The sequence below is a fragment of the Cryptomeria japonica genome, chromosome 1, assembly GCF_030272615.1.
Source record: "Cryptomeria japonica chromosome 1, Sugi_1.0, whole genome shotgun sequence".
NCBI lineage: Eukaryota > Viridiplantae > Streptophyta > Pinopsida > Cupressales > Cupressaceae > Cryptomeria > Cryptomeria japonica.
This window is the reverse complement of record NC_081405.1, coordinates 486,214,443-486,358,621: the sequence shown is the minus strand read 5'-3', so window position 1 is coordinate 486,358,621 and position 144,179 is coordinate 486,214,443. Positions and strand designations below refer to the sequence as shown.

The window sequence follows — 144,179 nt, the reverse complement described above, 5'->3', positions numbered from 1 at the left end:
AGTTCCAATTGAGGGACTTCCACATGTTTAGGAGGGATAGCTCGGACAATGTCATTGGATAATGGTCTCACTACATCAAATGTGGGTACATTATACTTAGATTGATTCATAGAAGCTATTTGTTGTTGTAAGGAAGACATTGTTTGGGATAGACTATTGATGGTAGCTTCAGTAGAAGGATTGAAATTGGACATGTTGGATTGAGAAGGAGGGGTAACATTGTTGAATGAAGGAAGGGGTTGAGAATAAGGACGTGAAACATTATGATAGGTAGGTATTGGAGAGGATTGGGTAACAAATGGAAGACTCATGGTAGGAGTAATGAAAGAAGAGGAGTTGCCCCCTTGACTAACATTCATAGGTATAGGAAAATATTGGGTAACAAATAGAAGACTCATGGTAGGAGGAATGAAAGAAGAGGAGTTTCCCCCTTGACTAACATGTGTAGGAATGACATTTTGTGTAGAGGTATCCATGATGATGTGGGAACACTAGCCATAGGAGTAGTCAAAGGAATGAAATGAATAACTTAACTAGGAGGTTGTGTCGAACCAAGGACTTCAACACAACTCTTCAATAATATGAGCAATACCACGCAATATATCAACACCAAGTTTATCACTTTGAACCATTCTTTTTAATCCTTCAATCAATAGGAGACCTTCACTTTCTGGGTATTGTTGACTCATCCATTATTGAAGATCTTCAAATTGACTATCAATCTTCTTCAATTCGTCAATGAAAACCCTAGTTAGTGATTCCTCCACATCATGAGAATTATCTAAAGAATGAGGATAAATGGGGATATTTGTAGGATTGGATGAACCACCAATATCCTCATTAAAAAATTTATCCAAATTAGGCTCCATCTCCTCGGTAATTAAACCTTGGGCAGCCTTAATTCTACAGCTTCTCATGGGGATACTATAGGTTGGACTAATAGTAGTAAAACTCATGCAGTAAGGGAGGGAATTTAAAATTTTAAAATTTGATTTTTGGAATCTAAGTTACAAAATAATTGCAAAATTATAGGAAAAATGATTACTCAATTAAATGGCCAAATGGATTGAAAATATAGAGAATAATTGTGATGCAATCCCCTAGGAAATTGAAATTTAAAATTAGGATTATGTAAAAATAACCTCTTAATTAAAATTTAAAATTACCCACTAGGATATCAAAATTTAAATTTAAAATTAGGGCTAAAATAACCTCTTAATTTTTAAAATTTAAAATTAGGGCCCTGTAAAAAGAACCTCTTAATTTTGAAAATTAAATTTTAAAAGTGAAGTTGGAATTTGAAAATTGAAATAATCAATTTAAACCTAAAAATTAGGGCTCTTTTAATTAACCACTTAATTCTAAAATTTAAATTTGAAATTGTCCACAAGAAATTTAAATTTAGGGCCTCGTAGAAAGAACCTCTTAATAGCTCCAAGGTTGAAATTGCAATGATGAATCCAAAATTTGGAAGTGCACAAGATTAATTTAAATTTAAAAATTAGGGCTTTTTTAATTAACCACTTAATTTTAAAATTTGAAATTCTATCCAAGATTGCAAATTTGAATTTGAAGCCACTCTAAAATGATACATTCAAAATTTAAACAACTTACTGTGTAGGGGAAAAAGCGAGACTAGGCTAACATGCCCTAATCCTACCTTTTGACACACATTGTGGAATACGAAAGAGCCTAGAGGTATCACACAATTGGCTACTTCTTTTTGAAGAGAGAGCCATGGGCTACCTATTAGGGTTTCTATTCCTTTGTTGTAATTGAAAGATAGAATGATGCAAGTTCAATTCCTAACCCTAAAGTGCAAGTATGAACTAATAACAAGATTGCAGAAGTGAGATTAAACAATGGAAAGCTGTAAACACAAGGACAAGGCAAGAATGCAGATGCGTACCCGGAGTTAAAATCTGAGTGAAAATGTTCGGGACAGGGGCGCAAGCGCCACTGTCTTGATACTGCTCCTGAAACTGTTGTTTTGCAACCTGAAAAGTTGTCGGAAATGCTGAAACTTGTTGTCTGACAGAGGGACCAGGGCGCCCAGCGCCCCTATCCCAGGGACCAGGGCTGTCATGCCCAAAATTATGGCAAAAAAAAAATGGAATGATTTTTTTAAAAAAACAACTAGTTAATTAACAAAGTTCGTGATCACGACATGTGTTAACATGTTGGCCATAACAAAAATCGAACTAACTCTGATACTAACTAAGTATCGAACTTAATTAAAATTCATTTGCGGAAACTAAATGTTTTAATTTATTTTCTCATCAAATATAGTCGTTAGTTTAATTTATTAAACTCATTTAAATTGGTGGGCGTAGATAAAAATTGATCTCCAATAAAGCCATATTGTCTAAATTTCATTTTAAATCATTAATTAATTTAATGGATTAACGTGTCAAATTATTTTCTTAAAGACCTTATCCGATGAGGATAACTATCTTTCCAAACTCAAATTTAGTTTACAAGGAATTAATTTTCCCTTTTTATTTAATCAAGGCTTCAAAAATAGTTAATTTAAAAAAAATAATTAATTGGGATTAAAATTTCCACGTCTATCTAAATTGAAAACCCTAACCAATTTTAAATATAAATTTTTCCACAACTTTAAAAATAAATCTCATGAAAACCCTAATTTATATTGCATTATAAAATTACTTCTTTGACTCCTTACTTTTTAAAAAAAAACTTAAACTTATTTATCTTCCCCTCTACCCTAGCTCTAACCGAGCTAGGGTTTTCTTTTTAAATTTATTTTTTTTATTTTTTTTTGACCCCATTACCACGCAGGGTGGCCATGGTGGCGGACGGTTTGAATGAACGCAGGAGGAGGCGGAAGGTGGAGGTTGGCGCCGCCGAAGTCTCCACTGTGCAAGGCACAGTGGGCTCGGCCACCGACCACTGTGTATCACACAGTGCACACGGCCACCGGCCACTATGCAGTGCACAGTGAGCTCGGCCCGCCGGCCACTGTGCCATGCACAGTGCGCTCGGCCCGCCGGCCACTGTGCCATGCACAGTGCGCTCGGCCCCCGGCCGAAACCCTCCGCTTAAACATTTTTTTTTGTTTTAAATTTTTTTTTAAAAGAATATATAAATATTATATATATAAATATATATATATATATATATTTATATATATATATATATATATATATATTTGTTATTATAAATATTAAAAAAAAACAGTGAAAGAAGTTTATTCATTTTTTCAATTACAGAGATGAATAATGTTTTTTTTTTTGTCCACTTGCTTTATGAATATAGGATTTAGATGGAATTTATATATTTTTAACACTCTGATTTTTTTTTTTTACTGAATATTATCAAAGGCAAAAATATGATATTGCTGGAGTCTAAGGTAAATAAATATAAAAAGATAACAGCAAAGTAATAGTTATAGATTTATTTCCTGCAATAAAATAACCATAGAAATCAATAATTTAATAGCAACTTAACAATCTAAAGTTTAATAAACTCAAGTTAAGGAATTAGAAGAGAGGAATGCTTTAGATTTTATTCCAAAAATAATTGTGAAATTTCACTTCTTGCAACTAATATTTACTAGGGTTCATCAAACTTAGATCTTACAATAGGAAAAATAAACTGCAATTTACACCTTTAAAACAACATGCATATATTCATTAAAATGTTAACAATACATACTACTCATATTTTGTTGCAAGTAGAATGAAGGTAAAATAAATTAAAAACTGATTTTTCCATATTACAAAAAGAAAACTATTGCATGCAAATCAAAGCAACCCCTTTTTAAAAAAAAAAATAGAAAATAGAAGCATATCTAGCTTTTTACAACTCTATCGATATTCTACAAAATTACAAGATGTTTTTTTTTTTTTTTTAACTACAATCCCAACTCTCATGTCTATATTTCAAAATTACAACTTGCCTCTCATTTCTATGAATGAGGATGTATTTCTCCTATCAAATTTAAAACTAATAACTGCAAATCAATTTAAAATTTCTTCAACAATATTCTTCTGCAACCTTTCACTTTTCCTAGTCTTTTCTCCTGGCATTCCTGCATAATAGAAACCAAATATGACCACGGAGTGCTCACCTCCCAGCCTAGGCTAACTGGTAGCCACCCCCGAGCTCGGAGAACCAAGCCCTAGACAGGTAACAAACATGCAAACACATAGAAGACAAAAATACACACACAGAGATTCAGACACACTCCCAACTTGGCTACACAGCACCACACTTTGGTGATGACCTTTTTAAGGGTGGTAGTGGATCAATACCCTGAGGAGAACTACAAGTATGGAAAAACAAGTAGCCACCTCATGGCACAATAAAAAACATCAAGAATCTCAACCCCTTATTCCTTATGCCCCCCAAAGGCATTCTAGCCTTATATCCCTCCTTATGACCCCCATTGCACAAACAGGCCATGCAACAAGGGTCACACAAAGATCCCTTGTGATCGCTCTCAAACAAGAGTCTCTCACTCGAGGGTTGTCACTGCTACCACCCACAAGATCCTCCTCTCTCCCAAGAGTAAGAGGTCTTGAGAAAACTCCCAAAACGCAACAAAGCATAATGCAAAGATTTCAAATGAAATTCTAAACACAGAACATTCAAGAACACAGATTTCTTACACCAATCATACTCTCAAACACATACAAGAAAATAGACATTTTAAAGAATAATCAAACCAACCTTAATCTGCCCAATGGTAGTATAATATTTGAGGAAGAGCTGCCCAATCCACGGATCTTCTTCTTCTACCCTTAGTTAAATTTTCTATTCCAAACTATTCTTTTCTTTTCAAAATTTCTCGTCTCCAAAAATAGAGTGGGTGATTACCCTCAATTTTTTCCAATTCTTGCTTAAGAAGCTCATTCTCTGAGTTCTCACAAGTTTCAAAAAAACCAAAAAGGAAAGTAAAGCAGAATGGGAAAAAGACTCCCATTCGAATAGGAAAAATCTCAATTAGATTTAAACTTCTAATTTTCAATTTTCGCTCAACTCAAAAAAGCCAATTTTTAAAGCGTCAAAAAGGTCACTTAAAAGTAGAAACTTGCTTAAAATTACCCCTAACCCCTAGGTATACCTTATGGGCTTTAGGAAACTCTATTAAACTACCCCTAGGTGTTCATTTAACCCATTTTAAACCCCTCTGAAGTTTATTTTCGGGTCAAACATATGTTGACCACTCCAAAGATTATTTTCCCAAAGTATTTATGACAACACATTATATTATTTTGAAAAAAAGGAAACTATAGTTAAGCACTTTCCCACCAAGAGACAAAAATAAAACATTTAAATTTAAATCCACACATGTGTCAAGTGACACAAATAAAACACTTTTACAAATTAAAACATGAAATCGTCCCTTGTGGGTTTTACACATTAAATTTAAATAACACTTAACACTCATGCAGCATATACTGTTACGAATAAAATACAACACAAACGGGGTGTTGTCTCTCCAAATAGACAACCCCTGGCTTACGAACATACATAAGTCTAGGTTTGGTTCTTTGTAATTTTCCATGGTCACATGGTAAATTTCCTGCACATCTCAATTTACACATTAGTACTTTCAAATATCCACATATAATATAATTCAAAGGAATAACAATACACATCATCACTTGCATACAATTTTCTTCTACACAGATTAAATACATCTTTTATCAAGCAATTTCATCCCAATTCACATAAACTTAACCATACATCATAGTTCTATTATCATAGTAAAGTCCTGCAAATTTAATAACGACATCTATCGTTGCAATATCATCCTATCTAACAATCATGTAGTGTTCTATCTCATCAAGCATATAAGTAAATCATCAAAACATAGCAATGTTATCCAAATCCTGAAATCATATAAGTTCTAAGTCTCAAAATGCATCAAAATAAAGTATCCATAATAGTCTAAATATAAAATCCACTGAATGTCAGACTGAGTCGAGGTGAGGCCTCACATCCTCCCCCTCTAGGCATGAACTTCCTCCTGGAGTTCATCAAAGAGGTGGGGGCACTCTGATCTCATACGTGCTGCATCCTTCCATGAAGCCGTAACCTCATCATAACAATCCCACTGGACCCTAACCTGGTCCAGCTCTCGACCTCGAAGGGCCAACGTCCGGCATGCCAAAATGCGAATGGGCTCCAAAGCTAGCTGCCCGTCCGACTCCACCTGCAAGGCATCCCAATCTAAAATGTGAGACTCATCATAGATATATTTTCTCAAAACTGATACATGAAACACATCGTGGATGCGTGACAGGCTAGGTGGCAATGCTAAATGGTAGGCAACTGGGCCTATCCTCTCAAGAATCTCAAAATGTCCTACAAAGCGAGGTGCGAGCTTAGAACCCTTTCCGTAACGGATTGGACTCTTATGTGGTCGCACTCTCAAGAAAACTCTGTCTCCAACCAAGTAGCTACGATCTATCCTCTTTGCATCAGCATATTTCTTCTGTCTATCCTGAGCCTCTCTAAGACGCTGCCTAATCAAATCCACCTGCTGTTCCATATCCTGAACTATCTTAGGACCAATAGCAACTCTATCCTCTATGCGATCCCAACTCAAGGGCGTCTTGCAAGGCCTGTCATATAATGCCTGATAGGGTGGCATCCCCAAAGAAGTGTGATGCCCATTGTTATAGGCAAACTCCACTAAGGGAAGATACTCCTCCCACCGGGTCTGATGATCCATGACGTACATGTGAAGCATATCCTCTAACACCTGATTGACCCTCTCTATCTGACCATCTGTCTCTGGGTGATAGGTTGTATTGAAATTGAGCTTAGTGCCCATAGCTGCCTGTAATGACTTCCAAAAGGAAGAAGTGAAAAGAGAATCCCTGTCAGAAATAATCTTGCGGGGCACGCCATGAAGTCTAACAATGTCTCGCAAGAACACCTATGCTACTGTTGGGGCTGTGAATGTAGTACGGACTGGTGAAAAGTGAGCTACTTTGGTCACCTTGTCAACTGTCACCAAGATAGCATCATGGCGACGAGAAGACATAGGAAGACCAATGATGAAATCCATGGATATAGTATCCCACTTCCACTTTGGTATAGCATGAGACTGGAGCAACCCACCGAGATGGTGGTGCTCCACCTTTACTCTTTGACACTCGAGGCATCGAGCTACTATCTCAGCAATGAGCTGCCGCATTCCCGGCCAATGATACAACTGCCTCAAGTCAGCATGCAACTTTTTAACCTCGGGATGCACTGCATAAGGAGCTCTATGAGCCTCCATGACAATGAACTCTCACAACCCTCTGGAGGAAGGTACATAAATGCGGCCTCTGTGGCGTAATAGTCCATCAGACTCCAAAGAATAATCCACATATCTCCCTTCTAGAGTAACCTGAGATCGTATTACCTAACCAACCTCTACATACCATCCATCCTCTAGCAAGTGCTGTAGTATATGGTCTCTCAAGTCCGTGCCCATGGATATGGTGTAAACCTCATGACGTCTCCTACTCAAGGCATCTGCAACTACATTTTCCTTTCCTTTGATGTAGTGAACATCAAAATCATATTCGCACAAGAACTCCATCCATCTCCTCTGACGTGCATTAAGGTTCAGCTGAGTGAAGATGTACTGAAGACTCTGATGATCTGAATGCAACTCGAAGTGATGACCTAAAAGGAAGTGTCTCCACCTCACAAGTGCATGCACTACTACTGTGAGCTCAAGGTCGTGAGTGGGATAATTAAGTTCATGAGTCTTAAGTTTACTAGACTCGAAAGCTATGGCCCTTCCATCCTGCATAAGAACTGCTCCTAAACCCTCTAGAGAAGCATCTATACAAACCATGAAGTCAGTTGTAGGATCTGGTACAACAAGGATAGGAGCGCTAGTAAGTGCCTTCTTGAGTTCCTGAAAGGCCTTCTCGCACTTCTCTGTCCACTCAAATTTCTTTGATTTACACTGAAGAGAAGTAATAGGGTGTGCGACTCTGGAGAATCCCTTGACAAAACGTTGGTAATACCCTGCTAAGCCCATGAAACTCCTGACCTCTGTCACACTGGTAGGTGCTGGCCAATCCATAATAGCCCTAATCTTTGATGGGTCAACTGAGATCCCATCACCAGAAATAATGTGCCCAAGGTACTTGACCTTAGACCAAAAGAAAGCACACTTCGATAGGCTGCCAAACAACTGGTTATCCCGCAAACACTGCAAAACCTACTTCAGGTGTTCCTCATGCTCCTTCTCATTCCGAGAATATATCAGTATATCATTGAGGAACATAATAACAAAACGGTCCAGAAAGGTACGGAACACCCCATTCATGAGGCTCATAAAAACTGCTGGGGCATTCGTAAGTCCGAATGGGACTACGGTAAACTCATAGTGACCGTATCTAGTGCAAAATGCAGTCTTGTAGATATCACTTTCCACTATTCTCAACTGATGGTATCCTGACTTCATATCTATTTTGGAAAAGACTTTGGCACCCTGAAGTTGGTCGAATAAATCATCAATTCTGGGCAAAGGATATCGGTTCTTGATGGTTACTTTATTTAGCTGCCGATAATCCATACATAATCAGAGAGATCCATCCTTCTTCTTAACGAAGATGACTGGTGCACCCCAAGGGGATACGCTAGGATGAATATGACCCTTCTCAATGAGTTCCTCAAGCTATATTTTAAGTTCATTTAGCTCATTTGTGGTCATCTTATAAGGTGCTCTGGAAACTGGCTCAGCTCCTGGTACTAGGTCTATATGAAAATCAATCTCTCTACGGGGAGGCATTCCTGGTAACTCTGAAGGAAATACATCTGAATATCCCTTAAGGATAGGATGGTCATCGAGCGATGTTTCTTTTTCTTCCTCTTCTCCTCTGTCACTAATAGTGATAGCAAAAAGCTGACATCCCTTTCGCATACTCCGCTTGAGCTGCATTACGGAGATCATACGAAGAGACACGGGCCTCTGAATTATGGTGATAACTATGGGCAAACCATGATCATCCTCACACTCGATCTTTTTCAAGCAGCAATCCATCTTGGCTCTGTGGGCATAAAGCCAATCCATGCCAAGTACGATTTCGTAGATCCAAGTGGAGTTACTCTAAGGTCTACTAAAGTGGTGGTCTTGCCAATCTGCAGCTGACATGCCCTAACCTTTGATTCCACTGACACTCTAGCTCTTGAAGCTAATTCCACTTCCCAACTAACACCCTGTCTAGTTGCCACTAGCCCACAACGCTCCACAACCAATGGAGATATAAAGGAGTCAGTAGCTCCTAAATCAAACAAAATAGATACATTGTTACCTTTGATTATACCTGTAGATTTGATAACCGTGGCTTGATGCTCAGCCTGGGAGTTGTCAACCGCTGCGAATACTCTATGGGATCTACCCATATCACCAACTGTCGGCTCTGAAGCGGCCATCCGCTGACTCCCTGCCACCTGTCCCTGAGGGCAATCCCTCACCATATGCCCCAAGGCTCCACACGTAAAGCAAGCACCCCGTGCCTGGAACTGGGCACCCTGAGGCCTAGAGAATGCCTGACCTCCTGTCCTACTGGATCCGTTGTACCCACCCCTGGAGGACTGCTGAGTCCCCGTCGGCTGTGTGTACTGCCCCTGTGCTCTCTGATCACATTTCTGTCCCTGAGTCTGCCACTGTTTGGGCTTGGAGCCCTGCTGATACTGTGGAGGCTTCTGCCTCTGGTTCTGTGGTGTCTGTTGTGGAGGAGGGGGTTTGGAGAACCCTTGAGAATTTTGGTTGTTTCCTTTCCAATTTGGTTTCTGGAATCCATAAGTCTGAGGTGCGGGATTTCAGTTCTGAAACCGATCCCTATTGTCCTGTGGTCTGACCTGAATTTCCTCAGCAATCAATGCCTTCTCCACAGCAACCCGAAGGCTCTCTGGAGTAGACATCCTAATAGGCCCGGCTATACCGGCATTTAATCCCCTGATGAAGCGGTTTACAAGAAGTTTCTCATCCTTTAGATAATCTACATAAGGCAACAACTCAAAGAATTTACTCTCATATAGGATTACTGACAAGCCTTTTTGTTGGAGATCATGAAATTTGTCTATACGATGTTGCCTGAAGTGTTCTGATAGGTACCTCTCACGAAACCTCTCTGTGAAAATCTCCCAAGTGAGAGTATCAGGAACTAATCCGCATTTGTACTCTTCCTATCTCCACCAAGTGGAGGTTGTCCCTCTCAGTAGATGAACTGCGACACATGCTTTCAAGTTGCTCTCGTAAGAACGCAATGCAAAGCACCTCTCAAGACTCAGAAGCCATGCCTCAGCCTCTACTCCATCTGTAGAACCTCCGAAGGATGGTGTCTGAAGGCGCATGACCTCCCTGATGAGATCCCCTGGATCTCAACGAGCTCTCTCAAAATAAACTAGTTCCACCGCTGGAGGTGGTCTTGGCATATGCATAGACTCTGGCTCATTACCACCCTGACTCTCTATAGGAATAGGAGCTGGGCTCATGCTTCATTCTCTATCAACGGATCTATGACTCCCAGAGTCATGACTCCTAACCTGAGGGTTCTCTGCTGGGATCCTTTCTTGAACTATACCAATAAGATTCTGGATTGCTGCTAAGAGGTCTCGGTTAGGTTCATTTGGCTGTTCGGGAGGTGCTCCTGGGTTCTCCTCTGGAACCGATGCCTCCCTCACTACCTCTTCGCGTGCTATGCGCACACGTCTAAGACCCCGTCCGCGCTTGAGAGCTTGTTGCGTCGTTGGATGCATCCTATGAGGAAAATAAGGTCAATTAATTAATTAATTTCTTTTAGAATAATATTAATTCAATTAAATTCAAAAGTCTGATAAAATCAATTTAACAAAATAATTTAAATAATCTAAGGTGAAACGTAAGTGGAGTAAGGTTCCTAGTGTGGAAACCTTGCTCTGATACCAAAATGTCATGCCCAAAATTATGGCAAAAAAAAAACGGAATGATTTTTTTTTAAAAACAACTAGTTAATTAACAAAGTTCACGATCACGACATGTGTTAACATGTTGGCCATAACAAAAATCGAACTAACTCTGATACTAACTAAGTATCGAACTTAATTAAAATTCATTTGCGGAAACTAAATGTTTTAATTTATTTTCTCATCAAATATAGTCGTTAGTTTAATTTATTAAACTCATTTAAATTGGTGGGCGTAGATAAAAATTGATCTCCAAAAAAGTCATATTGTCTAAATTTCATTTTAAATCATTAAATAATTTAATGGATTAACGTGTCAAATTATTTTCTTAAAGACTTTATCTGATGAGGATAAATATCTTTCCAAAGTCAAATTTAGTTTACAAGGAATTAATTTTCCCTTTTTATTTAATCAAGGCTTCACAAATAGTTAATTTTAAAAAAATAATTAATTGGGATTAAAATTTCCACATCTATCTAAATTGAAAACCCTAACCAATTTTAAATATAAATTTTTCCACAACTTTAAAAATAAATCTCATGAAAACCCTAATTTATATTACATTATAAAATTACTTCTTTGACTCCTTACTTTTTAAAAATAACTTAAACTTATTTATCTTCCCCTCTACCCTAGCTCTAACCGAGCTAGGGTTTTCTTTTTAAATTTATTATTTTTTATTTTTTTTTACCCCATTACCACGCAGGGCGGCCATGGCTGTGGACGGTTTGAACGAATGCAGGAGGAGGCGAAAGCAGGGGAGGAGGCGGAAGGTGGAGGTCAGCGCCGCCGAAGTCTCCACTATGCAAGGCACAGTGGGCTCGGCCGCCGGCCACTATGTATCACACAGTGCGCACGGCCGTCGGCCACTGTGCAATGCACAGTGAGCTCGGCCCGCCGGCCACTATGCAATACACAGTGGACTCAGCCACCGGCCACTGTGCCATGCACAGTGCACTCGGCTGCCGACCACTGTGCATTGCACAGTGCGTTCAGCCCCTGGCCGAAACCCTCCGCTTAAACATTTTTTTTTGTTTTAAATTTTTTTTTAAAAGAATATATATATATTTGTTATTATGAATATTAAAAAAAAACAATGAAAGAAGTTTATTCATTTTTTCAATTATAGAGATGAATAATGTTTTTTTTTTGTCCACTTGCTTTATGAATATAGGATTTAGATGGAATTTATATATTTTTAACACTCTGATTTTTTTTTTTTACTGAATATTATCAAAGGCAAAAATATGATATTGCTGGAGTCTAAGGTAAATAAGTATAAAAAGATAACAGCAAAGTAATAGTTATAGATTTATTTCCTGCAATAAAATAACCATAGAAATCAATAATTTAATAGCAACTTAACAATCTAAAGTTTAATAAACTCAAGTTAAGGAATTAGAAGAGATGAATGCTTTAGATTTATTCCAAAAATAATTGTGAAATTTCACTTCTTGCAACTAATATTTACTAGGGTTCATAAAACTTAGATCTTACAATAGGAAAAATAAACTGCAATTTACACCTTTAAAACAATATGCATACATTCACTAAAATGTTAACAATACATACTACTCATATTTTTCTGCAAGTAGAATGAAGGTAAAATAAATTAAAAACTGATTTTTCCATATTACAAAAAGAAAACTATTGCATGCAAATCAAAGCAACCCCTTTTAAAAAAAAAAAAAATAGAAAATAGAAGCATATCTAGCTTTTTACAACTCTATCGATATTCTGCAAAATTACATGTTTTTTTTTTTTTTTAACTACAATCCCAACTCTCATGTCTATATTTCAAAATTACAACTTGCCTCTCATTTCTATGAATGAGGATGTATTTCTCCTATCAAATTTAAAACTAATCACTGCAAATCAATTTAAAATTTCTTCAACAATATTCTTCTGCAACCTTTCACTTTTCCTAGTCTTTTCTCTTGGCTTTCCTGCATAATAGAAACCAAATATGACCATGGAGTGCTCACCTCCCAGCCTAGGCTAACTGGTAGCCACCCCCAAGCTCGGAGAACCAAGCCCTAGACGGGTAACAAACATGCAAACACATAGAAGACAAAAATACACACACAGAGATTCAGACACACTCCCAACTTGGCTACACAGCACCACACTTTGGTGATGACCTTTTTAAGGGTGGTAGTGGACCAATACCCTGAACAGAACTGCAAGTATGGAAAAACATCTGCCACCTCATGGCACAATAAAAAACATCAAGAATCTCAACCCCTTATTCCTTATGCCCCCCAAAGGCATTCTAGCCTTATATCCCTCCTTATGACCCCCATTGCACAAATAGGCCATGCAGCAAGGGTCACACAAAGATCCCTTGTGATCACTCTCAAACGAGAGTCTCTCACTCGAGGGTTGTCACTGCTACCACCCACAAGATCCTCCTCTCTCCCAAGAGTAAGAGGTCTTGAGAAAACTCCCAAAACACAACAAAGCATAATGCAAAGATTTCAAATGAAATTCTAAACACAGAACATTCAAGAACACATATTTTTTACACCAATCATACTCTCAAACACATACAAGAAAATAGACATTTTAAAGAATAATCAAACCAACCTTAATTTGCCCAATGGTAGTATAATATTTGAGGAAGAGCTGCCCAATCCACGGATCTTCTTCTTCTACCCTTAGTTAAATTTTCTATTCCAAACTATTCTTTTCTTTTCAAAATTTCTCTTGTCTCCAAAAATGGAGAGTGGGTGATTACCCTCAATTTTTTCCAATTCTTGCTTAAGAAGCTCATTCTCTGAGTTCTCACAAGTTTCAAAAAAACCAAAAAGGAAAGTAAAGCATAATGGGAAAAAGACTCCCATTCGAATAGGAAAAATCTCAATTAGATTTAAACTTCTAATTTTCAATTTTCGCACAACTCAAAAAATCCAATTTTTAAAGCGTCAAAAAGGTCACTTATATGTAGAAACTTGCTTAAAATTACCCCTAACCCCTAGGTATACCTTATGGGCTTTAGGAAACCCTATTAAACTACCCCTAGGTGTTCATTTAACCCATTTTAAACCCCTCTGAAGTTTATTTTCGGGTCAAACATATGTTGACCACTCCAAAGATTATTTTCCCAAAGTATTTATGACAACACGTTATATTATTTTAGAAAAAAAGAAACTATAGTTAAGCACTTTCCCACCAAGAGACAAAAATAAAACATTTAAATTTAAATCCACACATGTGTCAAGTGACACAAATAAAACACTTTTACAAATTAAAACATGAAATCGTCCCTTGTGGGTTTTACACATTAAATTTAAATAACACTTAACACTCGTGTAGCATATACTGTTACGAATAAAATACAACACAAACGGGGTGTTGTCTCTCCAAATAGACAACCCCTGGCTTACAAACATACATAAGTCTAGGTTTGGTTCTCCGTAATTTTCCATGGTCACATGGTAAATTTTCTGCGCATCTCAATTTACACATTAGTACTTTCAAATATCCACATATAATACAATTCAAAGGAATAACAATACACATCATCACTTGCATACAATTTTCTTCTGCACAGATTAAATACATCTTTTATCAAGCAATTTCATCCCAATTCACATAAACTTAACCATACATCATAGTTCTATTATCATAGTAAAGTCCTACAAATTTAATAACGACATCTATCATTGCAATATCATCCTATCTAACAATCATGTAGTGTTCTATCTCATCAAGCATATAAGTAAATCATCAAAACATAGCAATGTTATCCAAATCCTGAAATCATATAAGTTCTAAGTCTCAAAATGCATCAAAATAAAGTATCCATAATAGTCTAAATATAAAATCCACTGAATGTTAGACTGAGTCGAGGTGAGGCCTCACAAGGGCGCCCCACGCCCCTGTCCTAGTCTTTCGCCCTGAAATTTGGTGTGTAGCTCAGTTTCTGTCTGCTTTTGCCGGATCTGCAACTTGCGGCGTCATCCAAATCCCAAAATCTGTACTTATATCTGAAAAGGTACGGTAGGCGGCTATATAGGGTTTTGCCTTAGTCAAACGCCCGCTTTGGTGATTTCCACCTCCATGAATAGCCAAGTTGTATTGTAAAAGTAGTGTGTGTGCAGACCTTGTGTGTGTGCAAGATCCTAAAATGCAAGTAAGCAAACTAGAGCAACTTAGAAAGTAAACCCTAATTGCTTGTAAATGATAATGTAAATGCTCAAAATCAAGATGCAAAGTGATCTAAAGCATGAATACAAATGATATAATGAGGCTTATGCAAAGACATGAAAACAACATGAAATCATACCCAACCCCAAGGGAGGGGTACAAGCCAATCTTCAGTCGGTGATCCCCTATTGCTCTTCAATGTCTTCAAAGCCCTAAATGGATGAATGAAATTGATGAATGCTTGATGGATGGATATTGAATGTTGTTGAAGTCTTCAAAGATCTGCTCTTTTGCTGCATAGAAGGCCCCTAAAACCAAAATTCGGATCCTTTCAAATGAAGAAAGAGAGCTCTTATATATGAAACCCTAGGTCTTAATTTCAACTTTTGGTCGACCTAGAGATTGAATCTCCTGCCAATTTCTTGGGGTTAAGCTTTATTTTATGATTGGATTGCGCTCCTAAAATTTTAGGAAAAATGTCCGGGACCGTGTGCACTCCGGGCGCCATGGTCCCGACAACTTTTCACCAAATTTTCAGGGCCGTCGGATATGATGATTTTAGGGAAAATCCCGAAGTTACAGCTGATTTCAAGATGTTTTGAGCCCCGAAATCAAGCCCCCAAGTTCAAAATAGGACCTAATTAGGGTTTTAGATTAAATGATGTATTGGAAGAATAAAATGAAAGGGGCACACTTTAATGAAAAGGGCCCAACTTTATGATATGGGAGATGATAAAAATAGAACCTTAGATCTAATTAAGTGCTAAAGGGGAAATGCAATGCAAAATGCAAAATGTGCCAAGGTGGGTGCTAAACTAGGTGTGAAATTGTACCACCCTAGCAAGTGCGTACAATTTACGACGCTACACCTACAAGCTCAATTTTAGAAATTTTGAAAATTAGGGTTTTTACAATTAACCACTTAATTTTAAAATTTAAATGTGAAATTTGACTTGCAAGTGAAAATTTGAATTTTGAAATTGAATAACACTCAGATCTGAAACAATTAACCCAAATTATACAATTCACAAGTTCAATTTTGAAAATGAATTTATTATGGTTTTAATGAAATTAAACTTTAAATTTTTCAAATTTGCAATGAAATCAAACTTGTAAATGAAAATTTGAAATTTAAATTGCATACACACTTAGATCTAAAAGCAAAAATCAAAAGTAAGCATGGGACATGTCAGGTTCACCAAAATGTAAAGGGGAAAATTTGATTTGGAAATTTGCAACATAGAAGGAGAAATCACCAAATCAATTTTCACTTTAGGGGAGATTTTCCTTTACATTCAAAAGAGGGAAGGATCCACTAGATTCAATCAAAAATTAGATAAGGACTACATACTAAGTGGATTGATTGATTATGATGTGTTTCTCCCTCTTTTGTAAGTTGAAATGTTAATTTAAGGTAAAGTGCTTAAATTGAAGACAAAACTGAGAAAAGACTGAGCTATAGGTTTGAGATTTTGTCATGCACTTGGATCTGAGTAATATGAGATAATTCAGATCTACCTTGCAAAAATGCCCCGAAAAAGCAGGGACTGTGATGTGGAAACACAATCCTCTGAATATTTCGCATGCCAAAAAGGGTTTTTCTTTCTTTGTGTCTGAAGCTTATTTCCAGAAGTATAGATGCAAACCTGCTTCCTGGACACAAAAAGAAAGGTAAATAGGTTGGGAATAGGGGCTTGTCTTCGGTCGAACCTCGACTTTGGAATTAACCATGAAATTGAGATAAATGTAATTGAAATTACTGAAAGGGGTTTGTTCTCCTTTTGAGGGAAATGTTGAATTGTGACTAAAAATGAAATGATTATACCTCCTTGTGAAGTTTTGCTCGCCTCCACATGGAATTAGTGTTTCATGAAATAGGATGTAGATCTCCACTTCAATGCTTGATCCTTGACTTTATTGTTGCTCCAAGGCTTGAAGGAAGATTGAAAATGATCAATTTCTCTTGAATGTTTGATTTCTTGATGTCATATGTGTGCTCAATACTTGCTCATGCGATTGTTAGATGTTCAAATGAGATGGGAAATCCTCTTTATATACTTGCATATCAAGTTAATTGACTAATTTTATGACATGAGCTGACATGGAGAGGGAAATCTTGCTCAATTTTGAAATGGAAAGATGGGTTTTCAGGGGCCCCATTTTAGGGAGGACCATGGTGCCATGCCTTGGTCCAACCCTATTTTAGACCAAGATCAAGGTGTATGACAAGGGTAAAATCAATTTTTTTGGCATTTGTTATGTGTATGAGCATAATCAGGTCTTTAATCAAGCCAAGGGGCACAAACACTAAGGTGAAGATCCAAATGTGGTCGAAATTGCAAGAGGTGCAATTTTAGGATGCTACAGTATATATATATATATATATATATATATATATATATATATATATATATATATATATATATATATATATATATATATATATATATATATATATATATATATATATATATATATATATATCAGTAAGCACATACATCAAGATAATATGTCAGCCAAACACAAAAGAGGTTTATACAAAAAGTGCATTGGTTAGATCAACACACTACCCAAATATGCCTTGACCAAAATGGGGTAGCCAAATCGGCCTTCACTGATCTTCTGTACGCTTCCTTCACACTCTTCAAATACCAGAACACACACTTCAATTACTAGAACAAAACAAGAGTCTACTAGACCCATAGATACAGACCTATAAACACAAATTCCAAGCATAACAACTTCCATCTTCAAGATATAGATTCCATAGATTTTGGAGTCAAGAATTCATAGATCATAATGCAATACAAACATTCAGATAGAAATTCAACTGTCACAACTAATACCAAAACTTGATACAAACTATGACTAGCAAAACACTATATTTTGGAGGAAAGGATCTTCTAAAAATAGCTTATGTAAACCATATATGCCTCATTGCTCAATATCACGAACATAACTATCTTCCATTATTGCTCAACATCACATACATACCTATCTTCCACTGTTGCTCAATGTGCCACATCCAGTCCTAACCGGATCACTGTGTTTGACATCAATGAAAACATTCACACAAATCTAACATTTATAAGAGATCCCATATGCCACATACCTTATGATAGGGTCAATGATGGTGTCAATTATTAGTGCCCTTTGATCACCTAAGACATTAGTTAGGGTTTCAACTTCTTTGTTCTTGATTGATTTCTTTGCCGAAATGGGTCCATTATCACACAAACTAGAAACTGCACGAATTGCTTCCTTCAAAATATGACATGACTTGTCCAACATCATGTAGTCATCCTCGATATGGTTCAGAAGAAAATTAATCAAATCTTCATCTACAAACCATGAAAATTCACTCCAAACATCCAAACCCTTGTTCTCTAACTCTTTGATTCACTACAAACTTTCATTCAACAGTGAGTTTTCCAAATTCCTAATTTTCTCTTGATTGTATTCTTTTGATTATATTATTCTAATTGCATATTTCAAATGTTCTTAGTACTAGATTTGCCAGCAATTGATTTCTTTGAATCCATACAAAAAATATGTGATAAATACCTTTTATGCAAACCTTTTCTTTGAATTTCCTTTTGCTTCCCACTTTCTTAAATGCATGATGCTCAAACTGACCCAAAAGTTAGATATTTACCTTGTTCGGTGTGCCTAGGGTTTCACTGCCAAAAATTGTCTTATCAAAGTGACGCATTTGATCTTTACAATTCAACATACACAATCCATTGGAGTAAACAATAACATCAACACTATAATCATAATCCACCACTTGCATCTCTTTCACTCGAGGGGGTATAAATAGATTTGTCTTTGAAATGAGCCCACTAAGGCAAAGCTACTAGATTATTTTTTGGAGGAAGAAGTACCAACAGCGAACTCATGTGCAACAAAATCAGTTGCTTCTTTCCTTTTATAAATCATAGAATTCTTCTTCTTAAATTCATTAGATTTCACCGGAGCATTCACATTCCTACATTTGTTAGCAAAATGTCCAAATTTGTTGTAATTGTTGCATTTTACATTCCTCTATCTTGAACGCACCAAATTTGCTTTAGATCTACACTGATTACCTTTGTGACCAAATTTATAGTATATGTGACAATGACCTTGAAAGGGCTTATTCATAAATGATCCATTTACTCCATTCACAAACTGTCTATAGCTTCTACTCACAACTTGATTATTGCAATTGTTATCCTTATGTCCAAAACTTCCACATGTAAAGCATTGAATATTCTGATTCACATTTCACCTATAATATACAACTTTATGTCCAAAATAATTACATAGAAAATAATAGCCATTGAATGGTGAGTACCTTTGAGCATTAGGTTGTCGAACCAGAGGTTTGTTTACAGTGGGTCTGGGATTCCAGACCTTGTTTTAATCTTCATATTTCTTCAGATCTTCCATCTTTCCTTTTCCTTTACTTTTGTTAATTGAGCATTCACCGAAAAATCCAAATCCTTCCTTGTCCTTGTGAGATTTCCACATGGATAACAATTTTTCCAATAATGTATTGCTTTCACTGACTTTTGCTTTAGCTTTTAGCTTTAATAACTCTTGTTCCATCTTTCCATTCTCTTATGTCTTTAGATTGATTATATCCTTCAAGCTTTCTTCTACCATTCTTCTTTCTTCAACCTGCAACTTTCAATTCACAATAGTCTCATTTGCATGATTTAGTTCCTTATTATTGATACCTTCCTTTGAACTTTCGGATATGATCTCTTAACTTCTTCACACATTCATTTGCTAACTTAACATTTTATTTTAATTCTTCATTTTCAGATTAAACACTCTCCAGATCTTCATGGGTTGTCTTCAATTCTTCATCCAAGTAATATTCTCCATCCACGTCCATAGGAGCCATATGTTCAAACCAAGATCTCCCTCAAATGGTTATGCTAGTAACTAGGGACCAGTCTCTAATACCAATTGTTGAACAAAATGAAATATTGAGGCAGGGGGGGAGGGAGGGGGGGGGTGGGTGAATTAGTATTCCCTAATTTTAAAAATTTCTCTGATAATTTGAAACTTATCTTAATCTTATATGTCCTTAGCAAAAGATGAACTATGTTATAGAAGTAAATTCCGCAACATGCGCAACCGTAAGAGAAACATCCGGGTTTTATACGTGGAAAACCCAAATAGGAAAAACTACAAAGAGGGTTAACTCTCAAGATAATATAACTAGTTATATGGAATTACAAAAGGAGGCTCACTACCAGAGGGCTCACTACCTAGATTACAATGGCTCACTGCCGGGAAGGCTCACTACCAGAAAGAAAGGAAATGAATTGAGAATTTTGCATCTACCTATGCATGGGATCAATTCCAATTAGGCTCGGATAACACATCAATTGTTTGCAGTAGATTTGGTTAAGAAACTTTGCAAAACATTACACAATCTGCCTACTCTAAGGCACTATCACGAAAGATCAACTACTCTATTTTGTTGCTTGCCACCTTACTCTTTATTTACTTCATCACAATACCTTTATCCCAAAACTATCTCATACAATTCCTCGCATGCCTCTTATACTTCTCACTCTTCTTATTTCATTATATTGCATTACTTTCCTCAAGCATAATATGATCATGCATATATATGAGTATAACAATAAGAATATTAGTCAAGTTAGCCTTAATTACATTTTCCCAAATGATATCTTCAACGGTCCATTCGCACGCTACAATCACTTGAGATCAATATTAACATAATCTCTCAAGGTCGGCCTAACCCAGAATAAGCATATCTTTGAAGTTCAACATTAACACGCTACCAGAGTACCATGAACATGATCCAACTCAACATTATCAGGTTGGGGACATGAACAACTAATTATCAATAGCTTGTCATCAGAAACCAAGAAATTAGAGGAAACTAGAGCATGACAATCGCATAACCAAATATACTTTAGGAGCACAACATCCAGAGCAAGATTTCCAGAGCACCAGAATCATGAATACAACAATCTTGATTGATAACAACAGTCACACCAAAGGGATTACAATATCATATCTGCATCAGAACCCAAATGCAAAGGACTACATTTCTAAAATATATCACTGCATGAACAACCAGAGCACAAAAACTAATTGCCACAACCAACACCAAATCTCTCATCAAGATAAAAGTGTCTTCATACTAAAAAATGATATTTTTGGAGTAATAAACATATTAACAACTGAAAACTACCATCTGCAACATACATACCTATCTTCCATTGTTCTACAACACACATGGACCAATCTGGATTACCAGGTTTGACATCAATGACAACTAAGACAGGTATTTTTAGCACTATGGTTGACTACCCAATTTGTAAAATATGATTAAATTCTATTAACTTCTCTTAAAATATGGATAATATTAACCATTTTTCATATTTTCAATAATGTCAATTGAGCACTTTGTGAAACTTTTATATCAATTATGCATCTATTAAGAATATATCTACAAGAACTCATACTTTTCCTAATATAGGATACTTGGGGAAGATCATTGAAGTCAACATATTCCCTAATTTTAAAAATTTCTTTGATAATTTGAAACTTATCTTAATCTTATATGTCCTTAGCAAAAGATGAAATATGTGATAGAAGTAAATTCCGCAACATGCGCAACCGTAAGAGAAACATCCGGGTTTTATACGTGGAAAACCCAAATAGGAAAAACTACAAAGAGGGTTAACTCTCAAGATAATATAACTAGTTATATGGAATTACAAAAGGAGGCTCACTACCAGAGGGCTCACTACCTAGATTACAATGGCTCACTGCCGGGAAGGCTCACTACCAGAAAGAAAGGAAATGAATTGAGAATTTTGCATCTACCTATGCATGGGATCAATTCCAATTAGGCTCGGATAACACATCAATTGTTTGCAGTAGATTTGGTTAAGAAACTTTGCAAAACATTACACAATCTGCCTACTCTAAGGCACTATCACGAAAGATCAACTACTCTATTTTGTTGCTTGCCACCTTACTCTTTATTTACTTCATCACAATACCTTTATCCCAAAACTATCTCATACAATTCCTCGCATGCCTCTTATACTTCTCACTCTTCTTATTTCATTATATTGCATTACTTTCCTCAAGCATAATATGATCATGCATATATATGAGTATAACAATAAGAATATTAGTCAAGTTAGCCTTAATTACATTTTCCCAAATGATATCTTCAACGGTCCATTCGCACGCTACAATCACTTGAGATCAATATTAACATAATCTCTCAAGGTCGGCCTAACCCAGAATAAGCATATCTTTGAAGTTCAACATTAACACGCTACCAGAGTACCATGAACATGATCCAACTCAACATTATCAGGTTGGGGACATGAACAACTAATTATCAATAGCTTGTCATCAGAAACCAAGAAATTAGAGGAAACTAGAGCATGACAATCGCATAACCAAATATACTTTAGGAGCACAACATCCAGAGCAAGATTTCCAGAGCACCAGAATCATGAATACAACAATCTTGATTGATAACAACAGTCACACCAAAGGGATTACAATATCATATCTGCATCAGAACCCAAATGCAAAGGACTACATTTCTAAAATATATCACTGCATGAACAACCAGAGCACAAAAACTAATTGCCACAACCAACACCAAATCTCTCATCAAGATAAAAGTGTCTTCATACTAAAAAATGATATTTTTGGAGTAATAAACATATTAACAACTGAAAACTACCATCTGCAACATACATACCTATCTTCCATTGTTCTACAACACACATGGACCAATCTGGATTACCAGGTTTGACATCAATGACAACTAAGACAGGTATTTTTAGCACTATGGTTGACTACCCAATTTGTAAAATATGATTAAATTCTATTAACTTCTCTTAAAATATGGATAATATTAACCATTTTTCATATTTTCAATAATGTCAATTGAGAACTTTGTGAAACTTTTATATCAATTATGCATCTATTAAGAATATATCTACAAGAACTCATACTTTTCCTAATATAGGATACTTGGGGAAGATCATTGAAGTCAACATATTCCCTAATTTTAAAAATTTCTTTGATAATTTGAAACTTATCTTAATCTTATATGTCCTTAGCAAAAGATGAACTATGTGATAGAAGTAAATTCCGCAACATGCGCAACCGTAAGAGAAACATCCGGGTTTTATATGTGGAAAACCCAAATAGGAAAAACTACAAAGAGGGTTAACTCTCAAGATAATATAACTAGTTATATGGAATTACAAAAGGAGGCTCACTACCAGAGGGCTCACTACCTAGATTACAATGGCTCACTGCCGGGAAGGCTCACTACCAGAAAGAAAGGAAATGAATTGAGAATTTTGCATCTACCTATGCATGGGATCAATTCCAATTAGGCTCGGATAACACATCAATTGTTTGCAGTAGATTTGGTTAAGAAACTTTGCAAAACATTACACAATCTGCCTACTCTAAGGCACTATCACGAAAGATCAACTACTCTATTTTGTTGCTTGCCACCTTACTCTTTATTTACTTCATCACAATACCTTTATCCCAAAACTATCTCATACAATTCCTCGCATGCCTCTTATACTTCTCACTCTTCTTATTTCATTATATTGCATTACTTTCCTCAAGCATAATATGATCATGCATATATATGAGTATAACAATAAGAATATTAGTCAAGTTAGCCTTAATTACATTTTCCCAAATGATATCTTCAACGGTCCATTCGCACGCTACAATCACTTGAGATCAATATTAACATAATCTCTCAAGGTCGGCCTAACCCAGAATAAGCATATCTTTGAAGTTCAACATTAACACGCTACCAGAGTACCATGAACATGATCCAACTCAACATTATCAGGTTGGGGACATGAACAACTAATTATCAATAGCTTGTCATCAGAAACCAAGAAATTAGAGGAAACTAGAGCATGACAATCGCATAACCAAATATACTTTAGGAGCACAACATCCAGAGCAAGATTTCCAGAGCACCAGAATCATGAATACAACAATCTTGATTGATAACAACAGTCACACCAAAGGGATTACAATATCATATCTGCATCAGAACCCAAATGCAAAGGACTACATTTCTAAAATATATCACTGCATGAACAACCAGAGCACAAAAACTAATTGCCACAACCAACACCAAATCTCTCATCAAGATAAAAGTGTCTTCATACTAAAAAATGATATTTTTGGAGTAATAAACATATTAACAACTGAAAACTACCATCTGCAACATACATACCTATCTTCCATTGTTCTACAACACACATGGACCAATCTGGATTACCAGGTTTGACATCAATGACAACTAAGACAGGTATTTTTAGCACTATGGTTGACTACCCAATTTGTAAAATATGATTAAATTCTATTAACTTCTCTTAAAATATGGATAATATTAACCATTTTTCATATTTTCAATAATGTCAATTGAGCACTTTGTGAAACTTTTATATCAATTATGCATCTATTAAGAATATATCTACAAGAACTCATACTTTTCCTAATATAGGATACTTGGGGAAGATCATTGAAGTCAACATATTCCCTAATTTTAAAAATTTCTTTGATAATTTGAAACTTATCTTAATCTTATATGTCCTTAGCAAAAGATGAAATATGTGATAGAAGTAAATTCCGCAACATGCGCAACCGTAAGAGAAACATCCGGGTTTTATACGTGGAAAACCCAAATAGGAAAAACTACAAAGAGGGTTAACTCTCAAGATAATATAACTAGTTATATGGAATTACAAAAGGAGGCTCACTACCAGAGGGCTCACTACCTAGATTACAATGGCTCACTGCCGGGAAGGCTCACTACCAGAAAGAAAGGAAATGAATTGAGAATTTTGCATCTACCTATGCATGGGATCAATTCCAATTAGGCTCGGATAACACATCAATTGTTTGCAGTAGATTTGGTTAAGAAACTTTGCAAAACATTACACAATCTGCCTACTCTAAGGCACTATCACGAAAGATCAACTACTCTATTTTGTTGCTTGCCACCTTACTCTTTATTTACTTCATCACAATACCTTTATCCCAAAACTATCTCATACAATTCCTCGCATGCCTCTTATACTTCTCACTCTTCTTATTTCATTATATTGCATTACTTTCCTCAAGCATAATATGATCATGCATATATATGAGTATAACAATAAGAATATTAGTCAAGTTAGCCTTAATTACATTTTCCCAAATGATATCTTCAACGGTCCATTCGCACGCTACAATCACTTGAGATCAATATTAACATAATCTCTCAAGGTCGGCCTAACCCAGAATAAGCATATCTTTGAAGTTCAACATTAACACGCTACCAGAGTACCATGAACATGATCCAACTCAACATTATCAGGTTGGGGACATGAACAACTAATTATCAATAGCTTGTCATCAGAAACCAAGAAATTAGAGGAAACTAGAGCATGACAATCGCATAACCAAATATACTTTAGGAGCACAACATCCAGAGCAAGATTTCCAGAGCACCAGAATCATGAATACAACAATCTTGATTGATAACAACAGTCACACCAAAGGGATTACAATATCATATCTGCATCAGAACCCAAATGCAAAGGACTACATTTCTAAAATATATCACTGCATGAACAACCAGAGCACAAAAACTAATTGCCACAACCAACACCAAATCTCTCATCAAGATAAAAGTGTCTTCATACTAAAAAATGATATTTTTGGAGTAATAAACATATTAACAACTGAAAACTACCATCTGCAACATACATACCTATCTTCCATTGTTCTACAACACACATGGACCAATCTGGATTACCAGGTTTGACATCAATGACAACTAAGACAGGTATTTTTAGCACTATGGTTGACTACCCAATTTGTAAAATATGATTAAATTCTATTAACTTCTCTTAAAATATGGATAATATTAACCATTTTTCATATTTTCAATAATGTCAATTGAGAACTTTGTGAAACTTTTATATCAATTATGCATCTATTAAGAATATATCTACAAGAACTCATACTTTTCCTAATATAGGATACTTGGGGAAGATCATTGAAGTCAACATATTCCCTAATTTTAAAAATTTCTTTGATAATTTGAAACTTATCTTAATCTTATATGTCCTTAGCAAAAGATGAACTATGTGATAGAAGTAAATTCCGCAACATGCGCAACCGTAAGAGAAACATCCGGGTTTTATATGTGGAAAACCCAAATAGGAAAAACTACAAAGAGGGTTAACTCTCAAGATAATATAACTAGTTATATGGAATTACAAAAGGAGGCTCACTACCAGAGGGCTCACTACCTAGATTACAATGGCTCACTGCCGGGAAGGCTCACTACCAGAAAGAAAGGAAATGAATTGAGAATTTTGCATCTACCTATGCATGGGATCAATTCCAATTAGGCTCGGATAACACATCAATTGTTTGCAGTAGATTTGGTTAAGAAACTTTGCAAAACATTACACAATCTGCCTACTCTAAGGCACTATCACGAAAGATCAACTACTCTATTTTGTTGCTTGCCACCTTACTCTTTATTTACTTCATCACAATACCTTTATCCCAAAACTATCTCATACAATTCCTCGCATGCCTCTTATACTTCTCACTCTTCTTATTTCATTATATTGCATTACTTTCCTCAAGCATAATATGATCATGCATATATATGAGTATAACAATAAGAATATTAGTCAAGTTAGCCTTAATTACATTTTCCCAAATGATATCTTCAACGGTCCATTCGCACGCTACAATCACTTGAGATCAATATTAACATAATCTCTCAAGGTCGGCCTAACCCAGAATAAGCATATCTTTGAAGTTCAACATTAACACGCTACCAGAGTACCATGAACATGATCCAACTCAACATTATCAGGTTGGGGACATGAACAACTAATTATCAATAGCTTGTCATCAGAAACCAAGAAATTAGAGGAAACTAGAGCATGACAATCGCATAACCAAATATACTTTAGGAGCACAACATCCAGAGCAAGATTTCCAGAGCACCAGAATCATGAATACAACAATCTTGATTGATAACAACAGTCACACCAAAGGGATTACAATATCATATCTGCATCAGAACCCAAATGCAAAGGACTACATTTCTAAAATATATCACTGCATGAACAACCAGAGCACAAAAACTAATTGCCACAACCAACACCAAATCTCTCATCAAGATAAAAGTGTCTTCATACTAAAAAATGATATTTTTGGAGTAATAAACATATTAACAACTGAAAACTACCATCTGCAACATACATACCTATCTTCCATTGTTCTACAACACACATGGACCAATCTGGATTACCAGGTTTGACATCAATGACAACTAAGACAGGTATTTTTAGCACTATGGTTGACTACCCAATTTGTAAAATATGATTAAATTCTATTAACTTCTCTTAAAATATGGATAATATTAACCATTTTTCATATTTTCAATAATGTCAATTGAGCACTTTGTGAAACTTTTATATCAATTATGCATCTATTAAGAATATATCTACAAGAACTCATACTTTTCCTAATATAGGATACTTGGGGAAGATCATTGAAGTCAACATATTCCCTAATTTTAAAAATTTCTTTGATAATTTGAAACTTATCTTAATCTTATATGTCCTTAGCAAAAGATGAAATATGTGATAGAAGTAAATTCCGCAACATGCGCAACCGTAAGAGAAACATCCGGGTTTTATACGTGGAAAACCCAAATAGGAAAAACTACAAAGAGGGTTAACTCTCAAGATAATATAACTAGTTATATGGAATTACAAAAGGAGGCTCACTACCAGAGGGCTCACTACCTAGATTACAATGGCTCACTGCCGGGAAGGCTCACTACCAGAAAGAAAGGAAATGAATTGAGAATTTTGCATCTACCTATGCATGGGATCAATTCCAATTAGGCTCGGATAACACATCAATTGTTTGCAGTAGATTTGGTTAAGAAACTTTGCAAAACATTACACAATCTGCCTACTCTAAGGCACTATCACGAAAGATCAACTACTCTATTTTGTTGCTTGCCACCTTACTCTTTATTTACTTCATCACAATACCTTTATCCCAAAACTATCTCATACAATTCCTCGCATGCCTCTTATACTTCTCACTCTTCTTATTTCATTATATTGCATTACTTTCCTCAAGCATAATATGATCATGCATATATATGAGTATAACAATAAGAATATTAGTCAAGTTAGCCTTAATTACATTTTCCCAAATGATATCTTCAACGGTCCATTCGCACGCTACAATCACTTGAGATCAATATTAACATAATCTCTCAAGGTCGGCCTAACCCAGAATAAGCATATCTTTGAAGTTCAACATTAACACGCTACCAGAGTACCATGAACATGATCCAACTCAACATTATCAGGTTGGGGACATGAACAACTAATTATCAATAGCTTGTCATCAGAAACCAAGAAATTAGAGGAAACTAGAGCATGACAATCGCATAACCAAATATACTTTAGGAGCACAACATCCAGAGCAAGATTTCCAGAGCACCAGAATCATGAATACAACAATCTTGATTGATAACAACAGTCACACCAAAGGGATTACAATATCATATCTGCATCAGAACCCAAATGCAAAGGACTACATTTCTAAAATATATCACTGCATGAACAACCAGAGCACAAAAACTAATTGCCACAACCAACACCAAATCTCTCATCAAGATAAAAGTGTCTTCATACTAAAAAATGATATTTTTGGAGTAATAAACATATTAACAACTGAAAACTACCATCTGCAACATACATACCTATCTTCCATTGTTCTACAACACACATGGACCAATCTGGATTACCAGGTTTGACATCAATGACAACTAAGACAGGTATTTTTAGCACTATGGTTGACTACCCAATTTGTAAAATATGATTAAATTCTATTAACTTCTCTTAAAATATGGATAATATTAACCATTTTTCATATTTTCAATAATGTCAATTGAGCACTTTGTGAAACTTTTATATCAATTATGCATCTATTAAGAATATATCTACAAGAACTCATACTTTTCCTAATATAGGATACTTGGGGAAGATCATTGAAGTCAACATATCACCATTTGAATATTTTGGATAGTTCCTTCTTTGAAATGAGAAATCCACTATTTTTCCTTGTTCAACAATATCCAGGTAAATTTAGCATCTAGAGCAAGGTTGAACTCTCAAATATTTCTCAGACACAATCCACCTTTGTCTTTATACTTGCAAATTAAATCCCATGCAACAATCATGCTTGCACTTGTATCTCAACAATAGCATACCCATCTTTATAGAAATATAGTTAAAGTATGCCAAAATACATCACATCTATTCATTAATTCTCTTAGAAAATTATTATATTATTATATTGTAATTAATATTAAATTATTATTATATTTTTATATTTCTATTAAACTCTTGACCAAAGAAAAAATGGCGAAGAAGCATTCATAGCATGGTTTCAGGCGCCATGAAGGTTTTCGTTACAAAGGTGGAGCAGACTAGAGGTGGTAGTTGAACAAAAGATTCAATAGATCTCAACTCAATGATTCCAAAAATGGCAACAATCAATCGAATTGGTCATGGAAGGCTCCGGTGAACCCTAATAGTTGGAAAAGTAAGGATGAATCAGACTATAGGCCTTCTTGGGCACGACAGGGTATAGGTTTGAAGGATATCGAGCTATTAAAAATGGTCCAAGAGTGGATTTTAAATCCATGCAAGAGAAATTTTGGCACCCTATATCCTTGACGAAAGTGGAAAAGGTTATAGAGGTAAACCCTAACTCTGAATACAGTCAGGTTGTTTCTATGGAGTTTGACAATATAGAATGGAGTGAGTCAGTCGGTTTTCTCCAAGATAAAGCTTTTTTTGTGAAGTGGGGGGGCATTTGACCTGCCTTTTCCAAAATCCACTCCTAGTGTAATGAACAGTGGGGTGAGAATAAAGAGCTTAAAATAATAGCTAATGGTGTTTTTTTGGTAATATGTCCCTCGATGCATGATAGAGATTGGATCCTCAATAGTGGACCTTTTTTATGGAGGGAAAGGGTTTTTTATTTAAACCATGGAAACCTAACTTCAATCCTCTAAAAGAGTTTACTAACATAGTTCTGATCTGGTTAAAACTTCTTGATTTACCTCAAGGATATAAGGATTTGGAAACCCTAAGGAAGATAGGCAATAGACTTAGGGGGTTTGTAATGGGGGAGGAATCTATTAACAAGAATAATCTAAGTATGTTTACAAGAATATGTGTTAACTAGAAAATGATTCACTTTCTCCTTGATATTATTGAAATTAAATTGGGATCAGGAGTTTGGAAGCAAAAGCTAATGTTTGAAGAAGAAATGGAATCTTGTTTGAAGTGTAAGGTTGTAGCTCATCCTAGTGGGATGTGCAGAGAAGGGGACAAAGGTAAATAGACAGTCTAAAGTCATTTAGTTGAAGAGATCATAAGAATTCAGAAGGTCATCAATGGCAAAAGAAATGGAACGAGATGGATTGGGAAGTAATTCATTCTTTTAAAGGGAAGATTGATAGGGACAATTCTGGCATATTCAGTCTGGGGGTGGTGTCCAAAAGAGTATTATAGATGAAATCTTTGATTGTGATACTCACTCGTTCAAGTTTAGAACCTAAGAAAGACAATAATAGAAATGTGGATTCTGATATGGACAGGAGATTCTTGAAGTATGAGGCACAACTTCAAGGTTGGGAGAAGATCTATGATTCAAAAATTATGGGAGATGATAGGAATTTAGAGAGAGAGTTTGTAGATAATCAAATTCCTATAGAAAAGAATGAAACTTTAAAGATGGCTAGTGAGGGACCAGAACTTGAGGGTTCAGGCAGGGAAAATAAGGAAGCATATGATAAACTCACTGCAAAAGCACTCCAGATTCCAACATTAAGGATGGTTTCAAACAAAATGACTCAAAATTCTTCATAGGATCATACTATTAGAGATTTAGAGAAGAATCCACAAATAGATGTTACCGATATGGCAGAGGTAGAACCAATTTTTAAGGATATACAAATCTCTCCTATTAGAAATCTAGAAATTTCTTTTGAGGGTTTACAGGATAGCGTCGGTAACTCTTCAGATTCAAACACGAAGGATGTTTCTATGCATGCTCAAGAGGAGGAGGATGGTCTAGGATTGCTAGCATTTGTAGGGGATTCAGAGAAAAGAACTTTGGAATAGACACCCTCCCTACAAATCAAAGTAAAGATTGGAGAGAAGGGGAAGAAGAGATCTAAATCCAATAGGGTAAAGCTATAAATGGTAGGTAATGCTGCTGGTCAAAGAAAATTGAGATCGGGAAGAGGCTATGCCTTTTTCTGGAAGCAATGAGAACCTTATCATGGAATATCAGGGGTTGCAATTCCCCTGACAAGATTCACTTGATCAAGAGATGTCTTGATCAAGCCAGGCCAGACTTAGTTTTGATACAAGAAACCAAAATCAAAGTGGAAGACATTGACTCATTTGCTAGGAGATTCCTGAGTTGGAACTATCATCTAGTAGAAGCTCAAGGAGCCTCGAGGGGTTTGGTTGTCTTATGGAGGGACTCAGTTGTAGAGGTTGAATTGGTTAGTCAAGAAAGATGGTGGCAACTGTTAAAAATATTTTCAAAATAGTTGCACACAAGTTTCTATGTTTTTAATATTTATGGCCCTAATAATTCTGATCAAAAGAAATAGTTATGGAGTGACCTTTAGATCATATTGAAATAGGATGAGGAAAATTTGTTTATCATTGGTGGATATTTCAATGCTCTTCTTTGCCTATCATATAATTTGGGGGGGATAGGTTGGAATGGTCAAAGTCACAAGGATTTCAGTGTTTTTGTGTTGGATAATGGTCTTATTGAGCTCCCTTTTAGATCGGGAGACTTCACCTAGACCAATAGAAGGAGCGGTTTTTTAAACTGTTGGTTGAAAATTTGGTACACTTGGAAGAAATATACAAAATTGTGGTTTCAACCACAGCACACAAGTAAAAAACTCTCCTAATTAAGGGAAGGCTCCCCCTATCTAACTAAAACTGAAATAAAAACAGGATGGGACAGCGGTCTTCCTTCTTTCTTCAAGAAAGACAATATCCTTTTCTCTTCACAGAAAAGGATAGCGATTGAAAATGAACAACAGTAACTACTTTCAAGTGAAATGAGAGAAAGGAAATGAAGTTTCCTGAAAGCGCAAAGACTTTTGTCACTTCCTTCGGGACGGGACAGCAATATCAAGCTCAAAGACTTGACTATTGGAAGTCCTATCTACCCTTTGCTATATTAAATTTTTACAATGAATAAAAGATAACAGCTCAAAGACTAGAATAATCTATTCTTTTAACACAAAGACAAGAACTAATGCAAGCTCAAAGGCTTGCTGCTATTTCTTATCAAACAGTAATTTTACCTCAAGAATAGATGCAAGCTCAAAGACTTGCTGCTCCTTCTAGAGATTTTCCTATTTAAATTAATCTTCTCTACTTGCAGCTCAAAGACTTCAAATCAGATTGGACTAAGCTCCTTTAGAAACACTTTGCATAGAACAAATAAAAAGAATGAAACTCAAACTTATAGCTCAAAGACTCAAAACTTGAGTAATCTTTCTTTATTATTCTTCAAAACCTTCAATTCACATACATAAGCTCAAAGACTTATTGCTGTAAATTTGGCAGAGTTTTTGCTTGCTTTTCCAAAAGATAAAGATTACAAAGGACCCTCTCTTCTATTTATAGGAGAGGAGCCTTGAGAAAAAAATGGGAGGATCCTAACTAACTTGAGAAATTCCCTCAACCACCAAGACCTATTCAACAGCTAATTATGACTTCATTAACTAACTAAGACTTATTCCAACTACAGTCCTAATTGGACACAACTTGTAGTTGCCTTACAAGTAATTACAAAAATGCAAGTGATGACAACTTGCAATTACAAAAATGCAAGTGATGACAACTTGCCGAAAGGGAAACTACAATCCTGAAATTACAATTTTTTAAAAATTTACAAGTGTTAAAAACACTTAAGTTGCAACTCTTGAAGATACGAATAAATCGAACTTCTGAATAACTTTCTGCAATTCATTAGGATCTGGTTCATGAGTGTTCATAGCCACCACCCTAGTTTTTACGATGACATCATGGCATTGGCATAGCGTGGAATTCCCTTTTTCCAATGCTGACTGGATTTCCTGCAACTTAGTTTGATACTTGATCAATATTTGAATGGAAGCGACTGAGAATTGATCACTTCTCCATTCATCATGAATCTTGAGTTGCAGGTCTGCAAGAACTTCTTCCTCGGGCAGCAGCTCATCATTCTGATTAAAAATGTCGCAGGATGCCTTTTTGCAATGGGAGGTTACATCTTGAAAGACTGCTTCACGCAACTTTAAGGTCTCATCAATTTCTTCAATGAGTGATTTGAGAACAAGAGATTTGTTCTCTAGGAGTTCCTCATATTCAATGTACATGACTCTAGAAGGAATCACATCATGCACTTGAAGAATGCTCAACTGATATTGAGGCATCTTTCGCCAAGAAACTAAATTTCCCTCAACCTTCTCCAAATTTAGCTTGAAAGCAGTCAAGATTTGATTCAACTTATCTTCAATGATCTCCAATTTAACCATCATTTCAAATACCTGTCTTATGACTTGTGAGCATAAATCATGCAGTTGATCAACCCAGGTGTCTAAGGCTTGAACCTTTTGGGTGGCTCTCTCGATACCTTGGATTGGTTCACTGACCCTAGAAGAAATAGGTACTTGGCCTTCTCCACTTGAAGGCTGAGTAATACTTTGGATAGCTGCCATGAGTCTTTGATTCTCTACTTCTAGCTGATCTTTCTTGGTCAACACCTCATCATATCATTGTACCAATGTAGCCACTGTCTGTTGAGCATCGTGCTTGACAACCTCATGAGTCTGTTTACCCAGTTGAACTTTGGTGATCTGATAATCAGCTGCTTGCATTTCTTCAACTGGTTTATCTGATATTGATTCAGCAATCTCTGCCACTCTCATCTGGTTCTCATCAACGATCACCCTTGAAACTATTTTTGCCTTCTTCACAGCTTTAGGTTTTGATTGTTTCAACTATTGATAGTCGAAGGGATCAGGTGAGATCACTTGCTTCTTCCTCTTTGCAGTGAAGGAACCGAGCCATGGAGGTAAAGCCATTAACCCTGATTGTGGGATGGAGGGAGAAGCAGTTTCTGTTTGAATAACAGTGGTGACCTTGGGAGAAGTGTCCATCTGGATAGCCACCATAGTTTGCTGAGTGACGACAGGATATGATGAAGATGTTATGAACTCATCAAAACAGGTCATAGAAGTATCAATATCAGACATAGGTACATATGAAGGATCTTTTGAAAAGATATTCAATAAAATTTCCTGAGGATGGCCTTGAGATGGTTATGCTGCTGAAAGCGGGAGGACTTTCTGTGGAGATTCCGAAACTGAAGGGGCAGATTGAGAGCTCACATCTATCACAGGAGGAAACATGGGTACCTCAATAGGAAATGAAGAAAGAGAATTATGTGGAGACTCTGTAGAAAGTGACTGAGGAGCATTATCAGATTGAGTTTCCTCCTCTGAAGCTTCAGGATCAATCACATGAATTTTCAACTATGGCTTCTCCTTGCCTTGAACTGTTATTTCCTAAGGAGGAAGCACCATTGCACGGCTAACCCGTAATTTAATCCTCGTACTAGAAGAGGATGCACCTTCTTTGTTGTCTAGTTGAATTTCAGACTTTCATCCAAGAGGACTTGTAGAATCATCTTCTTTCCCCACCTTAATCTTAATGAGCTTGACACCATTATTCTTAAGCTAGATATTGGTATTGGCAAGAACTGACTGAAATCTATCCAAGATAGAAGTGCTTTCCTTGTGGGACCAGTGGATAGAAGGAAGCGGAGCCTCATCAACATTCTGATTGACAAACTCAGGATCAAGAACGTTACCATCATCAATCATACCTTGTGGCATGTTTGCGAGGTTTAGATCCACAATCTGTTCTGCAGTGAGTCGGCAGTAATCCATCTTGCGAATCTCCTTTTCGGTACGAAGATCAGCCCAAATATCTTCTATCCAGTGTACATGGATGAAGGTCTTCTTGATCTTCTCTTTCATGCCTCGGTAATCGAAATTAGCTCTAGGTTTGAATCTTTTGAGTCTGATTTCCTGCAACTTAGTTTCTATAGCCCTAGCCTTGATTGAAGTCATTAGAGAATATTGCCCAATCTTCAATGGGTTGTTGGAAGAAATACCCATGCCAACCTTGTGCTTAACTGACTGGTGTGTATGCACAGCCATGATCTGCCTTCCCAATTCCATGAGGATAATCATATCTATTGGGTACCGTGGGAGCATGTAAGGCTGCCCGCCATAGCATCCAACTCTCATGTAGGTAAAAGTTGGAAACTGGAGAAACAAACAACCATATTCTTTCACCTTTTCCCATGCTTCATCTGAGACTCTTTTGTCCTTCAGGTTCTTGTCAAATTGACACAAATAATGACCAAAGAAAGCATCCCGAACCCTTCTGAAATGAGACCTGCTTGATCTTAGAGCAACTGATCATAGTATTCCCAAACCAGTACAAGCATGCGGTCACCCTTGGTGGAAAGACCTGGGAAATGTCTAAGTGATGCAGCAATATACATGAGATATGAATTCATGTAGAAGGTGAAGGTAGTAGGGACGACTGCAAGTTGCTCACACAAAGCATCACTGATGATTTCACCCCAATAGATGTGCTGAGACTGCCTTACTAACATAATAAATTGGTACATCCAAGGTTCAAAAACATTGGAATGTTCCAATCCCATCATACAGCTAAGAAGAGTAATAGTATCACCGATCTCATTCTTGAAATTAGACCGATATAACTTTTCCCATCTGGTAAGCGCAGTGCGAGGTTCATGAATCCATTTGTTGATATGACGCTTACAGTCTTTCTCCTTTTTGGCAAAGTATTCAGTTGCACTTTGCTTGGAGATCTCTATATAAATGGTTTCGGAAGGTATTTTAAAAACCCTCTCTATAGCTTCTGCATCCAGGCGAATGATCACTTCCCCATCATCATTTCTAATGACTCGTGACTCTTTGTCAAAATGATGAGCACATGCTAGAATAAATTCTGGTTCTAGGGCAGCAACTGGAAAGGATGTGGCATGATGGATATGGCTGTCCAGCAACCGTTGCATATCCCCCTCCTTCGGATCTTCAATCCTCTGTATGAATTCGGACATGTCAACATGCCCTATCTCAGTATCCTTGATATGATCAAGGGAAGAGGAGATATGTGACTGCGGAACTTCATTCTGGTATTTATCATACCTGTATTTCATCTTTTTTGGAGTGGGAGATGATGATACATCTGTCATCTAGAAACAACCGGGAATGCTGCAATGTAAATCCATGAGTATCAAGGCAACATCAAAGTCAGTATCTTTAGACATTTTCACTCCTCCAAATGAGAAAGTTCAACTTTCATATTTTGGCTTTGTGAGAGGAGATATAAGGGGTGGAAAAATAAGCTTTTGACTTATTTCGGGTTTTGAAAAATGTTTCGCAAGTACACAAGAGGGAAGTACAAATGTGCAATCGGATTTTTAAATTCCGAATGCAATTATACTTGCGAAACACGAAGCATGATTAAATGGAAGGAGAATGAATTTTCAGTTTGAAAATTGGGAAGAACGCATTTGCAATGGGTTTTAAATCCAAATGCAAACTTATTTTCAAACTGAAAATCAAAGGAATGGACGGAAAAAGGTATTTTAGGCATGCGAGAAATGACGAAGATGATAAGTACGGATGAGGGAATTGGAAGTGGATAAGTAAAAATGAATTTCAGGAAGATCACTTGGAACTTTGTCGTGCCAAAATGGGAAGGACTTTCGACTTGCAATCTGGATTTCAAAACCCGAAATTGGGAAGAACTTGATTTTTCCGTCATTGAAACTTGATTTTTGGACTAAGAAGGTTAAGTCTTTGTCCAAAAAGGAAAGAACACATCTTGAGGTAGAACTTTTCACACTTGCAAATTTCTTTGCAAATTGGGAAGAACATATTTGGAAGAACACATCTTTCTTGTTTTGAAACTTGATTTTTGGACTAAAGAAGGTTAAGTCTTTGTCTAAAGAGGGAAGAACACATATTTTCCTTTTACTTGCAATCGGGTTTTCAAAACCCGAATGCAAGTAAAGAAGGAGAATCTTCAATGGGGAAGAACAACTTTTTCTTTACAAATTTCTTTGTAAAATGGGGAATTTCCTCTCATAAACCCAATACGAACATGAACAAAAACCAAAACTTAAACAAGGAAATTGCAAGGAAAGAAACAAAAGAGAAATATAAAAATAAAAATTACCTTGCAAAGATGAGGAGAGATCCAAGCTTGTGGAGTCAACCAAACATAGAAGATGAAACCCTTTAAATAGAAATTAAACAAAGGAAGAAACTTAGCCATGCATGGTGACCAAAGAAAAACCGATTCGCTATAAAAATGCCATGAAAAATGCCAAGGAAGTAATTCAAAAATGATTTGATTCATCATTACATACAAGAGAAAGCAAAAATGATTTAGAATTGAAAGCATACCTTGAACGAAAAAGGTGCGAAACTTGCAAAAAATGTGACTGGTTTTTAGGGCGTTTTTGCAAATCGATTCCCCAAAATGCGCACAAAACGGTTTGAATGCAGCTTGAAATCCAACGCATTAATGATTAAATCAAAAATGCCTTAGGTAAGAGCATATTCGAACCTCCAAACCATGGCAAATGGCACAAATGCATGATTCAGAAAAAAAATGTTGAAGAAGACAAATGGCGAAAATCAATTTGATAGATGCGTAGAACAAGGGTTTGAATTCTTCAAAGTTGCAGCAAATCCGCCTTTGGAAGGAATCCCTATCTTTCTTCCAAAAAATTCGAACCCAAATCAATTTGCAAAGGCATGGGAGAAATTTCGGGTTTTAGAAATGGAAATACAAGTTTTAAAAATGTTCATATTTTTGCCTCTAAGGCAAATTTTGGGTTTTAGAAAAGGAAATACAAGTAAAATTACTTGTAATAGGGAAATAGAATTCCCTTTACAAGTGATTTTACTTAAAACATGTAAAGGGATTTTAAAATCCCATTTACAAGTTCTATTTAAAAAAAAAAAAAAAAAAAAAAAAATTAACTTTAAGTCATAAAAACATGTAAAGGGGTTTTAAAAACCCATTTACAAGTTTTACAAAACACTTTAAGTCATAAAAACATGTAAAGGGGTTTTAAAAACCCATTTACAAGTTTTGCAAAACACTTTAAGTCATTCTACTAGTAAAGGGGGTTTTAAAACCCTTTTTACCAGTTTCCAAAAACTTGTAATTGGAGAAAAATTCCCCTACAAGACCAAAAGCTTCAAGGGGGTTTTGAAAAACAAATTACTAGTTACTGGTAATTATCGAAAAATTCCCCTACATTGAAGCAAAAACATAGCAAACGGACTCGAAATATGATGAAATTCGAAACGTAGCTTGGGGATGGATCAACAATCGATCCAGTCCAAGGATGGGATGAATTTCTACCTTGGGAAGCGTGCCATAGAGTAAAAATTTTCATTTTTTAATAAAAATTTCCTTGTGATAGTCCAATTTTTGAAATCAAAAGTTGAGGACAACATAAACATAATTGAACAACTTGACCATTTTTTCATTGTCGATGATTGGTTTGATACACATTGGAATTGTATAGCTGAGATTCTACCTATTACTAGATTGGATCATTACCCAATTTATCTCAGAATACAAGATGATTCAACTTTGGACATATGTCCTTTCAAGTTTGAGGCAATGTGGTTGAGAGATAACAACTTTAGAACCTGTGTGGATTATTGGTTGCATCAATCTCCTGATGTAATGGGTAACAAAGCATTCATTTTTTTTAAAAGATTCAATTTATAAATAACAAATCAAAAGATGGAACACAAAGTCCATTAGAAATATTTTCAATGAGAAGCTAAGGTTAGAAGGTGAGTTAAAAGAGTTGCATGAGCAAATCATTTATTAGGGTATGGATGAAGTAGCCTATGGAAAAGAGAAGGTTTTAAATAAGTTATATTATGAAACTCTAGCCAGAGAAGAACTATTTTGGTGACAAAAATCAAGGGAGACATGGCTTAAATATGGGGATAGAAATGTGAAATTCTTTCACACTTCGGTCAAAGTTAGGAGGACTCATAACAAGATTTTCTCAATCAAGAATGAGAATGGTGATTCGCTCTTAGAGGCTGATCAGATAAACACAAAGGTTGTGAGATTCTTCTCAAATATATATAATGGAGGGGAGGGACATGTTGATGCTCCACATCCTATTTTGGATGTCATCCCCTCATGTGTTAAGGATGGTCACAATAAAATGCTAATGGAGCCCATTTCATAGGAGGAAGTGAGGCATGACGTTTTTAGTCTTGGGGCGGATAAATATCCAAGACCAGATGGTTTTTCTACTCTATTCAATCAAAAGTTTTGGAACCTTTTGGTTGTGGATATTGTGGATGTTGTGGAGGAGTCAAGAAGAGGGGGGTTTATTCTTAAGGATTTTAATAATACTTTTATTGCCTTGATCCCCAAGAAGATGACAATCAATTCATTTGATGATTTCAGACCAATATCCTTGTGTAACACAATATACAAGATAATTTCAAAGGTTATATCAAATAGGTTCAAAGTGGTTTTAGATTCGGTGATCTCTAATGAACAGAGCAACTTTGCCCCAAGGAGATCCATTTACGAAGGCATAATCCTCGCTCATGAGATTGTCCACTCTATTAGATTGGCAAAAATAGAAAAAATGATGGTTAAAGTTGACATTAAGAAAGCATATGATGAGGTTAATGGGGGATTTCTACTAAAAGTGTTGTCTAGATTTGGGTTCTCAAATGATTAGATATCTTGGGTGAGAAGCTACATTAGTTCCCTATGCTTTTTTGTACTTTTAATGGAAGTTCACAGGGATTCTTTGAATCAAAGAAGGGGATTTGAGAAGGGAAACCATTATCCTCATTCCTTTTCATCATCATGGCAGAGGTGCTTGGAAGGTTGATCTCAAAGAAAGGTGGTGAAGGTGTATGGAAGGGTATTAAAATTACTAATGGAGTTGAGCCCCTTACCCATTTACAATTCTTCGATGATACATTCCTAGCTGGAGAGGCTTCTGGTCGGGAAGATAGAGTGATAAAACAAACCTTAGATGATTATGAACAAGCCTTGGGGGAGATATTTAATTGGCACACATAATAAATCTTCTATTTCAATATTAATCCAGCAAAACAGAGTGAGATATGTAGGATTATGGGCTTGAGAATTGGTAATCTGCCTCGCAAATATCTTGGCATTCCTTTTTTGATGGCACCAATAAATCAGATTTATGGAAAGTTCTTATGGATAGTTTCTAAAATGGATGGATGGAAAAGTAGGTGGCTTACTTCAACTAGAAGGATTTTAATGTTAAGGTCTATTATTTCTTCCATTCTGATCTACTCTATGATGTGCTTGAAGATTCCAAGTAAGTTCATTAAAATTATTAACCATCAAATGAGGAATTTTTTTTTGAATGGAGCTAGTGAGAAAGACAAAATCCCATTACTAGCTTGGGATAAAATTTGTAAATCCAGGAGCAAGGGTGGGGCTGGCTTAAGAGACTGGAATTTGATGAATGAGGCCCTTGGAGCCAAATTGGTTTGGAACCTCTATTCCAATCCAAATCAGCTCTGGGTTAGAGTAATGAGAGCAAAGTACTTAGACTCCTTAAAAGATCATAGAATTTTCACAATCTGAAACCCACCTAAAGGGTTAGCTATATAGAATTTCATTGTTAGTTGCAGGAGGGTCATTATAGATCATATCTCATGGCAGATTGGTAATGGAGCAAAAGCTAAATTTTGGGAGGATTCTTGGTTTGGTTTGATAGCTTTGAAAGAGATAGATGGACTGCAGGGGATCAAAGAACACCTAGTGCCCCTTTTGGGGGATAGAGTTAGGGATTATGTGCCGACTAAGGAAGGGACCCTTGGGGTTGAATGGGTTTGGAAGGATTTTGCAGCTACAACGCTTTCAGAACAACAACAAAATCTTTTAAAGGAAGTGCTAGATCAACGAAATTTACTTTTGACTAGTAATGAGGATCGAGTTATTTAGTGTGGGGCTCAGGATGGTCAATATTCAGCATATTTGGGTTATCAGTTTTTTGAAGGTTGGGATAATGAGGTTTTGAAGGCTCGGTTTTTTTTTTGGAATAAGAACTTGATGAATACTAAGAGGGGGGGGGTGAATTAGTATACCAAAAATTACTGTACTCAAACACTTTATCAGTCTAGCGGTAAACCGGTATAACAATTTAACTAACAAACCAGTTAACACAAATGCAAACCAAACAACAAGTAAGGCATTCACCCATAGAAGCACAATCACCATAACACAAGAGATTTTGACGTGGAAACCCAAATGGGAAAAACCACAGTGAGATGAAACTCACAAGTAACTATCTGCAGAATAGTAACCGGACTGGTTAAGGTCATACAATGTTCTTTACCAGAACAGATCTTGTTAGGAATCTCAATCTCTGTTAGGAGCTAAGTCTGATTAAAGACTACCTTGTGAGAGGATTTTAGATCCACATATGTGAATCACCTTGTTAGAGGATTTACAAAGGCTTTTCTGGGCCTACCCGGTTAAGGGTTTCTAACTTGTCAAAGATGTGAGTAATCAACAAGTGAATGATCTAGCAAATATCATAGTATGTTTGGTTAGATCCATGATAGCTTATTGCTAATGCATTTCAGCATTACTTTAGTCTTCAGTAAATCCACACTCTGTTATAGTACATAGACTTGATCTCTTTGTTAAGATCGCACATACAAGAACTCATCAACCACTTCAAACCCTAACAGCTACACACACATTAAAACCCTAGACATGATGTCCTTAAAAGTAATTTGATTTCATGTCGGTCCAATAGGATTACATTGCAAGTTCCTAGGTTCATTGTATCTAGACACATTTGGTAACATGACACAAAATCACCGTCAAAGCGTCGGTGGATGGTAACTCATCACAAAGATATATCGGTTGGTAACTCATCACAGAGTATTACCGGTTTATACAACTTTACTGATTGTCAGTTGGTAACTCAGAGTAATACCTATTTAACAAATTACCAGTTGATAGAAATGAAGACTGGGAAAATGATAACTGTCGCTTCTAGTTCCTTTGCTTCGTTCCGCTTGAGATCCTCAAACTGCTTGAGGTCCTCATGCCACTTGAGATCGGTAAACACTTTCTGCAAGACACTGATAGTCTAAAGACTATAACATAATACTGGTTTGAAACAAATACCAGTTGAGCATAACTCATACATACAAAAAGTGATCTCATAGCAAGTGTGTGTCCATCAATGACAATCACAACATAATCATAAAAAATGCCAACAGTCTCCCCCTTTGGCATTGATGGCAACACTTAGGAAAATTTTGACGTCTAAGTGTTTTTACAAAAAAAAAATGCCATAATAAAAAATACTCCCCCTAAGCATATACACTATCCCTTTGTAGAAAAGAAAATGTATACTACTTCCTTACAGAGATAAACATGAGTATACATAGCATGCATAAAAATTTTAAATACCAGAATACTTCTCCCCCTTTGCCAACAATGATAAAATACAGCTGAATAACCCCTGTTTCTATTAGCTGAATAAATGTTTGTGATAATAAAGAGTGAAACTTGTCAAAAATGGATTTAAAGTCCTGCATAAATTGTTTCATGGATAAGGACCATGACTCAAGTAATGAAGTAGCAACCTCATTCTCCGTTTGCATCTAGGATACCTGTTCCTCCATGGCATCTAAAGTACTCATCTCTTGAGTAATCGTCAAGGCATCCAGATTGAGATAGCACTTCTGAAGTATTTGCAGTCTTGGTAGTAGAACAAGTTGTAGTTCCTGCAAATCCTTGGTCCAGTTGCTGATCTCCAAATCAATTCTTGCAGGCTGAAGTTGAAACCGGTGAACAGTTTTCCCATAAGCAATAAAGGAATCATATGGGGTCTTGAAGGTGCTTATGAATGTCTGCAAATAAGTTTGCAGTTTGTCTTTCTGGGCAAGCACATCATCATAGAATAGATGGGGTAGACATATCTTACTGAGCAGCAATTTCCCCTCATCCATTGCATCTTTGATGTCCTTTTGTGCCTTCTACAGATCGTACCGGAGCTCATGTAACTTTTTCACCAAGGCAGTGTTTAAAGTCTTTTGATGCTCCTTCTTGGCATGTGCTTCAACAACCTCTTCCAAGCTTTTTACCTAGTCCTCCACAACTGTGCATAAGAGTTTCAGTTGGGCCAGAGAGGAATCGGTACTGGGGAGGTTGGTACCGAGTATCAAACCAATAAGAGTGTCCATTGCATCTTGGATCACGTCTTGCTCCTTCTTCCTCCTTATCACCTCTAGGCGTTCTTGAGAAAGCTTAATGCTTTGTAGCAACTCCGATTCATTAGCATATTGGAGGTCAATGGGACTGGTAATGTCAGCCGATTTGGATTGACTACCGTTTGCCTTTGGGGTCTCCACCCGTGTGCTCTGTGTCGCTTCCTCCTTCTCTTTGGCTCTTAACTTATCTTCTTTTGCCTTCTTTTGCTCCTCTACTTCTTGCTTTCTTTTCTCTTCTTCCTTCTTCTTCTCTTCTTCTTTCTTCTTCTCTTCTTCTTTTCGCTTCTTTTCTTCTTCATCCTTCTTCTTCTTCTCCTCTTCCTGCTTCTTTTTCTCCCCTTCTTGCTTCCTCTTCTCCTCTTCCTTTCTCTTTTATTCTTCTTGTTGTTTCTCTTCTTCTCTCTGTTCTTCTTCCTTCTTCTTCCTTTCTTTTCTTTTCCTCTTCTAGTTTCCTCTTCTCCTCCTCCTTTTTCTTTTCTTCCTCTTTTCTCTTTTTCTCTTCTTTTTCTCATTTCTTCTTTTCAACTTCCTGTTGCTTCTTCTCTTTTTCTTCTTGCTCCTTGGCAGCCTTTTCTTTGTCCTGTCACTTCTGATGGTGTACTCGGAGTGACATTTTCACCATTCAAGGCATCAACATCAATAGGATCCATTTGATCAATGACCTGTTCTCCTTCACTGTCATATACCTCATCCAGTTTATTAGTTGTTGGTTCTTTCTCAACTTTCCTATTGGGTTCAACCACTTGATGCAACCTTAAAGCGGCTTGGGCATGAGAGTGGGTATCTTTTACCACTACAGGAACTTTTCCTTCTAGCAACAAGAGTCTCCTTCTTCTCATGAAGAAGAGGCCCTTATATCTTTCCACTACTTCATAAAGTTTAGTTTTAGGCACATTAGGAAAGTATTGTGCAAATACTTCCTCTCTTATTTCTTGTTCCTTCTCTATGGAAATGCACCACTTGTTATCTAAAGAATTATACAAAGAATCAGGTGTCTCAGATTTAATTTCTGATTGCCACCAGTCATTAATACATAAATAATTGATAACTTCCTGTTCAACTTCCTTCTTTTCATCATCATTAAAATCATCAAAGCACTCTTTCAAATCACCAAGTACTTTTCTTCTAATATTTTTAATAGTTCTTGGATAATGTGTCAAAGATTTGTAGGAGGAAATATTAATATTTACCAATGCAGATGTTGTCGGTTCATTCTATCTTTTTCCTCGTTTGCCTAGTCTTCTTAGGTTGTTCTTCAAACACAGTGTCCTCTGAGTCTGGTGTGGTGTCTTTTTTCTTCCGCTTTCTCTCAAAGACTTTGGCGGATGTAGCTTCCAGTTTCTTCTTTGCTGGTGACCGCTTGGTCACTTTGGGACTTGCTGTGGTAACCGGTGCCGATACTGAAGGCACTACCTTTCCCTTCTTTATTGACGGTTCTTCAACCGGTGTAACCCTTTCCAAATAGGTGTCAGTTCTTTTTTCCTTTGGATCAAGGGGCGAGGCAAGTAGGGTAGAGGCATACCCATCTAGCATGTCATACATTACCTCATATCCCATTGGTTCCACTTCTTCCTGTCTAGGCTCAACCACCTCCATTATGCACTCATCAACTCCAATGGTGAAGCGGATATCATCTTCATATTTCTTGACAATATAACTCGATATTCTCACTCTTTGGTTCATTTTGCATCTGAACTCATCAAAGTATTTGTTCAGAACTTCTGGATAACCGGTTCCAACTGCTTGAAGGCTTTCCTTGATTTGCTTTGTAACCGATTGGTCGGCAGACCACTGAATATCTCTGACTCTTGGGAAGTAACCTTGGAAGTAGAAGAACAACCCAACCAATAGTTGTCCAAACTTAAATCTCAAGGCATTGTCCTGTTTAATCGCCTTTAGGTTCACCAAAAGTTGCCTTTGCATACAGGTACATAAGTCAAATGATGCATCTTCCATGATCATCCGGTAGGCAGCATTTACCACTGCAGCATAGACATAGTTGATTCTGCTGGCGTGGAATGTTCGGTATCTTATCACCATACACGCATATTTAACCAGATCATCCTTGATGGAATTGACAGTCATTCCCTGTGAGTCACTCACAAAACCAGTGAGCTTGGTCATTTCCGTCTTATTGATCTTCCTTAGGGCTAGCACTTCACCGACATTACAGAAACTAGTGACGACATGAATTACTTCCGGTGTGATGTCATGCGTCTGCTCTACGTACATTTTATCACCGTGCACTCTACTCAGAATGATGCGGATGTGATCATCTGAAAACTCTTCAAGGAAATAGACTGCATTGTGAAGCTTCTTCTTTTCTAGGATGCTAAATTCTTGTTTAATCTTCTTGTCCTTCCCGTAGAACAAACTCAACTAGGAATGGATTACAAGAGATCCTAAGTCTTCAATCTTGCAGTCAATGTAATCGGAAACACCTTCCTCCACTATAACACCAGCGGGTATTTGAGATAGGGCATTGTATTTTGCCTTCCGTTGAATGAAGTCTACTAGATCAACAGGTGCACTAGGGCTAGAGTGTGATATAGAAGCCATGATAAACAGAGAGATTTTGAGAAATACCTTCGTAAATCAAAATTTAGGGCTCACAAATTATACTTCACCACACACTCCTTCTGGTGTTGAAATACCGCTTTGTGCTCTACACTTGACCAATTGATATTCGCTTCTGATTCTTCATCAAGATTTTGAGAATTCTTCGAGTCGCAATCCAAATCACTTTTCGTCACTCAGTGCTTAAAAAAAACTTCTTCTCTTGAGAACTGATAAGTGAAAAGGGACTTGAAAAATCCTTTAAACAAGTTCTCCACCTACCATAATAAATGCTCCACTATTAGGGTGTAAACCCTAATTTGCCTCTTACCATTTCCGGTCTTCTGCTAGTTGATAGGATCACTTACCGGTTAAGGTCTTTTACTGGTTTAAACCGGGGGTTCGAGATATTTCACCGTTTGCTCCCCCTAAGCTTTTCTGATGCTTAGTTTGTCGGTTCAATGACTTCCACACTAGGTGCAGAAACTGGTTCTTCTTGAATCACTTCTTCTAGCTTCTTCTTCTAGGTTTTCTTCATATCCGTTTGAACGGTTTCAACATCTATCTTTCCTTCCAGAGTTACCGGTATATCATTTGATATATTCTTTCTCGTTCTACAGAATCTTGTTGTATGACCCAGTTTGTTGCAATGATAGCAAATCATTCCAGGTGCTCTCCAAGGTCCATTGTTCATGTTTCCATTCATCCTTCTGTATGTTGCAGCAGTGTGACCATTACCATGACAGATCAAACAAGTTGCTCTCCATCTAGTTGCCGCTTGATAGCCACTGCTTCCTGACTGATAATTATAGGTATTAAACCAGTTTGGGTTTCGGTTCCCAGAGGGTTCAGAAAAAGATCCTTTACTCCTTTGAGGATACCTTCCATTGTTGTGCATGACAGACCTACATTCAAATGCTCTATGCCCAAACTTGTTGCATGCATAACAATTACCATTGAATCTATTGGGTCTAGGCTTATCGTTTAGAAAATAAGGAAAGTTATTATAAGCCTTACTTCTACATACATTAGCAGTGTGTCCTTCCTTGAGACAATTAAAGCAAACAAGTTTGAACTTTTTCTTACCTTTATCCTTTGGTGCCGGTTGTTTCTTTGATGCTCCATCTTTTGTTCCAGAGGTCTCACCTTCCTCATATTCAGAGAAACCAAGTCCATTGGTATTCTTTACCGGTTTAGCTGACTCAAGCTTCTGCTCTAGCTTGACAGTGCTCTTATTGAATTTGGCAAGTATTTCCTTTGACTCAGTAAGTTCTTTGGTAATAGCAGCATTGGATTCCTTCAAGGTTGCATTCTCAGAAACAACCATGTGTAGTTCACCTTGCATTTCTTCCTTTTCTATTTTATTTTCATGAAGATGAGCGATAAGTGCACTGATCTCTTGCTTCAGCTTGGAGAACTCATGATCTTTGTCTTTTACCAGATCTTCAACTTTCCTCCACTTCTCAAGCTCTTGACACATTCTGATAGTTAGTCCTTCAAGTCCCCTTCTTAGGTTGGCATTGGACTCATTCAGTTTTTCAACTTCTTGAACTAGGGCTTCCATGTCCGTTTCATCAGAAGAATTGTTTTCAGTTAACTCTATTAGTTTTTCAACATGCTCTCTTCTTTTTGCCTGAGAGGCCTTATATTTGACTTTAAGTTCATCATAGGCTTGCTCAGTCTAAGTGAGCCTTTGAGTAAGTTCCCTCACAGTGTATTCCCCCATATCTCTTTCCAAGTGGTTAGACTTATAGAAAGGTTGGCTCTGATACCAATTGATGAATACTAACAGGGGGGGGTTTGCTGATATGTGGTGACTGATCAACAAAGTACCGTACACTCAGTATGTATCCTCGCAAAGTTTTGGAACCTTTTGGTTGTTGATATTTTTTTGCCATTTTTTGTTGATGAAAACCGACATTGTAATAAAACCCTAAAATGGCTGACTTTGTTTGTTGCCCTAAAAACACATGTTATAAGGGGTTGGGATGCTTAAGGCATTGTGAGGTTGATGTACTATTTTTGCTGGATAATAAGAAAGATTAGACGATTATGTATGGTGGACGTAACCCATTCTGGGTGAACCACGTTAAATCTCAATGTTATATGTGTCCAGTTTTATTTCTTTATCTTTTATATTTAAATCTGCATAAAATTGTTAGTTCATATTTGCTTCGAATCTGCTTGAAACCCTAACAGGGGTGAATTAGTATACCAAAAATTATTGTACCCAAACACTTTATTAGTCTAGCGGTAAACCAGTATAATAGTTTAACTAACAAACTGGTTAACACAAATGCAAAGCAAACAACAAGTAAGGCATTCACCCATAGAAGCACAATCATCATAACACAAGAGATTTTGATATGGAAACCCAAATGGGAAAAACCATGGTGAGATGAAACTCACAAGTAACTATCTGCAGAATAGTAACTAGATCGATTAAGGTCATACAATGTTCTTTACCAGAACAGATCCTGTTAGGAATCTCAATCTCTGTTAGGAGATAAGTCTGATTAAAGACTACCTTGTGAGAGGATTTTAGATCCACATATGTGAATCACCTTGTTAGAGGATTTACAAAGGCTTTTCTGGGCCTACCTGGTTAAGGGTTTCTAACTTGTCAAAGATGTGAGTAATCAACAAGTGAATGATCTAGCAAATAACATAGTTTGCTTGGTTAGATCCATGATAGCTTATTGCTAATGCATTTCAGCATTACTTCAGTCTTCAGTAAATCCACACTCTGTTACAGTACACAGACTTGATCTCTTTGTTAAGATTGCACATACAAGAACTCATCAACCACTTCAAACCCTAACAACTACACACACATTAAAACCCTAGAAATGATGTCCTTGAAAGGAATTTGATTTCATGTCGGTCCAATAGGATTACATTGCAAGTTCCTAGGTTCATTGTATCTAGACACACTTCGTAACACGACACAAAATCACCGTCAAAGTGTCGGTGGATGGTACTCATCACAAAGATATACCGGTTGGTAACTCATCACAGAGTATTACCGGTTTATACAACTTTACCGATTGCCGGTTGGTAACTCAAAGTAATACCGATTTAACAGATTACCAGTTGACAGAAATGAAGACTGGGAAAAGGATAACTGCTGCTTCTAGTTCCTTTGCTCCATTTTGCTTGGGATACTCGAACCGCTTGAGATCGGTAAACACTTTCTGCAAGACACCGATAATCTAAAGACTATAACATAATACCAGTTTGAAACAAATACCGGTTGAGCATAACTCATACATACAAAAAGTGATCTCATAGCAAGTGTATGTCCATCAATGACAATCACAACATAATCATAAAAATTGCCATCATCTTTGTCTTCCTAAAGTGGGTGTTTTTGCCTGGTTAGTTGTTAAAGGTAGGATTTTGACTGGAGAGAGAAGGAAACATCTTGTTTTTCTTGGCTCATCCAAGTGTGTGATGTGTGGGAGAGATGAAGAATTTGCAGATCTGTAAAGCGGAAAAATCTAACCCTAGTTGTTCTCCCCTCCCCAACTCCAAGGAGAGAGAAGGGAGGTCACTAGGGTTGATGGTTTTCACTTAGGAGGGACTTTACATTCAAAAGAGGGGTTGAAACCCACAAGATCCAATCCTACACAATGCAGGATTGGATTCTAAATGAGTTTCAAGGGTTAAGACATCAAGGATACCCTCTTTTGTAAAGAATATAGATAGGATGATTGAACTAGGAATGTATGTAGAAGCAAGAAAGATTCGCTTGTAAATAGAGATAGGGATATGGGATGAAGCTGCGGACCTGGAATTAGTAGTAAAATGTCAAGACAATATTGCTCTGCAAATTTGAGCAAAAGTTGACGGGACGATGGTGCCCGGCGTGCACACGGTCCTCCGAAAAATCCGCGAAACGAAGGTGGATCTGTTCGTCTCTGCACAAGGATTCCAGATCTTCAATTACACCCGCGTACCTGCAACCTACACACAGAAAAGAGAGGATGATTGGGGGGTTAGGGATTAGGGGTTTGCCTTTAGGTCAAACCCCGGTTTGGAATTAACCAAGAAATGAGAATGCTGTAAATGTAAATTTCCGTAATGTAAACAAGTACCGATACCTTGTTGTAAGAATGTTTGTATTCTTACATGCGAAGGTGTAATGTATGTAGTATGTTGTATGTTTTAAGTGATCTCCTCTTCAATGGTTGAATCCTTGTCTTGAATGCAACACTTAGCCTTGAATGGAGACTTAGAATGCTCAATTGCTTGAAGGAATGCTTGAATGCTTGAATGTTTGAATGTTTGAATATCGCTTCCACATCTTGCTCTTGCTTATTTCCTTCCTCCCTTTCTAGGAGAGGAAAAGTAGTTTATATACTTGTCAATTAGGGTTGATAGACTGATTTTCCCGACCTTAGGCCGACCAGGAAACATTATTTCCCGAATTGCAAACTTCAAGACCCGATGCCCAAAAGGAGACCGGGCCCAAAATAGGGCCAGGGACCAGGGCGCTGGGCGCCATGGTCCCACCTCCCAGGACAACAGGGTGCAAGGAGGGATCATGCCAAGGTGCAGAAAAATGCAGTTTTTGGTGTCACAAGCAAGTTTTGGGGCCTCCATTCAGGTTCAACATTGCGCCGCCATCGTGAAAACCCAAATGCTGTCGAAATTGCAAGTGTCGCAATTTTAGGATGCTACATTTAGCCCCCACTTTAGCGGGAGTATAAGCGTACACTCATACTTCCGGTAAAGTACAAGGAAACAACATTGAAAAAAACTTTCACCATGTCAAGGAGGCAAGATACACCAAGCCCCCAGTGGACTAAGGATCTTACGACTTCGATTGACAAAGTAAAAGGGAAGATCACGAGGGAGAACCATGACTGTCAGTAGTAAGGTTCCCTCACTATGAGTCATGCAAGAAAGATATCAAAAATTTTCAAGGCAAAGCTAAATTTGTCAAAAAAATTTCAAGTATCTTGAAAAGATATGAATAGGATGTATGCCCCCCTACGTTAAAGCGATCGCACATGCCTCACTGGGGGTGATTGCTTTAAGGTAGTGATACATATAAGAAATGAGAAAGGAGCACGTTATCACAAGGATTTAGCCCCCAAGTGTGAGATAAGCCCAAGGATAATAGACACAAAACATAAAGCACAAGGTGACTTCGCTTTCCTCGGGGTCAGTATGCTGTATGATAATTCATGTATATCATATGTATGTATGCATAATTGTTCTTCATTCCCCAATCAAGGAAAGTCACCTAGAAGAAGGGAACACATGTGTCTTTTGAGTCAACATGAGAGACACCAAAAGAGATCTCAATGCTTTGCATCATCCTCAAGTAGACAAAACTAAGGACAAGAAATAGAAGAATGAGAATAACACATAGAAGAAGTAACAAAAGAGATCAAGAGAGGAGGAGAGAGTCTGCTATGCTAATGAAACTAGTCTAGCACGTCATCTACCCCCCGATCTTGCTGATCAATATTTCGGGAAGGCAGGAAACACGCTAGAGGAGGAACATCCAACATAGCAGATGGAGCTATCACAAGATCCAAACAAGGGCTATGTTCATGTTCTGAGCCACGTTGTTCTTGTCTAGGAGCTAGGATAAGTGCTTTAGAAAATTCGTTAGATAAATGGTTATCAACATCAACATATTCATATTCACTATCAGAATGAAGAGGAGTAACATTTTCATCATGAATAAAATTTTCATCTATATCATCATCAAGATTTATAAAAATAGGATCTTTAACTCGCACAGGATCAAGACCATCATGCATCTTATGTTTAGGAGATTTCAGCTCAATCTTTGGCTGAGGAGAAAATGGAATAATACTAGCTGAAGGTATTTTTGGGGATAGAAAAGTTTGAGAAGCAGCTGCCTGAGCTCTAAGATGACACTTTCGTCGGCGTTCACGTGCATAACGATTTCGTCTAGTCTTAGTAGGAAGTTGAGAAGATTGAGGAGGAGGAATGTTCTCATCCTTATCACTTGGGTGTTTAGGTTGTGGTTTCTTAGGTTGAATAATAGGAGAAGAGGAAGGTCTCTTTTCTCCATAAGAGGAAGGAGGAGGAACTGCTCCATATAAGGGAGGAATATTTGGTTTAGGAAGGAGACCAAGTCCATCATGACGAGGAGGTATAGGTCTACTTTTAGGAAGTTTATTAGTCATAGGCATAGTCACATTCATAGGGATGGGTTGGGAATCTTCTTGAGGAAAGACATTAGTTTTAGCTTTCAAAGGAAGAACTTCCTTCTCAAGAATGATAGGAATATCAAGTTTGGGTGTTCTAGGTTCACTTAGAGATAGGATCATGTCTTTTTTCCACTTTTGATAAGATTTGAAAAGATGATCACTTCGCGGTGGAAAAGATTGGAATTGTTTAGGCCAAAAATAATCAATAGGAACGCTAGAAGTTCTTTCAGCTGGTTTAAAGAGGCTATGATTGATAGTAACAACTTCACCATTATGGGGAAATTCAAACACTTGTGAATAGGAGAAGCAATAGCTTTCATGGAAGATAGCCAAGGATAGCCTAGCTTCACACGAAATTGTTCGGATGATGGAATAATAGCAAAGCTCATATCAAGGGATTTGTTATGGACCTCAATAGGTAATGTAATAGAACCAATTGCAGGAGAAGAAAATGCATCAAATAATTTCACAACCACATTTGTTTTGTCATAGATCACTTGATTCAATTGCAAAGTAAAAAGAAATTCTTCAGTAATGATATTAACCATACAAGAAGGATCAATAAGCACTCCATGGCAAGGTGTATTCTTGACTTTTGCAACTATATATAAAGGACCATTAGGTGCCCTGATTGTTTCACTGGAATCAAATGTGATGGAAGGTTCTTTAGGGATTTTCTGCTGCTCTACAAAGTTAATCACATTCGGAGTCATGGACACAAGATCATCAAGTGAGACAGAGGAATCAGTAGTATCAATCACATTAGAGGTATGAGAAGGCAATGGATCAGTAAAAATCTTAAGATTTTGGTTAGGAGGAGCTACAAATGTGTTGCCTTTATCATTCACACCAGAAACAGAGATAGTATTATTATCAATCAAATCCTGAATTTTACCCTTTAAAGCAAAACATTTTTCAGTATCATGCCCAGGATGACGATGAAATTGACAAAAAGATTTGTTATCAAAATAGGGTGAATTAATCTTTGCAGGATCTATTTGCCTTATAGGAGGAAGAGTAAGCACATTTTGTTCCAATAACTTATTCATAATACTATGCAATGATTCATTCAAAGGAGTAAACTTTCTTTCTTTCTTGAAAAACTTAGAAATAGGAGGCACACCTAATGCTACATTCACATTGTTGTTGATGATGTTTTCATTGAATTTAATGGACTCTCTATTCGGTTTAAAATTCCCAAATGGTTGTTGACTACTATCACCCTTATCACTCAGAGCCATAGGATTTGCTTGTTCCATTTGACTCACAGTCAGTTGATAATTGTGAAGAGTTGCACACAACTGTTGGAAAGAAGTAAACTCAGAAAACATAAGTTTTTCTCTAATATCTTTTTGTAAATTAGAAATAAAGATTCTTTGAATATCATTGTCAGGTACTGGAAAAGAAATTTGAGCATACAAATGCTTATATCTACCAATGAAATCAGTCACTTTTTCTTTAACACCTGGTTTACAATGCATTAAATCAATCAAAGTAACTTTAGGACTTATATTGTTTTGAAATTGTTGAATAAAAGCATTTGCAAGTTGTTCGAAAGAAGTAATAGAATAAGAAGGCAACGAGCAATACCATTGTAGGGCTTTATCTCTTAATGTTCTAGTAAACAATTTTGCAAGCAACCTTTGGTCATAAGCAAAATCAGTACATATTGTTTGAAAGGTCATAACATGTGTTAGAGGGTCACCCTTACCATTATAAAGCTCCAAATGCGGAATTTCAACATGTTTAGGGGGGATAGCTCGAACAATGTCAAGAGAAAGTGGGCTTGCAACATCAAATGTGGGCACACTAAACTTAGATTGATTCATAGAGGCAATTTGTTGCTGCAAAGAAGAGACAGTTTGTGCAAGATTGTTAATGGTCGCTTCAGTCGAAGAGTTCATATTAGACGTGTTAGATTGTGATGGAGGTATTATGTTATTGAAAGAAGGTATTGATTGAGAGTAAGGTGGTGGGACACTATGATAGTTAGTCATAGGAGATGATTGGAAAGGAGGAACACGACAAGGAGGAATGGAATGGTTAAATGAATTGCCCCCTTGCGTCATGTTCATTTGCAGAGATATAATAGGAACACTTATTGAAGGAATGAATGAAGAAGTTGGATTGAATGAAGGAAGAGGGTTGATTGAAGAAGAGGGATTGCCCCCATGACTAGTGATCATAGGTGGAATGTCTTGTATTGAAGTAGTCATTATGTTTGATGTAAAAGTAGGTATACTAGCAATAGAAGTTGTCAAAGGGATAGAATGATTAACTCGAGTAGGAGGTTGTGTATAACCTAAAGTTTCAGCACAACTCTTCATAGGCATCACATTTGAATCCACAATGTGTGCAATACCATGCAAAATATCAATTTCATTCTTGTCACTTTGAACCATACGTTTTAGACCCTCAATTAATGAAAGAGCTTTGCTATCGGGGTATTCTTGAGCCATCCATTGTCGAAAATCATCAAATTGGTTATCCAATTTTGAAAGTTGTTCTACAGAAACCTCATGGAGAGCTTCTTCATCATTAAGAGGATTAGAGGAATTACCCGTGTCCTCGTTAAAAAGGCCATTCAAATTAGGTTCCATCTCCTCAGTAATTAAACCTTGGAAGGACTTAATTCTAAGGCTTCGTCTAACGGGAATAATGTAAGTAGGGCTTATTGTTGTAAAACTCATGCACTAAAGAGAGAGAGAGAGAGATTTTGAATTTTAGAGGTAGCAAATTTCAATAAAATCAACCAATCTCCTAGATTTAAGCTGTTAAATACAATCAGGACAATCTCCCAAAATTTCGGAAAAAATGTCCGGGACCGTGGCGAACGGAGTGCACATGGTCCTCGCAACTTTTTTCGAAATTTTCAAGGATGAAAGTTATGATGATTTTAAAGCTAATTTGAAAAAATTGAGTGATTTTACAATCTGTAGATAGGCCAAATTAAAGTTGCAATCTCAAAATTGAACCCTACCACGATTGTTGAAAAATGTAAAATTTGAATTTTGGAAAAGAGAGGGAAACTGAAATTTTGAATTTTATGATTTTAGAGGGAATGCTGAAAGCAATGCAGGCTTTGAAATTTAAAAGTTGACTCAATTTCATGCAAAAATTCAAATTTGAAAGCGGAAATCAGAGTTGTTGCAATTACACACTTAATTTCAGAAGTCACAAATTGTAAAAATTTGAATAAAGCACTGAAATTTCGAATGAATGCCAACACACTTTTCAGATTTAGGACTGTAAGAAACACAATTTTAACACAAATTTCAATTTCAACAATTTTTGAATGATTAGAAGCCTCAATCCAAGCAATCGCTAGACCAACTTTGACTTTAATTTTGAAAGTGTTAGAATTGATAAAATCAGCCAAAATTCTGGATTTTAGCAGAAAAATACAGTAAGATCTAGCTCCCAAAATTTCGAAAAAAATGTCGGGGACGATGGCACTCGGGGTGCACACGGTCCTCGCAACTTTTTTCCAAATTTTCCGGAATGAGAGATATTGTGATTTTATTGCGGAATCCAAAGTTACAGCCGATTTGGAGGTGTTTTGATCAGTGAAATTACCAGTCAAAGGTTGAATCAAGAAAGTTTTAAAAATTAGGGTTTTGACATTTAACCACTTAATTTTCAGAATTAAAGCACAAATATGAATTGACAATTTGCAATAGAAGGGTAAATCTGAAACAAGCATTAACAATTAAACATTCCACAAGTTTAATTACTAAAAAGAAAATTTTAGGGTTTTTATGCAATTAGCCTCTAAAATTTGCAAAAGATCAAACATGGAAATGTAATTAAGGAGGCAAATTTTTCAGATCTAACCATGAATAATCAGAATTAGGATGTTCACGTCGGGTTCACCAAAATGTAAAGCGGAAAAATCGAACCCTAGTTGTTCTCCCCTCCCCAACTCCAAGGAGAGAGAAGGGAGGTCACTAGGGTTGATGGTTTTCACTTAGGAGGGACTTTACATTCAAAAGAGGGGTTGAAACCCACAAGATCCAATCCTACACAATGCAGGATTGGATTCTAAATGAGTTTCAAGGGTTAAGACATCAAGGATACCCTCTTTTGTAAAGAATATAGATAGGATGATTGAACTAGGAATGTATGTAGAAGCAAGAAAGATTCGCTTGTAAACAGAGATAGGGATATGGGATGAAGCTGCGGACCTGGAATTAGCAGTAAAATGTTCAGACAATGCTATTCTGCAAATTTGACTGAAAGTTGATGGGACGATGGCACCCGGCGTGCACACGGTCCTCCGAAAAATCCGCGAAACGAAGGTGGATCTGTTCGTCTCTGCACAAGGATTCCAGATCTTCAATTACAACTGCGTACTTGCAACCTACACATAGAAAAGAGAGGACGATTGGGGGTTAGGGATTAGGGGTTTGCCTTTAGGTCAAATCCCGGTTTGGAATTAACCAAGAAATGAGAATGCTGTAAATGTAAATGTTTGTAATGTAAACAAGTACTAATACCTTGTTGTAAGAATGTTTGTATTCTTACATGCGAAGGTGTAATGTATGTAGTATGTTGTATGTTGTAAGTGATCTCCTCTTCAATGGTTGAATCCTTGTCTTGAATGCAACACTTAGCCTTGAATGGAGACTTAGAATGCTCAATTGCTTGAAGGAATGCTTGAATGCTTGAATGTTTGAATGTTTGAATATCGCTTCCACGTCTTGCTCTTGCTTATTTCCTTCCTCCCTTTCTAGGAGAGGAAAAGTAGTTTATATACTTGTCAATTAGGGTTGATAGACTGATTTTCCCGACCTTAGGCCAACCAGGAAACATTATTTCCCGAATTGCAAACTTCAAGACCCGATGCCCAAAAGGAGACCGAGCCCAAAATAGGGCCAAGGACCAGGGCGCTGGGCGCCATGGTCCTGGGGGACCAGGGCGCTGGGCGCCCTAGTCCTGAAGGACCAGGGCGCTGGGCACCATGGTCCCACCTCCCGGGACAACGGGGTGCAAGGAGGGATCATGCCGAGGTGCAGAAAAATGCAGTTTTTGGTGTCACAATCAAGTTTCGGGGTCTCCATTCAGGTTCAACGTTGCGCCGCCATCGTGAAGACCCAAATGCTGTCAAAATTGCAAGTGTCACAATTTTAGGACGCTACAAGATCACCTTCTTTTATAGTGTGAAGTAGCTTCAAGGCATTGGGCTAATTTGAAAGAAAATTTGAATTGGTGTGGCCCAATTTAAAATACTCTTAAAGGAGTGTTTGAAGGTTGGCCAATTCCTACAAGGAAATCATCATTATCAAGTATATGGATTTCAATCCCTTCATTATTAATCTAGGAAATATGGAAAGAGATAAACCGTAGAATTTTCATGGACAAATGGGAGGAGGATAGGAGGTTACATGATAGAATAAATTTGGCAATTAAGGAAGTAGTTGGGGCTGCAGCCTCTCAACCTCATTCGGTTGCATTGCCTTTCACTTTGGAGGATGAAAGGATTTATAAGATGTGGCTAGGCATCACGATTAGACACAGGGTTTGGACAATGAAGAATTCTAGTAAATAGGATTAGTTAAGTGGAGATTGGGAACCCCTTGCCATAGGTTGGCATAAGGTTAACTTTGATGGGGAAGCTAATTTAAACCTAGACCTTCTGGGGTGGGATTTGTTATTAGAAATGAGAAGAGTGAGATTGTCAAATGTGGAGCTATGAGAATAAAATCTGGAACTAATAATGAGGCTGAAGCCAATGCGGTTCTTATAGCGATTAGGATAGCCTAGAATGTAGGTGTTAAACATATACATTTAGAAGGGGATTCATTGGTCATAATTCAAGCCATTAAAAATGGGGTTATAAATGTGTGGTACTTATAGGGATATAATTCTTTGATCTTAGATGAACTGAAAAACTTTGAGAAATTTTAGGTGAGTCACATAAGAAGAGAGGGAAACAAGGAGCCAACCATTCTTTCAAAATGGGCTCCCAACTTTGATCAGGAGGGGGAATTGAGACTAGAGGATTTTGAATGCCTTATTAATTTAGAGGTAGACTTAGCAGTTGTCAGGATTATTTAGTTTAAGGATGTTATTGTGGTTTCTTTTAAAGGCCAAGAAGCGATGATTATTCCTAGGAAAGTTGGCTTTAATAGTTTGGGGAAGATTTAGTTAGACTGGTTTTTTCAAATAATAGGAATGTCATCTCACATAGAGGCTAGTTATGATTAAACCTCGACAATTTGGATGTGTTTATAGAAAGTTTGGTGCTCTCCTATTGCACCGTTGAATGGACAACTTGTAATAAATGACGGGATCATTAGAAGACGACAGTGATAGTCTTGATGACTCTTTAATGAGGGATGTCGTGTGAGTTGGAAGGATTGATTTGGATCACATTATTCATAAATTAAGATGTGGATGGATTTCAGGCATACGAAAGGACGTTGATGAGTTTTTTATTTGCCAGGGAGGACGATGATTTGAAAGGTCCCAGATGCTTTGTGTGTAACCTGCAAATTTGTAATTATTTTTTCAATGAGAATTGTGCCATAGCCTTGTTTAAAGGCAAGGTGTTGTGGTTTCGTTGCTTCACAAAGAAGCTTTCTCCACATTACAACATAGAGGAGTGATAAGTTTGGCGAGAAGAGGTAGCTATGGAGGCTAACTTCACAGTTAGCACCAAGAAGCAGCAAAAGGGTTTCAAAGGGCCAGTGAGTAAGGAGAGAATGCAAGGGCTTCTCAGATTCAAGGAAGAGGAGGTGGTGAATGTTGCTTTAGGGGTTTTGGGAAATTTGTTTATGCAGAATAAATAATGATGGAGATTAAATTTGGATATAATATCCATGATAATAACTTGGGGCCTATAACTGGGTGACATCACCGACATGGTCAAATGGGTTGCAACTTCACTCTTTGAATTCCATATTAGAGTGGGTGATCCCAAGGGTAGGGATGAATATCTTTGAGGGGATTGAAGATAGTGATGAAGTGATGGAGTTTGGAATTGTTCCCTTTGTAAGGTGGGAGGGCAAGGTGGATAAAGAGGCTTATGAATTGGATATTCCAAGGGCCTAGGAAGAGCTTAAAGCAATCATTTGACACCATGAGCAGGAGGAGAATGAATTTATTTGTGCATGGCCAAGAGCGGTATCGAGGTGAGGTTGATCGAGGAATAGGGGCAGGGTGCATTGGGGTGTTAGGAATGATGGTGGAGCCCGAGAGCTGAAGGTTTCCAGAGAACGACAAAACACCTGAAAATTGCAATCAAAGGCAGGACAAAGGAGGCTTTTTGCTTCAGTCTACATTTTTTAATTTTGAAGTTGACTTTTTTGCAAATTAAAAGCTTATATTTCAAGATGTTTCTAAGACATGTTGATTATCATAAGGGATTCTATTAATCTCTTTTACAAATATTTGTAAGGGTTTTTGTTTTGTTTCGGCTATAGGTGGTGGATTGAAATAGTCATTTTTGGTTTAGGGACGATCTCTATGGTTGGAAAGACAAAGATTTTGGTTTGTAAGGGTGGTTAAGGTAGTTTTTAGGTGGTTGTTTTATGAGTTTTTGGTCTTATGGGATGTTGCCCCCCCCCCCCCCCCCCCCCCAACCCCCCCTGAAAAAAAAAAACAAAAAACCTCTTGACCAAAGCAAACAAATCTATTAAGACTACATTATTGTCATTATATTATTATAATATTAGATTGAGATGAAGTTAATTGATTGCATGATGGAGATAGACATAATTGATTTGTTAGTTAAACTTAGAGTGAGTGTTAGTTGAGAGGAAAAAATTATATATATTTTTTATTTTGTTTTTCATGCATTCAAATGTCACAAACATGTCAAATTTAATGCTTCTAGTTTTTATTAATGAATATTGTTACATCCACTATGTGAGTGTAATACACCTTCGACATAAACATAACCACCTATGATTTAATCTAAGATGAAAAAATGAATAAAAATTGTGTTTAAAAAATTGTATAAATTGAACTCATTAAAAAAAATAATACACACTACTTTTTTATTGAATAAAATATTTAAATATTACATCTAATAATAGAATCAAAATAAAAAAAAAATTAATTTTTAAATATCTATATATATAATTATTTTATCCTCCATTACCTAAGTAAGACCTAATTATTTGATAGTATATATAGAGAGAGTAACTCAAAGTACGCTAGTGAGAAATCTCAACTATCAAATTCATAATTTAAAAAGGTAATCTAACATCCAAGCTAGTTAAATAGTCACTACTATATCACTTCTTTTTATAGAGGACCTTGATGATGCCCTTTCTATTATGGTTTTGAAAAATAGTCCAGGGGTTGATGGCCTTCCTGATGAGTTTAACAAAGCTTTGTGACCTTATATCCATGAAGACTTAGCATGTGTACATTAAGGCCATAGAAATGGGTTCTTTAGGGGCTATAATTAATCAAGGACTTATAAAGCTTATCCCCGAAGACAATGATAAAGACTTCGTTAATGGTTGGAGGTGTATCGATTTTTTAAGCACTTCATGTAAGATAATAGCAAAAGATTTGGCTTGGAGAACAAGAAGTATCACTCAAGAAATTGTTAAACCTGAACAAGCTGGTTTCCTTGGAGAAAGATTTATTTTAGACAATCTTCTCTTAGCTATAAAGATAGCTGAATGAGCACAACAAACAACTTAAGATGCTTTAATCATAAAACTGGATTTTGATAAAGCCTATGATTGCATCTGATGGCCATTCATTCTAAATATGCTCAAGTAGTTGGGTTTTGGCCCTATGATTTGCAAACATATCAAAATGCTATTATGGATGCTAATACCAAACTTTTGGTTAATGGCTCTCCTTCCCCTCAAATTTATTGTAAAAGTTAATATGCCAAGGTTGCCTGCTTGCTTCTCTTTTTTATGTTCATGCTACAGATGCTCCATGATATTTCTTTCAACATGATTTCTCATCCAATCTCATCAAAGGCATTTCCCTTCAAGGGGGCTCCACAATTCTTAATTTACACTTTACTAATGATACTATGATATTCATCCAAAACTCAACATTTGATATAACTCATACTTTGGATATATTAGACATGTTTTGCACTATACCAGGTTCTAAATTGGCCATACACAAAATTGAATTGCTCATGACTCAGGCCAACACTCACTCTCCTTGGATTCCTAGTGACTGGAGAGAAATTAAACATGGCCATATTACAAGATACTTAGGAATCCTCTTTGGCATTGGTGTTTCTCTTAGAGATATATGGAGTTGGCTTATGAAAAATAAAAAAAGATTTTTTTTGCATTAGTCTAACTGTTTCCTTTCAATAGTTGGATGCATCTAGGTTGCCAACAAGATCCTTCTTGCTAGCCATGTCTATATTTATCTTGTTGGCTCCCTTCCAAAACATGTTACAACTAGCTTAACCAACTTATTAGAAACTTCATTTGGGACAAATGGAGTAACAAAAAAGGTCTAATTGCTACTTCTTGGATGCATTGTATTCAGTTAGAAGAAAAAGGTGGATTAGGTATCATTAACCCATTCATGCAAGGCATTTTCCTCATGACCAAGTAGCTAGTGAGATCCATGGAAGGAAATTCTCCATGAACACATCTAGTTCGATATTGTATTCACATGGCTATAGCAAGTTACCCTTAGAAGTCAATTAATTGGTGAGACAAAGTCCTCATGGTTTTGTTCTTTAAATTCCATGGTTTTGTACCTTTTAACACTATTCAGAGAGCTTGGTAGATAATCTCCAAATAGTTGATTTTGTATGACTAGTCTTTTAAGTATGATCTTAGTTTTGTTGGGTCTTCCATATGATGGAATTGATATGTCCAACTAGAAAGCAAACCCTTGGGGATTATCCAACAATTCAATGGAGAATGTCTATTCAAGAAAGGAATTAAAATCTTTAGAGACTTATGAGATCCTACAATCTTCAATTAGAAAACCCTAGAAGCTCCATAAACTCTATTAAACTTAACTTCTTTTGACAAACAAATAATTGAGGGCATTCAACAATTGATCTCTTCATAGTTGTATAATCTTCTTTCCATTCACAACCGTAATTATTTTTGCAAGGATTGGAGATGGAATACCACCCACAACCTTTGTTCCTTCCCCTTCTAGACTATTTACATACAACTCCTCTCTTCTCTAAGCATCTCTCCATGCTCAATCCCACTTTGGAAGCCCTGTTTTAGATGGTCCGAATAGATTAAAATTAGTCATAAAATTTGGAAAACCAATGGCTAATACTCAATCTCAACTCCTTTCTTGGAGGGTCCTTCATGTGAAGCTCCCCATTGACAACCATCTCACATTTATTTGTACCCCTCCTTCTTGTTCATTTGTGCCCAGCTCGAGTCCATCAAACATGTCTTTTGGTCCTGCCATCACGCTAAACAATTGTGGCTTTCCCTCGTTTCCACTTTCCTTGCTCTTCTCTCTTTTAAGTTCTAGAAAGCTACTCTTATGGAGTCCTTTATAGCTCATAATTTCATCACCTAGACTTATAAAAAAGGTGACTCTTATATACATTCTGAAATTTAGATGTTTGGCTTTGTTTTCTAATGCTCACTATCCCATCTCCATTGAGCTTCAGTTGATTTGTTCCAACTTGAGACTCCATATGGTCAACTGTATTCCCCATTGCCACTCCCATTTGAGCTAGCTAACATTCTCCATAATCTCAGTGTTCAACTTCAAAACTTTGAGAAACTTACTAGGATTTCTACACACTTGTTTAGGGACTTGTTGGCCCTCATACCCTCATAATCACCCTTGGTTATCCATGACTCCTACAATGATTCAACTCTCTAGTATCATGTTTTTATTTTTAGCTAATTGGAGTTTGATTTCTTTTTAATATGATTGCAACTATTTTTGTGTTTACTTATAGAATGTCAAGAATCTCTAAAGTTTCTAGTTGAATTCAATAAGATAATGTGTGATTGTAATCCTCAATGACTTACAATCTTAATGCTTCACTCTCTTATCTTATTATAGACTACTATTATTACGATGCACTTTTTAGCTCAACCATTTTATTTAAAACAGTTGTGTTTGCTTTTATAATTACAATTATTCCTTGTATCTTAATTTTCTTAATTAAATTTTGAAAAAGTTAAATAGTAAAAAGAATTGTATATTATAGTCGTCAAATTCCTAACTAAATTAGTATAAGAAATGTGAATATCCTAGGTACTTGTCCCAATCTACAAACTATGTAATTCCTTCCAGAAATATTTCTTGCTTGCGATAAATTTATGTCTTTTTAAAGATTTCCCGGCACGAGCCAATATGATGCTGTCAATTTGCTGGCAATCGCAATGGTCTGTGTTTGAGAATCCTTAACTTCGTTGCTGCTCGGTACTTCTACAGATTATCTCATCAATCTCTTGTTCCGCATCTTGACACAATGATGGCTGGCCAGGATGCATTCTATGCGCTTCCTGATTCACTTCTTACTTCCATGCTATCAAAAATTCCAATAAAAGATGCTGTCAAGTCTTCCATTCTTTCCAAGAGATGGAGATTTCTTTACACGCAGATGCCTGAACTCACTTTCTCTCCAAATCTTGTTTTTGGGACCTGATTGTCCTTATCTCAATCCTCTTCTCGTGTCAAGAGTTGAGAATATAATTTCCAACATCTTGCTTATGCATTCACACAATCTTGAGGACTTTCATCTCCACAACAGCGGGTTCGATCGTAATCAACGGTGCTTCTCCCGTGAAAATGGGTGCAAATGGGTGAGACATGCATTTTTTGTGTAATATTCAACACCTCTCTCTGTCTGACCACTATGTGCCAGCTTTTTTCGGTGTGCGCCTCCATGCTTTCAAAGAAACCCCACCCCCTGCTCTTTTTTCATGTTCGCGTCTCGTAACACTGTATTTGCACGACTACGACTACGCCCTTACCAGTATCCCAATTAATTTTGACGGATTCCCCTGCTTGATTACTTGTCGCCTACAGACTGTTCGATTGACTGACGAGTCTTTAGTCTCCTTCATTTCGCTCTGCCCCCTTCTGCAAAAACTGGAAATGACAGTAGATGATTGGCTAGGTAATGCGGTAATCTTTTCATCCACCATTGAACATTTGCATATGCGACGCGGAAGATCTCTCTCTGTCAACTGCCCCAAACTTAAAATTATGTCGGGGTTAATGTTTGAGGATTTGAGTGTAAATGGTGTTAAGGTTTTATGAGTTTTCTTCTGTCATCTGGCATCTTGAAATGGACCATGGAAGTACTCTGAGGGAATTGTCGATGGACTTCTGTGTGGCAAAATTTTCAACAAGTAGATTTCTTCACATAGTAGGCAACTGCCAAAGCTTGAAGGAACTGGTTATATACCTGGGTGATATCAAGGAAATAAAGATGGATGCTCCTCTGCTGAACCTGTTTCACATGTTTCCAAATCTTCAGCGGCTGCATATAATGGGCTCCTTTTTACTGGTATTTATACAAGCTTTTTAACCTCGATGTCAATAGTTTTAATAGTTTAAGGTTATGCATTTTGAATGTATATAATTAAAAGATGAAAGACTTCTTTCTTAAGCAATGTTAGAAAGGATCCCTTGGCAAAGTTACTCATTCATGGCACTGCAAAGCAGGAGTGTGCAAGAGATCCTATACCTGATTGCCTCGCCTTTCCACATGTTAACCTTAAGAAAATACGTGTAGAAGTACTTGAGTTTGACTACAAAGAGATTGCAGTAATCAGTTGCTTGCTCCAGAGTATGCCCTCTCTTGAAACAATGGAAATTTGGCTACCTGATGAATATGATGAAGGTCGATGTATGAACTTCTTTAAAGATATTTTGTACTTGAGGAGAGCATCTTTACTAGCAAGGATTATTGTACTAGACTGGTAATTTGATTCCATGCTCTTTTTTGCTTTTATTCCAAAAGTTGCTTATCTTCTTTGAATTTTCTTTTTCTTTTACTGACAATATGGTCTGGTGATTTCTTTTAAAGCACGCAGAATGAGTACGAGGATATTGCACGTTGGAAGGACTGAGACCTTCTTGGAATGAAGAAGCTAATATCTCATGACTTATTGGATATGTGAAATAGTGAAGTTTTTTTATTGCTAAAGGTATTAGTATCTGTTCTTTGTGTTTTTTATTAGGTATTTCGAGTTCCACTTTCAATGTTTTAATTTCCTCCACTTTCTTAATAATCTGTGGTTGACAACTGCCCATATGATTCACCTGCTTGTTTGTCTGTTGTGAGCTATTTTTTATTGGCCCATGGAGTATTAACTTGTAGTTGTGATCTCCGAATCTGTGATAATTTCTTCAAAGGGATGAAGGATATCAATTGAATGTTTATACATGGTCAATAAATTGTCCATACAAAAATGAAGAGTAGAAGAGAGTTGCGGCTCTATTTTGGGACCGTGGGATATGGTTGTGGATCTAAATATGCAGTTATATTAAAATGTAAGAAGAAAATAACTAGAGTGGAAGAAAATATAAGGCAATGGCAGAGGCAAAAGCTAACAAAGGATCAACAAAAAGAAAGTTTTTGAAAATTTAGAGTATGAGTTGGATGGGTGATTGATAGGGAGCTTGATAGGGAAGTGCTCACAAGGTTAATTTGTTCAAAAAGGATCAATTTGTTTTCAAAGACTTATAGATTCTGTTGTATATGATTACTCAATCTGCCTGATTGTCATGATGCCAAATACTCCATGGTTTTCTTGCCTAGCAAACTCCCTTACTGGTGATGACTCTTTCCCATGCACAAAACTACTCAAAATGCTTAACCCTTCCAACTACACTTGCTCATGCTTTGCTCTTGGGGCCTTCAACCTTCAGTTTCAATGTGTACTAGGGGTCTTCCACATGGAAATGCAGGGGCAGTAAGGTAATGTTCTTCATTGAATGCTCATCATCTTGTTTTAGGTCTATAACCCTCAACTTACTCAAACTCATTAATAAGTCTCAACTACCCCCAAATGAGGCTGCACACTGTCTATGGGTCCCAAGTACTCTTGTTGGACTGTTTGAAACGTTTTCATTATGCTTCATAAGCCTCCAAATTCCATTTTTCCATCAGGTTCATGCATTCTACAAAAACTGTCATTTTGTTGTGTGTTATGCAGCAGGGCTACTAGCCTGTGGAGGCCTAATTGGCCTTATTTTGCTCCCACCGGTCAACGATGGCCTTTTTAACCACAAAGCAAGTTTGGGATGATGTTTTAGGAGTGTATGCTCAAGGATTTTTGAGGTTTAGCCCACTGTTAGTGTAGTTTTCAGACTGTCCACTTTTTATGGCATAATTTGAGGGTTTTGTAGGGTTTGGAGCAAGCAATGTTTGAAAGTCTCTCTCACTCCACACTTCAAGCCTCCTCCATGGTAAAGGACCTCTGCCACATCTCAAGGAACCTTCCCCTGCTTTTCCCCTGCAAGGAAAATGTCAAACACTTGGCGGACAAGAAGGAAAACAATGCAATGCCTCTATCACTGTCTTTTCACTGTCTTTTGGCAGTCAACTGCTGTCTTCACTTTAAACCTGCACAAGGAAGTGTTTGTAAAGAGAGAATACCTCAAAGAGGTCTGAGAAGCATTAAAGGAATTCTTATTACATTGCCCTTTCCATTACAAGGCATGGATGATGCTTTTGGAAGCACCCCAATGAGCATTTTGCAAATACCTTATACAAAACAATGTACTCACTGTTTGTTACAAAATAGGAATGTTTGATACAACGAATTTAATCCAACAAGCCAAGGTGATGCACAACACTCTTGACCTCACTCCCAGACCTCTGCCTCATTGATTTGTCCATTCCAAATTACTTTTGGATGACAATCTTGAGTTTTAAACATGAACTAACCTAGTTGCTCCAACTTGCCTAGTTCACACTCAAATGCATCTTCAAACCATTCTTCTGGCACAAAAAGAGAGGAATGTACATTATATACACAAGGATCAACTTGGAAGAATCCATCGGAGGGATCCCAGACCTGGATCAACCAAGTTGACACATTTTATAACTCCAAACCCCTGGTAGGGCAGCAGATACACAGTTTACAAATATTTTTGAATAAGCACCTTGCAAATGGAAAACTAATGAAACAAATACATGAGAAGCCTTATTACATCAACATCTCAACTTCCAAGAAGGTACAGTACGGATTTGTACAGCTACAATACGGACTGCCCTTCAAAAGGAACAAAAAACAGTCACGTTTTCTATTAAGTTACTCTTGCAAATACAATCACCAACCCTTTCCAAGGCAAAGGGAGGCCTTATATAGTTTCTCCAGTTGGTTTCCACGCCCTTGTACGGACAAGAGGCTTCAATAATTACATTTTTCAAGAAAATGACAATTTTGACAACTTTCTTAAGCCAAATGACAACTTTTCTTGCTCACAAAGACATTTTTGACAACCTAGCCTTATCAACTTGCCTAAACAACTTAGACATGCTTAGAAACACTAAACAAACATGTTTCAATGCTCTTGAAACCATTAGGAGACCTTTTTGGCAATTTTTCACATTTTTGCCAAAAATTGTCAACTCAAGGCCTAAAATGCAAGATTTGATCTCTTAAGCCCAAAAGTAGATCAAAACCACTAAACATGATCCAAAACAACCTAAAACAACAAAAACAACCTAACACAAGACTTTACAAACATAAAAGCATGAAAAACCCAAAAATGGGAGTTTGACTCAACTAGGTGCTCCTGCACCATACTCCCCCAAAAACAAAGAAGTCATGTGACTCCTTGAGGCAGCAAAGAAGAAGGAATGCCAACTTTCTGAAAGTCAGCTTCAGGTATCCAAGTGGCTTCTGAGATAGGCTGATCCTTCCACTTGATGAGATGCTCCATGTAGGTGTGATTCCTTGTCTTTTTGAGAACTCTGGAGTCTAGAACCTGTTTAGCATGGGGAAAAGAAAGAGAAGGGAGAGAAAGATCAGAAAGGGATTGAGAAACATCTGAAACTCTTTGAATCTCCTCAGGGGGCTGCCCTTTGAAAGCAATCAGATCTGCAACATTAAAAATGGGGGACAAAGAAACATTAGTAGGCAAATCAACTTTATAAGCATTAGACCCATACTTAGCCAAGATCTTGCAAGGGCCTATCCTCCTCATCTGAAGTTTGTTTGGAACTCCCTTTTGTAGCCTTGCCTTATTCAAATGAACCATTACATAATCACCTATGGCAAACTGAACATCTCTCTTTGTAGCATCCACTCTTGCCTTGACTTTTTGAGAGGTGTCTTGGAGAGCTTGTCTCACTTGTTCATGAACCTCCTTCATGGAGTGAGCCATGTCATCTGCTGTCCCACTCTTATGCTGCAAGTTAGTGATATCCCTCAACTCCATTATACCCCTTGGATGCATACCATAAACAACTTCAAATGGACTTTTACCTGTAGACCAGTTAACACTATCATTGTAGGCATATTCTGCTTGATGAATGAGCTGATCCCAACTCTGCCCATAGTCCTTTGTCAAGCACCTAAGCATGTTTCCAAGAGACCTGTTCACAACTTTAGTTTGGCCATCAGTTTGTGGATGATAAGCTAAACCAAAAGAGAGATTAGCACCCAATCTCTTCCACAATGTTTTCTAGAAATGACCAAGAAAGTTCACATCCCTATCTGAAACAATGCTAGTAGGCAAACCATGAATTCTAACAACTTCTTTGAAAAACAAATAGGCAATATGACTTGCATCATGTGTTGTTTTGCAAGGAATGAAGTGAGCCATCTTACTAAATCTATCAACTACTACAAAGATGCTATCAAATCTTGCTTGAGTTCTAGGTAGTCCTACTACAAAATCCATGCTAATGCAATCCCAAGGCCTATGTGGAATGGGAAGAGGCTGATATAAACCAGCATTAGTGGAGTTACCTTTTGCTTTCTGGCATACCAAGCACTGCTCAACATACCTCCCGATGTCTCTCTGCATCTTAGGCCAATAATAGAACCTTTGAACCAGCTCTAAGGTCTTATTGAGACCGAAATGTCCACTTAAGCACCCATTGTGCTTCTCTTGAATGAGGTTTTCTCGCATAGGACCTTGTGGAACACACAACTGTCCATCCCTGAATAACAAACCATCCTGTAAAGTGAAATCCGCATATGCACCATGGAAGTTATTCTCAAAATCTTTACAAACTTTATAAGCTTCAGCAAAATCATTATCAGTAGGGTACATGTCCCTGAAACTATCAATACCAATGCTCTGAACTTGAATCTCATGAATAGTTAACAACCTTCTACTCAAAGCATCTGCTACTTTATTCAACTGATCCTTCTTATGCTTAAGAGTAAAAGTGTAGGCTTGTAAATATTCTACCCATTTAACATGCCTATGATTTAGTTTATCCCGTGAGTTCAAGAAACCGAGTGCCTGATTATCTGTGTATACAACAAACTCTTTAGGAAGAAGATAGTGTTTCCATTTCCTAAGTGCTTGTACTAATGCATAAAGTTCTAAATCATAGGATGAGTACTTTTTCTTTGCATCATTCAATTTCTCACTAAAGAATGCAACTGGTCTATTTTCTTGACTTAAAACAGCTCCTACTGCAATATTACTAGCATCACATTCAATAGTAAAAAGCTTATCAAAACTAGGTAAAATGAGCACTGGTTGAGTAGCTACTTTAGTTTTTAGTAATTCAAACCCCTTATTTGCTGCATTTGTCCATTGAAACTTTACCTTGACACCCCCTTTGATGGTGTCCAACATTGGAGCACAAATCTCACTGAATCCCCTGATGAATTTCCTGTAAAACTAAGCCAAACCATGGAAGCTTCTGACATCACTGGCTGTCTTAGGAGTTGGCCAACTGGTTATTGCTGCAACTTTTGAGTGATCCATTTTCAGATTGCCTCTTGATACAACAAAACCAAGATAGACCAATTCTTGCTTCATAAAATCACATTTCTCAAGATTAATGGTTAGCTGTTCATCAGATAACTGTTTCAAAACATTAGCTAAATGCTGTAAGTGCTCTTCCTTAGTCTTGCTGAAAATAAGAATATCATCTAAATACACTACAACAAATTTGCCAATGAAATCATGTAAAACTTCATTCATGAGCCTCATGAATGTGCTGGGAGCATTAGAGAGTCCAAAAGGCATGACTAGCCATTCATAGAGACCCTCATTCGTTTTGAAAGCTGTCTTCCACTCATCCCCCTCTTTGATCCTTATCTGATGGTAGCCACTCTTCAAATCAATCTTACTGAAATACTGTGCACCCCCCAAACAATCCATCAAATCCTCTATCCTGGGTATGGGAAACCTGTATCTGATGGTGATTTTGTTTATGGCTTTGGAATCTGTACAAAGTCTCCATGTTCCACCCTTCTTAGGTGCCAACACTGTAGGTATTGCACAAGGACTAATGCTTTTCCTAATCAAACCTTGGTCTAAGAGTTCTTGTATTTGTCTTGCTACCTCTTTGTTTTGTTCAGGGGTCATCTTGTAGGCTGCCTTATTGGGCAAAGAGGCTCCAGGAATGAAGTCAATTTGATGGCTAATGGCTTTAGGAGGTGGTAAGGCTGCAGGTGTACCATCACTAATTATTTGTTTGAAGTTATCAAGGATTTGTTGCACTTCATATGGTATGTCAACTTTCTTGTCTACCTTTTCTTCCTTAGGTTTCACTATGAGTGCAAATCCTACTCCTTCACCTTCTTCCAGAGTTTTTATGAACTCTTTCTCATTCACTAACAAGATGTTAGGCACCTTATTGCTGCTCTCTCCTTCTTCAATGAGGGATTGAATCTGATAGCTTACTCCATCTTTCTGAAAAGAATAGGAGTTTCTTTCCCCATCATGCTGTGCTTTTCGGTCAAACTGCCATGGTCTATCCAACAGCAGGTGGCAAGCAACCATAGGAAGGATGTCACATAGGATCTTATCTACATATCCCCCAATGTGGAAATCTACCCAAGTTTGCTCATTTACCAACACATGTTGTCCCTTATTCAACCAGGTGACTTTGTATGGCTCCTTGTGTTGTATCCTAGGTAGTTTCAATTTGCTTACCGCTTCTTCTGATATGATGTTATCTGTGGATCCTGAATCTATGATCACCTTATGCACCTTTCCCATGATTTTACACTTAATCCTGAACAATGCTCTTCTTTGTGAGGCCTCTGTACTATGTGGCTTCTTCATTAATACTCTCTTGATCATCAAACTCTCACCATCTTCTGAAGCTAGGTGGTTCAATGCTGAAGTTCTGGTATTACCTCCATCTTCTTGAACATAGTTTACTCTCTTTTCACCTCCATAGGATGAACTAGGCTTCTCTGGGCATCTATAGGCAGGGTGGCCTAACTTTTGGCAGTTCTAGCATTTCATGGTTGAGAAGTAGGACCCTCTCCCTGGTCCATTAGATCTACCCCTACTCGGGTTGCTTGATCCCCTACCCCTATAGTTGGGTTTGCTCTGAGAATCCCCACTTTGCTCAATAAGCTTAGACTCTCCCTGGGACCGTTGATCTATGTTTCTTCCCCCAAAACTGCCTCTATGGCCTCTACCATCTCTTCCCCTACCTCTTCCTCTATTGTTTTGTTCTTGCTTTCTTCTACCTTTCTCTTCCACCTTAAGTGCCAATTGATAGCACTTGTGTACGGTTTGTGGGCACAACAAACTCATCTCTTCCTGGATGTTCCACCTTAACCCATTCAAGTACCTTGCCACTTTGATACTTTCATCCTCCACTACTCTGGATCTCATGCACAATTTCTGAAACTCTTCAGTGTAGCTACTGACATCTAGGTCTTTTTGTCTCAAGTTTTGTCTTTTCTTGTGAAGTTGTATCTCATAGTCTTCAGGAAGGTAGGTCTCTTTGATTTTGGCTACCATTGCTTTCCAGGTGGCTAGTGGTTGCTTGCCTACTTTCACCCTTTCCTCTTGGATGAATTTCCACCATGTTAAGGCTGCCCCTCTCAGCCTTGATTTTGCCACCTTGACCTTTTGTGCTTCAGTCACTCCATCAAACTCAAAATGGTTTTCTAACCCTTCAATCCACTCTATTAGAACATTTGGATCCATCTTCCCACTGAAAAGAGCCACTCCTTCTAAGGTCTTACCACTCATAGCTCTCAAGGCTTTCAAGAATGGTTCTTGCTCAATGACAAGGTCGGGCATTGGGACTGCATCCTCTATTGCCATCATTTTACCTTGATCTCCAACCTTATCATGGACTTCTTCAGTTTTGACTTCTACTTCAGCTAGTTTCATTGCTAGTTGATCTAATCTTTCTTTGAGTGCCCTATTTTCCTCTTCTTGGTCCTCAACCTTCTTAGCCAATTCTGCATTGGTCACCATGTTTGCCTAATGTATCTTTCCCCTGAATTTTTTGTTGGCTCTGATACCACTATGGTAGGGAGCTTGATAGGGAAGTGCTCACAAGGTTAATTTGTTCAAAAATGATCAATTTGTTTCCAAAGACTTATAGATTCTGTTGTATATGATTACTCAATCTGCCTGGTTGTCATGATGCCAAATACTCCATGGTTTTCTTGCCTAGCAAACTCCCTTACTGGTGATGACTCTTTCCCATGCACAAAACTACTCAAAATGCTTAACCCTTCCAACTACACTTGCTCATGCTTGGCTCTTGGGGCCTTCAACCTTCAGTTTCAATGTGTACTAGGGGTCTTCCACATGGAAATGCAGGGGCAGTAAGGTAATGTTCTTCATTGAATGCTCATCATCTTGTTTTAGGTCTATAACCCTCAACTTACTCAAACTCGTTAATAAGGCTCAACTACCCCCAAATGAGGCTGCACACTGTCTATGGCTCCCAAGTACTCTTGTTGGACTGTTTGAAACGTTTTCATTATGCTTCATAAGCCTCCAAATTCCATTTTCCCATCGGGTTCATGCATTCTACAAAAGCTGTCATTTTGTTGTGTGTTATGCAGTAGGGCTACTAGCCCGTGGAGGCCTAATTGGCCTTATTTTGCTCCCACCGGTCAACGATGGCCTTTTTAACCACAAAGCAAGTTTGGGATGATGTTTTAGGAGTGTATGCTCAAGGATTTTTGAGGTTTAGCCCACTGTTAGTGTAGTTTTCAGATTGTCCACTTTTTATGGCATAATTTGATGGTTTTGTAGGGTTTGGAGCAAGCAATGTTTGAAAGTCTCTCTCACTCCACACTTCAAGCCTCCTCCATGGTAAAGGACCTCTGCCACATCTCAAGGAACCTTCCCCTGCTTTTCCCCTGCAAGGAAAATGTCAAACACTTGGCGGACAAGAAGGAAAACAATGCAATGCCATCACTGTCTTTTCACTGTCTTTTGACAGTCAACTGCTGTCTTCACTTTAAACCTGCACAAGGAAGTGTTTGTACAGAGAGAATACCTCAAAGAGGTCTGAGAAGCATTAAAGGAATTCCTATTACATTGCCCTTTCCATTACAAGGCATGGATGATGCTTTTGGAAGGACCCCAATGAGCATTTTGCAAATACCTTATACAAAACAGTGTACTCACTGTTTGTTACAAAATAGGAATGTTTGATACAACGAATTTAATCCGACAAGCCAAGGTGATGCACAACACTCTTGACCTCACTCCCAGACCTCTGCCGCATTGATTTGTCCATTCCAAATTACTTTTGGATGACAATCTTGAGTTTTAAACATGAACTAGCCTAGTTGCTCCAACTTGCCTAGTTCACACTCAAATGCATCTTCAAACCATTCTTCTGGCACAAAAAGAGAGGAATGTACATTATATACACAAGGATCAACTTGGAAGAATCCATTGGAGGGATCCCAGACCTGGATCAACCAAGTTGACACATTTTACAACTCCAAACCCCTGGCAGGGCAGCAGATACACAGTTTACAAATATTTTTGAATAAGCACCTTGCAAATGGAAAACTAATGAAACAAATACATGAGAAGCCTTATTACGTCAACATCTCAACTTCCAAGAAGGTACAATACGGATTTGTACAGCTACAGTACGGACTGCCCTTCAAAAGGAACAAAAAACAATTATAAAAGCCAAAAAAACTTGTTTTCTATTAAGTTACTCTTGCAAATACAATCATCAACCCTTTCCAAGGCAAAGGGAGGCCTTATATAGTTTCTCTAGTTGGTTTCCACGCCCTTGTACGGACAAGAGGCTTCAATAATTATATTTTTCAAGAAAATGACAATTTTGACAACTTTCTTAAGCCAAATGACAACTTTTCTTGCTCACAAAGGCATTTTTGACAACCTAGCCTTATCAACTTGCCCAAACAACTTAGACATGCTTAGAAACACTAAACAAACATGTTTCAATGCTCTTGAAACCATTAGGAGACCTTTTTGGCAATTTTTCACATTTTTGCCAAAAATTGTCAACTCAAGGCTTGAAATGCAAGATTTGATCTCTTAAGCCCAAAAGGAGATGAAAACCACTAAACATGATCCAAAACAACCTAAAACAACAAAAAACAACCTAACACAAGATTTTACAAACATAAAAGCATGAAAAACCCAAAAATGGGAGTTTGACTCAACTAGGTGCTCCTGCACCAGTGATGGTGGATGTTGGAGAAATATGAAACATGCAATAAAAACAAGGCAAAGAGAAAAAATTCTACAACAAAGGCACTGAAGATTTGTGAGAAGGTGAAAAGAGTGGTGAAGATAAATAAATCCTCACCTTGTGAGTGAGAGCCATTCTAAGAGAGGAAAGCCATTTAGGATTAGTCAAGGGAGTGGAATTGGTAGAACAACGAAAGATTAAGTCTCTTGAAGAGTTGGCAAAATTATTAGTTAATAAAAGCATAGAAACAGGACTCCGACTCGGCAAGGGTGACTCGACTTGGGACTCGAGAGTCAGCCAAAAAACTTGGCGCAGACTTGACACGACTCAACAAAGTCAAAACCCAAGAAATTTAGAGATTTTTAAGGATTTAAAACTTATTTCATGCACCTTTTATTTAATAAACCTTAAAGGCACAATAACATCATCAAATAGAAGCTAATTTGATCGCATACACAAGTATACATTAATCACACGAGTATAAACACAAATTGTAGCTAAAGGAAATAACAAACTTAGATATATAAATATTGTCAAATGTATACAAAACTCATGGAATATAACATCCATGACATCAAATGTTCCACACAAATATCAAAACAATAACTAAAGTCTATGGCTCAAAGGAGCTTGCATCCCTCCTACGAAGGCGTCTAAGGTAGGTCTTGGATGATTTAGTAGCCATAGTCTCTGTCCATGACTCCATGCCACCTCACCAAACATCAGTTGTGCCTGTGTTTGCTCGTGCTCTAACCTCCTCCTCTGGCATGGCTACAACCTCAACCTCTATTTTCTTGGTCAACCCAATCAAGGCCCTCGTCACTAAAGATAGGATCCATAGCCTCAGTGATCCACACAAGGTGCTAGATGTGAGAAAAACCCAACGATAGAAGGGGTGTGGGTAAACACGCTTGCGTTTCCTTGCGGACCGGAAGTGAGGATTTGGGGGCTATGCCCTTCAATTTGTTTTAGAGAAAAACGTTAAAAAATGTCTGTTTTTGTCATTTTTTGAGATTTAATTTTCTATTTATTTTTGTCTGGTCGAGTCCAAGGATAAGGACTCATTGGGTTTGGGCCAAGTCTGTGAGTCTCTGGACTTGCTAGGACTCGCCTAGGACTCGGATGAGTCCAAGTTCGGGTCCTTGGGACTTGCCTAGGATCACCTGGCTCGGGACTCACCAAGTCCTGGCCAGTCCAGGATCTCTGGATAAAAGATCTTTAAATGTGATCTTCCAAGAGCTACAAAGAGCAGAGGTAGATGAATGGGATGGAGTTGTGTCACCCTGAAGAAGGGGAAGGTATTGAAGATTACAATGTGAGAGGATATGAGTTTGAAGTTTGCAATGAAGGAGAACATAGCCTATCACGAGAGGAGGCCCGAGATGTTGTAGTGGTGGAAGTAGTTCACATTAGACAAGAAGCTACAACAAATATGGAGATTTTTGGGAGCCTCATATGTGATGAAGATTTTTGGGTTCTAGAGAACACAATTTGCCAAAAGCAACTAGGTGAATGTCAAGAGAATCTCATTACTGATGAAAAAGGAGTAGAAGATCATCACGCTCCTAAGGGAGTAACGAGGGTGATTGAGGGAGGAAATAGAAGCATAAACATTTGTTGTACAACAAAGGACAATGATAAAAAAGAGTTGAACTGTGAACAACATTGTGTAGAGTCAAGAAACAAAGATCTCATGAAAGAAGAACGTGAAAGAATGCCTAAATGGTATATTGTGGAGGAGGAAGCACCTATGGGAATCTTTTATTCCCTTAATTTTGGTTTCTAATAATTTATGTGCAGGTACAATAGAAGGGTGTATGAGTGATGCAAAGAGCAATGAGGATTTTTAGTGGAGGAAAATTACTAAGCCTTCAAGGAGCTAGGAAAAGAGAGAACCAATTGGTAGAGGAGGAGGATCTCTATTCCAACAAGAGGTTGGAAGAGAGGGAAGAAAAATGTGATGATTTATAAAGATATTAAATTTGGTGGATCAAGTTAGAAGAATGGTTCTACAATCTATTCCAAACTCTTTCTTGGATGTTTAATGTGGTAGCATCCTAGGATAAAAAATAATCTTGCATCCCAAAAAGAAAAGTGATAGTTAGGTTGTTAAGTTTTTAAGTATTTAAATTTGTTGAATTTTGTTTTCATATAAATTACCTTTGAACTAGGAGGTTCAGAATTTTGAAAAGAAGGGGATAATGATGCAAACCAACTCCCTAGAGTTAGGAGACACAAGGAAAAAACAAATTCCTTCGAACTAAGGGCTAATTCATTCTTTCTCCTATTTTGTTGAGGTTGTTTATAACTGTTCATACTTTTTGGGTACAATTATTACTATCTATAACTATTTTGGAAAGTTAGTGTGGGATTAGGAGTCTGGTAGTGGAGTTCTCATGCCAAAGAAATCGGTCTATAACATAGGTAACACTCAAGTTAGGGAGTCAGTTTGGTGATTCAAGGGATTGGAGTTGAAACTTATGTACCCGTCTTCTAGCTTTGTAAATATAATGTGATTGAATATTTTTGTGTTCACTGTCTTATTGCTATATTTTCTGTATATATAAGGAGTTGCTGTATATTTTATTTCTTATTGTGCTATGTACAATGTTTCTTTCCCCTTCGCATTCTTGTAGTTGTTAAGGTTTATTCAATCATATTTTGTTGAGCTAAGGTGCTGCATCAGAGGGGTTCTTTATATATATATATTTTTTTTTTGATAAGAGGGGTTCTTTATATTACTAACCATCTCATTCACATAAAGCCTTTCCTGATTTATGTATTGAAACATATGCTCCCACATTATAAAATTCTGCTCTACTAGAGCGATCCTCAATGCAAAATAATAATCAAAAATGTTTTTTCATTTCTATCCTCGTTTCCATCCCTCAAACGATCTTGTTCTTATACCTTTCCTTATGTCCTTTTATGAAAGGATGTATTCCTTAGAACATGTCTCTTGATCATAATCAACTTCTAAACCACACCTTATGGAATAACTTTCCTTAGCACAATTGTCTTATTTTTTTATGAATTGCACCATTTGGAGATGCAAATCGATCAGCATAATGACCATGTCCTTTCACTTTCTGAATTGCTGTTTCTTTTAATTAGTGTTCATGAACCTAGAACATAGTCCTCTTTTATGAATAGTCACGTCTCCTCCTTCATAGAATTTAGCTGCCTTTTGTTTATTATTAACAAGGTTTTAATTAAGATCTTTTTCTTTCTTAATCGCTGCTTCTCCACTTAATATAACTGATATCTTCTTAACAATCAAACAAATCTCTTAAGTAGGTTGCTGACAAACAAATCCTCAATGCTGCTATATATATATATATAATCGCTTGCCTTTATCAATCAAGCCACTTGTCAACAGTGTTGTGTTTATTATCTCCTAAATAATCAATTCTGAACTTCAGTATAATCACTGATGTATGTATAGTCATTGCTGCATTTTAACATCTTATCATGATCGCCACTTGCCACTTATTAATATAGTAATTGCATGCAATTTCTAATTAGCATCAACAATCTTTTGATCTGCATACATGATGAACTCAAACTTGGGTGATTGTAAACATAGTCACTGCTGATCTTAACATAACTTTAACTGCTGTTTGGAATAACATTCTTCTCATCGCTGTTACCTTAATGAAGTCATCATTTATTATGAAAGAAACTCGCCATCTGTGGAAACGTAATGATCATTGTCTTAATGTTTATCTCTGTTCCCTAATATTTAATGAAACTTCTAAAGAGTCGCCGCCTTGTTATTCTTGCTTACATTATGATCGCTGCTTTAACAACTTTGTCTTATGTTATTGTATCTTTGTTTAAAGTCCTTCAACATACTACCATTAGCATCTTCATTAAATCTGCTTTCTTCAGTTAAGAATGTTGCTCTCATGGGAGCCAACCTTTGTGTCTTTGTAACGATTAGTGGCCTTGGGCCTTTAAGCTTCTTTGTTGAGCGATAGGGTTATTATAAGAACCTTGATATTTTGGATTAAAGAACCACTAGAAGCTGATTTAAAGAAGAGCATCTTTTGAACAAAATGCAAGCATAAAGACAAACTGTGCAAGCTAGTGGATCTATTTATAATCTAGTTAACACATTAATGGTTAACAAATTACATCTTGCTTGGACTCCTAAATTTAACCCTTAAAATATTTCTTGGCTGAAGAAAAATCGCAATGTACTTGTGGATCAATCTTGTCCCGTTGCTTTCAACATTGGTCCTTGAGTGGATGAAATGCTATATGATGTTGTGTTGATGGATGCTTGTCATTTGTTAGCAGGAAGGCCTCGACAACATAAACGAGAAGTAATCCATCATGGTTGAAATTATGCTCGTGAGATACAACATGAGGGAAGGAGACATCTGAAACTGTGGAAAGAGGAAGGAGAATATGAAATGTTAGCTTTGTCTCTTCCAGCAAAAGCTAAACTTGAGTCTAAAGAGAAACAAAGTTCTAGTTAAGCCAATAAGCAAGCTAGAAGTATGTTTGTGCACTAAAAGTACAAATGAATTGAAGAGTTTAGTGTTGATGTGTTTTTTTAGGACACCTCGATCACAAAATAAAATATCAAGTATTCTATGCTCTCTTCAACAAAGAAACCTCATATGCTAAACAATATGATCAAATGAGACAACTCCAAGGTTTACAATGTGAACAATTGACTTTAAGTGTTGGATAGACTCAATGTGTTTGATGTGATTTTGCTGGTAATCACATAGGGACTTACATTAATGAACATAGTTGGAATGTGGAATCTAAACTGACTAGGAAAATAAAAGACAAAAGGAAAAGGAGTTAGAGAGCCTAATCTAATCCTAAGAACAATGATGATAAAGGATGATACTTTGATAGATGGATTCCTGTTGTGACCATTTCACACATCGCCCCATTAAAATGGGGACCCCCTCTTTTTGCTTTTGTTTTGCCGGTTCTTCTCTCTGCTTTTAGGATTTTGAGTAAGTGAGTGAGTCGTCTAGACTAGGGTTAAGCCTTAGGAGTTTCCTTTTGATATTTTCAAGCCGAAGTCCAGACAAATTTTGAAAGATTATTAAGCATCCTCCCGGAGATTGCAATTTTGAAATAGGATGAGCCTGCCAGGAAGTCAAGTATGTCTCAGGATGGGTCCAGTTAAGATTTTGAGGGCAAATTCAAGTTAGGTCTAAGGGTTAGCATTTTAATGATGGAATTATACATTTTGTCTGGGCGAACTCTAACCAAATTTTGGAAGCAAGGTAACCGATTCCTGGACTTGAAGACGACCTAACCCTGCATGATGAAGTGATCTGAAGACCTAAATTTTTGATATTTTGGCTTATAAGGGCAAAATCGCTCCTGTCCCTCTCTCAGGGACCAGGGCGAAAGTGATATTTGGTGCATCTTGGTTATTGACTTGTTTTAATTGTTTTGTGTAGGGTCGCCAGGGGATATGATCGAACGTGAGTTGAAGATTTTGAAGATTTTGAAGACTCAAAAAAGACAAGTTTTTAAAGTTTAAGCCCAAATCGCTCCTGTCCTTCACTGAAGGACCAAGGCGAAATGGCTTACTTAGATCGTTTTGGGCCTCATTTGATCAAACTGAAGCATCAAGGACGCAATGAAGGATGAAATGAGCATGAAGGAGTATCCAGACTTAGTCGTTGGCAATGAAAGATTGAACTTTTGGCCCAGCAAGGACAAATCGCTCCTGTCCCTCACCCAGGGACCAGAGCGATTTTCTTCAAACACACCTTCTTGGACATTTTTTTGGATTTGGACTTTTGTTCATAGCTTGCAAAATGATGGTATCTTCCCCAGCAAAGGAAATTTGAGATGAAAAGTGTAAAGATTTGACCTTGAGGACCAAAATCGCTCCTGTCCCTCACTGAAGGACCGGAGCTTGTTTTTCAAAGTTGCACTGTTCTTGCAAGATCAAGACAATTTTATGATTGGAAGAGATCAAGGAGGGCATGTCTTGTCCATTGAATATAATTTGAGTAATCGACAAGCAAGGAAATATGCTAAGATGACAAAATCGCTCCTGTCCCTCACTGAAGGACCGGAGCTTGAATTCCAAGTTTGCCTTATCCTTGCAAGATTTAAATGATTTCGCGATTTGAGGAGGACAAGGAAAGTGTGTTTTGCTCATTGAATATAACTTGAATGGACCACAATGAAGAAAATCAACCCAAGTTGCAATAGGCGCTCCTGTCCCTCACCCAGGGACCAGAGCGATTTTTAAAGGAAGCTCCTGTCCCTCTCCCAGGGACCAGAGCGATTTTCTCAAGAGACAAGTTTTTGGCAAAGGAAGAGCAAGTTTTACGTTTGGGATAAGTGAAGGAAGGCATAATCGCTCCATTGAAGATAATTTTGAAAGATTGCAAAACATAAGTGGAGCCTATAATGGCCAAGGCGCTCCTGTCCCTCTCCCAGGGACCAGGGCGAAAAATACATTATCATGTCTTCCCTTCCAAATGTGGTCGAATCCAGGCCAAGGCACATGATGGCGATGATATTTGGAATGTTTCAAAGAAGAACGAAGTTGCGAAAAACCACAAAACTTGATGAAATTGGCTAAGGCGCTCCTGTCCCTCACCAAGGGACCAGAGCGAAATCTTCAAATTTGCCTGATTGCCTAACATTTTGGAGTGCTACTTTCGTTTGCAAGACTCAAGATGGATTAAGGAACAATGTTTTACGCCTTGAAGATAATTAGATATTGATAAGATTAAGGATTTGTGCCATGGACTAAAGATCGCTCCTGTCCTTCACTGGAGGACCAGGGCGATTTCTATAGAATCAATCATTCCTTTCCAAAACCACATCAAGGCGAGATTATGCAAAGTGAGAAATGTTTTTAGGAAGATAACGAACAAGGAATTAGCCTCAAAGTCAACAATTTTAAGCCCAAAAGCAAAAAATCGCTCCTGTCCTTCACTGAAGGACCAGGGCGAATATCCTTGGAAGAGCTCATTTTGTCTTGGAGAAACGAGTTAGGCATGCATAGAACAAACAAGGAAGATCATTGATTGCCCTGCAACATGAATTGGCGATTGGAAAAGACAAGGACCAAGGGCAAAAGGTGGGATCGCTCCTGTCCCTCACCAAGGGACTAGGGCGAAAATGTTTTAAGATACACTCCTTCCAAAGATGGAATAAATCAAACTCAAGATTCCAAGCGAAAAGGCCATTTTGGACGTCCAAGATAAGACTTTGAATGTGAAAAGCAAGAAATATAAGGCCAAAATGAAGGGGCGCTCTTGTCCCTCTCCCAGGGACCAGAGCGATGTTGTTGATGTCCCTTATTTCTCCCATGCTTAGACGCCAATATTTTTCAAATTGCATTAAATGCTAAATTCGCTAAAACTTTGAAATATTTTAATTAAAGTTGGCATTTAATAAGAACGCATGGGCATTTAATAATTAATTTAAGCCTTTTAAAAAATCGAAATTTTAATTGCAAAGGCATTTAAATTAATTATTATTAAATTAAATAAAAAGAGAGCGCTTGGGATATTATTTTATAAAGGTCGGCCTCCTCTTTTATTTAATTTTTATTTATTTTTTTGCCTATTTTCCAAGTCGGCCTATGGGCAATTGCAATAGTAAGCGCCTATATATAAGGGAGGTATGTTGAAGCATTTTAATCCATCATTCAATCATTTGTTCAAATGCGATTTTGAAGAAGTAATAAAGGAGCGAAATCTCATCCAAGAAGAAGTGCGAATTCTCATCCAAGAAGGAGTGCGAACTTTGTTGGAGGTTAGAGGTGGAGCGAGTTTCCCTCAAGGCATTGAAGACCCAAAGGGTGGTGAAGTTGATGAAGGAGGCGCATTTGCTAGAAGACTTCGATCTTCATTTTGCCTAGCGAATTTCTTAATTTTTGCATCTTTTTTTAGAGCTAGTTCTCAAAGAGAGGTATGGCAAGATATCCCTTGTTCAAATTTTGAAATTTTGAATTGCATAGTCATATTTAGGAAATGATAATTCAAAGACTTATCATGAAGTTTCCTAAATTTAAAACTTAAATCCAGTCTATATTTCTACGTTCCAAGGTATATTGCTCATTATGAAATGTTGTGTAGGTGTCAAGATGGCGACCCCAAAGGCAGGAGCATCCACCAGTCGTCCAGCCCTTATGAAGGAAGATCAAAGGAATGAATAAATGGAGACCAAGATCGTGTCAAAGTGGAGCAACATTGGAGATACCAACCTGGGAAACTTCAGTGTGAAGAAGTTTCGAGAGGTCCCTTATATTGGAAAGCCATCACCTGTCGCAAGGAGAATAATTGAAAGTGGCATTATCAAGGCGGCCAGCTTTCCTCCAGCAATCCAGTGCCATGAGCTGATGATCGAGTGTGCCCGCCATTATGACCCACAGTCAAGATCGATCGTATCCAAGGACGGAAACACTTTGGCTTATCTTTCAGAGGAGGCTATCAGTGAAGCTCTCCATCTACCAGAACATAAAGATATGATTTACAAAAGCTTGGAAGGAGCTAGATCCATGTACGAAGATGATCCAGACACTTGCTTGAGCATCATCAACAAGAATTGGTTACTCAAAAGTCGTCCTCGCCTGAGCAAGATTCCCAACACACCACATAGGATCGACTTCCAGGAGGAGTACAGAGATTTGATAACCTTACTCAATCGAGTTACAGGGGCTCCTCAAGCCTTCTATTTTGAGAAGTGGATGTTCTTCTTCATCCAAGTGATAGTTCAAGGAAAAGGAACAATTCATTGGGCTAGAATCATTAGCCATTGCTTGGACGTGCAGTTGAGAAGACTGAAGGCTACTAAATCCTTCCACATGAGCTCATACATCATATATGCCTTGATCAGGAGTTTTGAATATGCAGGACTACCTCACAGAGGAGCGATTGGAAGAGGACCTGGAGAAGTCAGAGTTTGTGACTCTTATGTTCATTTGCATCATCCACCTGGAAGTAACTTCAAGTTAGTCAATGATACCTTCACAATGAACATCACCAGGACACTGCAAGGCGGGATTCACAATCGGCTATCTCAAGAGGCACAAGAGCTTGTAAAGAGGTATGGTGCTTGGTTTATCCAATTCCAGAAGTTTACATATATTAGAGTTCATGGGTGTCCTTCACCTCCCTATATGTTGCCGAGATATCCGACAAACAGGATAGTACTACTTGAGGTGACTAGGCAACTGGCAGCTTATGCGAAGGCATTCAGACATAGGCATGGAAATGGAATTCCTGTACCTATCATACTAGGAAATTCAGTAGAGGTATGTCCTAATGCTCCAGCTTTAGATGATGCAGAAAGAGAGTTGGCCTTAGATTCATTTTCATTCTTTTCATTGAGGGAGAATTTTGATCCTTATGGGTATATAGAAGAGACAGTTGGTAGAAAATACAAGCATGAATGTCAGGTAGAGGACTTTTGGATGAATCTCTCAGATGATTTAGAAGTGAAAAGAAAGATGCATTCCAGATTGCCTTTGGATTTCATCAGGAAATGCAAAGTTTACAAAGTGGCCGATCAAGCTCAAGACAGTGGCAGGCACCTCCAGTCATCCTATGATAGAGAGGACAAGGCAGTAAAGATAGATTGGAATGAACCTGAGGTTGTGGACTTAAAAGCTTTGATGGCCCCAGTTTTGTCCTGTACTCGCAGATGGGTTGATGTGCAACATCAAAAGTTGAGAGAGCAGAACATACCTATGACTTTTACTTTGGAGGAAAGATCGGAAGAAGGAGGAGCAAGCGTAAGTGAAGGCCATCCTCATCCTAGAAGCACAAGCGAAGGCAATCCTCACCCCAGAAGCGTAAGTGAAGGCAATCCTCATCCTAGAGGTGCGAAGAGGAAGGAAAGACCTGAGAAAAGAGAATCTTCCAAAAAGAAGCAAGAGGCCAATCGAGATCGCTCATCCGACACATCTTCTCGACAAGAGAAGAGGACACTTGAAGTGGAGGAATCTATGTAATCAATGGTTCAGAATGATAAACACGAAGAAGGACAGGCATCTCAACGTTCATCAAGTCAATCTCCCCAGGTCAATGAGCTACATGAAGCCAAGAATGACGATGAAGCGACATCTCTTCTCTGGAAAGAAGAGCCATTACCTAAAGAAATACAAGTTAGAGAGACAAGGTCCGCCATTCCAGATTGGTTGAAGGAGAGACTAACAAGGGTGATTGTGATCGAAGACGAAGATAATGTGATTGATTTAGATAGCCTTGTTGGAAATTCTTAGGGAGTAGCAGAAAAGAAGGCCACCAAAATGTCCAAGATGATCAGAGATGAGACAGGGTCCAGGAAGTTGCAGATAGCTACACCGGCAGTGGACAAGTACGAGGGTGAAATCCTTGTAGAAGAATATGATGTAGAAACCGTTGAACTTGGTCCACTTACCACCGAGCAGGCAATGGATGAGGCAACTGATTCATTTGAGGCACTTAAAGATAAACTTAAGGAAGAAATGGAAAAGAATAGAAAACTTGAGAGAGAGGTCAGTGCTTGGAGAGGCTACTTTAGCCACCTCAGTCAGCCTTTGGGACGTCAGGATCCAGCAGTATCTCCTGTGCAAGCACTTCCCCTTGAATCAGTTGGTGAGGCAGAGAGAGTTAAGAGCTTGGTCCAGCTTATGAGCTCTTGGATTGACAAATCCCATACAGTTGCCGTTGAGTTTGCAACAAGAATGATGCAGACCATTCATCGGGCTATCCAGGTCCTTGAGATCATCCACAACCTAATGATAACAGTAGCCGCCTTTGCTCATACTAAAGATGTTATCATTCCTGTCCTTCAAGTAATCAGGCAAACACCAAGGAAGACCTTAGCACAAGAAAAGATAATGGATGGAGGAGCTCATAATTTACTCCAGTGGTCTACTTTACTCCAGATGAAGGAAGTTCTTTTCGAGGACACCAGCGCCAAATGCAATCAAGTGGGGGAGGTCATCCATCCAATCCAGGACAAGGTGTTTGGGGTTTTATGTACTATTCTTGGCAGAAGAATCGAAGTTGAGACAGATGTGGATCTTCAAGAGTTGGAAGAAAGGGTCAAGATCATCTTTTGCAAAGATGAGAATGTTATTACAGATGAGCAAAGAGATCAAATGTTTGCTACTATGCTCCTGATTGAGAAAATCAAGGAACTCGAACCTGAATGGGACGCAACTCTTCTCAAGGCCTTTGATCAGATTATTCACTTGGAGGAACGAATGAGGAATCTTCCCGAGATTCTTATTGCTGAGATTGAGGGAATCGTGTCCAGATTCATTGCATATGCTAAAAAGGAGCATTGGAAAGGGAATAAGGTTCTAGAAGAGAGGTTGTTATAGATGACATGGCACCTTAATTATCATTGTTCTATGTTTCCTAGATTTTTGTGCCAAATTAAATATTTGGCTATGCATTTAATATTGTTCAATAAAAAGGGAACTTTTGTAATAAAACCCTAATTAGGGTTTAGGTGTCAGAATCTCAGCCGTTGATCTTCTTTTGATCTGGGCCGTTCATTGTAATTGAGGATGCTATATATACCCTCATTCATTTTCATTTTGTAATTAGAAATAGTGAGCAATAAGAAATAGTTAGAAGATTAGAGCTTTTGGAGAGAAGAAAGTTATTTTGTAGCAAGATTGAGTTTTGAAGAAAGAATTTCAAGCAATTGTTGTCTATTTTGGCTTTGAGATCAATAAAATATTGAAGTTATGGTGTTTTATTGCAATTCTTGTGGCTATCTTCATGGTTGTTTACTTTCTTGAATCATTCTCAGTCGAAGTAGTATTTAAGTTTGAAGGACTTAGCGTTGGGCTTGATCTTTGGTGAGATTCACGTTCCAAACCACTAGCTTCTTACTGATTGTAAGAACGCCTTGTGTGGTCAACCGGAGAGACTTGAATTACTTAAACCTTCAATCGTCATTGAGCTTTGGATATGTGCCTTTGTGGTAGTGTCCATGATCCTTGATGAATTGAAAAATCATTTGTTACCTTAGAAGATCACATCAATTTCAGTTAGGTTGTTATTTCATGGCAATATTGAAATTGGTAGAATCTTGCCAAGTCTAGCCTACATTAGGTCATTCTTAGGATTAGATTAGAATTTATCGCTTGCAAACCCTACCTTTTGATCTTTTTGAGAACTTGTTAGTTTAGAGAAATCTTGTTCCTACAACTCGGAGGGCGTAAGGCCCCTTGATGAAACAGCATTCACAACGACCACTGGTGCTTATCCACACGTAGAGACCCTACATAAAAGAACATTGGAGTCACCCTGATTGATCCTTTTTTGCGACATCTTCAGCAATCAGAGGCTTTATTCAAGAGAGGATAAGGTACCCTTGGGTATTTTATTCTGTGTATGATTGTGTACAAAATACACGTCAACAATTCCATAATCAAGCTTTGCTTTGCCATGAGGAAACAACTACACAAAACTAATGCAATCTCCAAAGGATAACAAAGGATTTTCATATTGCAAACATTCATTCAAATACCCAAGACTGACACAATTCAAGCGAATATCCATAATCAAACTTGTGCTTAATGAGGTTCAGACTAACCATGCACTGTAACTTACAATCAGCAAATTACAAATGGTATGAACGGGGATTCCATTATCATCACATTTCTCCATTATAATCAATGAACTTTATCTAAATTTTGAGAAGTAACAAGAAACCATGCAAATTGTAGAAACAACACATAGAGATCCACCGTGCTTCAATGAAAATCATGTATTAACTTCAACAAGTCTTGGCAACAATCTCTAGCTTCCTCCTCCTACTCTACTTCTAACTCTAATTTTCTATTCTCCGTTGATCAACTATCAACTATTCACCAACTATTAACCTTTACAAATGAGGGGTTTGAGCCTTATATAGAGGTCTCAATACAATTTAATGGCCTAGATCGATTCAAGATCAATGGTCGAGATTACCAGATAAAATCCTAATTACGGTTAGTTAAAACTAACTTCCCTTTGACCAATGAGAATACTACATTTTCATGGACACATGTCTTTCCTTGAATTTGAACCAATGAGAAAATAGGTTAGGTTTGTTGAATAGTAATTGATGTACTTGAACGAGGTTTAATGTACTTGAACGAGTTAATGTGGCATCTCCTGGTTGGTTTGATGATGACTAGACACCAACTCAGCCTACTCCTTGCAGTTCATCACAATGAAGTGTTTGTGCCTTGGGAATACTCAACATTTCCAATTGCTTGACTGATGTGATGATGATCATATTCCCAAATTGTATCATCATTATGATCACGTTTCTAACTTTGATTTACTCTTTTGAAACTATCTTCCTTGATCACACTTGCACAATTTTACTTTCATATTTGGGAATTTTCCTTCTTTGCACTTCATCTTAATGTTTGAATTCTTGTGATGCATTTCCACTCTCAACCTTGGAATCTTTCATTACTTCCTTCCTTGAAGCTCTTTGATCTTGAAATTACTTGCCTTGTTCATTGTTGTCCTTGATATAGGGGTATGTCTACATTGCAAAATTCCTCAACCAGGATTACCTCCTTGTATCAACCCTTGTTCTTGGATTTCCGAAGGAAATACAAGATTGTTGTAAAATCTCTTCATTTGCATTATCTTGACTTTGTCCTCTCTCATGTTCTTTTGCACTATCATCTCCACCTCTCACATTGTTTAGATGTCTTTCTTTTCCACTTGCCTATCTCTTGCCTCATGTGTTGTTGAGTCCTTCATGTTGTAGTTGCAGGCTGAAGTTGTGAAAGCTTTTTCCTCATCATGTTGTGCAATCATTCCTTGCAGCAATCCTAAAAAGAACAAAAAAACATTTTGAATTAAGATTATAAATGAAACCCTAAAATCCATGCTAGAATGTGAGTGCAAGACCTTGCATTATTAAATCATATTGAAGAACCTAAGAGATGTTGGAAGACAATACTTTGAAATGAATTAAAGCCTAAAATAACATCAATAATTCACAAATTTCTCTTCACAAAACCCTTCAAAACCACTTTCATTCACCTTTCCAATAAACCAAACCTTAACACAGTCTGATTTTCATTCCCATATGCTTGATGTACTTTGATGAAAAGCGTACCCCCTTGACTCCCATATGCTTGATGAGGCCTCCTTACTGTCAAGTCTTCCTACTCCAATAGCATATCTCGCCTTGAAGTGCTGACAAAGCCTTTCTTTGTCATCTTGTGGTTCCTTAGTGTGGCGAAGTGAAGGTTTTGGAGATGGCTGGCAACTCCTTGAACACCCCTAGTCTTCCAACGCTTCAAAGTACCTTGAGTCCTCCCTTTTTGCATGTGGAACGTCCTTGATGATGATGGACTGGAAGAGTTCGTCCTTGCCCTGGCCTAGTCTTCTTCCATCTGCAAAACCAACCAAAAGGTGATTAAGGACACATAATGAATTCATTCTAACATAGCATTTCCTACCTTAAATCATCAACAAGAAGACATTAAAATGAAGTTTGCTCAAGATTCTCCCCAGGGACAGGCTCTATAAGAATTTCGCTTTGGACCCTTTGGAAGGGTCAGGAGCGAAATTTGCATTCCTGGCCTAAATTCTTCTCACTTTGTGACCATGCTTGCTTAGATGCATGCCTAAGGATCCCTTTAATCTCAACCAATACCAAGTTTGAGGTAAAATTGGAGCAAGATGGAGTCTTTAAGGATTTCGCTCTGGACCCTCTGGAAGGGTCAGGAGCGAAATTCTTGTTTAGGCTCAAGTTCTATCACTTCTCCACTCCAAAATGTCTTCCAAGGAAAGCATACACTAGTCTTCTCTCCACCAAGGCCTGGGAATCCATCTCTTGACCTTCATCATAAGCAAATTAGGTGAAATTGAGAATTTCGCTCTGGACCCTTTGGAAGGGTCAGGAGCGAAATTCTTGACTTGCTTGCTTTCCTTCACCTAAGTCTACTCTTTTCACTTTTCATACCTGGACTTCCATTTTTGAATCCCTCTCTCAACATGACAAAGCTTGCTTGACCCTCAAAATGGCTAGAAAGGAGAATTTCGCTAAGAATCATGGACAGGGACAGGACCTATTGAGAATTTCGCTCTGGACCCTTTGGAAGGGTCAGGAGCGAAATTTGCATTCTTGGCTCAAATCTTCGTTTTTGGTAGTCAAAATCCATCCAAGGGCAATCCTAGGGGCATCTCCCAACTTCTCTCACCTTGGTCTAGGCTTGGCTTGGCACAAATTTTGGAAGATAGAATAGGTTTTAGGATTTTCGCTCTGGACCCTTTGGAAGGGCCAGGAGCGAAATTTCCATTTTAGGCTAAAATCCTTCACATTTTCATTTTTAGTCACTCCCTAAGGCAAAAACATGTCAATCCACCTTCCAACATGCCTTAGAAACTAAGAACTTGGCCAAAACAAGGAAGAAAATGAGGTCTATGGGGATTTTCGCTCTGGACCCTTTGGAAGGGTTAGGAGCGAAATCCACATTCTTGGTTGGTTTTCCACTTCCTTCATCCTATTCTCCTTCAAACTTGATCAAATTCAAGCTCCTTTCTCCACATTTAAGTGAATCCACCATCAAACTAGCTCAAGACAAGGTCGCTTTCATCATTTTAGGCAAGATAGGGGGTCAAGCTGAGGATTTCGCTCTGGACCCTTTGGAAGGGTCAGGAGCGAAATTCTCCTTTTAGGTTGGTTTCCATCATTTTATTGCCTCAAACCTTCTCTCCAAGGCAAATATGCATCCAAGTCCTCCAAACCATTCCTTAGAAGCTCTAAACTTGGTCAAGCTAAAGAGCAAAGTAGAGGAAATATGAATTTTGCTTTGGACCCTTTGGAAGGGTTAGGAGCGAAATCCATGTCTTAGGTCAAAATCTTCATTCCTCAATGCTTTCAATCACTTTGTGAGGCAAGAACATATCAATCTACCCCCACCATGTCCAAGGAACACGGATGTTGGCCGAAACAAGGGAGAAAATAGTGTCTAGGGAGAATTTCGCTCTGGACCCTTTGGAAGGGTCAGGAGCGAAATGCTAGTTTTTGGTTGATTTCACACTTCTTTTTTCCTTCTCATGCCTTGGACACACTTTGTTAGGCTTCCTTCCATCATGACCATGTGAATTTTCTCTTCAAGTTGACATCTAGCTCAAGATTTTGTGAAAAATAGGGTCTTACAAGAATTTCGCTCTGGACCCTTTGGAAGGGTCAGGAGCGAAATTTACATTTAGGCTCAAAATCTTGACTTCATTTCCCATATTTCTTCATCCAAACAAGTGTTTTGCCCTCAATAATGCCTGGGAATGAGTTAGTTCTAAGTTTGGGTCAAAGCAGAATGTCTTATGGAGAATTTCGCTCTAGACCCTTTGGAAGGGTCAGGGGCGAAATTGAAATTCGCTTTGGACCCTTTGGAAAGTTCAGGAGGGAAATTTAACATTTTGGTCTTTGCGTTAGGATTCATATATGGAATATAACATTTAAGTATAAGAAAGAAGAAAGATATAAGGTATGCTTTAAGTTATATTCCATATATACTGTCAGGATGTTTGAGAGTGGTTTCAGACCTCCAGGAGTTATAATGCAAAATCTAGTTTTTGGAGGATTCTTCAATTTTCCAGACTTAGTCAAATTTCAGGATCAGGATGACACTCCAAAAAGCCAAATTTCAGGACATTTGAAGATCAGGATGACATTCTAGACTTCATCACTCACCAATTTGACCTAACTCAGACCTTCAAAGAGGATATTCACTCACCAAGCTTCATTGACCTCCTGAAACTCAAACAAGACACTATTATCAACAAGAGCAAAGCTAGGCCTAAGGAAGACTTTCAAAGATGACCCTAACCTAGAGCATCCACTGACTCGCCTTTAGCTAAAACAGAGCCTGCCATCTTAGTGATCCCTCTGGCAACACTCATCATGCAAAGGCTAATAGACAAAACCCTAAAAACCTAGAAAGCAAAGCCCAGAAAGCAAAAAGTAGGGGTAATACATCGCAACAGTATTGTATGCTGAAAATCTCAAGGGGGGCTTACGTTAACAAATATCTTTGAACTGTTGGACTTAGACGGATTTAGCAATTTTAGGTTCTTACTTTTTTAGATTTTTCGGGATTTAGACTTTCAAAAAGGAGAAAAGAGATAGGGTTTGAGAAGGCTGATCTAATCCTACGAACTTCGGAGACGGTATCAACTGGGTGCTCTTGGGAAACCACACTTTGCTTCGCCATACTAAGGACAACTACACAAAGTGGGTGCAATCTTCAATGGGTTGTGCTTATGATTGAAATATTGGCATGCACAGAGGATAGGCTCAGGCTAACTTTGCACAGTGAGATGGAAATCATCCATTCACCAAAAGTATGAGCGGAGATACACTGTCAATTAACACTTATCAAATCCTTCATTCAACGCTAATAACATGAAAGCAAATCTAAATTAACTTTAACTAAGTGTTGAGGAAATTGAAACCATGCTAATCATTCAAACAACAGAGATCACAAAGCCTTAAGAGAAAGCGCACATGCAATATATTATTTGGAAATGACCTTCACGCAACAATATGTCAAAAACCTCACACTCTCCAAATGAGAGGAGGTAGCCTTATATAGTTTTTCAAAAATAAATGAACGACCGAGATCAAACAGTGATCAAGGGCCCAGATTGAAAGCTACAAACCCTAATTAGGGTTTCCCAAAACTCTATTAGTTCGAAAGAATAAGAAAGTGACATGTGGCACAGCTGCTATTGTCACTAAGGTGAGTGTTCAGTTTCCCCTTTTCTAGATTCGATGTATCTGGACATGATGAGCCCGACCTCCTCCATAGTGACACTTGGCAAGTTGCCAATCTGGAAGTCGATGATGTCCACATCATCAGTACATGTGCCGACGATGCCTTCCCACTCAACTGCTTGGGCAAGGAAGTTCTCATCAATGAAGAGAAAATTTGCAATCCTTGTAAGATCGCCCTTGTCAATCATCCCCGAGTCCTTGAAGAAGCTCGACTGAATCCTGGCTCTCAGGTTCTCTGCTTGCAAGTGCTTCTCCCTTATACTCTCTTTCTTCCAAATCTCTGATGCTACATGGAACACCTTGCTCAAAATTTCTCTAACACTTTCCTCTGTCTCAAAGCACTTAGTCTCGGATTTCTTCAGAACTTCAATCCGAGTGACCAGAGCATAATACCAGGTGTTAAAGTCATACCTATCCCTAGCCTGTATGACACCTGCATCCACCAAACTTCTCTTCAACAAGCCTCAGATAACCTTTAGATGCGGAAGTATTTCATCTTGAATTTCTTCCACATCTTCCCAATTTGCAGCTAGGTCCTGGATATGGCTGACCAATGAAGAAGCCGACTCATGTGCTGATACTAAATTTTCCACAAGTATATCAGCACGTGCTGAAGCATCTGAAATCCACTCCTTGGCCTGTGTGAATGTGCCCTTCACATCCTCATAATCCTTCATTGACTCTTGTTGAAGAGGCTGTGGAGGGGTGACTAGTATCTCATGGTTGAGTGGCCTGGTAAGATGGAGAACATATTTTCTCCATTGCTGGTTTTCTTCCTCAACCTTCCTTCTTCTCTCTCTCTCCTGAGCTAAACTCACCTTGAGGGCGTTACAAGAGTCGTCAAAGTACTAGACTTCTTGGTCCTGGGTAGGCTTACCTAACTCTATAGTGGTGATCTTATAATCCTCCGGGGCATTATTTTCCCAAGTTTTCCCTTCCTTTGGCACAACTATTTGAACTGTCCTGAATCCTGCACTATCCCTCTAAATCAAAGAGAACTTTCTGGCTAGCTTGGGTGGTTTGGCTATGATTGGCTCATTCACCTTCTCCAGAAATGCTGTTGTGTTCTCTTCAGAATGGGCTTCCTTGGGGACCTTAGCTCTTATCCTTTCCCTCAGCCAATCAGGGATGGTTGATTGCTCTACAGTATTTTGATCAAACCCATCATCTGTCCCTCCTGGTCTAGTAGCTATACCATCCAAGAAGACTACTGGAGATGCAGGCGTTTCGACTTCTGTAGCTGCATTTAAAACTTTCTCTCTGTCCGGACTTTGGACAACTGCTTTCATTATTTCCTCGATTGAAGGAGAAGGCACTCTCACTTCATTATTTACCATATATATGTCCATCTCCTGCTCTTCAACTACATTCTGATCAGGCACGACAGACGCGACACTCAGGATGGAATGACCTTCGTTGGACTCCCGTCTCTCCCCTACAACCTTCTTTCCTCTGGCCTTTCCAGAGCTTCCAACTAATTCCTTCCTCTTCCGGGACCCAACACTCTTTGGATTCCGAGCATTGCCTGCAGAGATACAAAGGTTGGAGGACAGAGAGTCATCTACTCCCATCAAGTCGTAGGTCAGGGCCACACCTTTAGACTTCAATTGTTTCGTCCTTTTAGATGTCCACCACTTAGAATACTTGACCACCGACCTCATGAAGCCTGCTAGATCTTATTTCTCTCCCTCTGACCAATCGATCAAGGCTAGTGGCTCATTCTTCATCTTTTCAAAGCTTGGCTGCTGAAGCTCAAGACTGTCTTCTACTTGGTCAGCAACTCTAAACACCTCCGTTGCTCTTACCATGCTCAAGGGAATCTTCGACCAAAATCTCATCCTGATCTCGAAACTATTGGCTGTGTTAGCCCAATAGTCTTCTAAATCAGCTTTGTGCTCAAATGTCATCCCTTCGATCCTTTTTATTTTGTGGAACGGATCAAAATTCTTTCTCGCCTTGTACTGATAAAAAGGGTACTAGGCTAGCTCCTTCTTAGCAGTGGCAGCGGCTTGTGATGATGGACACGTTTCCAATCCATTCCCAATCATGAGAGAGGAGGTTCCTGCCTTCTTCTGCTTATCTCTTTGAATTGCCATATATCCCTCCAATTGCCTCACAACCTCGAGTAGCACAACTCGGTTGGCAGGGTAAGCTGGAAGCTTATAGGGAGATCCGGTAAACCCTTGAATTCTAATGTAAGTGAACTTCGGGTATTGGATATACCAACATCCGAATCTACCGATGAAATCCATAGACTCTTGAGAGAGTCTCTGATGTAGTCCACCTTGCAATGTCTGTGTGATGTGCATGAGGAATGTGTCATTCACCCTTTTGAAATGGAACTTTTCTTCCATGTGAAGCTGGGGATAACAGTCATAGATTGGAAACTGATTTTCTTTGTTTCCCACTTCCCCTCTGCAGGTGAGACCTCTGTATCTGTAGGTTCTAGCCAGGGAATAGAACAGGTACAAACTCATGAAGAAGGCCCTATTCGCTTCCAGATTCTTCAGTTGGCTATCTATTGACGTTTTTTTTGTACACGACCAAACACAGAATAAAATACCTAAAGGGTACCTTATCCTCTCTTGAATAAAGCCTCCGAATGCTGAAGATGTCGCAAAAAGGTTCAATCGGGATGACTTCAAGGTTCTTTGTTGTAGGATCTCTACGTGTGGATAAGCTCTCTGTGGTATGATGTGATTTGCTGGAATCACAAGGGGACTTACACTTGATGACTGAACATCTGATTTGCTTTGAATATTGCTGGAACACAGGATATTGCTAGCTTTGACTTGAAAAAAAGGAAAAAAAGACGAGGGCGAGGAAAGGATCTAATCCCAACACTAAGAATGTAGGAGCATTGAATGATCTTTGATGGAATTCTAACTAAGTCTTGTTTTGACATCCCAGGACCATCTCCACAAGGTTAGTGCGATCTTCGAAGGAAAGCTTTATGATGTTTAGATCATCACTACAGGCATAGACACCATCAGGCTGATGCATATCAATGAAGAAGTGACAATTGAAGTTAAGCTTAAGCTGAATGATTCCAGTTGACTACACAAGGCAAGTCTGCAATCAACAAACTGCTAGTAGTATGGATACACGAATTTCACCATCAATCAAACACATTTCTTCCACTCATCTAATAACATAAAATCAAATATGAGAAGTATAGAGACCATGCAAATTGTTGAATCGACCCATAAATTTCACCATTTCTTCAATGAAGTTCTACAAGTCTTTTACAACGACGTCTTGGCAACAATCTTTGCCTTCTCTTTCTATTCTACTCTAATTGCTATTCTATCAACTGACTATCCACTATTAGCTAACTATTCACCTTCTAACTATTCTCTAACTACTTTCTATTATTCGCCTTTCACAAATGAGGAGTTGGGGCTTATATAGTGCCCACAATACAATTCGATGGCTAAGATCAATTTGAGATCAATGGCCAAGATTCAACAATGAAAAACCCTAATTAGGGTTTGTTACAACCATTACATAACATTTAATGTTTGACCAATGATAAAATTACATCTTTAGGACACATGTCTTCTCTAGAAAAATCGACCAATGGATAGCTGGGGTAGGTACATCGAAGTTTGTGCCACCTCCCATGAGTCAGGTACATTGAATCTGGACATGCTGAGGTGGACCAATCCGACTGGAGAAGTGATGACTGGGATGCCACCTTGTCTGACACTTGTAATTTGGTAGATATTCAACTTGATGTTGCTGAGAAGCTAGCTTTAATTAACTCTTTTGGAACTATCTGCTTCTTCAACGAACCCTTGCTTTGACTTCTTTTGTCTTTGATGTGCAGGATGATTGATGTACCTCGCCTTGGAATGCTGGATTGGAAGAAGTTATTCCTGATGATGCTTGACCGAAGAAGGCCATCCTTGTCGATGCTAGACTGGAGGAGACCATCTTTGTCCTGGACCGGATCTTCTTTGGTGAGAGCCGAGCGACTAGTAGATGCTCCTGCCTTTGGAGTCACCATCTTGACACCTACACAACATTTCACATTTAGTATTATATCTTGAAGTGTAGAAATTAGACTTAAAAGGAAGATTTAAGATTTTAATTAGGAAACTTCATGATAAATCTAGAGTTATCATTTCCTAATTAACCATGCAATATTTAGACTTTTCTAAAAAAATGTCTAAAAATCAAACCTTGAACAAGGGTGTTAAGATGATTTCGCCATACCTCCTCTTGAGTATTAAACTCTAAGAAATGATGTAAAAAAAATATGTTTCGCTAGGCAAAGTGTAGATCAAAGCCATCTCTAGGATGAATTGCGCCTCCTCTAGCTTGGAAAGAATAAACTCCACTTCCTTCTAGCCTTCAACACTTGAAAGAAATTCGCTCCTAGCCAGCACTATTTCGGACCTCCAATTCGCTCTCCAATTTTGCACTTAAGGCAATGATTGAATGATTTGAAATGTGCAACAAAACCCCTCCAATATATAGAGCGCGCACCCCTCTTCTCTCCAAGGCCGACTTGCCAAATAAAAGGTGAAATAATAAATAAAACCTCAAAAGAGTAGGCCGACTTGTCAAATAAAGGCAAAATAATGCCTTGTGCGCTCAACTTGTAATCTTTTATTTTTTTTTAAATTAATTTTAACACCTCTAAGATGCTTATTTTGATTATTTCAAGGTACAAAATTAATTTATTAAATTAAAATGCCTTTAATTTAATGTGAATTTGAATTAATCTTTCCAAAGGCTTCGAAGTGAGCAATTTTGAGGAATTTGAGGAATATCAATGCTCAAATATGGTAAAAATAAAGAATGCTACTAACTTCGCCCTGGACCCTTGGCAAGGGTCAGGAGCGAACTTTCAATTTAGGCCTTGCATACCTCATTTTTCTTGTCCAAAACTTCATCTAGGCATTTAAATGGCATCTCTCATTGGAGTTTTGAATTTGATTTCATTTGATCTTTAGGAGGAAAGTGTATGTAGGGTTTTTTCGCCCTGGACCCTCAGAGAGGGCTAGGAGCGATTTTTCAATTTTGCTCTTAATCCTTTATCTTTCTAATGTCAATCCACCTTATAAGGGTAAGCAATGATCTCCTTCATCCATTCCATGCAAGTTTGATTTGTTTTTGTAAGGCAAAATAGGTGCTCCAAAGATTTTCGCCCTGGGCCCTCAGTAAGGGTCAGGAGCGACTTTTGCAAATTAGGCTAGGATCATCAAGCTTTGGAGGCAAATCCTTGTTCATCATGTTTTGGAAGACCTTCTCTACCTTAGCACAACCTTGCCTTAGCACAAACTTGGGAGGAAAATGCTGGTTTTGTGATTTTCGCCCTGGACCCTCTCCAAGGGTCAGGAGCGACTTTTTGGTTTTAGACATATCCCTTCGTTCTTTAGACTTCAAATCGCCTCTAAGGCATAACACATCATGTCCTCCTCCTATCCAAGCAAGATTTTGTCTTAATTCAACAAAAAAAGGAGAGAACCTTGGAAATTCGCTCTGGACCCTCAGCAAGGGTCAGGAGCGATTTTTACAATTGCCTTCAAAACTTGCATTCTTAACAATCCTTCTTCACTTCAGGGCAATTCCAACATCATTTCAAGCTCGTGTCTAGGTTTAGCTTCACTCAAACTTGGAGAAAAAGGTCCAATATTAGGTTTTTCGCCCTGGGCTCTCAGGAAGGGTCAGGAGCGACTTTTCAAATTCAAGCTTATCTACCTCTTGTTATCCATCCAAATTATCTTCAATAGGTGAAACACACCTTTCCACATCCATTTCAATCATAAAAATCATTTTGACCTCGCAAGAAAATGTGTCTTTGAAATTTTCGCTCTGGACCTTCAGAGAGGGTCAGGAGCGATTTTTGCCATTTAGATCGAAATTCTCCACCCTTTTCTTTGAAACTTCTTTGCTAGGGAAGACTTCACCTTGTTTTGTGTTATGAATAGGTTTTTATGTCCAACAAGGGGCAAAATAGTGTGTCCACAAGAAATTCGCCCTGGACCCTCAGAGAGGGTCAGGAGCGATTTTGTCCTTCCTAGGCAAAAATCCTTCATCTCTTGATCTTAAAACGAGTTTAGGGGCTTCATCATGTTCATTTCACTACTCATCCTGCCTTTGATACCTCAACTTGACCACAACAATGCTAAAGATGACCTTCATGGAGAATTTCGCTCTGGGCCTTCAGAGAGGGTCAGGAGCGATTTTGCCTTTGTTGCCCAAAATTCATCATCTTTAATGCTTTCCAACCTTTCAAAGGCAATAAGAATGTCCAAGCTTCCCTCCAAGGTACCCTGCACATCACAATTTAGCCAAAATTAGTGACAAATAGGCTCAAATAAAATTTTCGCTCTAGACCCTCAGAGAGGGTCAGGAGCGAAATTTACAATCTAGGCTAAATTGCTCAATCTTTTAGTTTCAAACCACTTCACAAGGAGAGGTAAGATCATTTTCAAGGCCAGGAACAAGGTTTCAAATTCAAGCGAGTTGGCATATGATGTCTACAATGAATTTCGCTTTGGACCCTCAGCAAGGGTCAGGAGCGAAATTCCTAATCTTGGATAAAATCCATCATCTCAAAGTTTTCAAACATTTCCACCGAGCATGGCGGACTTTGGAAGGCCTTCATCCCATCCTCTTCAAGGCGGACTTTTGAGCATCCCTTCATGGTGGACTTTTGATGCACCCCATGGCGGACTTTTCAATGACCTCCAACATGGCGGACTTTTGATCATCTCCATCATAAGGCGGAGGTTTATGATATCAACTTCAAGCATGGCGGACTTTGAAGGAACCTCCATTGCTAACATCTTGGGCGGAGTTTTCATCACCTGCCATAACACTCAACATCATCTATTAGCCAGACTTAGGAAAATTTTTGTAAAATTTCAAAATTTCACAATTTAACCAATTTTAACCAGATTGACTTGAAATTTGAAATCCACACTCAGGCAAACCATCTGAAGCATCATGACCCCTAAAATGTAGGAAACTAGCTTTTTAGGTCAAAACTTGGAAATTTTGGGTCGCGATCGAAGCAGGTCAGTGGTATCAGTGCAAACCCTAGGTCCCCACTCTGAAAAAGCAAAAAGCAGACATCCCTAAAAAATAGGGAAAACTTTCTAAAAATAGCCATACCAGGGATTGGGCTAAAAATGCCAAAAACAAAACTTCCTAAAAAATAGGAAAAAGCAAAAAAACAAACTTTCTAAAAATAGAAAGTTGTTCAAATTCGTCCAAATCAATTGCGATCTTTGTCCTTTGGCCTTTCTAGGCACTCTAACGGTATTCGGGCTCTGGTATTACTTGGTTTGCAAAAACTAGCTTTCAATCTCTAGGACTCGAACCATTCAAAACTGAGCAATGCTTAGCAAAATTGAAGCAGAAGGCCACGGGACACTAACAAAAACCCTAGAAAGCAGGGAAAGAGAGGGTCCCCATTTGCAATGGGGCGAAGTGTGAAAAAGGTCACAACATCTGGCGACTCCACTAGAGGAATGTTCCTGAACATTCTTAGGATGAAACCCATTTCAAACTTAGAATCAAAAATTAATTAAAGCTAACTTACCCACCAGCTTAGAAAGGCATTCAAAAAGGAAAGAGGAATCCTAAATTGTATCAAGATCTTTCATCCTTCAATTATAAGTGTGTGCAATTGCTTTCATTTCTATCTCAAAAGACCTTTATGACTCTTTGGTTCCATCATGGCAAGTCGCATAATTTAATTGCTTTGTCTCAACTCCAAAAGCATCCTTGGATAGAGCCTCGTTGCCAGCGAGCATCCATAGCCCCGACGAGGTTATCTCTATAATCTCACGGAGATTGCTCTACTTCCGGCGATTTATACTTTGTTTTGAGGGATACACCTATAGAGATTTCCGCACACCCAAAAGCCAAGTATTTTGATTTTCTTTCTTTTTCTTTCTTTTATTCTTTCTTGATATTCTTTTCTTTTCTTTTCACATATTTCCACACTTTGGCTTGCAAGCAATGAAGCTTACCATGGGCTTGAGCATTATAGCGGCACTAAAGTAAGACTTTTGATGAATTTCTTTATGTTTTCTTGCCATAACTTCACTGCGGGAGACCAAAATGACTCAGAGGATTCTTTAAGTGTATAAGATATAATGACTGAAAGACTCAGTGTCAAGATACAATTGATGATTCCCTTTCTAGTCAAATGCTCATCCTAACTTTGAGATACTTTAGAAACAATTAATCTAAAACCCAGAAGCTCTCCACAAATATTCATCAAAGGAATACCCCAAACATAACTTAGCGAAGTCAAACCAATGTGTGTGTGTTAAGCAACATCACCCTTTCGCCAATGGGAATCCTCTTTTATTACTAAACTAAAGCATGCGGAAGAAAGCGAAAGCAAAAACAACTAAGCCAACGAAAGCAAACTAAACTAAGGAAACCAAAACCACACCTAAACTAAACACACAACCAAAGCAAAACTATTCTAGCTATGTACAAATGAATTCCACCATGGAATTTAGGGCATGAAGTAGTGTTTCAGAAATTGCCCGTTAACGGGCAGAGGAATGTCATCACCTGTCAGGGTCTTCAACTTGAAAGCGTTCTCTCCTAGTATCTTAGCAATCTGGTACGGTCCTTTCCATAAGCAATCAAACTTATCGTGATCTCCTTTTCGTTCGTGGGCTTTATCCCAATAAAGGACCAGATCTGAGATTCTAAATGCCTTCGTGGTAGCTCGTCTGTCAAACCATCGTTTGGCTGTCCCTTGATACTTGGCAAATTTCTCTAGGGCTTGGTCTCTTTGCTCCTCCAGTAACAGCAGTTGAGAGAGACGAATTTGGACTCTCTCTTCTGGATCCAAAAATTCTTGCATGAACTTCAAAGTCGGGATCCTCAGTTGGATAGGGAAAACTGGATCCTGTCCGTAGCCCAGATGATATGGGGAAGTCCCCAAGGATTTCTTGGCTCTTGTTCTATTTGCTCATAAAGCAAATCTCAATTGCGTGTGCCAGTCTTTCGGGTTCTTTTCGAGTAGCTTCTTGATTACACTAAGCAAATTTTTGTTGGTTGACTCCGCCAATCCATTGCCCCGGGGGTAATAGTTTGAAGAGAATTTTAAAGTGATGGCATAATCAAATGCCCAATTAGAAAACTTTAGGTAAGTGAAGGCAAAACCATTATTACATACTAGAGCATGAGGGCATCCAAATCTGGTGATAATGTGCTCTTCAAGGAACTTGATTACTGTATCCGTTGTACAATTCTTTAATGCCTGGGTAGCAGACCATCTGGTGCAATAATTGGTTGTTGTCAGAATGTATTTGTGCTGTGTTGACGATACTGGGTTTATTGCTCCAATAAAATCCAGTCCCCACATAGCAACTGGTTTTATCTCTGTGATTGGTTGCAACGGCATTGCCGGGTTCTTCTCTCTAATGGCGGGAATCTGACAAATGTGGCATGTCTTTACATGTTCATAGGCATCCTTGAAAACGGTAGGCCAATAATATCCTGCCCTTAGGATCTGAAAAGCAGTTGCTTGACTCCCTCCGTGGCTTGTTCCAAACTTAGAGTGGAAATGTTCTATTATCCTCTTAGCTTCATCATATCCGACACATCGAAGGTATATACCTTCATGACTCTTTCTGTAGAGTACTGATCCTTGAAGCATAGAGCGCTGGCATTTGAACCTGAAGGCTCGTTTCTGTGCCGGATTCATGGAAGCGAGGTATCTATGATCTGTTAAATACGACATGATGTCATAGTACCATTACTTCTAGGAAACATCAGTCAAAACATATGCCTGTTGTATTAGTCCAAGTCCTTTAACTGCCATAGTTTGTGTTAGGGCTTGCCCTCAGACTAATTTCATTGGTTGCAAATCTATATCATATTCTTGGATGGTGACGACCCACTTTCCTCGCCTCTCCCCCAGCTCGTTCTGCATCAGGAGTGTCTTAACATCAGCATCAAGCACAATGGCGAAGATCTTGCTCCTTAAAATATAGTGCCTAAACTTCTTAATAGCCTTTACTAAGGCATAGGCCTATTTTTCAACACTTGGATATCTTAGCTCTGCATCCTTGAGGGGTGAGCTCATAAAAGCTATAGGATGCTCTTCTTTTTCTTCCATCCGCTGTGTGAGTATTGCGGCACATGCATGTTCGGATGCAAAAGAATACAAGTAAAATGGTTTGGTGTAGTCCGGACTGACCAAAACAGGAGCATCAGCTATAGCTTGCTTGATTTCTTCAAATGCTCTCCTTGATGGTGATGTCCATTCCATCTTTGCACCTTTTTTCAACATTTCATTTAAAGGCTTCACTATCTCGGCGAAACCGGTGATAAATTTTCTAACAAAATTAATCTTTCCGAAGACCTCAGCTCCTTTTGACTAGATGGCAGATTGGTCCTTGAAATAGCATCAATACACTCAGGATCAATTAGTATACCCTTTTCTGTAATCAGGTGTCCTAACAACTTGGCTTCAGTGACCTCGAATATACACTTCTTTGGATTTAAGGAAATCCCATACCTTCGGCATCTTTGGAATATCTTTCTCAGGTCTTTAACATGATTCTCCCTTTCTTTTGAGAACACAGTTAGATCATCCATGTAGATGATCATACTCCTTCCAATCAGCTCTTTGAAGGCAATATCCATGGCCCTCTGAAATGTGGCTCCTACGTTGATCAACCCAAAGGGCATCCTTTTGTAGGCAAATGTTCCCCATTTTGTTGTGAATGCAGTCTTCAGTCTGTCTTCATATTCAACAAGTACTTGATTATAGCCTGAGTATCCGTCCAAAAAGGACATCATCTGTGAACCGTTCACAATTTGTAAAACTTCATCAAGGGATGGTAGAGGGTAATTATCTTTTTCAGAGGCTTTGTTCAAATTCTGAAAATCAACACAATCTAATTTCCCCGCTCTTTTTCCTGATTGGGACCAAGTTGGCGACCCACGTTGAATGGCGTACTGGGAATATGATTCCAGCTGTTAACAATTTTTTAACTTCTTGGTATATGAGAGGTTCTAGTAATGGGTTAACTGGCCTCTGGCGTTGCCAGAAAGGCCTACTGTCCTATTTGAGAGGGATTGTGTGGGTGATGATAGAAGTATCATAGGTTCTCAAGTCTTCATAGCTCCATGCTATGACATCAACATATTCTTCTAAAGCCTGAATTATCCCAACCCTTTCTTCTGGTGTACAGACTTTGCCTATGTATACGTTTTTAACATCGTCTCTAGTTCCCATGTTGACTTTCTCAAATTGGTCACCATCAGTCTTTTGACCTTGTATTCCATTGATTTGGTCCTGATCAAACATTCCCTCTAACTGTATCATCTCTCTAGGGATGAAATTTGTTTTCAAGTTTAAAATTCCATCGTCGTCTAGTTCTGCTTCTTCTTCTGTTTCCTCATCATCAATCACTTGGGTTGTAAATACATCTGAATTTGTCAAAAATTCTTGAATTTGACTATCGTCCTCAAATACTTGGAAATTTGTAATATTATCTAGGATCGAGGGATTTAGCGACAACTCTATGGACAAATGATCCATGTTCTCTATAGCAAGGGGCTCCAGTGAACTGGCTGCTTGAGTTAAGGTGTTGGCAATTTGGTTATTTGCTTGCCCTACTGATCGGATGTTGAAAGCATCAAAGCTTTCGAGGAGATCCCAGATCTTGTTACGGTAGTGAGATAGTCTCTTATCATGGCAATCATATTGTTTTCTCAGTTGCTTTACTACTATCTCTGAATCACCAAAGGCTTGCACAATTTTATCCCCCTTACTTATGGCGAACAACAATCTGTGTACTAGTGACTCGTACTCGGCTACATTATTTGTGCAAGGAAACTGGAGTCGATGAGCTATGAGAAACATCTCCCCATTGGGACTGGTTTATTTGAACCCGACTCCTGCTCCTTTCTTGGAATAGGATCCGTCAAACCTTAGGATCCATGCTTGTTCTCCATGTTGAGACCATACTGAAACTTGTTCTTCCTTTTTCCTGTGGAGGTGGCAAAGCTTGAACTTCTATGATATTTTGATTAAATTCTTCCAACACTTGGCTGATTTCACCTTCAACCTCTTGTCTGATTGTCCAGTAGGATGATGAAGCTTGTATTTCAACGGCGCGTCTACGACGATCTTGCAGTTGATCTTCTTTTGTATATTCATCTATATTTTGCTCAGGTTCATGCTTTTGACGAACTTGTCTACTCTCGGTATCACTTTCAGGATCTGCAAATTGCTGGAGCATCTGACGAACCTCCTTGATTGCTTTGTGGCATTCTTTACAAGTGAATTTTGAATGAGATGTGTCGTAAACCTGACACCAATTGGTCAGCAGTAGTTCATGAATCTTACTCCTCATTTCTGCCCTTTGACATACATTTATCCAGATGAAATGTTTGAAACTCTTAAATAATTTCTCTTCTTTGTCTGGATCGTCAAGTAATGTGAGGTCTGATCCGTTTTCAATTGCTTCTCCTATGGAGGAGGCCTGTAATGTCAAAACTTCATTCACTCTAGGTGTATAAGAACCTAGGTTTGCCTCGAGAAACAATATTTCATTGTTCTCTCCATATTCTGTAATCATCAGCTTGAGCCTTGGGGTACTATCGATTTTGATTTGATTTGGAACCCCCTTCCATGGCAACCACATGTGAGAAAAGTCGGTGGAAATGTATCCATTTAGTCTTCTGGACTAATCCCTACTTAATAGCATGCCATATCCATCTGGGATGTCTATGATAGAAATGTTGATACAACTTTGCACTCTTGGGTCTGCTGCTAACTGCATGTGGATATTGTTGAGCTCTCCCATTACGGGTACCTCAGTCTTATCTAGCTGTGTAACTTTCTTATTAGTCCTTGCCGGAACAAGTCCTAACTTTTGACAAACGGCTAGTGGCATTACATTCTTGGAGGCACCAGAGTCTACTAGGCAATTGTGCAACATTTTACCAAATATTCTTACTGACAACAAGAATGGAGCAGGTTCATCCTTACCTTGGTAGAAAACTACTTGGTTCTTTTCTTGTTTCTCTTCTTGCTCCTTGAAGAGAAAATCTCCTCTTTGTGAGGTCTGTGGTAATTCATTTGCCAGAATTTTTTCTTGGAATATGTTTGTGTCCATAAGGACCTCTTCTGGTGTAATGTTCTCTTGGTTTTCAATTGATGTATGTATCATGCCTACAAAATTTGGAGGTTGTTGTGGAACATCGGATGATACAACATTGGTATTAGCAGGAATATTGACTACTCTATTTACCGTATTTGGCGGAGGGATTCTTGGTGCAACAACTTCAGTAATATTGCCAAAGATTGTTTCTCTAATTTCATGAATTTTCATCAATTCAATCAAAGGCAGACTGACTTTTATCCTCTTGAATTCCTCTAATATGAATGAACTTAACCTCTTCAACTCATCTTTGGGACTGTCTTTTGCTTGAGTTTGAACTAGCTCTGGTTGGGGAATTGTTGGTCGCCTTTGGTCAACTTGAGGAGAGTTGATGGGTCTTGTTCTGCTAGGTTGGACATTCTGTTGGCGATATTCAGGAGAATCCCTGGGCAAAATTTTTGCATTGGGATTTGGTGGGGTTTGGAAGTTGTTGGGAGGAATAGACGTGGTTAAAGGCTCATTATATCGAGTATTCCTCTGGTATACCCGGGGTTGGTTTCCAGATGTTTCCTGGAATGCTTGCACTTATCTAGTCCCTTCTACCAAAACACTATTGTATAATAGGGGAAAACTATAGCCGTTAATTGTGGCTGGTTGGTTTGACACCAATTGGACTTCAGGCTTGATTTGACCTTGTGGTGCTTCCACGAGGCTATTGGCAGATGCTGGTGGAAATCTTTGACTGGGCTGTTATGATAAACCATTCTGGGATGGGAATCTAACATTTTCTATGACTAAAGCTTGGTCATACCTTGTTACGGGAACAATCTCATATCTAGTCGTTGGAGCCTCTTCTGCTTCTAAATTCCTTTTCTCGCTCCGGAAAATATCTGCTGCTACTTGGAATTCATAGCATTGTAACTCGGAATGTTGATCAGTATTATGCAACCTACACCACCTTGATAATGCAGCTTCAACTAGGAATACTTTCTGCAGGACGATTGTCTGCAGCAGGTTGGCTATCCAAGGGAGACGGCACAGTACCATTGTTAGGCCCTACATTCCATATTCTCTTCTGGGGAACTTGATTATTATTCCGGAAATATTGGTTATTCCCTTGGTAGTTTTGGTTATCTCTTTGGAAATCTAACCAATTTTAACCAAATTGACTTGAAATTTGAAATCCACACTCAGGCAAACCATCTGAAGCATCATGACCCCTAAAATGTAGGAAACTAGCATTTTAGGTCAAAACTTTGAAATTTTGGGTCGCGATTGAAGCAGGTCAGTGGTATCAGTGCAAACCCTAGGTCCCCACTCTGAAAAAGAAAAAAGCAGAGATCCCTAAAAAATAGGGAAAACTTTCTAAAAATAGCCATATCGGGGATTGGGCTAAAAAAACCAAAAACGAAACTTCCTAAAAAATATGAAAAAGCAATAAAGAAAACTTTCTAAAAATAGAAAGTTCAAATTCGTCTAAATCAATTCCGATCTTCATTCTTTGGCCTTTCTAGGCACTCTGACGGTATCCGGGCTCTGGTATTACTTGGTTTGCAAAAACTAGCTTTCAATCTCTAGGACTCCAACTGTTCAAAACTGAGCAATGCTTGGCAAAACTGAAGCGGAAGGCCACGGGACACTAACAAAAACCCTAGAAAGCAGGAAAAGGGAGGGTCCCCATTTGCAATGGGGCAATGTGTGAAAAAGGTCGCAACAGTAGTTTCATCTGCTTAGTCCCCGGTTCAGACGACGTTCAGTGTTATTGAGTAATTATGGAGATATTAATGTTTATTTGGTCAAAATAAACATTAATGATTTTAAAGGATCATATTATAAAGTTATAATGTAACTTTATTTCATAACTTAATTGAGGGTCAAATCATCATTAAAGGGGGGGGGGGGGGAAATTAAATGATTAATTATTGGGTGCCAACTCCAAAGTTTTTAAAGTGCACATGTTATATCTATTTAATTTTTTTAAATGCAATTTAATGGCTTCATGAGAAATCGAACTCTCTTGGAAAAGTATATAAGGCTTTTGAAAAAGGGAGGAGGAACTATGGTGAATTATGCATTTTGGAATTGGTGAAGTTTGTGAGAAGAAGGAACTAGGGTTTCGACTTCAGCCATTGGAGAGCGGAAATTCTTCAATTGTGCAACCATTTGAGGGAGTGTGATATCTCCTGAATTTGGTCTTCAGGGAGGGTTTCATTCGAAAGCTCAGTTTGTATGAATTGGTAAAGTTTTGAAGGAATTTTCAGTGCCAAACAATTATCTACTTTTTGCGGATCAGATTCCAACCTTGGGCAAGGGAATTCAACGAATTCCATCAGCATTTTTGAGGACTTATTTTAAATCAGTTGCAGGCCATACTAATGCAGGGCTGTACATGCTCCTAGGGTTCAAATTAATACCTGCAGGCTGTCAAAAATCTCGGATTTGCTGCAGAAGGGGGCGCTAGGGTTTTAGAAGATGTACGCAACAATTGCTGGTCAATTTGCAGCACCTTCAGACTGGTGCGAATTAATTATGCTGGCCGAACCATAGCAACAGGAGTATAATTGCTGGTCAAATTCCAAGTTGTAGGGAGTTATCAAGCTCAGGTTTGATTGAAAAGATTACATTAGCAAATATTGGGAAATAGAATAAATATATATCTGCTGTATGTCAACATGTTGGTGTGACTTTGCTAAGTTGTACTGAATGATTGAATGCAAATAAGGAAATTGCTTGCTGTTCATATATTGTTGCATATCGAATTTCATGTTTTAATTGCTCTGGGAACAAATACTTACAAGAAACCCTTGGAAAGCACTATACTCTACTTTTTTTTGAATCTTGCAAAACAAGGGGTTACAAAATTGAGAAACTAGGGTTTCTACAGTGGTATCATAGCTAAATCCTGCCATCCTAAGGGTTTAGAAATTTCATGCAGTCAAAGGAAGTGGGTTCGCACAGATATTACACATGCAACAGAGCCCTCCTTGAAGGAGAGCAGGGTTTTAACAGGCATTCAGACACTATGGGTGATAGGCATTCAGGCAGCCCACCCGGAGGGCATAGAGCTGGGGATGAGGAGACGAGAGTTTTTTAGGACTATGGCTACGGGGCAGCAGCAGGTTGCTCAGGCTTTATAGGCACTCACTACCATGATGGAGCGCATGAATCCTCCAAACAGACCCAATCAGGAACATGCGGATAATAGAAGTGTAGCTAGTATTCCTAGACCTTACAGGGCAGCTACTCGCATAGTTGACAGGCCTTCAAGGCCTAATTTCTTGGTAGAGGAACCTGAGGATGTTGCTAGAGTTGAGGCAGAGCCTGTCTTTGTTGATAATGTCATGACTGTACATGATGAGTGGAGTCTTCTTCCACCTGATGTTAGGCGGAATCTGAATTTCGATCAGTTCATGAGGCAAAAATGGGAGGTAGAGAGAAATAGGCAGGAGAGGAGGCCTCGTTCCCAACATAGAGATCTTGAGTTTGCCACAAGCAAGCTCACTCTACCTTATTATGATGGCAGTGGTGCAGTTACAGCTAGGTCCTGGATCCATAAACTGGATACGTACTTCACATTGAGACCCATGACTGAAAGGGATGCAATTAAGTTTGCAACCTTACATTTGGACAGTACTACACATGAGTGGTGGCATAATGGACTCATCACACTCCAACATGATGAGATTACCACTTATCAGGAGTTTGCTGATTTGTTGGTGGAGAGGTTTGATAAGAGAGACCCAAAGTCTTATTTCCGTGAGTTGGCACAGCTGAAACAAACAGGGAACTTGGAAGTGTATGTTTTAGAGTTCTTGAAGTTATCATGCATGGTGAATAACATGTCAAATCAGCGGTTAGTAGTCTTGTTTATAGAGGGACTCATGGAGCCTTTGAAAGGTTGGGTCAAAGCATTTGATCCTCCAACACTTCTACTTGCTATCAAAAAGGCACGAAGTATGGATATGACAGCCACACAGAATAAATTTGGGTCTAAAGGATCAACATCCTTCCGAGATAATAAAAATTACAGCAAGGGGAAAGAAAAATCAGACTTTAGAAATGATTTCAAAGGGAAGTCAGCAGCTGCCCCCTTAGATCGTGAGACACTTAACGATTTAAAGAAGAAGAAATTATGTTTTTATTGCAAAGGTCCATATGATGGAAACCATGATTGTCCTTTGAGGCCTAAGGGCAAGGCAAACCGAGTAATGTGGGCATATTATGAGGATTCAGAATCTAATCAAGAAGATCAGCCTGCTGTTTATGATGATTTAGAGGCTGAAAATGACACATAGGGTCTACAGAGACTTGATAAGATGGATGTAGAAGGTGATGAACACCTTAAGGAGGCACTTCTCACTAGTATTCAGCAGGAGGGGTCATTTAGATTGAGAGGAGTACTTGCTGGTCAGAAAGTTATTACCCTGCTAGATACTGGAGCCACGCATAATTTCATTGATGCCAGATTAGTTGAGAAGAGAGGAATCCAAACAGAGGAGTTTGAGAGCATCCGAGTGAGGGTGGCAGATGGTTACACTTTAAAGTGTAACAGGATGATTACACAACTCCCATTGCGTGTAAATAATTATGAGTTCAAAACTGAGATGGAGATGGTTACATTGTTGATGGAAAGACACATGTGCTGAAAGCTATTAAGGACAACAACTTTAGGATGATTACACTCAGGCGGATGGAGAGGCTTGCATGCCACGAATAGAATGAGTGGGCAGCAGAGTGTATGATTATGCCTATGCACGAGGATGTTCAGAAAGTTGAATATCACCCTGATATTCAGATACTGAGAACCAAACATAATAAGGTTTTCAGTGACATACCACCAAGGAGGCCACCAGATAGGGGTTTTGAGCACATCATTGAGCTAGAGGAGGGTGTGAAGCCAGTAATGATTACTCCATACAGACATCCGAAGCGCCTGAAAGATGAAATAGAGAAGACTATTTAGGAGCTTCTGGCTATGGGACATATTCGGCCTAGTACGTCCCCCTTTGCTTCTTCAGTTGTTCTGGTGAAGAAGGATGGCACATTGCGGATGTGTATTGATTACAGGGTCCTTAATGAGAGGACGATAAAAAAACAGATATCCCATTCCGCGTATTGATGAGCTCATAGATGAGTTACACGGCGCCTGTTATTTCTCAAAGATTGATTTGAGTTCAGGCTATCACCAGATTAGTGTCTGTGAGCAGGATATTGAGAAGACTGCTTTTCGTTGTCATTATGGACATTTTGAGTTTGTGGTTATGCCATTTGGGCTAACCAATGCACCTGCTACTTTCCAGTCCACAATGAACAAAGTATTTCGACATCAGTTGAGGAAATCAGTATTGGTGTTCTTTGATGATATACTGGTTTACAGTCGCACTTGGGAGGAGCATTTCAGTCACTTAGATACAATTTTGAGCATTCTGGATAGGGAGTCCTTGTATGCCAAGGAATCCAAATGTGACCTTGGGATGACTGAGTTATTGTACTTAGGCCATATTATCAATGCAGAGGGAGTGCAGATGGATCCGGAGAAGATCTGTGCTATTGTAGATTGGCCTACTCCTGTGAACCTTACTCAGTTGCGTGGTTTCTTGGGCCTATGTGGTTTTTATCGCCGTTTTGTTAACGGTTATTCACGCCATGCAACACCTTTGACAGATTTGATGAAGAAGGGTACCTTCTTGTGGACTCTTGAGGTCCAGGAGTGTTTTGATAGGTGCAAGGAGCTCATGACTTCATGTCCAGTACTTGCTACACCTGACTTTTCAAAGTCATTTGAGTTACAGTGTGATGCCTTTGGTGAGGGCATTGATGCGGTGCTTATGCAGGACAAGCACCCTATTGCATATGAGAGCAGGAAACTCCGTGGACCTGAGAGGAGTTACAACATTTATGATAAGGAAATGTTGGCCATAATGCATGCATTGGCCAAGTTTAGACAGTACCTAGGGGGCAACAAGTTTTGCATCAAGACTGACCACAATAGTTTGAGGCATTTCCTTGGGCAACGTGACTTGAATGACAGGCAACAAAAGTGGGTCAGCAAACTTCAGGCCTATAACTTTGATATTACTTATATCAAAGGCACACAAAATGTTGTTGTAGATGCCTTGTCACGACGTCCTCACCTGAGTTCTATGGTCCAAATAGCAGAGGATTGGTATCATATTATACTGGCAGAGTATGCCAAAGATAGCTGGGCTGTAGGTTTGATAGAGGGATCAGTAGTGGACAATAGATATACAGTTATAAATGACTTGATCATTTACAAGGGCAGAGTGTACTTGATCCCAGGATCGGAGATGAGGAGTAGGGTACTGCGGTTCTTTCATGGTGAACCGATGGTAGGACATCCTGGGTTTTTCAAAACCTGCAGACAGGTTCGCGAGCGCTTTACTTGGAAAGGGCTCAAGGCGGATGTTCTACAGTATGTTAGAGAGTGCCCTGTTTGTCAACAGAATAAACAGGAGCATACATACCCTGTTGGTTTACTTCAGCCACTTCCAATACCTGATAGGAAGTGGGAATGTTTATCTATGGATTTCATCACAGGATTGCCGAGGGCATAGGGATGTGATTACATATTTGTGGTTGTAGATCGTTTGACGAAGTATGCACACTTCTATTCGATCACCACCACTTATTCAACTATTCAGGTAGCAGAGTTGTTCTTTAGGGAGGTATTCAGATTACATGGCTTGCCTCAAACCATTGTCAGTGACAGGGATACTCAGTTCATGAGCCATTTTTTGGCAGGAGCTTTTCAGACTTTGTGAGACTAATCTTACACCGAGCACCAGTTACCACCCTCAGACTGATGGTCAGATTGAGATAGTTAACAAATGGGTGGAGGGATACCTCAGGAACGACATTTTAGGGCAGCAGAAGGCATGGGTGAAGTGGATTTACCTCTGTGAGTATTGTTACAATACCACTCACCACATGCCCATTCAGATGACACCATTTACAGCACTGTACGGGTATGAGCCTCCTAGTTTCATTGACTTATTGCTGAGTGACAGTAGGGTGCCTAGTGCAGGAGACATTCTACAGGAGAGCCAAGACATTGTAAAGGCTCTTAAGGAGAATATAGCCAAGGCACAGAATCAACAAAAGCAATATGCTGATTAGAAGAGGACAGAGAGGTCATTTGAGGTAGGAGACATGGTGTATTTGATGTTGCAGCCATATCGGCAGTCTACTCTCAGAAAGAGCGGAGCAGAGAAGCTCAAGCCACGATATTATGGTCCTTTCAAAGTGACCAGGCGTGTAGGTGAGGTGGCTTATGAGTTGGATTTACCGACAGATAGCAGAGTACACAATGTGTTTCACGTGTCATGTCTCAAAAAGGTGTTAGGACACCGTATTGTTCCTTATATAGTTTTACCACCCCTGGATGATGAGGGGAAGTTGATACTTGTACCCGAGGCTATCATTGAGTTCAGGGAGAGGAATTTCAAGAGACATACTATCACAGAGTACTTGGTGAAATGGAAGGATTTGCCGGTGGAGGATGCTACTTGGGAGAACGAGGAGATTTTACAACATCCGGAGTTGAGATTGCTTGAGGACAAGCAATTTTAGGAGGGGCGGACTGTGATGTCCCCTTCTAGTTGACATCTGTCAGCTTGGTAGATTAGCCTATCACTGACCCTCGTAGGCTAATAAGATTGAATAGAGGGTCCTTTGAGGGATGCAGCTTCTCCAGTAGATAGAGTTTTGCAAGGTTGGCTTTCGTTTGGCTTCATTTGCACTCCGTATGCTCAACTTACTATTTATAGTAAGTCAGGATTTGATAGAGAGGGACCCTTACTAATTTAGTAAGGCGTTTGGTCATGTGTAGTTTCATCTGCTTAGTCCCCGGTTCAGACGGCGTTCAGTGTTATTGAGTAATTATGGAGATATTAATGTTTATTTGGTCAAAATAAACATTAATGATTTTAAAGGATCATATTATAAAGTTATAATGTAACTTTATTTCATAAGTTACTTGAGGGTCAAATCATCATTAAAAGGGGGGGCCAAATTAAATGATTAATTATTGGGCGCCAACTCCAAAGTTTTTAATGAAGTTTTTAAAGTGCACATGTTATATCTATTTAATTTTATTAAATGCAATTTAATGGCTTCTTGAGAAATCGAACTCTCTTGGAAAAGTATATAAGGCTTTTGAAAAAGGGAGGAGGAATTATGGTGAATTATGCATTTTGGAATTGGTGAAGTTTGTGAGAAGAAGGAACCGGGGTTTTGACTTCAGCCATTGGAGAGTGGAAATTCTTCAATTGTGCAACCATTTGAGGGAGTGTGATATCTTCTGAATTTGGTCTTCAGGGAGGGTTTCATTCGAAAGCTCAGTTTGTATGAATTGGTAAAGTTTTGAAGGAATTTTCAGTGCCAAACAATTATCTACTTTTTGCGGATCAGATTAATAGCCAAGACCAGACAACCAAGCAAAGAAAACTAACCCTAGAAAGCAAAAAGTAGGGGTCCCCATTTGCAATGGGGCAATGTGTGAATACGTCACAACAGGTAGCAGCAGCAATTATTTGGTCAGTTTTGAAATTAGTCTTCAGCTGGCTTTGTTTGCCGGTGCCCAATTGGATAGTAGAGCTGGTTTTTTATTATTTTTAAAATGACAGTTAATAAACTTAAGCACCTAAGAATTCAAAAAAAAAATGTTTCATAAAGAGCCCCTTTTATATCCTTGCGAGCCATCTCCACGCAAGTCTAGATTTTAATTCCTTGCTTTAATCAAATATTGTTACTATTGCACATGCCATTTCCTTACTCTTTTCTTCTAATTTTCATGTTGATCACCTGAGATTTTCCTTATGTTTTCCTTTATCTTTCCTCTCCTTTGAGAATTTCCTGTTGCATGTATTGAATGAAATATGCAAAATTGTAGTTAAGAACAAGAAGCTCATAAAGCTTCTTTTCCAAGTATATCACATGCAATTCCTACTTGCTCCCACTTTGTGTTTGGAAGGTATAGTGATGCAGACAACCTCTGTTGCTGCCAGTTAAATAATCCTGTTGTAGGTACAGCAACGAACACAGTAGAATAGAAGGGAAATATGGTTGAAATATGCATTACCAAACAAAGATCAGCTTAAAAAAGCAGCACTTCTAATGCAGATTAATCTCTATTTTCAAATTTGCAAGTCATTAACTCAACTCTTGATAAGAATCCATCCAATAAGACGAGAAATGAATAGCAACACACAACACATCATGCAGTAAATACTTACCTTTTAACACCAAACAGAAAACATAATGAATATCCTTCTTATTATTAGTTCCTGCCTCAGCATGGAACTATAGCGGAGGCAATGTACTTAAATAGCGATTATTAGATCTGTTTTGACCCAATCAAATTTATAAATTTTATTATATAAATTTTTACAAATCATTTTCTTTTCATATTTATCTTTTTATAAAATAAATTGAATGATTTTTAAATAAAACAATGTTCAAAATTATCTATCAGCGATATCATTGGCCTAAAAGTTGAAGCTATAAGGGTAGATTTATTAGAATGTTGTTCACTTAAACTATTTTTTTGTTGCAAATTTTATGAAGCAGTTTTTTTTCACTTATTACACAGTAATATTACAATGGCAGCTCGCATAAAACATCAGTGAAAGAAAAACATGAACATCAGATAAGCATAATTATTCCTACAATCTGTGTTTAGGAATGTATTTTTGATAGACACAAAAATTAGAATGAATTGCATTTGATAAACATATCCTTTCAAGAAAGGCAAGTTTCCATATTGGATTCGATGGATTTTGATTTTTTCCTAGAAAGCTGCCTCATTCGCACCTATAAATTAAGTTTTGATTTGTAGAAGAGGGAATCAATGCTATTGACATTCCCCATGTATGGCTGTTCATTCGCATCTGAAGTGCATTAGCAAAGGCAAATTTAGAGGTAAAGTTTTGCAATTGAATTCTGGGTATATTTGTTGCTTCAGATCTCTATGTTGTCTCGATGTCAGGCTTTTGGCTTTGGAGATGCAGAGTGTGCTATATCTATGACATCCTTGGTGATCCGAATTATGGGTTCGGATGACAACACCTAAGTGAGAACCTACGGTATTGTAAATTTTGTTTACAAGAACCAGAAAGCATAGAATTGAAGCATGCCAAAAAGTAATCTATTTCATTCGAAAATCCAACATATAGAAGTTCATGAGATTCCAAGGGTCACAAAAACCCCTTGAGAATCGAAGTCCAATAGTTACATTTGTTTATTACATAATAAAATCTAAACCAATGTAATTTTTCAAAAAACTATATAAAATTTGTCCTAACTTTAACTAGGCATAACTTTCTGCATGGGACTTGAAATTACGAGCCGTTTAACTCGTTGGAAAGGTCTCCAAGAGTTCTTTCGCCACTTTCAAGGGCTAAAAATGCCTTGAAGGCCTTCAAAAATGCCATTTACTAATATCTAGAAAAACTAAAAAAATATGGAAATATTTTTTTCAACTATTTCAAATTTTCTTCTGATCATTACTTCCCCCTTGGAAAGCAATGGGCCGCATTGCATCAACACTCTGAATGAGATGAGGAAAACGTTCTTGAAGCTTCTCTCTGGTAAACCATTTTCCTTGTTGAGCAATCTGCCCTGCTCGAACCACTTTGTACAAGTAAATCTGCTGCTGTTTGAGTGTTTTCACCATGGTGTCCACAATCTGATCGCATTGGAATGGGGTAGCTGCATTTGGATTCAATTCTGTAGTGGAGATTGTTTCTGCCACATCTGCAACATCTAATAGTGGAGAAAAATATGGCTTCAAGAGTTCCACATTGAAGACTAGATGAAGACCCAGAAATGGAGGTAAATTAAGCTCAAAAGCATTATCACCAACTTGCTTGATGATGGTGTATGGCCCATAACGCAGAGGACGAAGCTTCCTATTGGCACCCTGCTATCGTTCCTTCTAGATATGCAACTACACCTTGTCCCCGACTTGAAAATTATGAGTATGATGCTCATCATGTCTCTCCTTATACTTCTTATTGGTGTGTTCCAAAATTTCATGAACTTCTTGTTGTAGATGATGAATTCTCTCGATGAACTGGGTTGCCTTATCTTCCTCCTTACCAACATGTGGAACCAGATTAGATTGAATAAGTGGTATGGCAACGTCCATGGGTGCAAGTGGCTGATAACCAAGACAAACCTCAAATGGGCTGTGGCCAGTTGAACTGTGAATTGCTCTATTGTAGCTATGCTGAACATATGGAAGACTTTCATCCCATGTGCGGGGATGTTTTGAGTGGTACATTCGTAGGATGTGTATGATCATCCGATTCACTACCTCTGTTTGGCCATCTGTTTGAGGGTGGAAAGCAGTAGACTTTGTTAATTTTGTGTCCATCTTTTCCCATAGTGTAGACCAGAACTTACTAAGAAACCTGTTGTCCCTATCCAAGATAATGGTATTCGGCAGACCAAAATGAACCCAAATGTATTCAAAGAATAGCTTTGCAGTGTCCTCTGCAGAAATTGTTTTTTTACATGCCACTATTACTGCCATTTTCGAGAACCTATCTACCACAACATACACACAATCATGGCCTCTTTTGGTGGTAGGAAGACCAGACATAAAGTCCATAGAAACTGAGTGCCAAGGTTTTTCAGGAACAGGAAGTGGTGAGTACAACCCAAGTTTACGATTGGCAGGCTTAGCAATAGCACATGCGGTACAAGCTTGAATATATGAAATAACATCATTTCACAATTTTGGCCAATAGAAATACTTCTGAAGTATAGCAGTAGTCTTACTTATACCAAAGTGACCAGCAACCTTACTATAGTGAGCTTCCCATATCAACTTTTTGCGTTCTGGGCACACAAATTTGGCCAAGGTGACAAAGCATTCCGTCTTGCAAATAGAAGTCATTCACTTGATGTCCCTTCACTAATTGATTATAAACATCTGCAAATTCAACATCGTTCTCATACAAGCAAGCCCAGGCTTCAGTTTGATGACCACATGAGTTCAAAACCATACTTATGGCTACAATTGGAGGCCTGCTCAAATAGTCCGCTACTTTGTTAGTATTTCCATTCTTGTGGCGAATATTGAGGTGAAATTGTTGAAGATATGCTGACCATCGTTGATATTGATCATTCTGCAACTTCTCTTGTGTTTGCAAAAATTGAAGGGGTTTGTGATCTGTGTGGATGACAGTCTCCTTACCCAAAATGTAATGTTTCCACTGCTTACAGGCTTGAACAATAGCATACAGTTCCTTGTCGTAAGTAGCATATCGACACACTGTATTAGAAAAAGTCTAATTGTGATATGCAATTGGATGACCATGTTGCATGAGGACTGCCCCTAGAGCATAGTCTGATGCATTTGTTTGCATTTCAAATGACTGTTGCAGGTCAGGAAGAGATAAAATTGGTGCAGAACATAACCTTCGTTTTAGCCCCTCGAATGCTTCCTGTTGAGCACTTGTCCATTTAAACTTTGCTTGTGTCTGCCCCCTCACTGATTGATTTAGAGGCCAAGACAGATGGGAAAATCCCAACACAAATCTGCGATAAAAGTTTGCCTACCCGAGGAAACTTCGTAGTTCTGTGAGATTTCTAGGAGACGACCAATCCTTAATCACTTGTATCTTCTCCGGATCAACATGGACACCTTCACTGTCAATAACATATCTTAAGTATCTGATACTCTCCATACCAAAGGAGCACTTTTCTTTGTTTGCATAAAGCTCATGATCTCGTAAGGTTGAGAGAATTTTTTCCACATGTTGCAAATGTTCCTCCCAAGTTTTGTTGAAGATAAGTATGTCGTCAAGATATACCACCACGAAGGAATCAGTGAATGGTCTAAGTATATCATTCATCATTCTCATGAATGTCGCTGGAGCATTTGTTAGACCAAAGACAACACTAGCCATTCAAACAATCCCTCTTTAGATTTGAAAGCTGTCTTCCACACATCGGCTGATTCAATTGGTACTTTATGGTACCGTGATTTCAAATCAATTTTGGTGAAGAATTGAGCCCCTCTAAGCTGGTCCAAGAGGTCATCTATCCGGGGAAATGGATACCTATTTTTGACTGAAATTTTATTCAAGGCCCTATAGTCAATACAAAGTCTCCAGGTTCTATCCTTTTTCTTTGCTAGAACAATGGGGCTGCACAGGGTGATGCACTTGGACGAATATGTCCCTTCTCAATCAATTCTTGTATTTGCCTCTTAATCTCATTATTCTCTAATACTGACCTACGGTAGATTGGTTCATTAGGTAATGGAGTTCCTGGCATCAAATCAATAGTATGTCTCACTTGGCAGTGTGTAGGTACCCCAGTTGGTAACTTAAACATATTTTCATATTCATCAAAATTTGATCCATTGATATTTTCTGCAGTGTTGTGGTGTTTGTGATGGTATGAGAATTATAAACTGATTTCCTTTCTTCTTCAGAACGAATCATCAATAAAATGAATGTTCCCGTTTTGGCAACCAACCTCTTACATTGCTTGGCACTAATCAAAGAGGTAGTGTATGCAGGGCTTACCTCTGGTATTTGGTATTTCTACGCACCTAATTTGATGGTCACGCTGCGAGGCTTGGACTCATAAACATCATGTCGCTGGTACATATATGGTTGTCCCAACAGAACATCACAAACATCTAAGGGAGCCACATCACAGATTACCTCATCTTTGAAAGGCTTTCTGGAGTATGAAAGACGACACTGTTGGTGCACTTGGATATCTCTTCCTTGACTAACCCATCCCATTGAATAGGGTTGCGGGTGGGTTGTTGTTTTCAGATTCAGTCTCTTCACAGTCTCTGCTGATATTAGGTTCTTTTGACTTCCGCTATCAACGATAAAGTGCAGGGCTTTTCCTCTGACCCACATTTGTGAATGGAACAATCTCTCCTCATCCTCCTGGGGCAATATCCTTGCAGTAGCTACCGTGGCATATGGATCAGCCTCAATGACCTGTTCATGATTTCTTTCTGTGCAAGTTTCTGCTACCTTAGATCCTGCCTTGTCTTCATGCGTCTCCATCATTAAGCTTTTTATGGTTTTGCAATCTTTTGTATTATTCGAGGGACTTGTATGGAATTCACACCACATATCGTTTTCTTGTGTCTTCTTCATACTCCATGTCTTTTTTGTTGGTGAATTGGGGGAGGGGTCCTTAGAGGTTTGTTTCCATGTAGTTTTGCCACCTTCACCCTTCCATCTGTTGTTTGCGAAATTATACCTCCTTCATTTCTGTTTGAATTTCTTCGCAATTTTGGTAGCAAATTTATATGCACTAGGTAAAGTCTCTATGTTCAAGAATTCCATTTCGGTTTGGATGTACTTGTGGAGTCCACTCTGATATTTCAAAACTCGGTGCTTCTCACAATCTTTGATGGGAAGCTTTGCTGCTAAAGCATGAAACATATTAGTATATTCCTGAATAGTTTGGTCCTTCTTCTGTCGAAGCAATTGCCACTGCATATATTTCTGTTCATATGTATCAATAGGAAAATATTCTTCCTTTATGTGCTCCATGAATTCTCCCTGTGTGGGTTTTTGATCAAAAATAAAAGTGCTGCCATTTTCTGCTGCCGTGGATGCTAACTTTGCTTCCCACGAATCTTTCACATGATTTTCAGCTTTGAGGAGAGCGAAAGCTATCTTCTCTTCATCTGAAAACTGATTGATAGAGAAATATCTTTCCAGTTTTGAAACCCAATCATCAATAGCATCTGCATCGATCTTTCCTTGAAATGTGGGTATATCAAAATTCACTTGCACCTTGAATGGCGTATACCCTGTGAATGGTGGGTTTGCTTGTGACCCGCGACTTTCCAACATTTGCTTGAACTGCTCCATCATTTCTTCACGTTTTTTTGTTAGTGCATCTGCAACTAATGCTTTAATGTCATCGTCGGTCTGCAACTTAGCCATCTGCGATCGTGTGCGTCTCAAAGGAAGGTAGTTTGAATGATTCCTTGTTTCCAACCCCGATCTTTGATATGTTGATCGCGTGTGATATGATATACAAGAGCGAACTTGCTCTAATACCACTGATCCGAATTATGGATTCGGATGACAACACCTGAGTGAGAACCTACGGTATTGTAAATTCTGTTTACAAGAACCAGAAAGCATAGAATTGAAGCATGCCAAAAAGTAATCTATTTCATTCGAAAATCCAACATATAGAAGTTCATGAGATTCCAAGGGTCACAAAAACCCCTTGAGAATCGAAGTCCAACAGTCACATTTGTTTATTACATGAATGCATGGTCTTTCAATTCAGCCATACTTTTGAGGCCATCCTTTCAGACCCAGATTTTTAAAATACGACATCAGAAAACTATCCAGAGTAGCCCAACATTGAGATTCATGATGCAACTGTTTTTATTCATGAGCCATCTTTTGCAGATGTTCCATTAATCAAGTGCAACATAGCCTGGACTTGGCATTGATGTTGTATCTCTATAACAGCATATAGCATCAGCATGGCAGTATAGTAGTTAACCAAATTTGGAAGATCAATCTGTTAAATATTATAGAAGCCCATCATTTTGTCTCTTATACCAAAATTTATGCAGCTAAATGATGTTGATAGTACAGTAAGCCAGTCATTAAGCATTCAGCATTTAATGATATTTTTTTTATATAAATCCACCAAGGATCATGGAGAGCTTAACTGCCAGTTGCTGTCAGAAGAATTTATATCTCTGTTGTCAATTTATTTTGTATAACAAACTCCTCGTAGTTGCAAGAACAATAAATTTCTGTTTCACAGCTCGCAAAGACAATTCCATCGTAATAAATCTGCCCTAACAAATTGCGATTTTTTTTTTCATAATTCCATGTCGACTGCGATGTATATTCATTTTGAAGTTGGTATGTGGTTACACCCTTAATTATATAGACAGAAAGACATGATTATTAAAACCGATTTTGGAAGATTGACATTCATTAAATTTAATTTCAGAAAATTTATTAGGTTGAGTATATCTTGTATTTTTTATTAATATCTGGCATTCCTGGTTTTTTTGATATTTCTAAGACATATGGTTCAATTATCTATTACAAATTAAAATCTACCGAAGTTTAGTATGTTCTTTCATAAAGTAATTTAATTTCATACATTTTCTAAAAGAGAAAATTAAAGTGTTTATTGAAGGTTAGTGTTGTGACGCTTTCACAAATTGCCTCATTGCAAATGGGGAGCCCTACTTTTTGCTTTTCAGGGTAGTCGTTTTATTAGTTGTCTTGGCTTGGTAGTAGTGTCTTTTAACCTTTAGTGAAAGGGTGTCTTCAAGGTTGTCACAAAGCAAGAAATATTGTCAAAAAATGCAAAAAGCTGTCAAATTGCAAGGAAGTCATGTAGAATGCTAAGTTGTCCAAGTGGTTGCAAGCTAATGTGAATTTTATGATGAATAAGTAAAAAGTCCATATTCTCATCAGTTTATACCCATTAATTTTCCACTCTTGGGGAGAGACTTGAAACCAAGGATTATAGAAGTCCCTAAGAAAATCGATTTTCCACTTGGGGGATTGAATGAGTGAAGTGATTTGAACAATTTGGGCAAGGAAGAAATTTAAGGATCAAAAAGTCTTTATGGAAATCAAACTTCCACTATGAGAAAATTCATAAGGACTAATTTGTCCCTATGGAAATTGAATTTCCACTCAACACATCAAGATCAACTTACCTAAGGGGGTTTATGACAAAAATATGGATCGAATTTTGTTCCTATACGCATCGATTTTACACCTTAAGCCTAAAATTCAACTTACCTATGGGAAGTCACATCAAAAGCAATGACAAAAGTAGGGATTAAATTGCCCCTATATAGATTAAATTTCCACTGGACAAATTACTTAGCAAGCATTGAGCAAATTTTCACAAGGACTAATTTTGTACTTGTGCCTATCGAATTTCCACCTAGAGATAAAACTTGCAAAGGAAAAATGAATTTTTATAAGGACTAAATAGTCCCTATACATATTGATTCTCCACGCAATGTTAAAGCTTGCAAAATGTGAATAAATTCATAAGGACAAATCAAATTCCATAAGGATCAAATAGTCCCTATACATATTGATTCTCCACGCAATGTTAAAGCTTGCAAAATGTGAATAAATTCATAAGGACAAATCAAATTCCATAAGGATCAAATTGTCCTTATCCATGTTAACATTCCACTTGTGGATAAAACATGCTAATATAATGTGAGTTCAGGATAGAGACTAACCTTGTCCCTATACCTGTCAATTTTCCACCATTGCATTTGGTGGAAGGAACCAAGGATTGAGTGAATTTTATAAGGATAAATTTTGTACATATACACATCGAATTTCCACCTTCAATTGTAATTTAAAAAACCTTAAGCGCTACACATCAATTGATCATAATTTAATTGCTATATCGATGAAAGGTGAAATGATGTCGGTTTAAGCATTAAGTGTGAAAGAATGTGAATTTTAATTAAAACAAACATAAAAAATGTCTCTAAGGCAAGTCGACGGGAAGTGTATGAAGGTGAAGAGGTGTGATTGTTGAGAACAAGACATATAATGAAGGAGAGAAGCGCCTAATTCAAATCAAATTCAAATCTAACCTTCTAAAGTTCACATCAAGGATTTAGACACAACAAAATCAATCGAGGAAATTTTCTCTAAGGGAATGAAACAAATTTGCACAAGGAGGGGATATTCAAGGCCACAATCAGCATAAGGAATTCAGACCATGAAAATTGGACCCAAGGATATTGGAGATAGCGAATTTTGCTAAAATTAGATTTGGAACATCATTTCCAAAAGTTTTAAGAGGACGATTTTCAAATTTTTGAAGGGTTTCAATAAGTGAGTTTTATGAATTATCTTGCATTTTGTTTACTTAGGTTTCATTCATAATCAAGATTTAAATGTTTTCTGTCTTTTTCAGGTTGGATGCAAGCAATGTGGTGTATGTAGGGTGCAAGATGAAGGACTCAACAAGGTCATGCAAGGAAATGGATGCAGATGAAGTCCTACAAGGATGCAAGATGCACAAGATCAAAATGAAGATGAGGATTAGCTCAAGACATGAAGAGGGCTTCACCATGATGGTGAACAAATGAAGGAAAGACAGACATGACAAGGATGAGAAAATCAAAATCAAGGCTAGTATAACAATGAAGATATTTCCTACATCCCGAGGATGATCAAGCATTAACAACATGAAGGAATTTTAGTCAGGAGGTTGTGTTCAACATGAAATCAAGAACTACATCAATGTAAGAGACAAGTTAAATGAGACAACATCACAAAGGTGAATGAGGAGGATTGACATGTCAAGTCTTGGAGTAATATAGTGACAAATACAAAATGATGTTTTACAATCTTGATTTCCTCTAGAATCCAAGAATCAATGCTAGTAATCCAAGGTGAAAGATTCAATGGAGCAAGGCAAATTAACCAATTTTGCAAGGCAAGTAGAGTTTACAACTCGGTCATCATTCAACCAATCAAAGGGCCCAAAGTCAAAATGTTCAGATACAATGAACTTGACTCATCCTATGGAGGCACAAAATTTGAAGATACCTAACCTCAATTCTTATTGGTTCACATTCAATGTAATATGCATCTTCAAATCATTATAATTTTCTCATTGGCCGAAATGGAGTTATTGTAACTAATCCTAATTAGGGTTTTCATTATGTAATCTCGAGAGTTGATTATGAATTAATTTGAGCCATTGAAATGTAATGAAACTTCTATATAAGGCTTAGTTCTCTCATTTGTAAAGGTTAATAGTGAGTAGCAGAGAATATTTAGTAGAACATTAGCAGTTAGAGTAGGAGGAAGAAACTTGAAATTGTTGCCAAGACTTGGGAATAAACATTCTTTTCCTTGAAGATATGGTGGAATGTGTTTTTCTTTCTACATGTTTCATGGATTCATGTTACTTTTCAATTTTTAGTTGAAGTTCATTGATTATGATGGATAAGTGTGTGGATGTTGATAATTCCTTGGTTCATACTTTTTGTGGTTTGCTGATTGTAAGCCACAGTGCAAAGTTAGCCTGAACCTTGCTATTGTGCTAAGTTCAATTATGGATATATGTTCGTTGCATCATATTTGGGTATTTGAATGAATGTTCATGATATGAAAACCTTTATCATCATTAGAAGATTGCACTAGTTTTGTGAAGTTGTTCCTAGCATGGCAAAGCAAAACTTAGTTTAAGGAACATGTCCATCCAAACATCATCCATTGTTATCATTGATCTTAGAATTAGACTAGTTTCTCAACCCTTAATTCCATTAGCTATTTGTTTCCCAAGTTAAGTCTTCATGTTCCAACAACATCCATGTTCAATGTCAGTTCCCCTTGTGATTCCAACAAAATCACATCATAAGCACTAGGTTTATCCATATGTAAAGTCAAGACCTGACTATCAGAACCTTGGAGTCATCTCGTTTGATCACATAGCTTAGCATCTAAGAAGTCTTTGTTCAAGAGAGGATAGAGTACTCGATACTTTATTTTGGGTTGTAAGGTGTTAGAAAATCACATCAACATTTAGTATTAGTTGTATTTAGTTGATGGAATGTAGTTGCTTTTATTTTTTAAAAATACAAAAATAAATAAATTTATTTTTAATAAACTAAAATAAATATATTTATCTGTAGTTAAATAACATATAATATATATTTCCAATAATAGAAAGCATTGTTACATTAACTAATTTATTTTAAACAAAGTTATTTGAAAAACCCACAAAAATATAAATGATCACAAACAATAAATTTTTTTCTAGCAAAAACATTCAATAGTATATTTTTAAAATATAATAATTTCAAGTAGCAACATTCCAACACATCATTCAACCAAATGCACTTGTCAATTGATACATACTTATTCAGTTCATTTAAAACCTTTATAACTTTCATACCTTTGGACAACATGAAATCTATCACACATAAATAGACATTGATAACGATCTAAGGCCATTATCATTTGCATCTACCCAAAATTCACTTCTCATTATTGACCAAATAAATATATTAAACAAACAATTTGATATTGCAAGACACTGGAAGATTCTAGGGTTGCCTTCTAAGCCTAGGCATCAAACACAATGATCATCTCATCAACATTTTTTGTGAAATAATGAGAGTTAAGTGTTCCTAGTTAACATATATGAAAACATTGTTTCACCTTCTAAGTAATTTATAGACAATAAACCGTAAATAACAAGAAATTGTATTTATATAGTTCTTAATTTAATTTAAAGCCAATCAATGTCAAACTCATAGCAAACCCACTACTTAGCATCTCCCCTAGAAATGATGTAATGTTCAACCTTGTAGGGTGGTATGCATAATTTTTTTGGACTATGCCAATGCGTCAAAGCAAGTATCATCTTCTCTTTAACATATGGAATAATTCCAAAACAAAAATAAAATAAAAAATATAGTAATTATGTATGTATTAATGGCCATTGAATCTTGTTTCAAATCACATTTGATTTGAAACTATCAATAATAACTTATATTTAATCTTCTCATCTTAAGAACATTTGGGTTGGACTCATTTTTACAAGACCAGTCGAGGATTCCAAGAACTTAAGTATCCAAGTTGCAAGCAAATTAATTTTGAAAAACATAAGCTAAAAAAAGATAAGTGCAAATAAATACATTACTAATATCAGTTAGCTAGAAAATGGTCAATGATTTCATGCCCTAACCCATTTTGATTGGAGCTATGGCAAATGAAGAATAACATAAGTATAGCTGGGGAGAATAATTTTGCCAAGTTAGAATAAGAATCTTCAACATTAGCTATCTATTGTGATTCCAAACATATAAAACTTACAAAGAATTTATCTCATTTTATGTTCATATTATGCTTCATTGAGTGTACATGCAACTACAACATATATTCGTCCTCCCAATGGTTGGATGAAAATCAACTTTGATGTCGCTTCAAAGGGTAACCCTGGTAATGTAGGATGTGGGGTGGTCCTAAGGGACGAATGGGGAAAATGCAAAATCATTAAATGCATACCTATAGGGAATCAAACTAATTATGTTGCTGAGGCTATGGCAGCCTATCATGGGATGGTCCTAGCAAAGGAAGCCAACTGCACCAAAGTCTGGTGTGAAGGAGACTCTTTGAATATAATAAACTGTTTGAACAAGGAGTTCCCACCATCTTGGTCAATAAACAATGCAATTAAAGCAGCGAAGAAAATAAGTGACACATTTGATGTGTGTTTTCACACACGTGTACAAAGAAGCTAATTCGTGTGCTGACTGGGCCGTCAACCTAGCTCGTCGAACAGAGGAAATCATTACTATTAATGGTGAGAGTGAACTTGCATGTGAAGCGAAATCCTTGTTCGATCTGGACCGTATCCAGATGAGGCAACATGTCATCATCAACAATAATTTCTAAATGCTTCTTCCACTTATTTCGATGAAGGCTTACAACGACGGTGATGAGCATTTATTTAAGTGTCTTATCATAATAACTTGGCATCGATTCATGGCTGTTTTTCAGGGCAACAATAGAAACTAGAGAAGAAGAATCAGAGCCGAGAGTAGGAAATTCAGTGATTGCGAAGGAAAAATGGGAGGGAACAAAAAAAGGTTCGAACCTACCTCTTGTTCAGAATGGAAGAAGAATAGAGAGGTTTGGGATATTCTACAGGAGGGGGGTTTAAGTGTGTTTATGGAGAGGCTTAGTGGGAAAGATCCAGCGGTAACTAAGCACTTTATCAAGAATTGGAAGAATGGCAAAGTTTTGGTGGGGACCCAGATGATGACTGTGGATGAGGAGATTATTGCAGAAGCTACGGGGATGGTGACAAAGGGCATGAAATTCTATAGAGATTGTAGTATCTCTGATAAGGCAACGAACAAATTTCCTGTCACGGATGGTGAGAAGAAGAAAATGGTGAAGGTCGTCAACTCCTATAACTCCCCAAAACACATATGCATGCCATGAAGGTTCGTTTTGTTTGCTACAATTACCTATATAACGTTGGATGGTAGATTTATGAGAGCTTATGGGCACCATTTTGTGTTGCTCAACCATTTCCACCATGGTGAGAAGGTAAGCCCGCCATATTATCTTGCATGTTCCATAGACCATACAATCAAAGAGATACAAAAAGACCCAAGGGTGACCATGCTCTTCATCAAGGTCTTATGGCTCTTGTGTATAAATTGCTGAAAGGGAAATGTATTGATAAACCAATTAGAGGTAAAAATGCAAGGGATGAGGAAACAAAGAGTGATGTTAGTGGTTTTAACTTCGACTCGGAAACTGAAGGCAAGTCGGAGGAGCTAAGCAAAAAGGGGAGGAACAAGGGAAAGATGAAGAGGATAGTGGTGGATTCTGATATCTCAGAGTCTGAGGATGAGTCCTTCGAAGGTAAATTCATCAAAAGCAAGAAAGGTAAAGGTACCGGAAAGCAAACCCAGAGGAAGAAGAACATCAACAGGGGAGGTAACAAAGATATTAATCAAATTTTGATTGATTCTGATGAAGCAAACCCAGAGGAAGAAGAACATCAACAGGGAAGGTAACAAAGATATTAATCAAATTTTGATTGATTCTGATGAGGAGGCAGAGGAGGATAAAAATGATAATGGGCAAGGTAAAGAGGGGGATGATATCCTGATTGTGGGCAGCAGTGAGGATTTGAATACTCAAGGTCTGTAGAAAGAGGACCAAGAGGACAAAAGGGGTAAAACTGGTGATTGTGTTGGAGATAATGAGAGCATTAAGGGTTTCTGTGAAACCATCAGCATAATAGTGAAAGACATAGGTAGCCTGAAGAAGGATATGAATGTTGTCAAAAGAGCCACGATAGGTGACAAACCTTTGTCTGAAAATGTCAAAGAATTGGCGATGGCAATTAATAATGTTGAAGCCATTGAAAACATGGTGAGTAAAATTATTGAAACTGAAAAGAAGGTTAAGGAGATGGAAGGAAATAAAGATGTGAAAGGGATGGAAATTGCTATGAATAATTTGGGCAACAGAGTTGACAGGATGGAACTTATAGTGAAGAAGATAGCTGAATAGAACTTCCAGATTCTCAAAGCCTCAGTGGACAATATGAACATTTTGATTAACAAATTTGATAACATCAAAGATAAAGAGGGTGACAAGGATCAACTGGATAAAAAAGGTCATGAGAAGAGGACTAGAGTCAACACCAGGAATAAGGGCGACATCAAGGGTCGAAAGCTGGATGATTTAAAGACCTTTGCGAACAACGTGAAGCAGATGGTGGTCCACGCTGAGGATATTATGAAAAATATCTAGCTGTCTCTGTCTCGATCTTGGTCTTTGTCGTAGTCTCAGTGTTGTCCTTTTGCTTTCCTTTTGTTGTCTTTTTGTGGTTCTTTATGTTATGTGTGTTGAGATCCCTTTTTGTTTGGATGGGATTAGTTTTTGTTGTTGGAGTGATCAGGCACAGTTCTTTCAAGCTCTAATGCTCTCCTGATTTGTAAAAGGTTCGGGTTCCTTTCAAAAACCTGTTTTTACTTAATCAAAACTACAACATCAATTCAACTACCTGCAAAGTAATTCCAGACTCTTGAACAAGACGACGAATTCACAACAATCCATTTGAAATAGATTGCACAAGATTTGTCTCCACCATTTACATAAACAAATCACACAACACCACTCTTCTAGCCTTTGGCAAGAACTATGTTGATTTGCAACCCTTGTTTGGAATAGTAAACATTTAAATATGTCAAACTCTACTTTTCATGCAAGCCCATATGTGTTTTTATAAAGCATGGTCAAGGCCCCAACAAAGAATTCCTATTCTAATCCAACTATTTATAGTTCAAAGCTTGCAACCACATTTTAAAAACACCAAATCATTGAAGAGTTTACACCTTAGGCTAGTTAATTTGGTTATATTATCTCAAAGTGATCCATTAAACTGGAAAATAGTCTTAATAGGTTTTGGAGTCAAAATCCATGACATAAGTAACACATTGAACCTATGTAAGTTGGCCTTTACCTAAGTAAATACATAATAAAAACTCATAAAGTAGTATCAAAGGTCATTTTATTAATTCAATTTTACTTGGAAACTCGTAATATTAGAAAAAAATTAAAGTCATAGTAATAAATATTAAACAATATCATATGTTCGAGTACATAACATTTTTCCATAATACCAATTAAAATTATCCACTAAATATATTTAAAGGCAAAACACCATACCATATTTGGTAATAATTACTATTGACTCTCATAGTTAGCCAAGGTAGTTATAAGAAATTACATCTTAAACTTAACATAGATCAAGGTATAAAACTACAACAAGCAAACCTTACATACATAATGAAAGTTATTCACACCATCAAATCATAATAACTTAATTCAACGTAATCTAATGATGATGCATGTTAGTAGGTTTCCATAATCATTCATAGTCATGGGCAATTTTATCATGCCTTATTTCTTTGAAGAATAGATCTCCCTAAGTCTTGAGACTAACTCATACCCCCGATGATAGGTATAGACAAGTTATGGGAAATTTTATCATGCCTTTATTTCTTGGAAGAATAGATTTTGCCTAGTCTTGATACTAACCTATACCCCCTGTACTTATCATTGATCCAAGACAAGGCCACTGTGTTAAAAACACAAACTTGGACTATTTTACTTGAGTTTAGAGACATTTTCACACATTAACATCAAGAGAAACCTTGATGATAGAAACTATAGGTTACCACAGAACCTCCAAGTAGATAATCTTGATGATGATGGATTACTTTTTTTATTAGCTTAGACATATATAGTGGGGTCATATTAATTGAAAGGAAGAGTTTCCAACCATTTGATACACATTGAAACTTATAGATGAATCCCAACAAAGAGGGAGGGAGAATCATGCATAGGAACAATCTCAAGTTTGAAGCTATTCTCTAAACCATCCTTTACTAACTTGGGTCCAAGGTAGCCTTTACCCAAGGATTTTCTGCATACCTACTTCCAAACGGGATCAAAGCTACATGTCATTCACTTAGTCTTAATCTTTCAAGAGACTTTGTAACCATATTAGTTTCTATTATATTTAGCTACAATTATAACTTTAGACTTATCTAATAGGAAATGACAAACATTCCAAAAGTTGAAGAGATCATTATTGGATCAATGATATTCCCCCATGTTTGAGAGGGGCAACTTCATTTGATAATTGGGGTTTTAGTGGTATGCTTTTGACCAAAAAGTAGGAAAGACACGTGAATTAAAACCAAAATGGGAAAATGATTAAAAAATGTTGAAATGAAGAGGAATAAACACATATTCATTCACTATAAAGATTATTGAAGTAAAAATGTACAAGTAGGGTTTTAGAAATGGAACATAATTTGACAAAAAGGTGGATTCACATAAGGTTTCATGACTCATAGATTAGAAAGGAACCTCTTCTACCAACAAAGTTTCATAAAGTAAACATGGATGATAGTAAATAATCAAAAGAAAGATGTTAAATTTAACATATGAAGAAAATATAGTATAAAAGACAACACACTAGCTCATAGACTAGCCATCGTTGCACTTATTTAATGCATATTAAAGAGCTCCATAAAATCTTATTGTTGTATGGTGTGAAAGAAACCAAAAGTTTTCAAGCCTAGAACTCCCTCTTACAAATAAGATAATACATATCTTTTTGACCCCTAATTGATTTATAATTGATTCTTGAAAATATAATAATAATTAAAAATATACTTTATCTGGTCTATTTTTCCTCACTTTTTTTGGAAATATAATCTATTTTCTAACCCTAGTTACATTTTTTTAAACTTTTCTATCACCTATAGAGTCACTAACCCAATCATGTTATCATTTCATGCATAAGTCTCAACAACATCCTATAGCACACAATTAGTAAGTTGATCTTTTTAAATCCAGTTATAGTGATAAACATACATGAGAAGAATGTAAAAGATAATAAGAAACTTTCTCAACTATGACCCCATAATAAGTATCAATAAATGGTGATTTGTTATATTGTTTGGTTTTAAACCTTCTATGGTTATATTTGTGGGTGCTATTTAGGTGTCTACAATTTGTATTTCACACAAATGAATAATATTAATTGAATGCTTATGAATCTTGGGTATGAGAACCCGTGCTCAACAACATCCTATAGCAAACAATTTGTAAGTCAACATTTTTTAATCCATTTATAGTGATAAACATACCTGAGAAGAATGCAAAAGATAATAAGAAACTTTCTCAACTATGGCCCCATAATAAGTATCAATAAATGGTAGTTTGTTATATTGTTTGGTCTTAAACCTTTTGTGGTTTTATTTGTATTGCACTCAAATGAATAATATTAATTGAATGGTTATGAATCTTAGGTATGGGAACTTGTGTATGTTCCTTAAAATATTATTGTAAGGAGAACTGTATGAGGCTTCAATCACATTTGGAAGTGGATATTCAAGAAAATAATATTTGCTACACCTAAGATGACAAGGTCTTTAGGAACAAGCTCTCAACTACCTCATTAAACTAGCACTCTAGTGAGATAGGAATACTATACTACTATTATGAACTGAAAATGTCAAATAATTGAAACATGAAATGAGATAAAAATATTTTGACAACAAAAAAGGAAAGCTTATAGCATGAGTTTTTAGCCACCAAGTGGAGAAGGTCTCAGGCTTGGCACTAGCACATTTCTTAGTAAGATCATAGTTACTAGGTTGCTTAACTAAAGGTCTAGGAGCTTGAGGACAATTTAGTTGAGAAGGTGGTAAAGAAATGTTAGATTGATCAATATTTTTTTTTATTCTCTCTTGTATATGTGTTTGAACAATTGAATTATAAGAATTGTTTCTAGACTAAACAAATCTCATGAATAAATAAAGAGAATTACCTTAAGGCCTACCCCTATGTGTGACTATTACAACTCCTTAAGGAATCTTGTTTAGTATTAAAATATATGGCTTGCCTTGTTTATCCTTTCTTTTCCCTTTTATTGCATATTGGATAACTTGAGGATTTATTGTTAAGAAATGGGCATGTAAATTGAAATAAATAAAGGAATTGAATTATTTTCTTTACAATCAATGGAGTGGTAAATATAAATAGCTAAACTTATTGGATGTTATTTGGGTCCTAAACTAGACATTGATATGTGGTTTATTTTATGATCTTGAATTTAATTTGATTTAATAATTGGATGTTATATTGGTGATTGAAAACTAATAAAAAATGATGTCATAGAACAAGTAAAGTTAGCAAATTTTTAAAGGTGTGTTGGACTTATTGTTGGTTAATGATCCTTACTAATACATGACCTTGATCTTGATGAGGGAACAATTTAATGGAGGAGGAGCTTTACAAAATATTCAAATAACCCAATAGGATCGAATATCAATCATACAAGTGCAGTAGTGGAGGCATCATAAACAAAACAAGAAGATGAACTCCAAGTATGCATAGATGGTAAGTCACACATAAGTAATTGTTATTCTTGATAATTTAAGGAAATAGTTAACGATTATTTGTACAATTTATGATCTATGATGATGTGTTGAAATTCAATAATGATTTGGGTATTTGTAATTATCTAGTTTATAGAATGTTTATGGTTGGGTTATAATTATTATGATTGACTAACAATGTAAGAAAATTGGAGGTGTAAATTTGCTAATCAATGTGTAAGCTTAAGTGCCAGTGGGAGAGAAGAGAGATTCACCAAAACCTTATGAGTACATCATTTATTGAAGTACTAGTTGATATATATATATATATATATATATATATATATATATATATATATATATATATATATATATATATATATATATATATATATATATATATATATATATATATATATAGTGTCAAGAGTTCAATTGTTTTGTTTAATTACCTTTCATATCTTGAGGCCAAGTGGGTTGAAATGGCTATTTCTTCGATATTGTGTTGAAAATTTTTGTGCTTGGTCATGAGCTCAAATAATGGCTCAATTTTGTCTATGTTTTCTATACTTTTACTAATTTTGACAAGGGTCTACATATTGTCTAAGTCCTAAAACTCTATTAAATAATGGTCCTATTATGTTTCCATGAACTTAACAAAATGGCATGATCTTACCCTTATATATTCATTTTTAATTAAATTGATGATAAATGATGAAGTGACCATGCTATGTGATTTATCCATATTAATCTTGCATGTAATAAGATAAATGTTATTATGACATGGAATAGATATACCTTTGTTTTGTACATGCTAATGACATGATGGAGGAGTTAATGAAGAACATGACATGGTTAAAGATTCACAACATGGAAGTTCATGCTAGTTAGCTGGTTGAAGACAAAGTCTTAGCAAGATGAGTATTGAAGGATTCAATAGTTGGTTATCTACAGCTCAAAGAGTGTAATAATAAAACTTCGATATTCATGTTTGTAGGATAATAGATCTAGGAGGGATAGTTATGCTAAATTTCCTTTGTAGTTGAAACAACTTGATTGTTTCCTATTCAGAGTGTAAGTCCTTGTCCTATTTCTTATGTTGTAATAAATGGCGTCCTCCTAATGTTCTGGAAGTAGACCTACCAATGGTTAGAGTTAGTTAGGAGTTTCTTTGCTATAAATAAGTTCAGATATCCCTTTTCAAGGATGGTGAACATCAACTATTGTAGTTTACAGTCTTTAGTTTTATTGCAGAACAATTTTTAGCAAATACTATGATGTAACAAGTGTTTTCAGATTAATAAGATAATATTCCAGTTTGCAACACTTAGTTGAGTTTTGTGAAGACTTTCTAAGGGGGGACAATTGGTAAGAATTTCACCTTTTGTATTTAGCAGTTATTTTCCTTCAGTATTTAGTTTGGTGTCCCGACGGTTGACTGTTCCTGCAGGCATTGGAAATCATCCTATGACTATTCCTGCAGCCAAAGCAGACACAGTAGTTCCGTGCCTGTTTGCTATGGACCAAGTTGTTTTTTTGAATTCAAGGTAGTTTCTATTAAAAAATTTCACTTATTCCTTTTTACATGCACTTTACTTTCAAAAACATTTTCTTCTTGGTAGAATGACTACAATGAAGAATTTAGTGCATATACTTTGTTGACTCATTTCAAGTATATGCCTTAGGTTGACAAAAAAGAGCTTTCATGATGATCATATAACTAATTACTATGGATGTCCAATGCTTAAGTTATGGCCTCAAAGTCTAGTTATTAAAACCATTAAGAGCAATAAATATTTTTGGTGTCATTGCCGAGGATGGTGTCAACCTAAGGAACCTTTTGCAGTCATTTTTAGTTGTATTTTATTTCCAGTAGTGTCAATTTTTGCTTTACATACAACTTTCACTTTCATAGAGTAATGATCTACTGTTATTTCTAAGTTAACACTACATGCATAGGAGAAGAGATGCTTTAGGTAGATTTCTTCCTAATGACCCTTATCCTGATAATCACTTAGAAGAAGCCTTTAATCGGTCAGAACAAGGAAAAGACCAAGACATAAATATTTTAGTTGATATATTTGCCAATTTTAACAATTCTTAAGACCTAGCTGACCAAAATCCTTTTGACAAACCATTTGCTTTGATACTTTATCAAGCAAGGATGGCTACACAAAATCAACAAAATCAAACCACTTTTGAATTCCCTATCACTGATCAAAATGATAACAATAATCTCAAGAATATCCCTACTTCAATTCTCCCTAAACTCTATGGTTTAGTAACAGAGGGCCCAAATACCTTTCTGTTTGAATTTGATATCCTCTGCAAAAGCTATGACTGCACTACAGATGTTCATAGGCTTAAACTATTTCCTACCACTTTGAAAGAAGCAACATTAAGATGGTTCATGAGTTTAGGAAGAGATGTTGTGGACAATTGGGAAGTCATGAAAACAAAATTCCTTGAGAAATACAAAGAGTATTGTAGAAGTGGTAATATGAGGGCAGATGACATCTTTTGGATGCAGCAAAATGAAGATGAGAGTTTGGAGGACTACATTTCAAGATTCTTATTTTGTCTACAAAAATCCTCAGATCATGTACTTAATCAAGAATCTCAAAAGTTGCTCTTCCTAAGAGGAATCAATGAAAGTTGTACTGAAGCCTTAGACCTAATGGGAGGAGGAGATATTACTCAAGTTACTTAGGATGACATCAAGAAAATATGTCAAAACTACTCTCGAGCAACTGTCAAGAAAGGAAGAGGTTGCCAACCTAGTATGGGTCACTAGTACATTCGGGGCTAATTTCCGACGGCTGATTGTCGGATTTGCGACTAATTTTCATCATAGTGCCGACAAAAGTAGCCATCGAAAACTCATCGTCAGATTTGTCGATGATGCCCTGATCGTCAAAAATACGACAATCCCATGGACTCTGCTGATGGTGGGCATGATCGCTCTTCCGATAAAAAAAGTTATCCGACAGACAACATCCCCGTTGGATGCTTCAATAGATTTCGTCGCAAAGCCGATGACTATTTGGAACTTCGCACCGACAGTGATGCTGTTTGTCTGACGCTTGTGTCGTCGGTCCATTCGGAGGCATCGACGACTGTCCGACTACGAAGTGCCGTCACACGTACAACATCCTCGTTGGATGTTTGTGTGGTTTGAGTCAGAAGTGCGACGACTCTAGAATATTTCACCGACGAGAACGCTGTATGTCCGCCGATTTCATCGTCGGTGGAAAGCTTGGTATTCGTCGTAATTCTGATGATGATAATATTTTTATCAAAAAAAATTATTATTATCCAATCATTGATATGTACAGCGAATGATATTCTATCCCCACCACCTACCAGTAGGGGGCATAGGTTTGAGGCTAATATGAGGCGCATGGTTTCAAGCTAATATGATTAGGTGCACCATGGTTGAGATGGTCCAACTCCCTAGTCTCACTCTAGGACTAAGCTCATGCCATATCTAAATGAAAGACATCTCAAATACATTGTCGGTGGAAAGCTGCAAAATGCCATTTTTATACATAAGCAAGACATACACAATTGGGCATAATCACCAAGAGAACAATAAAAAGTGTGTTTGAGATCATTGTCCTAATTGTGGTGTGGTCATGAAGAGATCACCGTAAATTTGTCAACCTTTCCTTCATTTAAACCTAAAACAAATTTACGGTGATCTCTTCGTGACCAAACCACAATTAGGACAATGATCTCAAACACACTTTTTACCGTTCTCTTGGTGATTGTGCCCAATTGTGTATGTCTGGCTTATGTATGAAAATGGCATTTTGCAGCTTTCCACCGACGATGTATTTGAGATGTCTTTCATTTAGATATGGCATGAGCTTAGTCCTAGAGTAAGACTAGGGAGTTGGACCACCTCAACCATGGTGCGCCTGCATATGTATATAGTTTTGTGTATTCATTAAAGATTTTCATTTAATTTTGAGCATTTTGGTTAGCAAATCAGGGGTGCACTTTACATTCTTGTTGTTATCCAATTCACTTACTTTAGCTCTATTTCTTTCTTTAGATTTGGGGTCTAGAGCTCCTCCCTAAGCAAAGATTGTTGGTTTTGTCTCCCCTGCTTTGGCTGGAGAGTTTCTTGCTATCTTTGATAGTTTGCCCTCAGAGTTCAGCTTCTCTATTGGTTAGGCTGCTATTTTCCCTACCTTCTTCTCCAAGTGCTCCTCCTCTTGTTTCCAAGATTTTTCCTTTGCCTTCTACTCAATGGCCCTTGGTTGTGCCTTCATGCCCTCTTAATGTCTTCATTGGGTTCCCGTTTCCTTCAAATGATGGCTTCTCTATGTTATGCAATATCCATCTTGGATCTTGCAACATCAAATTCTGGCATGGTTGATGTTGATGCGAGTGATTGGACAATTGTTTTTTATCACATTTTTTCTTTGAGTAAGAAGATACTTCTCAAGCAGTTTGGTGCTGTCAAAAGATAAATAAGTTGTCAAGAAAGGTGAGGGCTAAAAATAATCTTTAGATTAATGTTTCTGATTGTGTTGGTTATTGCTGATGTGGTTTTTCATTGATTTTCTTTAGTTTTTCTTTACCAATAGCCTATTTATAACAACTTTATCTATTTGGAAGTGGGTCCTCTCTAGAACCTACAACCAATCTATCAAAAGAAAATACATATTGGAACATGCCATCACAAAAATATGTCATTTTTATATGTAAAACTAGAATGTTAAGGTTTTCTTGAAAATAATCAAATTGAAATTCTCATCTTGGTCTTACAAGTATTAGGGTTCTTACCTAGTAGGATGCTCCTCACAAGGATGATTGTATGTTTTCCAGACTGGCTCGCCCTGGAAAAGCCTCAGGATCTGCGATAAAAGTCAAAGAAACAATAATAATAAGTGATTTAAAAAAAATCAGAGCTTTTTTTCAAACTCCATGCCGAAGGTCAAACCATCACAGCCTATGGGCCCCACCCAAACCCCACCAACTTTATAAAACTGCCTCCTGTTTTTGTTTCAACTCACAAAAACAAAGAGCAAGAAGTTGACAACTGTGAATGTGAGAGTGAGAGTTGCAGGTGCCAGGTGAAAAAGTGAGAGTGCAGAGCAAGAGGGTTGAGGAGAAGTAAGAAGAGAAGTGATGCCAAGTTGCCAATTTGTAATGGTCTACCCCTATTTTGAAACCAATTTCTTTTGCACCTTTTCAACTATGCTTCTTGACAAACAGTTTACTTGAATGCTCTACTACTAATTTTCAGTTTGTCTTTCTTGATTTTGTGAATGCAATGTTTGTTTGCTGATACTTTTGAGATGGCATTTTGGCAAACAACATGCATGCACTAAAAGGGTTTCAATTTGGAATTGATAGTGCAGATATCACTTTATAATAATCAAGATTTGCATTCACTGAAATGATTTTAATCAACTAAAGAGCAATATTCATGACTTACAAGTAATAAAAAAAACTTACAAGGATGAGGCATATTCATGACTTACAAGTAATAAAAAAACTTACAAGGATGAGGCATATTCATAACTTTTGCAGTCCCGCCTTGGATATCAACACTAGAAGCAACTCATATTGTTCGTATATAGACAAGACAATATGGGAGTTCATTATACCCAACAACTTGTGGTGTTGTTGTTCGTGTTGGCTCTGTTGGACCCTACAATTAAGATTCACTATACATTATTCAATAAGATTAACTGTGCAACATAATGAAATATTGAAAAGTGTGTTATCTTGTTGAGCTTCGCTTGGTTTCGAGAATAGTTTAATATTCTCTACCTAACAGGGCCAACCACGTGAAGGTGGAAGCTCATTTGGCCCCTCCCCTCCCCTAACATCACTCTAAATTCCCCGTTAACATCTTATAACATTCATTCATTCATTCTTTCTACCATTAATAAAATATAGCATTCATTTATTAATATCACATAATGTTCATTAACACATAACATTGATTAACATTAATTAACACGCAACATTCATCAATATTAATTAACACATATCATCCATAACCATTAATTAGCACATGATTACATTCACTAACACATAAAAATAAGTCATTATCAAATAAGTTAGATTACAATCATTTCTTTATTTGTTTTTTCTTTGAAGCTATGAAAAGACTAAGTGGAACATTGGTTTCTTCATCATTTCCCCCCTCTGCAGATGTTCCGCCAACTGCTCGTGATCTCGATGTATGGCTAGTACTATAATGAGGACGAGGACACTGAAACGAAGGGGGGTCCTCTGCAATAACAAAGAAATGGGTTAAATTCAAAAAAATAAAATATTATTGTTACAAGTATTTCATTAATTTAGAGAACATAATTGTTGTGCTCTTTACCTGATGGGGCCACATCATTTTGTGTAGTCTCAACCTCAACATGCTGAACACCCTCTAGATCATCTGGAGTTGAAATACTAAAGGTTACATTAATGCTGAACACCAATTGCAATTATATTTGTTTAAAGCAATAACAGTGGTCCTCTTTACCTGAGTGGGGAACATCACGTTCTTGATGTTGTGTACCCAGATCATGCTCCACTTGCTCACCACCGACTACATGCTCTAAAATATTAACAAAAAAGGTTACATTAATTACTACTCTAATTACAAATTAAGATGTTTAATTGTATTAATAGCTAAATAAATAAATTTGAATAGCAAATGAATACCTCCACTATTGGGATGCACATCCAGACCTTCATGTGCAGGTGGTGTTTCATGATTAGCAGGCTGCATTCCAATGACATGCACATTGTTATCATTGCTTTCTTATTTAAAACAAATATAGTCACTTTATGTTGGAACTCAACATCAATTAGATTATTGGTAAAGTATTCAATTTGAAACAATTTCCATTTAGCATATTTACCTGTGTGACGGATGCACTTGAATGTTGTATATGCCCACTCAATTCTCATAGTCGATCAACCACGACTAAATAGCCTTGCTGGTAGGCAATTCTCTTGTCATCTTTTGTGGGTGCTCTATTGAATTCAGAGCCCTGCATTTTTGCTTGGTACCGTGAATTTTGCTTGCATTGTTTGATAAAAAAAAAAAAAAAACGTTTGCAATTTATTAATATTTTGATGCAATATTTCATTTACATGAGATATTTACAATTCATGCAACAAGTTTCATGTAACCACTAGAGCCGAGTTTGTGTTGTCTGTGCTTTTCTTGCCTTTCCTTAGTTGCCTTTGATGTGTCACTCAGTCTATAAAAAGTTTGAAATATGTTAGATTATATAAATACAAAGAATAATTAATTAGTACATAATTACATTCTTAATAGTATCCCGTACCTTCTTCTGACATCTAGTGGTGTATTTACTTTTTTCCTTTCAATTCTCTCCTTGGCATCCAAAATTAGGTCCTTCCACTCCCTCTCTAGAATCATGGGGGGACACTCATACTTTAGGTTCCTCTCTAAATGGGTCCTATATTGGTCCCTCACATACTAGATATGTGCGAGCTTTTTTAAGGAGCTTGGTTTTGTCAAAGGTGTCATTTCCAAACCACTCAACCATTTGGTTTGTCAATTCATCTTTTAACCTTTTTTCTTGTTTATTCCACTTTTTAAAGCAAAAACAAACCTGTTAGATTCAGAAATGAACTGAAGCTACATTTATTACACTTCAAGAAATGGATCAAAGGAAAACTATTCTAGCAATGATATGAAATCAAAATAGTGGATTAGGGTTAGTTCACATATGATGTGCCACCTTTTACGTATGGTGGGCCAAAATATCTGCAATGCAATGTCACTAAGATGTTTATAGAAAATATCATTGCCTGCAAAAAATTCATGGGATCATTAGTCCAAAACGAGTGATCATAAAGTAAATTACAATTAGAGTATATATAATAATAATTTTAAAGTACCTAGAACCTTTTGTATCTTTAAGGGAATCATTTCTTTGTCGCTCACCACCAATGTGGCCTGCAACATTCCCGTACTAGCAATATGAGAAGATCTAGGAAATGATGGTATGTTATCAGCAGTAGTCACCTCTGGCACATCCTCATGTGCATCTCCTCCTAGAAAAAATGAATCCACTATGAAATGGTATTAGAATTCAAGAAAGAACGCTTGAAGGGAAATAAACACATGACAAAAGATAGAGAAAAAGAGGGATCTACCAACAGTGGGCAGGCCAATATGACATGCAGTAGAGGATGTTTGTATGCTACTATTAATAAGATGAGAGGGGGGGGTGAATCATAAATAACTCACTATGTAATATATTTATCAGATTCAACCTCGGTAGCCTTTATTGCTATGCAACTATGACTGTAAATCATTCAAACTCATAAATAGATACACTTAAAACATCATAACACATTTAAAACCAGATTTAACGTGGAAACCCAAATAGGGAAAAACCGCTGTGGGATTTTGAACCCACTAAGAAATATACTCTTCTAGAGTATGCTCAGTTAAAAGCCAATCCTGTTACAGATTACATAAACACATTACTAGATGTGACCCGGTTAAGGGATTTCCCTCAGACTTGTTAGTCTTGCACTTTGTTAGAAGTGACCTTGTCAAAAGATTTCAAACACTCATTCAGAATGTTACCTTGCTAAAGGATTTACAAATAAGACTGTTAGGTCCACTCGGTTAAGAGATTTCTTGTCACTTACAAAATAAAATAGTATAAAATATATCTGCAACTTCACATCTGAAATGCTAAAGCAGATTATATGTGCTCAATGTACTCAAGATAATCTTGTCATAAGACTTATCTTGTTTCTTGCTGGGCTTCTCAATCTGTTCTTTAATCAAATCTTCAATCTTTTGTGCTCGGTGATCACTACTGTAGTATCACTGTTCTTCTATTTGCCCGCATACATTGTTCATCAACAATTTCTTATTTATAAACAATTCCTAACTGCTTAATCTCTTTGATCACATTTCTCATGATAAATCTTAGCCATTAGATCTTCAAACTTGACTAGGTTCATTGTATCTTTTGATCTCAAAATGTTTTATCTCGCCTTGAAACTTGTATTCCTTCCTTGGAACTTGTGCTAGGTTATGACCGTTCAATCTGCGCTGTAGATCTAACTCTTGTATTTTCATTGTCGTAGATCTTCAACAAACTTCTTGCACGACATACCAATCATCTATACATCTCCAACTCATTGGAATCTTTCATTTAATAATTCTTTTATCCATCCAATGCATTCTGTTATTACTCGATAAATATTGAACCTCACTCAGTAGATATTCTGCCTTCTTTAACTGATAGTGATAACCTTAGGGTTTACCGACTAACATCTTGCTCGGTAACATAGAACAGTATCAAACCTTAACTAATTCTATAGCTTGAAATCTTTTCTCCTTCTTGTTCAGTCTTCGAATAATCATATATAGGATATCAAAACAATCAAAACAACAAGATCTCATCATTGTCTTACTCAGTAATAGTTGTCCATTGAATAACTTATTACTCCCCTTCATTTTCATTCTTTCTGTGTCACTTACCAACATCTTTATACTTATCAAAACATACTCATTAAGATATGGCAACATCATACTCAATCAAAAAATCAATTGCTTGACATCAATGACAAAATAATATTATTAAGACAGTAATCATCCTTTCTCAGTTATATCCAAAATATCCAACTACCTTCTCAATATCCTCATACCAACAAACTTACTGGAATGCCAACAATCTCCCTTTATGAAATGCTAACAATCTCCCCCTTTGGCATTGATGGCAAAACCAGCTTTTAATGGCAATACCTAACTTGATTTTATTTCAATTGATTCAGATTCAGATTGCTGTTAATCTTCTCCTGTTGTTATCCTTGAATTCTCCCCCAGTCATTAGTCTTCTCCCATCTTCACCTATTAATCTTCACTAATTCGTCTTCTCCCCCTTTGACAACAATGCCAAAAAGTAAAACTAATTCATGATTCCTTCTACTGTGAAGTAATTTGTTTGCTGCAAATACAAATGTATTATCTCAGTCTCGGTCAGAGCAACTTGTCTTCAATCACTTTTTCCTGCACAACTTTAGGTAACCTCCTAAAGTGTGTAAAGCAACATCAACTCATAATAGTTATCCTGTAGATTCATAGAATTGATGCTTTCACTGAACTCTGTCAGTGAGTACTAGATAGGGGTAGGACCCCTAACTTACTTCTGAGATACTCAAAAGTGTCCCTTAGCAGTGGCTTTGTGAAGATGTCTGCTATTTTTTCCTTTGAACTAATATATTCCAGTGTAACTTTCTTCTCTTGAACTTCTCTGAGATAATGATACTTTATAGAGATATGCTTTGTCTTAGAATGCATTACTGGATTCTTTGAAATGTTAATGGCACTAGTATTATCACAGAATATAGTTACTGGCTCAGTAACTTTCTCATTCATACCTTCCAACAGTTGTTTGATCCATGCTATATTGGTACAATTCAATGCTACAACGACATATTCAGCTTCAGCTATTGACTATGAAATGTATCCTTGTTTCTTGCTAAGCCAACTTACTAGTTTGTCTCCCAGAAAGAAAGCTCCACCGCTTGTGCTTTTTCTATCATCAATGTTCCCTGCCCAATCAACATCAGTGTAGACTTTTAAGTCAAAATCATTCCTCTTTTTATACACTAAACCATAATCTTCAGTGCCTCTCAAGTATCTGAAAATTCTCTTGATTGTTGTCATATGGGTTTCTTTGGGATCTACAAAAAATATTGCAACTATACCTACTACATGTGCTATATCCGGCCTGCTGTGAACCACATATTGCAACTTTCCAATCATAGATCGGTAAAGTGTCTCATCAACAGATGCAGATTCATCACTCTTTGATAGTTTACAATTGGTAGTCATAGGAGTACTTACAGGTTTATAATCCTCCATTCCAAATTTCTTCAAGATTTCCTTTATATACTTGGATTGAGTAATGAAAAT

The 144,179-nt window shown here is 37.5% G+C and overlaps 1 protein-coding gene across 2 annotated transcripts; it reads left to right on the top strand.

The window, feature by feature from the left end:
* Positions 1-63,663: 63,663 nt before the first annotated feature.
* On the top strand, positions 63,664-124,841 carry LOC131032179 (uncharacterized). Of its 2 annotated transcripts, XR_009103398.2 has the most exons (4): positions 63,664-64,834; positions 64,993-65,249; positions 65,357-65,477; positions 123,718-124,841. XR_009103398.2 is itself a non-coding variant. In XM_057963182.2 (3 exons), the coding sequence occupies exons 1-3, from the start codon at positions 64,565-64,567 to the stop codon at positions 65,397-65,399; spliced, it is 570 nt and encodes a 189-aa protein (XP_057819165.2). In that variant the 5' UTR covers positions 63,664-64,564; the 3' UTR covers positions 65,400-65,778. The 2 variants fall into 2 exon arrangements, 1 of the variants encoding a protein (XP_057819165.2); XM_057963182.2 differs by lacking the exon at positions 123,718-124,841 and having other exon boundaries at positions 65,357-65,778.
* The last annotated feature ends 19,338 nt before the right edge of the window (positions 124,842-144,179 follow it).

Excerpts from the sequence above, each read along its gene's own strand:
- LOC131032179 (XM_057963182.2), top strand. The coding sequence starts at position 64,565 with ATGGTGTTAAGGTTTTATGAGTTTTCTTCTGTCATCTGGCATCTTGAA. Across the intron at positions 64,835-64,992 it reads TAATGGGCTCCTTTTTACTG|GAGTGTGCAAGAGATCCTAT; the intron begins GTATTTATACAA and ends ACTGCAAAGCAG. Across the intron at positions 65,250-65,356 it reads AGGATTATTGTACTAGACTG|CACGCAGAATGAGTACGAGG; the intron begins GTAATTTGATTC and ends TTTCTTTTAAAG.